Source organism: Salvia miltiorrhiza, chromosome 1 (assembly GCF_028751815.1).
Source record: "Salvia miltiorrhiza cultivar Shanhuang (shh) chromosome 1, IMPLAD_Smil_shh, whole genome shotgun sequence".
In the NCBI taxonomy this organism is placed as follows: Eukaryota; Viridiplantae; Streptophyta; class Magnoliopsida; order Lamiales; family Lamiaceae; genus Salvia; species Salvia miltiorrhiza.
The window spans coordinates 38,350,060-38,474,998 of NC_080387.1; the positions used below are offsets into that span (position 1 = coordinate 38,350,060).

General features: G+C 37.0%; 8 protein-coding genes and 2 long non-coding RNA genes across 13 annotated transcripts; 4 read left to right on the top strand and 6 right to left on the bottom strand.

The window, feature by feature from the left end:
• Window positions 1–887: 887 nt before the first annotated feature.
• LOC131007841 (uncharacterized) lies at window positions 888–6,381 on the bottom strand. The gene is made up of 7 exons (XM_057934758.1): window positions 5,837–6,381; window positions 5,268–5,767; window positions 4,595–5,223; window positions 3,946–4,269; window positions 3,468–3,779; window positions 3,103–3,393; window positions 888–3,026 (listed from the first exon to the last, which is right to left on the bottom strand). The coding sequence occupies exons 1-7, from the start codon at window positions 6,379–6,381 to the stop codon at window positions 888–890; spliced, it is 4,740 nt and encodes a 1,579-aa protein (XP_057790741.1).
• A 6,388-nt stretch (window positions 6,382–12,769) lies between these two features.
• Window positions 12,770–13,693, bottom strand: LOC131007848 (uncharacterized). The gene is made up of 2 exons (XM_057934764.1): window positions 13,565–13,693; window positions 12,770–13,420 (listed from the first exon to the last, which is right to left on the bottom strand). The coding sequence occupies exons 1-2, from the start codon at window positions 13,691–13,693 to the stop codon at window positions 12,770–12,772; spliced, it is 780 nt and encodes a 259-aa protein (XP_057790747.1).
• A 10,601-nt stretch (window positions 13,694–24,294) lies between these two features.
• LOC131014293 (uncharacterized) lies at window positions 24,295–26,823 on the top strand. Its single transcript, XR_009098165.1, has 3 exons — window positions 24,295–24,416; window positions 24,505–24,548; window positions 25,890–26,823. It is a non-coding gene; the product is annotated as an uncharacterized LOC131014293 (long non-coding RNA).
• Window positions 26,824–39,472: 12,649 nt separating this feature from the next.
• LOC131014300 (uncharacterized) lies at window positions 39,473–42,001 on the top strand. The gene is made up of 3 exons (XR_009098166.1): window positions 39,473–39,594; window positions 39,683–39,726; window positions 41,068–42,001. It is a non-coding gene; the product is annotated as an uncharacterized LOC131014300 (long non-coding RNA).
• Window positions 42,002–60,938: 18,937 nt separating this feature from the next.
• LOC131007868 (protein terminal ear1 homolog) lies at window positions 60,939–64,880 on the top strand. The gene is made up of 4 exons (XM_057934783.1): window positions 60,939–61,207; window positions 63,903–63,989; window positions 64,374–64,536; window positions 64,626–64,880. Exons 1-4 carry the CDS (start codon window positions 60,939–60,941, stop codon window positions 64,761–64,763), a joined length of 657 nt encoding a protein of 218 aa, XP_057790766.1. The 3' UTR covers window positions 64,764–64,880.
• Window positions 64,881–67,951: 3,071 nt separating this feature from the next.
• Window positions 67,952–68,672, bottom strand: LOC131014317 (probable calcium-binding protein CML29). The gene has a single exon (XM_057942251.1). It carries the CDS (start codon window positions 68,586–68,588, stop codon window positions 68,136–68,138), a length of 453 nt encoding a protein of 150 aa, XP_057798234.1. The 5' UTR covers window positions 68,589–68,672; the 3' UTR covers window positions 67,952–68,135.
• Window positions 68,673–68,827: 155 nt separating this feature from the next.
• On the bottom strand, window positions 68,828–74,610 carry LOC131014305 (mitogen-activated protein kinase homolog MMK1-like). The gene is made up of 6 exons (XM_057942243.1): window positions 74,216–74,610; window positions 73,999–74,128; window positions 71,753–71,890; window positions 70,329–70,661; window positions 69,355–69,535; window positions 68,828–69,200 (listed from the first exon to the last, which is right to left on the bottom strand). Exons 1-6 carry the CDS (start codon window positions 74,428–74,430, stop codon window positions 69,025–69,027), a joined length of 1,173 nt encoding a protein of 390 aa, XP_057798226.1. The 5' UTR covers window positions 74,431–74,610; the 3' UTR covers window positions 68,828–69,024.
• Window positions 74,611–79,377: 4,767 nt separating this feature from the next.
• LOC131014326 (uncharacterized) lies at window positions 79,378–80,170 on the top strand. The gene is made up of 3 exons (XM_057942261.1): window positions 79,378–79,577; window positions 79,672–79,812; window positions 79,949–80,170. Exons 1-3 carry the CDS (start codon window positions 79,389–79,391, stop codon window positions 80,015–80,017), a joined length of 399 nt encoding a protein of 132 aa, XP_057798244.1. The 5' UTR covers window positions 79,378–79,388; the 3' UTR covers window positions 80,018–80,170.
• A 5,273-nt stretch (window positions 80,171–85,443) lies between these two features.
• Window positions 85,444–88,971, bottom strand: LOC131014337 (uncharacterized). Of its 4 annotated transcripts, none has more exons than XM_057942286.1 (3): window positions 88,787–88,918; window positions 88,147–88,278; window positions 85,444–86,709 (listed from the first exon to the last, which is right to left on the bottom strand). In XM_057942286.1, exon 3 carries the CDS (start codon window positions 86,674–86,676, stop codon window positions 85,705–85,707), a length of 972 nt encoding a protein of 323 aa, XP_057798269.1. In that variant the 5' UTR covers window positions 86,677–86,709; window positions 88,147–88,278; window positions 88,787–88,918; the 3' UTR covers window positions 85,444–85,704. The 4 variants fall into 4 exon arrangements, with proteins under 4 accessions (XP_057798269.1, XP_057798263.1, XP_057798255.1 ...); XM_057942280.1 differs by having other exon boundaries at window positions 88,130–88,278; XM_057942272.1 differs by lacking the exon at window positions 88,147–88,278 and having other exon boundaries at window positions 88,787–88,971.
• A 1,825-nt stretch (window positions 88,972–90,796) lies between these two features.
• On the bottom strand, window positions 90,797–95,543 carry LOC131014356 (mitogen-activated protein kinase kinase kinase 1-like). The gene is made up of 9 exons (XM_057942309.1): window positions 94,150–95,543; window positions 93,630–93,714; window positions 93,452–93,514; window positions 93,126–93,283; window positions 92,754–92,826; window positions 92,551–92,610; window positions 91,963–92,067; window positions 91,252–91,457; window positions 90,797–91,070 (listed from the first exon to the last, which is right to left on the bottom strand). The coding sequence occupies exons 1-8, from the start codon at window positions 95,193–95,195 to the stop codon at window positions 91,260–91,262; spliced, it is 1,788 nt and encodes a 595-aa protein (XP_057798292.1). The 5' UTR covers window positions 95,196–95,543; the 3' UTR covers window positions 90,797–91,070; window positions 91,252–91,259.
• Between the last annotated feature and the right edge of the window lie 29,396 nt (window positions 95,544–124,939).

Consider the following 124,939-nt stretch of genomic DNA (forward strand, 5'->3'; position numbering starts at 1 on the left):
ACGATCTCTTAAATGCTTCCAATATCCATCAAGCCAAATCCAGTAGCAGTAACAACCACCATCAGCCGAAAAGGTAAAAGAGGAAACCCCCACCAACTGTTCGATTAAAAAACCAGCCGAACACCAAAAGGAAAAGAAGACGCGAAAGTGATTCATCGCAGCCGGAGTGTCGCCGTCGCTGGGAGAATCACAATCGTGACTACCCTGACAACCCAAATTAGCCTTATAACTCCAAAAATACTCGATGCAAAAGCGGCGAAACACGCCACCAACCAGAGAAGAAAACCCCCCCAACTGCTCAAAGAAACTACACGCTAAGAACCCAATATCCCAGGAGCATCTGAACTTAACCAGCCACCCCGAGAAGAAGAAAGACCAAACCAGCAACTGCATCATTATCTAATCATACGAAGAAAACTATGATTCGTCATATCCTGACGAACCGCAAGTTTGATGGCATCAATTTCAGTCGACCACCAGCCTTCCTCCATATTAGGCGCAGCAAGGATATCAGCGACCTTGTTCCCTTCTCTGTAAATATGCGTAATATGGAGCTGAAAATCACTCAGAGTAGAGATCACCTTCTTCCAAGCCGCTAAAAACCTCCAAGGAATAGATAACGAACACGAGTGAAGAAGCTGAACGATATACGTGGAATCCGATTCAATCCACAGATAGTGCCAATTACGATCATGAGCAAGACGAAGAGCGGTAATGACAGCTAAAAGTTCTGCTTCAAAAGCATAACCAATCCCACCATTAATGTGAAAGCATCCACGAACCATACTAAATTTATCCCGGAACACACCACCCGCAGCAATCTTTCCCGGAGTTCCAAGAGCCGAACCATTGGTATTAACCTTAATCCAATCTCCCGACGGCGGCCACTAGTAGACGTTGATAAAATCCGGTGGAGGAGCCGCTCGCCCCTTAATGCCAATGTTTCTCAAAATACGAAGATCATCCCAGGTGTTCTTCATGTGCCCAATCTTAGTGAAATTCTGCTCAATCTCAAGGAAAGACACTCTAATGAACTTGATAGTCTGCCTGTAATCCCAACTGTCATCTTCAAAGATACAAAGATTTCTTTGTCTCCAAAGAAACCAAATAAGATTAATGACCCCAGCCTTCCAATAAGCTTCAACTTGCGAACTGAAATCACTCTGCCAAGAGTCCACCAGGACACTACCAATATCTGGATCATGCAACATATGAGACATATTAAACCATTGAAGTAACTCCTGCCAGATTGGTCGAACACGAGCACAAGTCCAGAAAATGTGAGAGATAGTCTCCTCATCAGAGAGACAAAAAGGACAAACATTCGGCGTGATCATGCCCTGTTTAATAAGTCTATCAACAGTTGGGAGTCTATTATGTAAAATACGCCAAACAACCAACGAACGCCGAGTAGGAATAAAGCTTTCCCAAAGCCAAGAACCCCATCTCACCTTAGGAAAATGATGACAGTGATGAGCAAAAGCCAAGGCAGCGGTGACTTTCCCATGAAGAGACGGCTTCCACAGCCTAATATCATCATCATCACCAATGGGAATCAACAAAATATCACAAACAACGTTCAGAAAATTCTCAATAAAACTGCTAGTGAAATGCCAAATACCGTCATAAAAATAGTCCGCCACAGAGTAATTCAAAAACTCCATAGCATAATGTGGCACTCCACACTTTCGAGCGATCTGATAACCAATCCAATCGTCTGTCCAGAAGTTGGTATCAGCCCCGTTCCCGAGACAGCAATAAGAATCATTAATCAACGGGGAAATCTCCTGACGCAAACCAATCCAAACCGAGGAAGGCGCAGTTAGCAGCTTCACCTGCCCAAACTTCGTGAGATAGCGTTTTCTCATGATTTCCATCCCAAAATCCTGACCCCCGATAATATTCCAAGCTCGTTTCATGAGGAAGCATTTATTCATCAAAGAGAACGAACGGATACCCAAACCACCTTCCTCTTTAATAGCGCAGACCCTAGCCCAAGCCACCGGGCACGAAGGCGCTTTTTTAGTATCTCCAGTCCAAATAAAGTTGCGACAACAACCATCCAACTCCTTGATGAGAGATTTAGGCCATCGGTAAACCATCATAGAGTGCGTAAGAGAACTCTGAATCACAGATTTAACAAGACAAATCCTACCCGCCATGGAAAGGTGCCGACCCCTCCAAGTCGAGAATTTATTAATAATACGATCATGGATGCTTCTCAAATAGGAGGCTCTAACCTTGCCCACGAAAAGCGGCACACCAAGATAAATAAAAGGGAAGTTGCCAATCGGGAAGTTTATAATATGACCAATAGCACGACGAAGAGGGGTGGTAACCCTATTCAAAAAATAAATATAGGATTTCTGAGAGCTACATATCTGGCCAGATAAGGAACCGTAAAACTCCAAAATGTGTTTAATCGTCTCAGCATTACGGACCGACGCCTTACAAAACACTAAAATATCATCTGCGTAAAACAAATGAGTCGGAAAAGGATTTTCCCTGCTCATGACCATAGGGGAGAGATGACTAGAGGTGACACAATTTTTGAAAAGAACACTGAGGAAATCCTCGGCAATCCCAAAGAGAATAGGAGATAAAGGGTCTCCCTGCCTTACACCACGAGAGCAGGAAAAATACCCATGCAGGCGGCCATTATAAAGAATAGAGAGGCGAGCAGAATGCAAAATGATCTCAATCCAGCGAATAAAAGTACCATCATAACCGCTCACCTTAAGCACCGAAAGCAAGAAATCCCATCTCAAAGTGTCAAACGCTTTTTTGATGTCGATTTTACAAGCCATATTCACACCTCCACTAGTTCTCTTCATACAGTTAACACCTTCAGAACCTAACGTGATACAGTCATGGATTGACCTACCACTAATAAAACCAAATTGGTTACGGCTGACCGAAACAGAGGCAACCTCCCCTAACCGACTAGCCAAGATCTTAGAGATAATTTTGAAGAAAAAGTTGGAGAGCACAATAGGCCGAAGATCTGCTACAGTGCTCACAACATCCTTTTTTTGGCAGCAAAACCATAGTGCTAAAGTTGCAACCAGTCGGCAAATAAGATTTCCTAAAAAACGTACTCACAGCCTCCCAGATATCACCTTTGATAATCGCCCAACAATTCTGAAAAAATTTCCCTGGAAACCCATCGGGCCCTGAAGAGCTATTCGAATCCAGACCAAACACCGCCGCCGTGATCTCTTCTTCAGTGGGAATACGTACCAGCATCTGATTCTGGTCATTGGTGATGACTGGATCAAGAACCGCCTCAAGCAAACCAAAGTCCAGTTGATCGTGCGACTCATCTTCAAACAGCGTGGAAAAATACTCAACAATATGTTGGCTGATACGATCCTGGTCATATTCTGGGTCTCCCTGAATTGACAAATGAGAAATGATATGAGGTTTCTTCTTATACTTCAACATAGCATGAAAGAAAGCAGAGTTACGATCCCCGTCTTGAGCCAAATGACTCTACACTTTTGCTGAAGCAAGGCATTTTTTCTGGCCAATGCCGAACCGACTTTAGCCTGCAGCTTAACTTCTTGATCAAAAAGCGTCGAAGTGTAACCAGAAGTAGCAATCTGATTCTGAATTTCCAACAACTCTTGTTGGGCGTCCGAGATCATGCTATTAACGTTACCAAAAACCGTCTTATTCCAGGTTTTTAGCTCCTCTCTCAAACGTTTAAGCTTAACCATTACCAGATAAATGGGGCAGCGAGTATGAACCTCCTTCATCCAAGATTGACGCACCAAATCCTGGAAAGAGCATAGTCCACATATGTTGGAATTTAAAGAATCTTGGACCACCTTGCTGAGTATTAATACACCGTAAGACAATCGGAGAATGGTCCGAAGTAATGCGAGGGAGATTTTGAGTAAAACAAGAACTCCAAAAAGCAGCAAAGTTGTCTGAATAAAGCACCCTATCAAGAAGAGACTCCACATGAGAAGGCATGAATTTCCGACCAGACCACGTAAACTTGAGACCCACCGTCGGAGATTCAATCAATCTAGAGCTCGAGATAAACTCACAAAAGTCCTGACAAGACGCCGCATTTGGAAGACAGTCACTGCTACGCTCATGAGCGCCCTTAACAGCATTAAAATCACCAGCTACAATGATAGGATTCGTATTCAAGCTAAGGATGTCATTCCAAAGTTGACGCCGTTGTATATAATCATTTGAACCATGAACAATCGCCACCGAAAACCTGTAACGCGTCCAACGATAATTCACAACAACCAACTGCTCAGAAGAAAAAACAAGACTAGTAGAAACATCAGGATGCACAAAAATCCAAATATTCGAACGCTTTTGATTTCTAATATTCTGGTGACACGGAACCAAGTTCAACGAACGCCAGAAAGAATCTTCGACCTTATGAAATCTCCTCTTAGGCTCCACTAAACCCACAATCATCGGAGAGAAAGAACGGCAATGCTCCTTGAGCATAAGTTTAGATTCGTCCGAGAGACCCCGAACGTTCCAAACCAACAAATTCATAAAAGAAAAATCATTGAGTGGATCGGCCCAAGCCCTCCACTTCATCAGCCCAACTCTGTGTTGAAACATTGTGCATCGAACGCGCACTCGGATTCCCAGCATTCACGATAGTATAGTCTCGAGGTTGATGACCTGCCGCAATCGACGAAGATAATTTCTGGTTAATGTAGTCCATCATTTGAGAGCTTATCTTCTGATCATTTTTTCGAAGACGCCCCTTTATACCACTATCATTCATTGGTTTTCTTTTCTCATTTTTTGGTGGTCTTCCTCGCTTTTTTTGTTGCTCCGTCTCCTTGCCAGAAGGAGTGCTGCGAATTATTTGTAAAAAGTTGTCTCCTCCCGAGTTCTCGGTATGATCCTGATGTCCATTCCCAGTGTCACATTTCTTCCTTGTCTCATCCTGATTGGGGTAGGTGCTTTCCGTCATTTCCCGTGATTTTTCCAAGATATTTTTGTCCCCGTTCGTAGACGGACTCCTACATTCGGCATCCTCAACTCCTTTCTTGTTACCAGCCGAAAGACATAAAGGACTACTGTTGTCCAATCTGTTATTATTTTCCTCTTTCTCATCAAAGATAGTTTCCACATCCTCCTCCTCCGAAGATGAAAGATCGGAGCCCATTTGCTCTTCGTGATGCTTCTCCAAGTTTTCTTCGATTTTATTCACCTCCTCATCATCCAGATTAACCAAGACTGAAGCTAATAAGTCAGGGCCATAGGCCCATAGATATTGTTGCCTTTCGGATCAGTTTCCTCCATAGTCAGTTTGTGAAAACGATTATCTGTAAGAATATCGTCGTGTTTTGCCACCCATTGTGGCTTAACAACATCAGATACAAGGTGTGTCCGAACCTCATTTTCCTTACTCTTGTTTTCCATCTTTCCCTCAGAAGAAGCTTTACCCTTTTCCTGATTAGTAGTGGCCTTTTTGCATTTATCCAACGAATGTCCCGTGATGCGACATTTAGAGCAAAATAACGGGAGCTGCTCATAACTAAATTCAACGTAAAATGAGCCTTCATCACAATGAACTAACAAAGTTTCATGCAGAGGTAGAGCAAGGTCAACTTCCACGAGAACTCTAGCATAGTGGCCAAACTCACCTTTAGCAGAGCTACTATCAATTTTGATAGGTAGACCTAAATACCTCGCAATGCCTACAATAATTTCGGGGTGCCAACATTCAACTGGCAAGTAATAGATTCTCACCCATATATGACATAGAGACGAGATTTCCCTGTAAGGATCAAAAATTTTGGACCATTCACGTATACGAATCGAACATGAAGAAATCTCTCATAATAACTGCTTTCGAACTCTGGCCTTGTCCTCCGCCGCAGAAAACTTCATGGTGAAGAACCCTTTGCCCATGGGGATGAGTCTCCAAGGGTTCTGGATTTGCCAAGTCGTATGTAGTTCCTGTTTCAAAACCTCACAAGGTTTAGGTTTTTCACCTTTCTTGAGCAGCACTCTTCCAATGATGGCATGTGAGAATTCCGAAACTTGTTTTTGATATAACGTCAAAGGGATGGAAAAGGAGGCGATGTCTCCCTGAGTATCAGGTTTTAGAGCCGAAAAGTTGTGCGCAGGGATCGCTGGTTCACTCTTTCTTTGTCCCATGATTGCCGCGTAGGAAGGTTTGGGGTCATCAACAACAGGAACCGCATCATTGGCGTTATTGGCAACTGTCAAAACCCTAGTCGAATTATGGGTGGGCGACGGAGATCTGGAAGCTATTTGAACAGGTTTCTCCCTTGAAGGTTGGTTGAAGTTGGAAGAGATTTTAGGAACAGCGGGCTGTTTGGTTACCAGAGCAAAATTGGCGGCCGAAAAGTTCATGGCGGCGGACATGGGATTAACGTAGGGTTTTCTTGAGAGTCATGCTTTAACTCTTTGAAATTCTATAAACACACATCATACACACACTGTTTGATTGCTTTCGTCGACTATTCATTTTTGCCGCAGAATTTAATTTGAAAAGGCCTACTCAAATCATATTTCATTTTTGATATTATGAGAATTCTGAATTCAATTCAGCCAGGAATTTTGGGCCCTAAAATCTTTCTCCTCATTATTTTATAGAAAAAAAAAATCATCTATCGAATTAAATCGTGGCATTTCTCAGTATATTCAAGAAAAATTAATATACAATCGAAAAATTATTGTTGCAGTTTATGTTTGTAGGCTTCCTCACATTTCTAAAACTGCGATTGAAATATTAACTTCTTTTACTATTGAATGGATCAAATTAACCATACAAAACTTGAATTGTGTAGATCAAATTTTATTAGAATTTTGAATAATTTTATTTACGAGTTTTTTGAATTACACGAGGTATAGATATATAATCAACTAAGTCATTGCATCGTATCCAGATGGGATCTGTACATCTTTACACCTCTACACTACATAAAAATGGGAAACTACATCGCACACACATTTACAGCTCTATACCACACAAAGGTGAAAAACTACATCGCACGCAGACGGGACCTATATTATACACCACGCAAACAGAATTGGACCCATGACCTTGCATTACACGAGGTATAAATATATAATCAAATAAGTCATTACATTGCACGCAGGCGGGACCTCTACACCACACAAATGTGGGAAACTACATCGTATGCACCTCTACACCACAAAAAAAATAAAAAAAAACTACATTGCACGCAGCTGAGACCTCTACACTACTATACCGCATGACGTAAGTGGAATTGAAACCAAAACCGTAAATTTCATGAGGTATAGATATATAAATCAAATAAGTTACTACACCGCAAGCAAGCAAGCAAGACCTCTATACCACTACATCTCTACATTACTATATGACATAAACATAATTAAACTCAGTACTTTTTATAAAAAAGAATATTTAAGTATCTAAACTTTATTATTTGAACTAGTTCTCAATGACCGTTTTCTTTAAAGTCAATCCTGCTTTTGTACTATTATGCACAAACCAAATGAGCGTAAGAACATTGTGAAATTTGAAGTTTTGACTCATGTGTTGGCCAAGTAATAAGGAATTAATGTGTAAGTTCAAAAGTTTTGGGTTCGAGTTTTTTGTGAAGCGACCTTTTAATTTCTTTATTTAATATTGTAAATTTATATATAAAAAAAATGTGGTCACGAATTTCTTTTTTGGTGTGAAGAAGTAAACGCGCGCGGTCGTTCTCGCACATAATGATCAGTATAATTTTACGGGGAAAAAATCGCAAACGTGTCTACATATTTATGGTATCAAAAAATTCAATAAATTTCCATTTAACTATCAATCCTTTTCCATAGACTTATACAGTAGTATAGTATCATTAAATTTGGTGAGACCATATGTTGGGTAGAATAGTGAGCATTTCCAACATAAGGCTTGTCCAAAATCCGACAAGGCCACCCTCAATACACTTTATGACATTTCAGCAATTATTAATTCCACCTTAATTTTATAAAATACTAACATAAAAAAAGATTGTGTAAAATAAAATCAATCCATGTACCTAATTATTGGTCCTTTTGGGTTTATATGATGATCCGGTATCAATAAAATATATTTCGTCTAGACAGTATGTAGAGTTCAAAATTTTTGTACGCCACTAAATTAGGGCATTTTGCAAAATTAGATCACATTTTTTCGAGTTTGCAAATTTGGGTCATTTATTATTAATTTCGGCGTAAGTGAGCCGATTGGACTATAATGTGGCTCACTTACGCCAAAATTAATAATAAAATTGCCCAAATTTACAAGCCCGAAAAAAAGGTAGCATAATTTTGCAAAACTCTCTAATTTAGTGACCTACAAAAAAATTTGAACTCAATTAAATTGGTGGCTAACATTTGATTTTCACTATTCATTTCGCATATTTCGCACCATTAACACATTTGAGAATGTATATAATGAGAATGGGTGTAAATAAAAGAAATTTGAGAAAGAAAAAAAAATCAAATAGTGAGATTTTAGATTGTCATGTAGAAGAGAAAATTAATATTTTCCTATTATATAGTATAAGATGTCTTTTTATAAATAAATAAATAATTATTGTTATCTTGAGGAACATATATATTATGTATTATATTTTTTTATACGGTGCATTAGGATATCTTAAGGAACATATATACATTCCTACAATTTAATTTCGACCCTCTGATGTGTCGTCAGGCAAAGACAATTATTTGTGCATTTTTAAAACATTTTTTAATTCAGTTTTTATTTGTGTTTTTGAATTATGTGTTATTTTATGATTTATTTTTACATGTATATAAATATGCCAAATAAAAGAATGAAATAAAACTCCACATCAGCGTTCGGGCTCCAGCTGTGAAGTCACGCACGTCTCACATGCAAAATAGTCCGATCGGGTCCAAATGTGGCTCACTTACGCCGAAATTAATAATAAATGGCCCAAATTTGCAAGCCCGGAAAAATGTGGCCTAGTTTTGCAAAGCGTCATAAGTTAGTGGCCTACAAAATTTTTGCACTCTATTATATCATATCGTAAGAGGGTAACATGACATTTATTTTTAAATTAAATATGATATCAAACCTCAAATTATACTCACTTTATTAAAAATATTCTAAATTATAAGAAATATTTTTAAAAATTCTAAACTATTAGGTTTGTATCGAAAATATCCCGCATCCATTTTTTCGTTCACTGAAATCGTAACGTGGTTCATCGGATGTCACTGTATATTTTAGATCTTATTTTTGTAAATGACATAGCATAAAATCACGTTATTTTATGTCATATCATTTAAAAAAATTAAATCGATATTGGATAAACTGACCTTCAACGCGATTTGGATCAACAGACGTGACACAAAATAATATGATGTCATTTAAAACAATAAAATATAAATTATATGGTGGCATCCGGCGAATCACGTCATGATTTAGGAGACCGAAAAATAGACACAAGACATCTTTGATACAAACCTAATAATTTGAAATTTTTAAAAACATTTCTTAAAGTTTAGGACATTTTTGATAAAAATGAATATAATTTAAAATTTAGTATAATATTTACCCTTATTTTTATACTATACTCGCTTATTATATGTAAAATGATAAATGTCTAATTTATATGGTTATAATATTATAGTGCAATTGTATTTCAAGAATTAATTTGTGGGTTATCTTAGAAAATATTTGTGGGGCGGCCAACATGATGGGTTGGGGATGGTGTGGATTTTGGTCCTAATATGTTTGATGGGTACTGGATTTTGACAAGCACAAACTATACACATATTGTTAGAATAACATTTTTTAAAGAAATAAATAATGTATAACTATACTATATTAAAAAAGTAACTTTTAATTGGAAATCAATTTCAAAATTAGGTGGCAATTTTGTAGTTATAATAAAATTAAAAGTTTATTTGTAAACTATATTTTTTCTTTTTCTTTTCTTTTCTTTATCTTTTTTTGTTTCGTTTTATTTCTTTCTAAAATTATGAAATTCGACTAATTATAAAATATTTAATATGCATATCAAATTAATGATTACAATAAGAACTTTAATTTGATATATTTTATGTAAATGTTTGATTTAAAATGTGATGAGGACTGAAATATGCACCAGCGTTGTGCACTATATAATGGGAACATTTCTATTTATGCTTATGATTAGTATTAGTATTATTATTAAGCTAACCAGTGCAGGTTTAATTGGAGATTTGGGATAATAAAAGAAATAATAAGAGCTTCTGGCGTAGTCAAGCAAGCATAGGCGACTCAGACTAAGGTCAATGTATTAAAGGGGCTTAAGCCCAATTATCTTAGGGAATGGGCTTGAGGCCCTAAGGCTTATTTACATGCTTATAAATAGAGACTTAGTAGTGGGTTAGAAGGATCATCTCATTTTCTTCATTCATCTCTTGTAAACTGTAAAACACTCTCTCGATCATAGTGAAAAACCCCCAAAACCCCCGTGGACGTAGGTCTTCTTGACCGAACCACGTAAATCTGGTGTCGTTTACTGCTTTCTAGTTTAGGTGTTGGTTTCTCGTTTCACCAAAATGTAAAACTTGTATTTATTTAAAGATTAAAATTTTAAAACATTATCTCTCCTCTCTCGTCTTTTTTTTAATAAATCTATTTTTCATTTCTTTTTTATTTTTATGTTTATTTTCATTTTTTTTACTTATATCTTTTTTGCCTTTTCATAATATCAATTTTTATTATTGTGAATTTTTCTTAATATTTTTAAACTTTCAATATTCAACTCAAATATATTTAGTTAAAATTAATTTTATTACATTTATAAATATGATAAATGGGTCCTTATCAATTTTATATAAACATAGAATATAAAATTATTTTTCGTGCATTACACGGGATGCAAATGCTAGTTCAATGAAAACACCAAATGTACTAAACTTCTATGTTAAATATCACAATACCCTAACGTTATTCTAATAATCAATGCCACAAACAAATGTATCTAATTGTCTCTTGTGGTGAATTAAAATGTTAGTTTTCAAGAATAAAATGTGACGGATTTAAATTTCACCAATGCATTCTAGAGCAAGATATTATATGATATTTACACCCACGATTTGGACTATGGAGCTCCAACTATCCAAAAAAATAGCAACAACTAATTAATGGAGAATTAATTTAATCAAAATTCACATCCTCAAAAGTTGGAAAGATCTATATCATTATGGCCTTCTGTAAGTTGGCCATAAAGCAATAGTAATAACACTTATCTTCCACTTGTGATGATTATGTTTATGAAAAAACTCTTTAATTTTACTCTTTGTTTTTTAGTGAATTTAAATTTATGGTAGCTTTGGGCCACTAATCCTTATTTTATTTTGTAATGTAAATTCACAACAAGGTATACCATACACACACCATACTCATAATTGATATAAAATAAATGTTTTAGAATTATATTATGGGCTACCATGTCTTTTATATGTGGATGTGCATTCTTGGAATTGCCCATTGTGGACCGTATATGTCAACCACTAACTCTATAACCATAATTCTTGGGACCTCCATATTTAAAGTTGATCAATTATAAAAATTATTTAATTATAATTAGGACCTATCAATTTAAAAAATATTGTACCTTTATTTATTCACATGTCGAATTCAAAAAAAAAATGACAAAGATGATACTTGTATAGTCGTATTTGAATTCAAATACCAGAAAAATTATAAGGTTATCATAAACGTCTATATTCGGATATAAGTATTATCTTTTGATTAAATACGAGATGTCCTCACACAATATTTTGTTACCAAATACTCGAATTTAATCAAATTTCAAATTCTAGTCTCAATTGACTCAAGACTTTCAACTTCTGCAGAATGAAATTTCGTAGTAACATCACCATCACCTCAAATTGTCTAAAAATCGAATTTTGAAAAATTGACATTTGGTTATTTATTTGATTTTGTGTGTGAGAATAGATCAATGCTCATTGACAATGCAACAACTTCATAAGCTAATGTCTTAATGAGTTACAAATTTTAAGACATGATCACGTTAGGAGTAGGTACAACACATTCAACTTTACAACCACCTTACGAAATTTACACATTAAAAGGTAATGTTGTTAGGACATGCATATAGATGTGCCTCCAAATTCAAAATTTATTCTGTAAAAAAATCTCTAATACTCCTTGATGTGTGGTTAGATCTAGCGTATACTTGCTTTGTGACTATCTCACATTCCATTTTGTTTTTTAAGAAAACACATTCCAAATTTACTAGTGTGCATATCAAATTAATGATAAATTAATGGGAAAATATAGGATATTGTCCCAACAGTTGAGACATTTATCATAATTATCCTAATGTTTAAATCGCAACATATTTTTAAAAATGGATTCATATTTTAATTTCTTACATGTGCTCTTTATAATTTTTTTTTTTGAATTAGAGTTGCAAGACGTATCTAAATATAATCAAATAAGCAACTCGCACGGAATCACTACCCACACAAAAGTGGAAAAATTTACACCGCTCGCAGATGGAATTGAATCCAAGATCTCTCACAAAGCCTTTGAGTTTTTTTTTTTTTTATCAGGAAAAAAATTATTATTAAAGTAAAAGCGGTACCAGAGGTACCAAAGAAAACAAACAGCACGCCAAAACAGCAAAAAGAAAATGGAGAGCTAATCTGACAACACGAAGAAGAAGAGATACACGAGGTTAGCCATGAAGGCTCACAACAGCAAACCAGCGTTTGAAATCAGACTGAGCGCCCGACGGCGCGAACACCGTCATCCAACTCCAGGTCCGCGTTTTAACTCCTTTAGCAGCTTGTCGATGTTCCAAGTTCCAAGATTGAACTTGCAGTTATTACGCCCTCTCCAAATACTCCAAATCGTGCACATCCAAACCCCAAGGAGGAACTGGACATCTTGTTTAGTACCCAGGTTTGTAAAAGCAAGAAGATGATCTTTCAACTTAGTAGGGAGAGCTGACTCTTTCCCAAACCAACGCAGCAAACCCTTCCACAGCTCCGCGGAAGAACCACAAGTTGAGAAGATATGCTCCACTGACTCGTCGCCCGAATTGCAGTGGGCACAGATCAAATCGCTGCCATGAATATCCAGCTGCCTCTTAACAAGATTATCGCAAGTAGGCAATCTATCACGCAAAGCTCTCCAGACTGTGGTGATCACCTTAAGCGGAACCGGAGCCTTCCAAATCGGCAGCCAGGCGAACTCCTCCCCGTGGGGAGAATGATTGGGATCCCTAGAGCAGATTTCTCTGTATGCCGACTTTACAGTATAAGTACCGCATTGGGATGCTTTCCAATGCCATCCATCCCTCTGACCTTCTCTTAATCGGGCGTTCTCAATTACCAATTTCAAGCTATGAACCGAAGTCAGTTCTCTTTCCAGGAGAGGTCGGGACCACTCGAGATTCTAGTGCCACAAACCTCCACTCCAAACCCCCAAATTTTTAATAATACCCTCTTGTTGTGTACTTAAGCGAAAAAAGTCTGGGGAAGGCCTCCTTAAGAGGTTGCTCCCCAATCCATGCATCGTGCCAAAACAGAACCTGATCACCTTCGCCAACCGAGATCTCCACATTTTCTCTGAACCATGTTCCACCCTCCCCCCGGCAGATACCAATAATATTTTTCCACCATCCTGGTGACAACTCCCTCCGCCCCGCTGAAGTAAAACCGCTGCCATCCCATCGAATATCTCAATGTCGGAGCTTGATCACTCTAGCCCAAAGAGCATCTTTATCCACCAAAAATTTCCAAGTCCATTTTGCCAACAAAGCGAGATTGAACCACCCAAAATCCTTAATTCCCAATCCTCCTCGGCTTGTTTCAACGCACAAGTCCTTCCACTTAATCCAGTGGATCTTTCTCTCCACGAAATCCCCACTCCAAAGAAACTTGGCAAGATATGATCTTAGTTCAGCGATCACTCTCTTTGGCGCCTTGGAAAAGGATAATTGATAAATCGGAGTTGCTAAGAGGATGGAACGGAGGAGGGTGAGTCTACCGGCAAAAGAGAATTTTCGGTTTTTCCATCCTCTTATTTTCCTCTTCACCTTTTCAACAACGTACTCCCATTCCGAGGCTTGGTAATGACTGCTACCGACGTTAATACCAAGATATTTAACGGGGAATTCGTCCCATCTACACTTGGGCATGGCTGCAATTTCTTTGCCCAACTGTGGTTCCATACCAATGCCGAAGATGCAGCATTTATCGAAGTTAACCGAGAGCCCCGAAAGCATCTCAAACAAGTGGAGTATACACTTGAAAGCCCATGCATTTTCCTTATCATTAGATGCTGCAAAAATCATATCATCCACAAACTGCAAATGCGAAATGCAAATCTCGCCATTACCAAATTTGAACGGCACCAAAAGATCCCTCTGAACAGCCCTCATAGTGAGTAGATTAATACCTTTGGCGACGATCAGGAAGAGGAAGGGCGAGAAGGGATCGCCTTGCCTGAGCCCCCTCTCCAACTGGAACTCCCCCGAAGGGGATCCGTTGACCAAAACATTGGCGTAGGCTGAACTAAGACAACCACCAATCCATTACGATTTATCGCTTTAGCTAAACTTCATTGGCTAAATCGTAATCTATTAAGAAACAACATTTAGATAATGTCACAAAAATGTCTCGAGTCACAGTTTTTTTTATCTCGAAATATCAATGTGTCGCATCCAGTGTCTGTAAGATCGTAAGTGTTGTTACAATGAGACCATATCATATATTTTCCTTAAAATATAAGTAAAGTATAAATATTTGTAGACGAATGTCATGTTACGCATCAAGCGAGAGTACTGGTTGATGTTAATTGTTTATAAATTATTGAATTTTTTAATAAATTTTTATTTGGTACATAAATTTTAAAATTTTATTAAATTATTTAATTATTAATTTTTTCTTATTTTACATACTCGTTCAATTTTTTGTCATGGTGATATGGTATAAATATACTCGTGTGGTATAATATGACCGCATGAAAAAGTAGAATCAACGTTGTATTGTATAGTATAATGGAAACGATGTCGTTTCGGGTCTAAAGTTTGACCGAAAAATAAATGAGTATGCAAAAAGAATAATATAATAATTGAATAATTTTAATAAAAAAATTAAAATTTATATCCAAAATAATTTTTTTTGAATGTTCAAATTTATATGCAATTAACCTTTAGAGACGGTGACTCATAATTCCATAAACAACCAATTATTGTATTAAAAAGGTAGAAGAATGATCTAAACCCAATATCGATGGGTACATACATGACTAGAAGTTCAAAGTAATTTTGAGAATGTATTTTGGATATTTAGATGGACAAACACGTCCTTTAAACTGTGCCGATCCAGTTAAGCTGAATTTGGGCCTACTCGTTCTTTTAATCAGTATGGCCCACGTAGACATGAAAAGCCCAATTGGTGAACAAATTGGCCCAACATAATAAGTAAAATATTCATCGACAATTCGTTCATTTGTTATATTCTTTGGGGGCTGAAATAAGGTTAAAATTTAAATGAACAAGAAATTTTATATTGAGCACACGTCTGAAAAATTCAAGAAAAATAATACCCAGAGGTTAAAATTTAAATGAACAAGAAATTTTATGTTGTCCTAAGAGAGGGAGGCACGAGTTCTTTAAGAAAATTTGTATTGCTTACTTAGTTAGTTGAGAAAGAGACCCACAAATGGAGAAAAGTGGAAAAAGTTAATTAAATTAGTGAATTGAAGAATGGGGTCCACATGTTAGAACTTAGAAGTGCAGAAAGGGACCCACAGATTTTACTAAAAATAGATTAGGAAAATATTTTATGGACGGATCAAAATGGCAAATTATGACAATATTTCGTGAACAGAGGGAGTAGTATAATAATCTCTATCTCCGCTCTATCTCTCTCAAATTTTCCAGAAATTTTCTCTTTTTTTCAATATCATTTTCTAAAGATTGTCAAAGTTAATTCATGAAAACATATTCAGTATGCATCTTAAATTTAAATTCGTGACAAGATTTTTAATATAGTATAAAAAATAAAAAAATAAATTTAAAACAAATAACCAATAAAAATAATTAAAATATTTTATTTTCTATCTCTTCATTAAAATTCTAAAAACCTTTTATTTTCTTCATCATTCTGTGAAGATCCAATTCTTTTCTCTTATTTTCTTTTTTATATTAATTATATTTCATTTTCTATATTTTTATTAGATACTATCATTTTTTGTTTTTATTATTTATATATATTTTAATTATAATAATATTTGAATGCAACTAAGAAGAGATATTACATTTATTTATTTTTGGACTCTTTAATTTAAAAATAACATTTGAAAATGTAGAATTTATATTAATTTTAATACTATAATTTATAGATGAATAATTAGTTATATATATATATGTGTGTGTGTGTGTGTGTGTGTGTGTGTGTAATGAATATAATTTCTTATGGTTTATTTTTTTTTCTTGTAGTTATGTTTATCTATAAATTATTTATTTTTTTATTTATATAAACTTATTTGCTATTATATTTTCTCAATTAAATGTAATTTAGATGGAGATTTATATATATTAGAAATGAAATATGTTCTACCTTTTATTTATGATTTAATTATTATTGTACTATACTCATTAAATTTAATATTGTAGCATACTAACTAAGTTGAGAATCTATATCTATTCAATATGGATGTTAAATTAAAGATCATGACAAGATCTTTGATTTGATGTAAAAAATTATAAAAATTGAATTTCAAACAAATAAGTTATGATTGTTCAAAATGTCACTTTTTTAACATTATGCTCTTTTTGATGTTATTATACTCGTTGAGTTATAATATTGTTATTATATACTATTTCAAATCAAATACTAATATTTAAATTAACATAAATTATTTTTTCTTACCAATTAATCCAACTCAAAAATGATGATATTTTGACATTTTTACATAATTTTAAAATTGATATGTTGTGACTCGTGCATCACACGAAAAGTCGTACTAATAATTAATAAAAAACTAAAAACCACTTACAAGTATTGGTAATTGAGGTCCCTTAGAAACCCCTTATAGGTATTGGTAATTGAGGTCCCTTTATTTTCATGTGCACACAAAACAACTTTATATTAATTTCATGTGAATATATACAAATAAATTTGTAATGGTTAAAATAATTAGAAATGAACAACATACATTTATATTAATTTCATATGTGTATATGATTTTCTCATCGAATGTCCGATTCTGAAATTTTTAATTATATTACGGGGACCTTGTACCCCTTCCGCTTGGTGCATTGTGCTCAAAGTTTTAATTCCCTTTTCCCGAAGGTGAGGTTGAGGGACAATTACTAAATTACAGATTATCTTGAAGATGGAGCATCACTCATTTGTTCTTTATGAAAATAATATAATTTTCTTCAAAGTCGGAAAAAATAGAACAAAGATGATCAAAAGGGTGTCGATACATACGAAAAGGTTTGGGGGCAGCGTATAAACTTCGACAAATCGACCATCTATTTTAGCACTAGTACAAAGGTTGTGATGCGTACCTTGCTCTAAGAGGATAATAGAATGGGTCGCAAATGTATCTAGGCTTGCCGACCTTCTCCATGAGAAAAAAGCGTATCCAAATCGGGTACATTAAAGAAAGAGTTCAAAACAAGATTTTGGGATAGAATCTAAAGGATTTTTTAGTGGGAGGTAAAGAAGTCCTTATCGAGACGGTCATCCAAGCTATCCTGACCTAAGTTTCAAACTCCTAGATTCTATATATGAGGACATTCGTGAGCTGTATGCAGGATTTTGGTGGGGTGATAAAGAAAATAAGTGAAGTATGCATTGGGCAAAATGGCAAGCCTTATGTAAGACAAAAGATGAAGAAGGAATGGGTTTTAGCGATATAAGATCTTTAACCAACTCGTGAGCATAATTAAGAATCCTAATGCGTTGGTTTCCTATGCATTCAGAGCTAAATATTTCAAAGATGAATATATTTTAGGGACAATGCTAAAACCTGGATGCTTATTCGTGTGGAGGTCGATTGTTGGAAGTTCCTTACTGCAAAAGGGTGCGAGATAGAGAGTATGAGATGGTAGTTCCATAATGTGGTTGGTGATAAATGGGTGATGGGGTTGAAAGAAGGGAGAGTCTTTGAAAAAGTCAAATAAAAGGTGAAAAATATGAAGATAAGTGAACTGATTGCTGAAGACTGCTCATGGGACGAGCCTAAAATTCGACCACTATTTCTTTCTTTTGAGTGTGATGGAATACTCACCTCACCTATAAGGGATAAAGGACAACATTTTGATGGGGACTGAAACCAAAAGGCTCATTCACTATCGAAACAACTCACTTACTTGCTGTGGGATATTTTGACCCTCACAATGCATTTAGTTTTGGGTTATTAGCATCTAAATACACCAACTTTGGGGGTAGTTTAGTTTTGCACATGAACTCTGAAATGAGTAAAAAAAATACATGAACTTTAATATTGTAGTAATTTTACCATGTTTAGAGTTTCACCAAAATTTAAGAGTCTTCGTGTATTCACCGGAGCTTAAGAAACGGAGTCGCATAAGAATTCTCAAAACAATGTCGTTTTGAGAAGATTAGCAAAACACTAAACCTAAAAATCGTATAAAGGTTTCTGGAGGGTTGAATGTTGTCTTCTTCTTGATCTTTAGTTTGATCTTCTTCTTCCATTAAACTGAAGATCGTAGGATTTACGGTTTAGTTCCAATGTCGTATTCCTGTTAAGTCCATTTCTTGTTGAGGTTCGAATATGGATGTGGTTTGTAACCATAGGTGGCAAGCCGAGATGTTGACGTCGAAGTCCAATGCTAATCCTGGATGGCGGTACTATCATTGTCCAAATTGGAAGGCATGATGATTTTCGTATAATTGAACTTTGTATGAGTTGATTTTATAGTTATTTTGTATGGGTTAATTTGTGTGAGGTCGTTTGAATTTCGTATGGGTTACTTACAATTCCCTCTACATCATTCTGCTTGAATTTTAAAAAAAAAAAATTGAGAAGAGAGTGATTTTGGACGAATGAATCATCTAGTGAAATTTACGAGGGAATTTGAAGATCTATTGTTCAAAATGATTTAACTAATTAGAATGTGTCAACGAATTCAAATGGAATTTGAAGATTTCTCTCTTTGAGGTTCAAGATTACCTTTTCTAATCCTTGATCTATGCACGATAATGATTTTTGATAGATTAAGATGAATAATTCGCCCCAATTTCGTGAATTTGCGGTTATTTCAAATCATGATCAGATCTTGATTTTGAAAGGTGAATGTATTAGTAATTATTTTTCCATGTGGAACCTTGTGACAGAAACCTCATTAATTGCATCAATAACTAAATTTTGTGTGCAAACTTGAAATCTATTGTAATGGAATTTGATTATTTTTTGTTGTTGATTTGTAGTTTGATGATTGCAAATTCTTTGATGGACTGATCTGAGTCTATCTCCAAACTTGTTTGTTTTCAGAAGTTAAAGATTGAAAGAGACAACTATGAAGAACAACTAAAATTCAAAAGAATGATGGAGGGTGTTCTCAATGAAAAACTTAGATTGAAGAAGCACATATTCATAGGAGTGAGTATTCGGTTTTTCCGGTCGATTTTGACTGGGAAAAAAACCGAACCGAAATAACCAAAAGTATTAAATTTCAACCGAACCAAACTGATTTACCGTTAAAATCAAAAACCGAAACATCCGAAATAACCAATTTATTAATTCGGTTTTTATGGTTTTTTCGAATTTTTTTTAAAATTCAATCCAAAATATATATTTCAAAAACTAACCACTAATCTGTTATTCCTAATCAATTTACATAAAATAAATTTCGCAGCAAAACCAATATAAAAAAACAAAAACAGTAGAAATAAACTGAATCAGTTTCATATAAACTTAGACAATTCAATCTTCAGGAAATTGTTAAAGATCACTAAACAAATAACAATAGAAATAGACAAAAATGCTTCAATTGTTCACAACAATTTAGGATAAACAAATTCTTGCAGCAACGAGCTATTCCAATTTCCAAGCAACAAGAATAGCAGCAAAATCTGAAAATGAACAACAACAAAAACAGCAGCAACAGGAACAGCAGCAAAATCTGAACAGCAACAACAAGAACAGCAGCAACACTTAAAGAACAACAGCAACAAGAACAACAGCAACACTTTTCGAATGTTCCCATTAAATGAATAAGTGTGGTGTTAAAATATAAATAATATATAATACATAAATATATAAATATATATTTCGGTTTTTTCGGTCGGTTCGGTTTTAAAAAAACCAAACCGACCGAAAACCGAATTTTTGAAATTTGTTCCCAGAAAACCGAATAGTCCAAAAAAATCGAATTATCCGAATCATTTTAACCGAAATATTTTCGGTTCGGTTCGGTCTTCGATTTTTCTGAAAATCTGCTCACCCCTACATATTCACGCTGAGGAATTACAATTAGTTATTAAGAATGTAAACAAAAAAAACATGGTGATGAAATTTGTAGTTTTGTGCACTGCAATTGGAGTTGATATGCTTGTGTAGTGTATGTTAAGTTGGATGATGTTGGTGTTCGGATGAAGTTCTAAGATAAGTATCTTCTAATTATTTTTATTTCGATATTAATCTTGACATTGTTCTCTAGATTTATGAGGTGGTTAGCTAATGAATGAATGACGGTTAATGAAGTTCTATGCTTATGAGTGCATCTACATGTTTAGTATTATGTTTATGCATCAGCAACATGTCGTATACAGTCTCCACCTAGGCACGATAAGCCATTTGAATGTAATCCACAACTTCTTGGATTACATTAAAATGACAACACAAGTAGGTAATCGAGCATCGCCTATTCTGGTGGAACCATTTTACAACATAAACATGAGACCAGCAAATTATCCGAGCATGTATAAACCAAACAGGTTCCAGACCAACAAAATTTATTAAAGAGAGATTGCAAATTCGAGTCACGACTCCTAAAAGGACATATGAAGAAAAAAGAGATCGATGGAAATCCAAAACTACATTAACTCACAAAAATATCTTTGTCACAATAGCATACAAAATTGATTAGCTTAACAATGATAAAAGTTCAAGCTCATATCGATAAGCAGCTTATCAACAAAAAAGTGAATATTTTGCTTCATCAATTTTGACTCTTTTGAGTTGCCACAAAGCTTTTGGAACTTGAACCTACGTTGACAAGTTTCTTCTTTTCTTGTGTATGTTGATTCACAAGTGAAGGATTTTCTTTGGACGACATCCTCATGTATATGTTTTCAGTCTCGCACATTATGACACCAACTCATTTACTAGTAGTGACTCGTTCTTGTCTGAGGGCTTCTCTAGTTCATGGCATCGAACTTGATGAGGTCATCCTCTTTTTCCCTAAGATAAAATAGTTAAAATGTTTTAGTTCATACTAATGTAACTAAATAAATAAGAATTGAAAAAACTGAAATAACTTGTATTTTAGGAGGTTTATTAACAGGAGCATTTTTACATCCTCTGATATTATGCCCCTGCTGCCCACATCGTTGGCATGTCATGTAAACAACTTTTTTGAGCTTGGGACTACCTGGGAATCTTCTTCATTGAAGATGGTTTAACTGGAAAATCACCTACTATAGGCCACGTCAACTCACCATTCAATGGTGGGATCCCAAATCTATAAGCATTTTTATACTTAGCCATAGAGTAGTATCATCAAATTTGGCTATGTCTTCTTTCAGAAAATTAATTACAGCACATCCATGAACAATGGATTCATGTTATATCCCACTGCCTACAACTACACGACCTACTACTAACATCAATCAAAAAGCAATCTGCAAACTTTGCAACCTCAAATTTACCCCCTAATGCAGGATGTGTGATGCAACGTTGACTATCATAATTCAACTTTTCAAGTTTAGTTCTAATACTTGGACACAAGGTATCTCATATTTGTATTACCCTTAACCTCCTCGCATTTTCTATATTGTATCTCCATAAGAGATGTTCTAATCTTTTCCAACATACAGATCACGTGTTTACCTCTTGCATTGAGTAAATAACTATTAAAGGTTTCACTCACATTGTTAAGAATCATATCACAAACTGAATCAGGAGTAATGAAGGCCTTATAAATTTTTTGGGGATCCCTATCCATGAAGTCTACATACACTGCTGCATCTTCTTTCTCCATCTCTTGTAATGCTAGTTTAAACTCATCCATGTATGTGTTCCTAAACTACTTTTCAAAAAAAAAAAAGTTCTTTAATGTAGCACCATTGTGTGATTTTTTTCAATTGCAATAAACATGCCTTGCACAGATTTTGTGCTAAAAATCATTTCCCTTACTGCTAGTTTATATGGCAAGATGAGTTAATTCCCTTACTACATTCAAAAGTCTACAAACACATATGGAATCGAACACAAATTTTCAGTCATGAAAATAAAAATATCAAAACAAAAAAGAGCACAATAGAGATAATTGTACCTTTTGTTGATCACTTATAAATGTTGTTCCAAAATCATTTCTCAACTCCAACTCTTCAACGATAATATGTTCGCTATTTTATTTTAACACGCCGCAAGTGTACAGGTGCAATTGTGTACAGTAGCAAGCAATGTCGTATTCCACAGAGACTGATTTAACCAATTCCTATCCTAGATTATTATTCTTCTATCTGGACAAACGAAATTGAGAGTATTGTTTTTAAAAATAAATAAATAAATAACAGGAAAGAAAATAAATCAAGCTATGAAAATACGGAGAAACTGATAAGAGAAGAATTCCCAAGGTAAAGGTTTCAACAGATTCTCCTAACTAACATGTTCAATTCAATTAATAAGACGACTCCTAAGGCAATCTCTAAGCTAGTCCATACCCACTCCCGTGGCATACAAACCGTTGATTACATGCAAGGCTACCATCCTTGGATCGCACTTCTAACATGTAACTCCTAAAGGTTCCTAGGATTAACGCCCTCACAGTTATCAATTCCCTTTAGAATTAAAATAAATGTGTTCTATGTTCTTAGTTCAGGAAATAATTATCATCTCCCGATCTCAAATTAAAACCTATGATTATGCTAAATTGGTGGCCAATCAATAAAGCAAACAATTAAAACAAGAACATAGAAAGGAATAACAATCCAATTAATTGAATCAAACAGTCAGAAAATCAAATCATGTCTACTCCCTAAACCCTGGGAAAAAGGGATTCTAGCCACACATAGACATATGACTAAAAATCAATATCTCAAATACACAAATAAACATTCAACAATGAAACCGTAGTAGAATTCGAGAGTCTTCAGTTCTTGCTTCAATGGTGTTCTCCGTCTTCTCAAAGCTCTCCAAAAGATGTAAAAGATGATAAAAGATGATAAAAGGTGATAAAAGGTCCTTAGAAATAAGTTCTTGTGGAGTATTTATATGCCCTAGGTCAAGTAGGACTCAAAAATATCCAAAAATCGCGTAAAAGGCTGAAAAACGGACTTTTGGGCGAAAACTCGGCGACTCGCGCGGCCGCGCGCCTGGACCGCGCGGTCTTACAGCAAATTCTACTCCGTCGCGCGGCCGTGGCATGCGGCCGCGCGAGCCGACCGCGCGAGCTCTGACACTTTGCGCAGAAATTTTGTTTTGGCTCGTTCTCCTTCGTCCGAACTCCGATTTATGATCCGTTTGCGCTCACGAACTCCTATCGAGACGACCTACAACTTGTATTTCAGCCAATTCTTCCAAATTCTGTGATATCCCGACCTTTTTATTGGAAATATAGAAAATTAGTATACTATTGATACACGCCCATTATTTAGCGATTATATCATATCAAGGAAATTGATATAGATATACTCATAATATTTTTATTTCATTGTCAATCGATTTAAATCCGTTGCCGATTTATGTGAGAAATAGTACTACTAATATTCCTTATCTTATTTAATCATTTACCATCACCTAGCTTATCTATTATTATTATTTTGAGTCCAAGGCCCATATATATGTATATATATGGTATATAGTTAGAGGATTTAATTATTTATGTCCTTAAGCCCAAACAATTGTAGGCTTAAGTTTTATGTTTTTTTTTTATTTTTTATTAAAGCCCAAACTAGATAATTCAGCGTGAGAGAAAAAAAAGAATGATTTCTATCTGACACAGAACAGATCTCTGCAGCGTCTTTACACTCACCGAGAAATCCTTTCTTGCAAATCTGCCCAAAACCCTTCCTCTTCCCTGACACTTTTTTTTTCCACTCTTTTCTTTAGTAACATTCCTACCAGAGCATTCCCACTCTTTGGCTCATCAATCTGCAGTAACTCCATCTCCCCCATTCACTTCTCACTTTCACTATTCTATTGCAACTTCAGGAACTCAAGTTCACCATACATCTTGATCAAGGTAATACTTTATTCTTCTCTGTTACAAAACCACCAACTTTCTTTTTGTCTCATTCATTAAAATTATATACTGCTTCATCTTTTTACAGCAAAACCACCAAAACACAATCACACCAAACAAATCCAAAATCAGGTTCGTTCATTCTCTATTCTACAAACTTTACATTTCTTACCATTAAAATTCTGGACTTAGAACTCAAATCCTTAGGCCACAACAAGAACTTTGACATGATCTTGCTCACTTTATTGCCTTGAACCAATGAGAGAAATACAAGAGAAAGGAAACTGAAATCGAATCTGCACCAAAAATTTTATTTTCTTCAAAGATCATATCTTTCTTTTAAGAGCAAATTCTCTTCTTCCTTGGACTGTTTGTGAACTGTCGAAAAAAATGGGGGGGGGAGGGAATTTCTGTTTTCCTTTGGTAATGGCCGGAGAAAAAAGGAGAGGAGGAGAGTCTTCTGCCCGGTGTGAGGACGGCGGCGGCACGGCGGCTTCCAAGCCGCCGGTTGCTCGACCGGCCGTGAGGAAGGAGGAAGAGCAGGCTGGGCGGTAGCGCTGCTGTGGTGGAAACGTCGCCTAGGTGGCTGACCACCACATGCAGAGGGAGAGACGACGGAGGGGGCTGGGCCGTGAGAGGGAGCACTGGAGGATGGCGGTGGCGCAGCCGGAGGCGGCGCGCGCTGCCCGCTGCGGAAACAGCAGCGGCGGCGGCGACCATCCTCGGCCGTCCGCTGCAGACGACGCAAGGGAGAAGAGGGTGAGTGGCGCGAGGTGGCTGGCCATTGATGGCTGACGGCGAGGCCAGGGCGGCGCGGCCTAAGGCCGAGCGCCGCTGACGCGGCAGAAATGGAGCAGGCGGCGGCGGCGCTCTTCGGCCGCCTGGTGAGCGGAGGAGACGGAGGAGGAGACGGTGGTGAGTGAGGGAGACTTCAGAACCGGCGATCCTCGTCGGGGATGGAGCGGGCGGCGGCGGCAGAACTTGAGAAAGAAACGGCGAAGGGTGTGAGAGAGGGAGAGAGGGAGGCGTGAGTGGATGGAGTGAGGAGAGAGAGACCATTTGTTTTAATTTCCTATTTTTTTTTCCTTTTACTTTCTTTAGGGCCTTCATTATTTTTGGGCTTAAGTTGTTTGGGCTCTTCTTTTTCTCTATGGGCCGATTTTTATTGAGCTGATGGGCTGATTTTGTTAATTTTTAATGGGTTCTACATTCTTAATATAATACTTGGGCTGCATTATTAATTTTCTTTGATGAATAAGATTTTATATTTTCTTTAATTGACTAATAATTTTTTTTAGATTTAGTATTAATTATATTTATTAAGTTACTAATTATGTATTAAAGTCTATAGATTCACTTAAAGATATTATTGAATTCTTATTCGGGCAAGTGTATCAATAGTTAGCAATCCCCACTTTACTTAGAAAATTAGGACGACACCTCGAGACCTATTTAAGAATAGATTTCTTGTAGGTTCGAGTAACCAAGGGCATTAGAGCTTCAAGCAGAGCAAGCACTGAATCTCCACATCGAGGTGGGTTTATTTTACATACAATGTATCTTGAGTTATATAAGCTCTGATATTTCATGAAAATTATCTGTTTATCCAATATAAATGTTTTTATGTGCGTTCTGTAATTGTTTAAGGCTCACTTAAATATCGATCGAGATTCTCATTTGGCCTAACACGCTAAATGAGGATTGTGTACACAGGGTTAGTGGCTCGATGGGTTGATCACCATCGTGCACTAACATATTTAGAACGTTATAAGGGTGGGTGCTTGACAGGAGGTTATCCGGAGCACGGTGCTTGACAGGAGGTTATCCGGAGCACAGTTAAGGTTATTGATTCCGACCGGGTGCGTCCCGAGATCAATAACAGATTTTGGATCTGACTGGGTGCGTCCCGAGATCAGTGAATGTAGGGAGAAAGTGAGTAACAATCGAACGTACATGGGCGCCCTCGACAAGAAAATATTTTTGTCATGCTTAGAAGTGGATTTCTGTTTTTAAACCTTCTGAGTTATGATTTTGATATTGGATAAACTGCCTTCTTATTTCATAAAATATTTCAAAAACTTGTGCCCACTGAGTACATTAGTATTCAGCCCAAATATTTTCAAATGTTTTTCAGGTTAGGCGGCTGGTGCGCACGGTGCTGAGCTGGGGAGTGTTTCTTATCCTGACGACTAGCTACTCCTTAGCTAATCTAGTTGAATTCCTGAATAACTTCTAAATCAAATTCTGTTGAGCTCAGACTCATTATTTCTATTCCGCTGCACTGTTGAATGTTAAACTATCAGGGTTGTGAAACTAAACCTCTTTAGATCCTTGGGGATTTTCTCCATATGATGAACTCGTTCTATGTCATCATTAACCATCTTTATATTAAGCCATTTTATTTATCGTATTTTATTTCCTCCCAAGCCTGGGCTGTCACAAGTGGTATCAGAGCCTAGGTTTTCTTTCACATCTCTGATAACCACAAATTCTTTAAGACTGAGTCTAGAATTATTTCCCTAGACTCCTATACATCGCCAACACTCCCAGCTCTCCGTCACACCACCGCCTCAAGGTATGTTTCATTTAGTAAATTCAAGATGTTTGCAAATTTTCAAAAGTATTTCTGAAATCTATTCAAATGAAAACGAGGCGCCCTATAAAAGAAAAGAATCATTGCAACAACATTATCTTGTAAAAGGATACGCATGACTCGAGCAAATGACGTTTTGGGACAAACCGAGCCCTTAACGGATCAGCAGGAAACGATTGTCGAGGAGGGTTTTCCCGAATTCCCTTGACCTAACGAGAACGATTACATGTTGTGGCCTCAAGTGCCACTACCAATAAGGAATGTTCCAAAAGAGTTACGAACCTATAACCCCACAGATTGTTGTAATAACATAGAAAGCTAGGAGTATCTATGAGGTAGTAATAGGATCACTGAATTAGGATTTTACAAAACTTGAGAATCACACGAGACGTCCGAATATAGAGTATGGACCTTAGGCATTGCTTAAGCTTCTTTTACATTTTATTTATAGTATCTGATATAGAACTGAATACTTTCAGATGGAGCCACCCCGACTACCCCCACGATTCCCCGCACTTAGCGACATGATCGAGCAGATGAGGCACACTCGGGACTGGGAGGACAGACTCCGACGGTTTTGGCTGTGTCAATGGGATTCGGATGAGCCCTTTGGGGCATTTTTAGGACGTTTCGTGCACGCGTGGCAGTTCGCGAGGACGGCCGATGTCACCGACTACGAGGCCGGCCAACAGCTTATTCGACATTTACCCCCCAGCTGGAGAAACTGGGCGGAAGAGCAGTTGGATGATACCTCAACCCGGCAGCTGTTCACATCCCGTCCTCTCGGGAACTTTGCATTGTTCAGCACGCAGATCTTCAACAGGTGGGCAAGTCACGGACTCACTGCCCCCTTACCTGATGTAGCACCAGTGGAGATGCCTCCACCACAGTACCACCATTATCCCCCGAATCAACCGGCGAATGCAGCAGCCCCTTTTCCGCCGTATCCCATGAATGGGGACGAGTATGAGGACAGCCCACCTAGGGGCCTAGTAGTCGATGCACTGGCACCCCCACCAGTACCCCCACTGACGCGCACCCGTCGTGCGGTGCGGTCAAAATACTTGTGTATGCCCTAGACGGACAGTACACGCTCCTATTGCTCGCAACCAAATAACAGTATTAGCAGCAAGTATAGGGTCGATCCCACGGAGAGTGAGGAACTACTTTACTCTTCGGGTGCACAAATTGAGTTGTCACGGTCTCAACCTGTTTATCTGCACAAGTAAACTTAAACAAAGATCAAATATAACAAAGGGTAAGGTTTACGGTTAGGTCATAACTGTTGTCAATATTTATTTCGGTCATAGGCATACTGATGATCCGTCCATGATCCATATAGACTCAAGGCGTGGCCCAAAGACATTGGGGCGTTTCAAGAGGCTATACTTCACACTTAGGATGGTTGAGTCCATTGTAGTCACTTGGTCCGAAGGTCACACAATCCCCGGACACAAGGCAGTGCTTCACTCCTCCTTAGATAGTAGTCATACCCGTTACTCACCAAGTATGGCCCTCACCAACCTTCTCTCCCGGGGTCCCCAACTCCGCACTAGAGTGACACATGCCTCCTGGACTCAACTATTTCCGGCCTTGTCGACCGACCAGTCATAGACATGCTACGGCGCCGAGATTGCTTTCCTCGTTTGATAACCATGGCTTTATGCCTCGTCACAGTTGATGGATATTCTCTAGAGAAGCCCAAGACTGAGGAAGGACAGTGTATCCCATCAATCCTTTCCCCACCTTCCGGATCTACAACGCCTTTTGTTGACGCTGCTCAGCTACTCGGTCTTGGGTATACCGGTTGTCACGCCCTGGTATACCCTGGCCTTTGCTTGACACGGACAACATTTTACCGAACGAGGGTCTCCCGTTAGGCCTCTACTGCCCATGATATCGAACAGATCCTTCCGGAACCACGAGACTCAACCGAAAGAACAAATGCCTCACGAATGTTTACATATTGACAACAATTATTTCCACCCCTTAAACCTCACCAAGGGGACTACTCACACATATTGAAAAACGTAAATGCGAAATAGAATGAACACATGAATGAAAGGAAATTTGAAATACTTGATATAAAAATACCTAAGGCAACAACCTTGGCTTTGTTCGTCACAACGGAATTGAAATGCGAAAAGCAACTAAATTGTTTGGTGCGAAAAATATAAAAGAACTAAAAGTAAATTGTTTTCTTGGTGAACTAACAAAAGTCTAAGCCTAGAAGAATACTAAAACTACTATGCAAGTAATGAAAAACTCGTGGATCCCTCTCCTCTAAAACTGCTCTCAAAACTGCCCTCTGCCAGCCACACATGCTGAGGTTTATATAGCAGTTCGGTAAACCCTAGCCGGCAGACCAAATCTGGCAGATTATTTCCTTCCATATTTAGCTTGATCCTTGATTTGATTTGATAGATAATGGATCTCCAGCGGATTTGGGGTTGATTCCACATTATTCCAGATCCTTCCATTGCTAGAATTCGCCAGAATCTTCCGGGCAATCTCCTCCACACGTCTTTCCATATATAGCTCCAGCTGCTGACTGCTGTTGACGGAAATGGTCATACTAGCTTCTTTCTTCGGTTGGCCTTATACCAGGTGGTACACTTCGAACGTTCCCGCGCCTCGAATGGTTCTGAGGGGTACTTCGTCGAGCTCTCTTCCTGGTTCATATATAGCTCATCTTGCTGACTGCGACTGCTGTTATGGCCTTACCAACTACTTCCTTCAGTTAGCCTCACACCAGGTGGTACACTTCGGAGATTCCCGCGCCTCGAATGGTTCTGAGGGGTACTTCGCCGAGCTCTCTTCCTGGTAAGTTTCACTTCTGGAAGTTTGGATAGTTTTGTTCCGGTAATGCCCATTCTGACCACATTTCGTGCATATGCCTTTGACTGAGCCTTCTTCCTCCAGAATACCTGTTTTCTCCCCTAGACAACTCAAACAAAACAAAAGAAAGAGAAAAATAGGGCCAAATGGCCCAAAAGTCGAAGACGCATCACACCTACACACTTAAACCATACTTGCCCTCAAGTATGCAGGTGGATTCACAAAAGACACCAACGAAAAGAGAAGAAAGAAAAGAAATAAAGACTCAAGACACGAAACTGCACAGTTATCAGTTCAGATCAAACATGCATGCATCATCCGTAATGTCATACCGCAAACCATTGAGCAGAAAAATCACATGTAGAGATAGCAGTTTCTCTCACACACTCAAGTGTATGGCTAAGTGTATACTCTCATACTATGCTGCATTAGCTCACCTATAGGCTTGATCACAGATTCATAGCAAGTGTTCAAATTGGTATAATTCATCAAAGGGTCTTTTAAAGGTTGTAGTGGGGCATACGGAGTGGAGGTAAGGATTTCTGGATAAGTAGCTTAAAACTTGGTTCCAGTCATACCGACCTATCTTCTTCAGTAATGGCACACCCACTTCATTTTCTCCCTTTATTTTCAGCAGAGATTGATTTAACTACTTCAATTCAAGCAAATTTATTGTTTCATTTTTGTGCCCAGACCTTCCTTTCTCAAGTTATGCTTTTTCACTTAGAGCAATAAGCTTCCCTTTATCTTTTGTATGGTGTGGAAGGCACACCTTTTCATCCATTTCAATTCAAGGGTTTACAAAAGAGATAATTCGGCTCAAAGTGGTTTAGCAAAGATTTATCATTTAAAGCTCAAGGAAATAATTCTGGGGCTCTATTTTGAAGAAAATTGCCCTAATCATGTAAATTATACCAACTAGCTAAAATCCATAAACAAGTTCTAGGGTTACCAAGCAGCATAGTCACACAGAAAATAAATGCAATTTTGGCTCAGATCTCACAGGTGGGAGTATTCAGTATGCTTGCTACTGCTATTATGTGATCATGCTCATCATACCAACAAACCAGTCAAACCAAATAGTATGCATGAATCACCAACACCAACAACATGTGCAGACAGACTCTAACTCAAGACTCAAAAGAAAAACAAAGACTACACTAAGGAGAGAAAACTTATTCATGGAGTGTGAGGACTCGGTGGAATGCATCCCAAATGTCCAACAAAATTGCCTTGACATCAGTAGGGAGTAGAGATCATGTGTAGCAGCTATGGAGTGGTGGAGAGTGGGCGAATGAATTTCCCGATTTTCAAAATGCAAAGGTCTTGCCAGTCGGGCAGACCCTGACCAATCATACTGATGATGCGGTAATCCCTTGACCACCTTACTGTATCTCCACCGGCCCCACCTACACACTTTGCTTCGCAAAGTGGGTTTTGATCTTCAATGCATAGGGTCTAGCTCAACTCTTCTGCATGGTTAGTCCTCCAAGAAACACAAAACACAAGGAAAACAAAAGAAACATAAAACTAAAGCAGTAATGGTCATACCAGTGACCTTATTCTGGGTTGCCTCCCAGTCAGCGCTCTTGTTTATTGTCTCGAGCTCGACGTTGCCCATCCCTACATGAGTTGGCTCAGGTTGGGCTTCAAGTTCAGGTCAGCCGGGTATGCCAGCTGACGTATGGCCTGCGGGGCGGTAGTTGCCATCCCGCGTCTCGCCGTACCGCGTCTCACAGTAAGCGGAAGATGAAAAGTGAAGAGTAAAATTGTTGCGCGTCACTCCCCGGCAACGGCGCCAATTTTGACGCGCACCCGTCGTGCGGTGCGGTCAAAATACTTGTGTATACCCTAGACGGACAGTACACGCTCCTATTGCTCGCAACCAAATAACAGTATTAGCAGCAAGTATAGGGTCGATCCCACGGAGAGTGAGGAACTACTTTACTCTTCGGGTGCACAAATTGAGTTGTCACGGTCTCAACCTGTTTATCTGCACAAGTAAACTTAAACAAAGATCAAATATAACAAAGGGTAAGGTTTACGGTTAGGTCATAACTGTTGTCAATATTTATTTCGGTCATAGGCATACTGATGATCCGTCCATGATCCATATAGACTCAAGGCGTGGCCCAAAGACATTGGGGCGTTTCAAGAGGCTATACTTCACACTTAGGATGGTTGAGTCCATTGTAGTCACTTGGTCCGAAGGTCACACAATCCCCGGTCACAAGGCAGTGCTTCACTCCTCCTTAGATAGTAGTCATACCCGTTACTCACCAAGTATGGCCCTCACCAACCTTCTCTCCCGGGGTCCCCAACTCCGCACTAGAGTGACATATGCCTCCTGGACTCAACTATTTCCGGCCTTGTCGACCGACCAGTCATAGACATGCTACGGCGCCGAGATTGCTTTCCTTGTTTGATAACCATGGCTTTATGCCTCGTCACAGTTGATGGATATTCTCTAGAGAAGCCCAAGACTGAGGAAGGACAGTGTATCCCATCAATCCTTTCCCCACCTTCCGGATCTACAACGCCTTTTGTTGACGCTGCTCAGCTACTCGGTCTTGGGTATACCGGTTGTCACGCCCTGGTATACCCTGGCCTTTGCTTGACACGGACAACATTTTACCGAACGAGGGTCTCCCGTTAGGCCTCTACTGCCCATGATATCGAACAGATCCTTCCGGAACTACGAGACTCAACCGAAAGAACAAATGCCTCACGAATGTTTACATATTGACAACAATTATTTCCACCCCTTAAACCTCACCAAGGGGACTACTCACACATATTGAAAAACGTAAATGCGAAATAGAATGAACACATGAATGAAAGGAAATTTGAAATACTTGATATAAAAATACCTAAGGCAACAACCTTGGCTTTGTTCGTCACAACGGAATTGAAATGCGAAAAGCAACTAAATTGTTTGGTGCGAAAAATATAAAAGAACTAAAAGTAAATTGTTTTCTTGGTGAACTAACAAAAGTCTAAGCCTAGAAGAATACTAAAACTACTATGCAAGTAATGAAAAACTCGTGGATCCCTCTCCTCTAAAACTGCTCTCAAAACTGCCCTCTGCCAGCCACACATGCTGAGGTTTATATAGCAGTTCGGTAAACCCTAGCCGGCAGACCAAATCTGGCAGATTATTTCCTTCCATATTTAGCTTGATCCTTGATTTGATTTGATAGATAATGGATCTCCAGCGGATTTGGGGTTGATTCCACATTATTCCAGATCCTTCCATTGCTAGAATTCGCCAGAATCTTCCGGGCAATCTCCTCCACACGTCTTTCCATATATAGCTCCAGCTGCTGACTGCTGTTGACGGAAATGGTCATACTAGCTTCTTTCTTCGGTTGGCCTTATACCAGGTGGTACACTTCGAACGTTCCCGCGCCTCGAATGGTTCTGAGGGGTACTTCGTCGAGCTCTCTTCCTGGTTCATATATAGCTCATCTTGCTGACTGCGACTGCTGTTATGGCCTTACCAACTACTTCCTTCAGTTAGCCTCACACCAGGTGGTACACTTCGGAGATTCCCGCGCCTCGAATGGTTCTGAGGGGTACTTCGCCGAGCTCTCTTCCTGGTAAGTTTCACTTCTGGAAGTTTGGATAGTTTTGTTCCGGTAATGCCCATTCTGACCACATTTCGTGCATATGCCTTTGACTGAGCCTTCTTCCTCCAGAATACCTGTTTTCTCCCCTAGACAACTCAAACAAAACAAAAGAAAGAGAAAAATAGGGCCAAATGGCCCAAAAGTCGAAGACGCATCACCCACCGCAGGAGCCAGCCGATGAGCCTGAGGTACCTAGGCGGTACCGCATCCGCCTAGAGGATTACGGGCAGCCCTTTGCTCTACCAGAGGAGGACATGATGGGGCCAGAGATTATGCTAGAAGACCCACCTGCTCCCCCAGCCCTACCAGCGCCAGCAGACAACGACATTCCCATCATAGATGTAGAGGAGGAGGAGGAGGATCCCGATGAGGACCCCGAGGAGGATCCCGAGGAGGACTCCGAGGAGGATCCCGAGGAGGATCCCGAGGAGGACCCCGCAGGCTTTCAGGATTGGGAGGACGAGGACTCATCATCGTTGGGAGACGGCTCTGTCACTGACTCACCCTAGCGGATGCTGCCATAACTTTTTGACAATTAGCATAGATGTCGGAATTTGAATTGTTTTGATTGGGAACCGGGAGTAGATAGCCCGAGCTATGTCCGAACACCATTTATCTGGTTGTTTTGATTTTGATGACGAATGCTCAAACATATGCCTCTAATGTTTTTAATGATTGTCGGATTATGTTGGTGCTTTGAATGGACTCTTTATCCTATTAGTGAATGTGCGTATTTATTTATTTACTTATTTATTTATTTAAATTTTTACGGGTTTTACCTTCCATTAATCGATGAAAACACGTACTATAGAATGGAAAACTACGATTATGAATTCGAGGGTGAGATCCCAGAGGAAGGTCCCCACATTGGTGGACGTGGACGTGGACGTGGTCGTGGTTGTGGTCGTGGTCGTGGACGGGGACGTGGGCGCGGCAGAGGACGCGGAGGCCAAGAAGGAGGATATGACTATGAAAACCATGTGCCTCCAGTAATTCCTAACCGCACTGCCGCCGAAAAATTTAAGAAGGAGAAACCCCCGACTTTCGACGGAATGGGTGGACCCGAAGACGCTGAAAGATGGATAAGGGCGGTGGAACGAATCTTCCACTACATAAACTGTGAGGACAATGAGAAGGTTAAGTGCGCCACGTACCAACTCGTGGACGAGGCAGATTTTTGGTGGGAGTCGGTGAAGAACACCATGACTGAGGAACAGCTTGGGGAGCTAACCTGGGCGGAATTTAAGACCAAGCTATTTGAGAAATATATACCAGAGTGCTACCGTCAAAGAAAGCAAAACGAATTTTGGAATCTGAAGCAGAGAAACATGACGGTATCTGAGTATGACCGAACTTTCAATCAATTGTCCCGTTATGCTCCACACCTGGTGGACACAGACGAAAAGCGGACGGAAAAATTCCGGAATGGGCTGCGCCATGAAATTTCAATCGTCCTTGCAAGCCAAGGAGGCCTCACCTATGGCCAAACCTTGAACAGGGCACTCACCATCGAGTCACTATTGCCTAAGGAGAAAGCAAAGGCCCCTGCCCAAGCTGCTCACCCACCACAGCCTGGCCAAGCATCACACTCGGATGTGGGAAAAGGGAAGAGAAAATGGGAAGAAGGAGGAAATTATGAACACGGGAGAAGGCCGTGGGCAGGCAACCAGGGACGAAACTACAATCAACAGCAGCAAGCCCCACAAAGGCGACCATGCCCGAGGTGCAACAAGTTTCACCAAGGGGAATGCCTAAGGAGAACGATCGTCTGTTTCAATTGTGGTGAGCAGGGGCACTATGCTAACACATGCCCGAAAAGGAATAGAGGAGCCCCACAGCAGTATAACCCTGGTCATCAGCAGAGGAACTTCGGGAATCCCCCAAGAAACCCGGGGAACCAGCAACGAAACCCGGCCAACCAACCAAGACAAAATCAAGGCCCGGGAGGCAACCAGAGACCACCGCAGAATGCTAGGGCCTATGCCCTCAACCAGCAGCAGGCAGCACAGGGCCAGGGGAATCTTGCAGGTATGATAAATGTACTCGCAACACCGATTATAGCTTTATTTGATACGGGAGCATCCCACTCTTTTATTGCGCATGCTGCCTGCGAAATGCTGAATTTGACCCCGGAGTTAACCCAAGAATCATTGGAAATTAGCGTCCCGGGAGGTGGAAAAATGACAACTAGACATGTCGTTTTGAACCTAGAATTGAACATAGGCGTTGATACACTTAGGGCCGACCTGTATGTTATCTCCATGATAGAGTTCGACATAATCTTAGGAATGGACTGGCTCACCAAGACCAGTGCCACAATCTACTGTGATGAAAGAAAAATCTCATTCCATACGCTGGAAGGAGGTGAAGCAAATTTCCATGGAATCAGAATGGGAGCCAATGTTCCAATAATCTCCGCCATGAAGGCCACCAGGATGTTAAGAAAGGGGAATTGTCAGGCGTACCTAGTTCACCTGATGGGGCAACTCGAACAAAAGAAGACGATCGATGAAGTTCCGACTGTTAGAAATTTCCCCGACGTCTTTCCTGAGGAATTACCTGGCCTACCACCAGATAGGCAACTGGAATTTACAATTGACTTGGAGCCCGGAGCTGCACCGGTGTCGAAGGCGCCATACAGAATGGCCCCACCAGAGCTACAAGAATTAAAAATGCAACTGCAGGAGTTGTTAGACCTGGGTTTTATACGACCCAGTGTGTCACCTTGGGGAGCACCAGTTTTGTTCGTCAAAAAGAAGGATGGCTCGTTGAGGATGTGTATTGACTACCGAGAACTCAACAAGCTCACGATAAAGAATAAGTACCCCCTTCCCAGGATTGATGACCTGTTCGACCAACTGAAGGGAGCGGGCGTATTCTCCAAGATAGATCTTAGGTCTGGCTATCACCAACTTAAGATAAGACAGGAAGATATTCCCAAGACCGCGTTTCGAACCCGATACGGGCATTACGAATTCACAGTGGTGCCTTTTGGTTTAACCAATGCACCGGCCGTGTTCATGGATTTGATGAATCGAATCTTTCACCAATTCCTGGACAAATTCGTTCTGGTCTTCATCGATGATGTACTCATCTACTCAAAAACGAAGGAGCAACACGAGGAACACCTACGCCTAGTGCTGGAAACCTTGCAAGCGGAACGGTTATATGCCAAGTTTAGCAAATGCGAATTCTGGCTGAGCGAAGTGATGTTTCTCGGGCACATTGTTTCGGCCAAGGGAATTAAGGTAGACCCGGCCAAGGTGGAGGCCGTCAAGGAATGGAAGACACCAACAAACGCCCATGAGATCAGAAGCTTCCTAGGATTAGCGGGCTATTACAGGAGGTTCATAGAAGGGTTCTCCAAACTAGCAAGGCCAATGACACAACTGCTAAAGAAAGGAAGCCAGTACAAGTGGACTGAAGACTGTGAACGGAGCTTTCAGGAACTTAAGACAAGGCTAACTACTGCCCCAGTGTTAGCCATTCCTGACGAAAGTAAGAGTTTTGTCGTCTACACCGACGCCTCAAAATTGGGACTTGGGTGTGTCTTGATGCAAGATAGGAAGGTAATAGCTTATGCGTCCCGCCAACTGAGGCCTCATGAGTTAAACTATCCAACCCATGACCTGGAGCTAGCTGCAGTCGTGCACGCCCTAAAGATTTGGAGACACTATCTCTATGGTGTCAAGTGCGAAATTTATACGGACCATAAAAGCCTGAAATACTTCTTTGAACAGAAAGACTTGAACATGAGGCAACGAAGATGGCTGGAACTGGTAAAAGATTACGACTGCACTATCAACTACCATCCAGGAAAAGCGAATGTGGTGGCAGACGCCCTAAGTCGAAAAACTGGAGCAAAGCTAGGAAGCCTAATTACCCAACAGGAGGAGTTAGTACGTGATCTGGCTGCACTCAAACTGGAAATAGTACACCCTCCAAAAACGATATTGGGTTGCATAGCTGCTATGGAAGTTGTCCCGGACTTGCGAGCAAGGATCATTGAAGCACAAAGAGGGGACTGGTTTTTGGAAAAGATGAGACTCGCTGTAAGGTCAAATGAACCCAATGGATTCACAGAAGATAAGGACAATGCTCTAAAATTTGAAGATAGGCTTTGTGTGCCTCATAACAAGGCACTGAAGAATGAAATCCTGAGTGAAGCACACGACACGCCCTATACAGCTCACCCGGGAAGCACGAAGATGTATCAAGACCTGAGGAGGATATTCTGGTGGAAGGGAATGAAGAGGGACATATTCATGTTCGTGGAACGATGTCTTGCATGTCAACAAGTCAAAGCTCTACACCAGAAACCATATGGGTCGTTGCAACCATTACCAATTCCGGAATGGAAATGGGAACATATCAACATGGATTTCGTAGTAAGCTTGCCAAGGTCGACACGTGGAAATACCGCCATTTGGGTGATCGTGGATCGCCTGTCGAAGTCAGCTCATTTCCTCCCCATACAAATGACTTTTGCATTGGAAAAGCTTGCGAAAATATATGTCAAAGAAATTGTGCGCCTTCACGGTGTACCGGTGTCGATCACGTCTGATCGTGACGCCAGATTCACATCGAGATTTTGGCGGGGTCTACAAGAAGCAATGGGCACCAAGTTAAACTTCAGCACAGCATACCATCCCCAAACAGACGGACAGGCTGAACGGACGATTCAAGTATTGGAAGATATGCTCCGAGCAATCGTCTCGGGCAAAGGAGGGAATTGGGAGGACTTGCTACCCCTCGTGGAGTTCGCATATAATAACAGTTACCAGTCCTCAATCGGAATGGCTCCATACGAGGCACTGTACGGGCGAAAATGCAGATCACCCCTTTTCTGGGATGAAGTGGGTGAACGAAAACTGTTGGGACCAGAACTAGTTCAACAAATGATCGAGAAGGTTGACCAGGTCAAACAGAAGATCAAAGAAGCACAAGACAGACAAAAGTCATATGCCGATACACGACGCACTGAACTAGAATTCCACACGGGAGATCGAGTTTTTCTCAAAATCTCCCCCACAAAGGGAGTAGTCCGTTTTGGGAGTCGTGGTAAGCTGCGACCCCGCTATATAGGTCCATTCGAGATCCTAGATAGAGTGGGCAAAGTAGCTTACCGATTAGCCCTGCCACCAAGCATTGGAGACGTGCATAATGTGTTTCATGTCTCGCAACTACGAAAATACGTGTTCGACCCAAAACACGTGATAAAGCATGAGGAGGTAGTCCTAGCCCAAGACTTGAGCTATGAAGAGAAGCCTGTCCAGATACTTGATCGTAAGATTCAAGTTTTAAGAAACAAACAAATACCTATGGTTAAAGTGCTTTGGCACCACCATGGGATAGAAGAAGCCACGTGGGAACTAGAAGAGAAGATGAGAACTCAGTACCCCGAGCTTGATTACCAAGGTACGCAAATTTCGGGGACGAAATTTCTTTAAGGGGGGAGGCATGTGATATCCCGACCTTTTTATTGGAAATATAGAAAATTAGTATACTATTGATACACGCCCATTATTTAGCGATTATATCATATCAAGGAAATTGATATAGATATACTCATAATATTTTTATTTCATTGTCAATCGATTTAAATCCGTTGCCGATTTATGTGAGAAATAGTACTACTAATATTCCTTATCTTATTTAATCATTTACCATCACCTAGCTTATCTATTATTATTATTTTGAGTCCAAGGCCCATATATATGTATATATATGGTATATAGTTAGAGGATTTAATTATTTATGTCCTTAAGCCCAAACAATTGTAGGCTTAAGTTTTATGTTTTTTTTTTATTTTTTATTAAAGCCCAAACTAGATAATTCAGCGTGAGAGAAAAAAAAGAATGATTTCTATCTGACACAGAACAGATCTCTGCAGCGTCTTTACACTCACCGAGAAATCCTTTCTTGCAAATCTGCCCAAAACCCTTCCTCTTCCCTGACACTTTTTTTTTCCACTCTTTTCTTTAGTAACATTCCTACCAGAGCATTCCCACTCTTTGGCTCATCAATCTGCAGTAACTCCATCTCCCCCATTCACTTCTCACTTTCACTATTCTATTGCAACTTCAGGAACTCAAGTTCACCATACATCTTGATCAAGGTAATACTTTATTCTTCTCTGTTACAAAACCACCAACTTTCTTTTTGTCTCATTCATTAAAATTATATACTGCTTCATCTTTTTACAGCAAAACCACCAAAACACAATCACACCAAACAAATCCAAAATCAGGTTCGTTCATTCTCTATTCTACAAACTTTACATTTCTTACCATTAAAATTCTGGACTTAGAACTCAAATCCTTAGGCCACAACAAGAACTTTGACATGATCTTGCTCACTGTATTGCCTTGAACCAATGAGAGAAATACAAGAGAAAGGAAACTGAAATCGAATCTGCACCAAAAATTTTATTTTCTTCAAAGATCATATCTTTCTTTTAAGAGCAAATTCTCTTCTTCCTTGGACTGTTTGTGAACTGTCGAAAAAAATGGGGGGGGGAGGGAATTTCTGTTTTCCTTTGGTAATGGCCGGAGAAAAAAGGAGAGGAGGAGAGTCTTCTGCCCGGTGTGAGGACGGCGGCGGCACGGCGGCTTCCAAGCCGCCGGTTGCTCGACCGGCCGTGAGGAAGGAGGAAGAGCAGGCTGGGCGGTAGCGCTGCTGTGGTGGAAACGTCGCCTAGGTGGCTGACCACCACATGCAGAGGGAGAGACGACGGAGGGGGCTGGGCCGTGAGAGGGAGCACTGGAGGATGGCGGTGGCGCAGCCGGAGGCGGCGCGCGCTGCCCGCTGCGGAAACAGCAGCGGCGGTGGCGACCATCCTCGGCCGTCCGCTGCAGACGACGCAAGGGAGAAGAGGGTGAGGGGCGCGAGGTGGCTGGCCATTGATGGCTGACGGCGAGGCCAGGGCGGCGCGGCCTAAGGCCGAGCGCCGCTGACGCGGCAGAAATGGAGCAGGCGGCGGCGGCGCTCTTCGGCCGCCTGGTGAGCGGAGGAGACGGAGGAGGAGACGGTGGTGAGTGAGGGAGGCTTCAGAACCGGCGATCCTCGTCGGGGATGGAGCGGGCGGCGGCGGCAGAACTTGAGAAAGAAACGGCGAAGGGTGTGAGAGAGGGAGAGAGGGAGGCGTGAGTGGATGGAGTGAGGAGAGAGAGACCATTTGTTTTAATTTCCTATTTTTTTTTCCTTTTACTTTCTTTTGGGCTTTCATTATTTTTGGGCTTAAGTTGTTTGGGCTCTTCTTTTTCTCTATGGGCCGATTTTTATTGAGCTGATGGGCTGATTTTGTTAATTTTTAATGGGTTCTACATTCTTAATATAATACTTGGGCTGCATTATTAATTTTCTTTGATGAATAAGATTTTATATTTTCTTTAATTGACTAATAATTTTTTTTAGATTTAGTATTAATTATATTTATTAAGTTACTAATTATGTATTAAAGTCTATAGATTCACTTAAAGATATTATTGAATTCTTATTCGGGCAAGTGTATCAATAGTTAGCAATCCCCACTTTACTTAGAAAATTAGGACGACACCTCGAGACCTATTTAAGAATAGATTTCTTGTAGGTTCGAGTAACCAAGGGCATTAGAGCTTCAAGCAGAGCAAGCACTGAATCTCCACATCGAGGTGGGTTTATTTTACATACAATGTATCTTGAGTTATATAAGCTCTGATATTTCATGAAAATTATCTGTTTATCCAATATAAATGTTTTTATGTGCGTTCTGTAATTGTTTAAGGCTCACTTAAATATCGATCGAGATTCTCATTTGGCCTAACACGCTAAATGAGGATTGTGTACACAGGGTTAGTGGCTCGATGGGTTGATCACCATCGTGCACTAACATATTTAGAACGTTATAAGGGTGGGTGCTTGACAGGAGGTTATCCGGAGCACGGTGCTTGACAGGAGGTTATCCGGAGCACAGTTAAGGTTATTGATTCCGACCGGGTGCGTCCCGAGATCAATAACAGATTTTGGATCTGACTGGGTGCGTCCCGAGATCAGTGAATGTAGGGAGAAAGTGAGTAACAATCGAACATACATGGGCGCCCTCGACAAGAAAATATTTTTGTCATGCTTAGAAGTGGATTTCTGTTTTTAAACCTTCTGAGTTATGATTTTGATATTGGATAAACTGCCTTCTTATTTCATAAAATATTTCAAAAACTTGTGCCCACTGAGTACATTAGTACTCAGCCCAAATATTTTCAAATGTTTTTCAGGTTAGGCGGCTGGTGCGCACGGTGCTGAGCTGGGGAGTGTTTCTTATCCTGACGACTAGCTACTCCTTAGCTAATCTAGTTGAATTCCTGAATAACTTCTAAATCAAATTCTGTTGAGCTCAGACTCATTATTTCTATTCCGCTGCACTGTTGAATGTTAAACTATCAGGGTTGTGAAACTAAACCTCTTTAGATCCTTGGGGATTTTCTCCATATGATGAACTCGTTCTATGTCATCATTAACCATCTTTATATTAAGCCATTTTATTTATCGTATTTTATTTCCTCCCAAGCCTGGGCTGTCACAAATTCTGCTTCATTATATCTGAAAATTCGTTCAAACAACGAGCAAGTGACAAGTTCTTGACCATAAACCAATATAAGCCCAAATAAATCAACAAACACACAAAATCCTCATAACTAAACATCAAAAATGACACATCAAGAGGTAAAAATGCATGTTTATCTGAATACCTAAAAATTATTTTCAACACTGCTCATTCTCTACTTGAACTACCAGCTAAGCAATTGGGAACATTTGATTGTTCTCATCCTTTCCCACAACACATAATAAACACCTCCTAGATATGTCTTCAGGAATGCTCCATCAAGTCCAACGTTTTGAACCCTTTTTAAGAGCAGTAAATCCAATATATATGCCTTTGAAAATAACCCCAACTTCAACATTAAGTTCAAACTTGCCATGTCTGTCAACTCTAAGCAATTCAAGAACGTAACTCATAAGCTTCGCATAATGCTCATCCACTAAACCCACCAACTGAGTAATAGTTTTATCTTTTTCTTTTTACAGTTTCCATCTACTCACATGACAAGCATACCACTCTAGTATGTCATGTCTTCACTCTTTAACTATGAGCTCTGGTCTCAATCTAAGGACATTTAGATACTTTTTTGCTATCCAAGTAGAGGTCATTTGATTGTTTCTCATTGCCCTAGGACATGTATGCACCCCCTCTAAAACTTTAATAAGAAAATATTCATTGGAATTCACCACACTTCCATAACATCTTCATTTGCATGGAAGTGAACATCAAGCTTCCGTCTGATGCCTGCTAACCCTTCTAAAATGAATTTCCCACCTATTCTCTATTGCATTATGTTTCAGGGCCTCTCTAGCCTGGTACCCATTTGTAAATTTCATACTCATAAAACTTGAAATTGTTTATGATCACACATAGGGTCATAAACAATTCTCTTAATTCTTTCTCTAACCTTGTTTGTTTCATCATCAGTTAATGAGGAATACACATCATCATGTAAATCTTTATAGTCTGAGAAACCCCCAGCCCCTTCACAAAACAGACATAGGCCCATTTTTGTGCGATCTTGTAAACTTTCCTTAGCTTCGATATACTCATCATCCTTATAACACAATTCTTCAACGGGCATTTCATCATCATTATAATCTTCCCCGGAAAATAGGTGTTGGGAACTTAATGAAATATCCTAGCCCTAGTTTTGATGATACCAAAATCCTTAGGTTTTCTTTGTAATAGACTAGAACTTTCTGAACTCAAGTGTTTGAGTTCATTTTCTAGTTTATCTAGTGTTCTGAAGACTGAAGACTATAGGACTGGGGACTGAAGACCTCAACTGAAGTTAGCTGTGAAAATGCCAAGTCAAATACTAACGTTTTGACTGAAAGAGTTGCTTACTGAAGAATCAGTTATGGCTTAAGTAATAATGTAGGCCACGTGGATTTAGCGGACTGATACTCAAGTCAAGTATCAGTTGACATTCTTTATCGGACTGAAACTCCTAAGCATAAAGAAAGCCACGTACCCTCAAGTACATCCGCATTAAACGCAGAGATATAGAGATATTGAAGATCGTCCTTTCTCTACAGAGTATTCCTTTTTGGTGATAACTTTTCAGAGGCGCCTTACCTCTTGTACCTGAGACGCCATTCTTCACCAAATTAAGGAACCTCGAAGATTGAAGCCTCTGCCAAATTCAAATTATTCTCACAACAGATGAATTCTTGAAGACCATCTCAGCCAACGGATCTATTCAAGACTTCTTCTATAAATAGAGCTCAAGGAACACTACAATCTTCACCGATTCAAACGCACAAGTTGAAACTCTGCCAAAATCGCAACTCAGTCATTCACTGCCTTCAAAGTTTTGAATCAAATAAGAGAATTCCCAAAGCCAAAATCAGTTCTCTGATTTCATACATTCTCTTAGTTCCTTAGGCAAATTCTTTGTAATATCCAAAGCCTAAGATTTCGATTACAGAGAGCCTTTTCTCTGTAATCTAGTTGGTACTTCAAACCCCTTTCCACCTGAGAGAAAAGAGAGTTTGAGTATAGAGGAGTTCAGACCAGTGTTCTGACTCCAAGAGATCTTAGCCACCCGCTAGAAAAGGCACTTGTGTCTTAGCGTGCTAAGAGTGAGCGAGAAATCCAACCCAGAGTGTTGGTACTGAAAATTGTATTTTCAGTCTATGGTGTCACACCCCAATTCTTGAACGAATAAAATATAATCGAGGTGCGACTAAAATCATAGAAATAAATAAGGAAAGAACCTTGTGGGATTCAAATAATGGGATAAAAGTCGGGGAACAGCCTTTGAGTGAAGAAAGACAAAACTCAGGTGATACTAATCAATCAACAACATTCTAAGCCTTAGGATCACAAGTTCGATTTCATGCTTCTGATAACCAACATTAAATATCATAGAGCTAGAAGTTGAGAGTCTACACTCGATAAGAAACATAATTCAGAATTTAATATAAAGGTCTTAAGATAGAGAAACATAAGACAAATAAGAGCTAATGCAACAGCGGAAGACAAAATACGGAGTTGAACCCTAGCCTCAGCTCTGCCTTGTCAGCACCGACCAATCAACCTGAAAACATTTGAAAGTAATTTTGGGCTAAGAACTAATGTACTTAGTGGGCTAGCATTTTTATAAACATTTCATAATCATAAGAGCAGTTTATCCAATTATACTTGACATGACTTAGAAGGTTTTAAATTGAAATAACTTCTAAGCATGTTAAAACATTTTATTATATTGCGCGCAATTGTCACACTCCCTTTTCGTTACTCGCTGTGATCCCGGACCTTTTAGCCACCGACGGATCCATTACTCATGCTTTACTTGAACTGAGGGCGTAACCCAGTCAAGTTCCCATTTGGGACCCAATGCTCCGGAACACATCCCGTCGAGCACCCTTATAACGCCTCATACATGATTAGTGCCCGAATGGAGATCAACCCACCGAGTCAGCTAATAGGTGTACACAATTCTCAAATAACGTGTTAGGTCAAGAGAGAACCTCGATCGATTCATTGTTACGAGCCTTAAACAGAGCAGAGTGCACAAAAATATTTTATCGGATAAACAGTTTTCATTTCATTGAAACATTTAAGCTCAATAGCTAAATCATACATTTGGAAAATAAGCCCACATGATTAGGCAATGCCTGTCGTTTATTCTTAACTCTGAATCGGAATAGCAACGCTAGTCCTCACGATCCACAAAGCCTACAAGAAATCTATACTCTTAATAGGTCTCCTGAATCTAATCTTAAGTCATGGTGATGTGCTTAACATTCTATGATTCATTTAGCCGGGTTTTCAAACATAAATATTTGAAAACTAAATTCTTGAGTCAAGGACACCAACAATATCCTTGCTCGATTTTCTTAAATAATTGGATTTATAAATAAACCAATTTAATCAAAATGATTTTATTTGCAAAATATTTTAATGCAAATTTCTTTCATGCTTTTAAAACACATAACTAAGTAAATACATTCGACATATGCACATAATACAAATAATATTATTATGCAACTATTCTTTAAAAATAATTTATTTAAACTCTATTTAAAGAGTCAAATTAATAAATCAATTAAAGAAGTCTAACAATTAAATGGAGCCTATGTTTTATTTTAAAATTCGCAGCCCAATTGAAAAAAAAAATGCAGTCCATCACTTAAAAATAAACAGGCCCAACACTTAATAAATAAATCAGCCCAAACCCAACGAAAATAAAGTAAGCCCAACATCCTAGCCCTAAATCCCTCATTTTAATCTCACGCACACACACACACATTCACACACAACTCACACATCACACGAACACACAGCGGCGCAGCAGCAGCTGCCCCCCCTTCGCCCTCTTCTCTCCTCCGGCGGTAGGCGTCGCCGGCCACGCCGCCGCCCCCGACAACCCTCTCCCTCTCCTCTGTTCTCCTATCTCCCTCAAACAGACGCCCATCCCTCTTCTTCTTCGACGGCGAGGAGCGCCGCTGTTCCTGCTGCTCCGGCGACCGCATAGCCGTAAGCCGCGCCACCGCCCCTTTCTTCACCGAACCCAGAACTCCCTCCGACGACTGCACCAGACCAGCCGCCGCTGCCTGAACTCCCTCACTCCTCACTTAAATCGGCCGACAGCAGTAGAAGAAGCGGACTGCCACCGCGCCCTCCACCTCCATCATCTCTCTCTCAACCCTCCCCTGTTTACAGATCCGGCGGCCGCAGCAGCGGAAACTAACCACCGCCGCCCTTCTCACCCTCTCTCTCTCCATCCTCGACAGCAGCGGGCAGAGCCGCCGTGCCGTAGCTCCTGACTTCCTCTTCCCTTTTCTCGGCCGGACAGCAGCTCGGAGCCACCGCCGACCGTACCGTCCCCATCTCCCTCTGACTTCCAGCGAACGACAGCGAGAAGCCGTCGCTGCCCTCCCCTCTACTCTCGACTCTCATGACCAGCAACAAACACACCACAAGTCGACATAACAAGACACAAGTTTGGATTTTTCTTTTCAATTTACCGATCTTGTTTTATCATCTTTTGAATGTATAACATTGTAAAAGCACAAATGTGTAGTAGTATCCAAGTTATGCAGTTTATTCTCATGCTTTGTTGGTTTGATAAGTTGTAGAAGTAAAACAGCATACATAGATAGGATGCATCGTATTGTCATTTATGCAGAGGGAATAAGTTGGAGTTTAAAAGGTAAAACCTTTAGGATTTGTTCTGGGATGAAGCTGGTTCTGCAAGGAAATGAAATGCAGAGGAAATAGTTTTGAGTTTTGAGTTTGCACCACAGCCATGAACAGCACGCATGCTGCCTGTGTTTCACCATGCCTCTATAATTGCTACACTATTCACCCCCATGCGCTTCTATAATTGCTACACTATTCACCCCCATGCGCTGGTTAATTTTTTCAACGCCTCACCTCCCTCTTTTCAATCCTTCACGCATGCTTCATTTCTCCTATAAAATATCCTCCTCATTCATCTTCTCTTCTTTACCACAACAACACAACTTCTACGGTAAAGAATTCTTCTTGTTTATTCAAGTCTCAATCTTCTCATTCATTTTATAATGTCAGCAGATTTCTTTCATATGCAGAGAAAACCATCAAATATCTGCCATTTTTACAGAAACCACCGAACAGAATTCAAACAAAAAGGTTTCACCTTTCAATTTCTCTACTTATTCATTCATGCTCAACATCATAGTACGAATAAAACCAACTGTAGATAAAACAAAGAGATACTGAATATTGTTCTTACATTTGGTAACATAGATGAAAAGATTAAAAGATACAGAAATGAAGAATTTATATGAACTGGACTTGTGTGTTGCTGTGTTGACTTGATGTTGAGTGTGTGCTTGCTGTGGGGAGAGTCGAGTAAGGGGAGAGAGGGCAGGCGGCGGTCAGCAGTGGCTCTGAGCTGCTGTCTGGCCGGAGCACGTAGAGAGAGAGAGAGTGAAGCCGAGGGTGCGTGTGTTCTGTTGGCTGGGTCGGAGCTCGGCGACGGCGGCGGCGGCCTGGCAGCTGCTGTCCGTCGAAGCTAGAGAGGAAGAGGGAGCGAGAGGGTGGTGAGTGTGTGGAGTCGGCAGGGGTCGAGAGTAGAGGGAAGGGCAGCAACGGCTTCTCGCGGTTGTTCGCCGGAAGGTTAGGAGAAAGGGGGAGGCGATTGGCGGCTTTGGGCGTGCGGTGGTGGTTGGCTTTGCTAGCCGCTGCGGCCGTCGGATTTCAGAGGGAGGCGGCGGCCGGAGGTGGTGCGTCGTGTGTAGGCGTCTCCGGATGTGTGTGTGCTACGTGGGAGAGGGACGAGAGAGAGGTGAGAGGGTGGTGCGGCGTTGGTAGGAGACGAGGGAGAAGGGAGTCAGGGAGCGGCGTGGCCAGCGGCGGAGAGGAAGAGGGAAGCGCAGCAGCAGCTGCTGCTGCGTGCGTGTGTGTGCGCCGCTGTGTGTTTGTGTGTGTGAGTATGTGCGTGTGTTTGTGTGTGTTTAAAGAAGAAAGAAAAATTAGGTATGGGCCTCAGATTTTAATTATTTTGGGCCTCCTAGTGGGCTGCGAATTTTTATTTTAGTTGGGCCTATACATTAAATTGTTTGGGTCCTTTTTATTTAAGAAATGGACTGCAAATTATTTTTATAATTTATTTACCTTACATATTTGATTGATGATTTAATTTCCTAAATATTTAATTAGACCAAACCGATTTATTTTAATTATTTTTTTTAAAGATTAAGTTGCATAATATTATTATTATGTGCATATGTATTAAGTGTGATTATTGGTTATATGTTTTAAATCATGAAAGAGATTTGCATTAAAAAAAAATTGTGCATAAAATCATTTATGATTAAATTGACTTTATTATTAATTCAATTATTAAAGTAAAATCGAGTAAGGATATTGTTGGTGTCCTTAACTCAAGAATTTTAGTTTTCAAATATTTATTAATTAAATTTAGAAAATCCGGCTAAATGAATCATAGAATGATAAGCACTACAACATGATTTAAGATTAGATTCAGGAGACCTATTAAGATTATAGATTTCTTGTAGGCTTTGTGGATCGTGAGGAGTAGCACTGCTATACCGATTCAGAGTTAAGAATAAACGACAGGCATTGCCTAATCAGGTGGGCTTATTTTCCAAATGTATGGTTTAGCTATTGAGCTTAAATGTTTCAATGAAATGAAAACTGTTTATCCGATAAAATATTTTGTGCACTCTGCTCTGTTTAAGGCTCGCAACAATGAATCGATCGAGGTTCTCTCTTGACCTAACACGTTATTTGAGAATTGTGTACACCTATTAGCTGACCTGGTGGGTTGATCTCCATCGGGCACTAATCATGTATGAGGCGTTATAAGGGTGCTCGACGGGATGTGTTCCGGAGCATTGGGTCCCAAATGGGAACTTGACTGGGTTACGCCCTCAGTTCAAGTAAGCAGGAGTAATGGATCCGTCGGTGGCTAAAAGGTCCGGGATCACAGCGAGTAACGGAAAGGGAGTGTGACAATTGCGCGCAATATAATAAAATGTTTTAACATGCTTAGAAGTTATTTCAATTTAAAACCTTCTAAGTCATGTCAAGTATAATTGGATAAACTGCTCTTATGATTATGAAATGTTTATAAAATGCTAGCCCACTAAGTACATTAGTACTTAGCCCAAAATTACTTTCAAATGTTTTCAGGTTGATTGGTCGTTGCTGACGGGGCAGAGCTGAGGCTAGGGTTCAACTCCGTATTTTGTCTTCCGCTGTTGCACTAGCTCTTATTATCTTTTGTTTCTCTAACTGGAGACTTTTATGTTAAGATTCTAAATTATGTTTCTTATCGAGCTTAGACTCTCAACTCTAGCACTATGTTAATTAATATTGGTTATCAGAAGCATGAAACCAAACTTGTGATCCTAAGATTTAGAATGTTATTAATTGATTACTATCAGTTGATTTATGTCTTTCTTCACTCAAAGGGCGTTGCCCGACTTCTTATCCTATTATTTGAATTTCACAAGGTCCTTCCCTTGTTCATTTCTATGATTTTAGTCGCACCCCGATTATAGTTTATTCCTTCAAGAATTGAGGTGTGACAGAATGGTATCAGAGCCGAACCTCTCCCAGTACGGTGTGGTTCGGGGACGAACCAAGCAGAAGCTGGTGGGCCTGTGACGCCCGGGGACGAAGTACGGAGTGATCGCCGGTGCAAAGAGGCACGGACAAGGAGCGGCTCCGGTTAAGACTTCCAAGCGGAGGGACGCAGGGATGAACCGAAACACACCCGAATGAGAGGGATTCCAAGAATATGCAGGTATGGGACTGCATATTCGAGGAGAGCTTAAGTGATTTGATAGGTGCTACTCATATCAATAAGATGCATCTTCTTTTCTGGTGCCCACACGGAAGAAACTCCAAGGTTAAGCGTGCTTGGCTTGGAGCAATTCCGGGATGGGTGACCCCCTGGGAAGTTTCTCAGGGAGCGTGCGAGTGAGGACAAAACACGCTAGAAAAGACTCGTATTGGTCTGTGGGGACAGCCGTCAACTCTGGAGTCGGGCTGTTACATATGGTTTGCTGTGTACCCGTAAGCACAAGCCCAGAGTAATTGTCAGTGTGTTTAACTGACTGTGGACGTAGGAACTTGTTCCGAACCACGTAAAAATCCTTTGTTGTTTTTCTCTTTCAATTTTACTTTCTTATCTGTGCACAAACTTCTTCTTAACTGAAACTGATTAATTACAAAGTGAAATTAAACTCCTGACAACGTGCTAATCACAAAGGCTATTTCTTAAGTTTAAGTTTTTCCGCTGCCAGTGTTATTAGTCTAACTGATAAATCTTTGGACAATCAGTAAGATTCATAACACTCATCTGTTTCAAAACTTGACTGAAGTCTCTTTTTGGATATCAGTCAAAGTTCTGTTGTTTAACTGAAACTGTTTAACTGCTCCTCTCTATCAAGCTCTTTCAGTATCAGTTGATACTATTTCAGTTAACATCAAAAGATTTTCAAAAAATAGCCTACAGGTGTATTCTCTCCCCCCATACACCTGTTCAGCAACCCTCCGGGACCCAACAATAGGAAATACTCTAAATCTTCTTTTAACTATCATCATCTCCTCTTTTCTTAGACTCATTAATGTTTATTTCCTTATCAAACTCATTTCTTTTATTCTCACCCTCGAACTTTTCATCATGCATGTCTATACCCTCACATTTATCAACTTCTACTTTATCATTTACAGTACCCTCACCAGTCTTCTTTCCACCATCAATATATATGTTAAGCACTCCGCATCTTCTAGATAAATCAGATTGAGTTTTTAGTTTTTTTTGAAATGTGTAACTCTCTTCGTCCCACCGAAATTGTGTCGTTTCTTTTTTTGAAAAAATTAGGCAATTTAAAGCTCTAATTAACAAAACTAACCACATCCATTATTTTTGTTAATCAACCTAATTAATCAATTGGGTTCCCCTTCCTAAGTCTTAACCCATTGTTCACTCTCACTTTCTTTCTCTCCATCTCTCTAACCTATTATTTGCAGTAAACGGTGTTTGCGGTGGCGGTGGCGGTGGCGGTGGCCGGGGCGAGAGGGCGGTAGCCTTGAGGGAGTTGAGAGGGTGGTGGCTACTTGAGGGAGGCGAAAGGGTGAACGACCCATATGCTGTTTGTAGATGAAGATGGCCGGAGTTGATTTTTCTTATTTTTTATCAATAGATCTATTTTTTTCATTAAAGATTCTAGGTTTTTTGTTACTCTTTGTAGATTTAGATGTCTGGAGTTGTAAGAATAGAGAGAGAGAGAGAGAGAGAAAGAGAGAGAGGAAGACGACGAAGGCAGGATAGAGGGTCGTTGACTCAGGCGGAGGTGTGTGGTTGAAGAAATTGAAGGTTTTTTTGAACGTATTCTGAAATTGGGGTTTTTGAATGAGTTGAAGAAATGACGGCGATTGCTTGACAGAGGCGACAATGACGACGGTTGTGGAGAGATGAAGACCGCGGCGACGCTAAGGTTGTTAGGAATTTGGAGAGGGAGGTGGGAGAGGAAGACGAGTTGACCGGGGACTTGTTTTTGAATTAAAAAAATTCAAATTAATTAATTTAAATTTTATGCTTAGAAATAATTCAAAATTACTAATTACTTCCTCCGTCCACCAAATAACTTACTATCTTTCTTTTTTTGGTCCTCTAAATAATTTCCTATTCATTTTGGGACACTACCTCACCACTAATAAAATTTATTCTTACATTTCACATTTTTCACCACTCTCAATACTGATTATAATACTTTTTCACCACTTTCAATACTAATTATAACATTTTTTCGTCACTTTCAATATAATCAACAACTTTGTATTAAAACTCGTGCCCCTTTCTTCTAGGAAATTATTTGGAGGACGAATGAAATATATAAATAATTCAATAATGCTATTTGAACAAAATATGTCCGGAGAAAATATGATTAAATACTTTCTAAAATAAATTTATTTAAAATTTTTGGTTTAAAATAAAAACGAATTTAGCTAGATTTATTGTTTTCTCCATATTGTAATTTTTTATTAATCTTTTTAATTTTTATTATTTTTACAAAAACTACAAAAAAAATACTAAAAAAATGTTAAAAAATTACAAAAAACTACAATATGGAGAAAATAATAAAACTAACTAAATCCTTTTTAAATTTGAACCAAAATTTTTAAATAAATTAATTTTGAAAAGAAAATAATTTATTTTGGTCCGGACAATTTTTTTCCAAATAGCACTACTCTAAATAATTACTTAACCACAAATTTACAAACATAATTAAATAACTAAACAATAGCTCTTTAATTCTTGTGCTCAAAAGAAACGCCTCAATTTTGACGCAACTCGAAGGAGTATTTTATTATTTGTGAGTCCCATTAAGAATAAAATTATCTTTAAACCCAAAATTAGTTATTTTTGTTATAATTTTTATATTTCTGAGTTTATATTTTTTACAGCTTATTTTATGGGCTACGTTTGTATTTTCCCCAAGAACAAGAAAGTATTGTATACGAAGATTGTGGAGTAAAGTTCAAGAGAGCGAGAATTTAGTACTCCATGTCCATATCCAACTTTCAAATCCATGCAGATTATGTTTCATCATTCATATACAACAAAACCCACCCAATTGATACAATGTCAAATCGATATTGCAATTATTTTTTATTTTTTAAACATAAAATAACACGCCCTCGTGATATAACACCAATGATACAACTTCCAAAATTTCATTTGAATTATTTTAAAACTTCTTTTTACTAGTACTCTTTTTATTTCTCAGATAACTTCATAGTAATTTTTATTTTCAGTTTGACCCTAAAAAAAATTATTTCTATTTTAAAATTTTATTTATTTATTTTTACTTTTCATCTTTTCATTATTCTCAATACCTCACTTGCTCTTAATCTTCACATTTTCGCATATTTATCTTAAAACTTGTGTCCCTCTCTCCTAAAAAGTTATTTGAGAATGAAGAATGTATTATTTAATATTTATAAAGATATATAAAAATTAATATTTTATCCATCCACAAAATATTTTTTTAATTTTTTTATTTTCATCTGTTCAAAAAATACTATCCTAGTTTATTTTGGAAATAATTATACTGTCAACTTTATAATTTTCACATATTGTTATTAATGGACTCATCATTTTTTAAAATAATCTGATTAACTATCATCACTCTTTTCTAATTAGTAACCTTTTTACTACTTACTAAGTATCACATACGTCTCACTGTCCTTACTTAAGATTTTAGGTTGTTTCATATTATTATCTTATTTTCATAAAAAATACTTAATCTTTCAAAATTAAGATGTTAATTCTTTTTTTTTATCAATTTACACTTTTTAATTTTCGTATTAAAAAAATTTAGGACGATAATAATAGGATGAAAGGAATACATAATTTGCTTTTATTAAACTATGTGTTCACTTCCTTAAAGAGATATTTTACAGACGCATGAAATAAAAGTAAATAAGAATAAAATAAAATAATTATATATATAAAATACATTTTTTTAAAAATGATATACATGAACGGATAAGACAGAAAAAGTAGTATTCATCATATACCCATTCTTGCAAACTATTCCCATATTAAATAGTTACTGAAAAAAAACAGACAATTGTCCCCTAAAAAGATAAAAAAGACAATTAGTTTTTTTTTTTTAAACGAAGACAATTATTTCTAATGATTTCACTTTTTGAAAATGACAAATAGGTTATACGCTAGGGCATAGGCTGTTGGAAATTGAAAAAGACTGATTGTTTTGCTTCAAGAGAAACAAATGAATGACCTCACTTCCCCTTTAGTATTATCCTATCTATGAAAATTTGAATAATGATCCGTCTCAAAAAAAAAAAAAAAATTTGAATAATGATATTTAGATAGAATATGTCCTGACAAATATGATTAAATATGTTACTATAAAATAAATTTATTTTAAATTTTTAGCTTAAAATAAAAAAATAATTAATTTTATTATTTTCTGCATATTATAATTTTTTAATAACCATTTTAATTTTTATTCTTTTTAAAGTACAAAAATTATAAATATAATAATAAAAATAAAAAAATGTTAGAAATTACAAAAAAAAACTACAATATGGAGAAAATAATAAAATTAACTAAATCCTTTCTAAATCTAAACCAAATTTTTTAAATAAATAAATTCATTTTTTAATAAAATTAATCTTTTTTTGTTCCGATAAATTTTGTGCACATAGTCCTACTCTTAAAATTTATATTTTCTTTTGTTTAAAATTTGTTTCATCAATCAAACTATTTTGTCGTAGAGCTACACATACAAGGTAACTTTTGACGAAAAGAAAACTGAGTTTTACGATTATATTAAAATATGACATTCCAATTTTGTATTAAAAGTGGTGCAAAATTTTCCTAAAAAAAAAGTGGTGCAAAAATTATAAATTCGGATAATGTTGTGATGTTTTCTATAATTAAAAATTATAAATTCGAATAATATTGTGATGTTTTCTATAATTAAAAATTATAAATTCGAATAATATTGTGATGTTTTTTATAACTAATTATTTGCTAGTAGCATAAATGAATATACTCCTTTCATCTCATAAAAATATATTTATAAGTGATATGAATTTTAAGAAATGTTATACTCCCATCCTCATCGACCGTCGTCGCCGTCGAACCGCACCCAGCGCCAGCGGTCAAGAGCTTCGCTGCCCTAGCCCGATTGCTCCCACCGCGACGCCGTCGAAGCTCAAAGCCGTTGTGATCTTGTAGAGTTTTCGTTCCGCAGCCAAGCGCACCCCGCCTGGCCCGCCCACCCTCTTCTCCTGCAGCAACAGCACCGCGCCGCGCCACCTTTGAGCTCCGACAACAATCGGCAGTTATCGACTAGAATTTTTATTTTATTTTATTGGCCAATGGAGAAGTCGATCTGCCAAAGTTAGGGCAAATTGTGTTCAATAGGTAATGTTTATGTTGTTAGCACATGGGTTATCTGATAATTTAACCATCTCATGATTTATGTTGAACCAAATTGTCTGCATTTAGCATTATGTTACATATTCTACCTGAGTGCTATGTGAAAGCACTCAAATACTCATTTGCACAAAGTGATCATGTAATTCGGATACTCGAATATCATATTTATCCGAATTGGCAGTTTGATGAAATTTGACAATTGACCGGATAATTAAGGTACTCGAATACTCGACTCGGGTACCCGAGTCTGGTATTAGGGTACCTGATTTTAGAATCAAGTTTGGTATCGGGTAGGGAATTTGGATGAATTTTGGGTTCGGTTTCGAACCCGACCCGATTGTCATCCCTAAGAGTAATGTACAACAATATAAATGTTTATGTTTTTGTGAAACGATCCAAAATGATAAAAATAATTATGTTTTTGTGAGACGGAAAAAGTATTTTTTAAGATAATATTCACTTTGTCCAAAAACATTCCTCTTTTTTTTTTTTAATCTATTTTGATCTGTTTCCAAAATATGTTTTTTAATTATTTTTAAAATAATTTTATAAACTATTATTCTCATAATTTTCATTATTTAAGAGATTCATTCTCCATTTATTAAATACACAATTAACTTTTTTTTTTAATTTTGTGTCATTTTTTTAAGAAGATATTTGAGGAAAGAGAAGAATATTTTATAATCAAGTTTGCACAATTTTAAATGTAATTATTTTTCTGCCTGATTTTCCAACAATCACCCTAATCAGAATATATTACCTACGAGGAAAAGAAAATATATACTCCTTTTACGGACCCAATTAAAGTATCACATTTCAAAAGTATGAAAAATGATACTTCAAATTTAATTCTATCCAATTTTTGAATATCATTATAGTTTTGTAGAGTGTTTATATATGTAGGAGTAAATAATTATTATTGGAGAGCAAATGGAGTGTATTTATTCTGTTACAGCAAAGTGTGTGTTTATCAAATCAATAAATCTATGCAGCCACATTGTGGCCACCCACACACTAATATAATAAGGATAATCTTGATTTATTTAATTTATTTTTTAAAATAAAAATAGGATTTAGTTATTTTATTATATTCTCTACAATGTACTTATTTTTTTTATTTTTTGCATTTTTTATTTTTAATTTATTTTTTAATAAAAATAAAAAAGTTACCAAAAAATTGCAAAAAAATAATTACTCCCTCCGTCCCATTAAAGTTGGCAACATTTCTATTTTGGGTGTCCCACTAAAGTTGGTCACTTTCTAAAAATGGCAAAAATTTACTTTAATTAAGTCAACACTTACTCAATAATTTGGTCAACAATTGTAGGTCATTTTCTAAAAATACCAAAATTACTTTAATTAAGTCAACAATTACTCATTAATTTGGTCAACAATTGTAGGCCACACTCTATCAAAACATATAACACTCAATTTCTTAATCTCCGTGCCGAAACGAATGTTGCCAATTTTAGCGGGACGGAAGGAGTATAATGTAGAGAATATGATAAAATAATTAAATTTTATTTTTATTTAGAAAATAAATTAAATTATTTTTTACTTAGGTAAATTATGAGTGGCTAATGTGGCTATTTAGTATTGCTCTTATCAAATTGGATGGGGTTTCGTGTATTGTGCCGTAAAGACTGTGTTATGTAAAGTGGGATGTTTGGGCCGCCAAATCTCAAATCACATTTGTCACATCCCAAACATTTAATGAAGGCCATCATTTGATTTGATTGTAATCCCAATTTCTATCATTCTCGATCTCTTTACCTCTTTCTTCCTATATCCCATACTGTTTGCCTGATTTTTTTTTTTTTTATCAGAAAAAGCAGTTTGCTTAATCTATTCACTAAATCTTTCAGATCTCACATAAATTATTTATGTCAAGTTTTATCCGAAAATAATTATTGGTGTATTTTGAAGATTGAATTTATATATATGTCACGTAGTAGTGATATGTGAATAACATAGAACTTTACCATCGTCCAAATTTAAGTATATGTTTTTTTTTTTTGTTTTAGAGGAAAGAAATACTCTTATTACTCCATAGCAGAAACAACAATATTTGAAAGTTAAGTAGGGAAACCTGACTTTCAAATCATTACATTAGGTAAAGAAATAGCGAAATTTGCCAACTCATGCGCGGTCCTATTAGCCTCACGACAAGCATGAAAAAACTCTAAAATCACAGTTGAACGAGCATGAGCAAAAACGCATCAAACAAGTCATCACACAACGAATCAGACTCATGCCAAGTATCATGAAGCAAATGGATCGCTAAGAACGAATCCGAGTAAGTAACCACCGGACCATAATCGTGTGCCAAGAAAAAACCCACAACCTCAAGCATCGCATGCAACTCTCCAAGCAAAATTGTCTCCGTGTATCTGATAGGCTTCGCCCTAGCAGCAACAATTGCACCTTCAGAATCTCGCAATATGAAACCAACTCCAAGTCGTCGACCGTTAGTATTATGCTGAAATAATCTATTTTTAACTGTTTAAAAAAGAAAAAGAAAAAGATATAATCTATTTTTAATAAATAAGTTGGCGCATTTTTTAGTTTTTGGGAAATAATTTGAATTAAAATAAGTTGGGGCATTTTTCAGTTTTTTGAAAATAATTTCTAAGCTTAAAAATAGATGCTCAGCTTATCATGCATTTCATATTACACACTTTGTCAGGTAAAAAATAGTTTTTGGTGAAAATATTGCTTGTTCTGTTCCATCTCAATACATAATAAATATTTTTACATTACTTATTATTTACACTACACAAAATCTCCTGTACACCCGAGTGTACCATACATCGGGTTGAAGGAATTTGGGAATGGAAACTGGAGTGAGTTAGAGATTTGAGGGAAAGAGATATCTATCATGTAAATGAGTTGTTTTCTTTAACCAACAATGTCTCTTTGATACCAGGTAAGAGTGACGGGTGGAAGTGGAAAGCGTCCCCAAATGGTTCATTCTATGTCAATTCTGCATATAAAGCAATGTGCAAGGACCCAAGGTCAAACACACAGTCAAACAAAGGACCGGAATTCCGAAACATTTGGAAAACAACAGCTCCTCACAAGGCAAAATTTACGGCATGGAGAATTCTTGAAAACTTGATTAGAAGACAGGTGGTTATCCCAAATGCGAAAGCTGTTTGTGTGCTTTGTGTGCTTTATATGGTGTAGAGATCCCATCTGCGTATGAATTGTTTATTTGATTATATATTAGATAATAAAAATAAAATTCTACGTAATAAGAAACGTCATCACCTTGCACATGCATAAACTCCTTTAACGGAAGCACGAGATCTACTTCCACAAGTAACCGAGCAAAATGCCCAACATCCGCATACGCCGAGACTCCATCAATTTTAATCGTTGTTCCCACAACGTTGTCGATAGTCGTGAGAACTTCTGGGTGCCAAAACTCCACAGGAAGATAATAAACCCGAATCCAGACGTGACAAAGTGAAGAAATTTCCTTGTAAGGATTGAAACCTTTAACCCCCTCTCTCATACGGAGAGATCCATGCGACAAATCCCAAAGGTTTCGAGCTTTCACAGTCTTCTTGTCCTCCATAGCTGAAACTTGGGGATGTAAAACCCTATGCACATCGGTATTAATTTCCAAGCCGAAGGAATTTTCCATAATCCTTGAAGTTCCTGTTTCAAATCCATCGTAGATCGCTGTTTGTCTCCTTTCCGAAGAAGCAGCCTTCCAATAATAGAGAACTTGTACTCATCCACACGAGTTTTGCAGAATTCAGCAGGCAAATTTAAAGTAAAACCCTGACCAGAGTCATGGGCACGAAAAGCAGTGAAACTGTGAGCAAAAACATAAGGTCGCCTCACCGGTTTAGGAGCAGTAGCCAACGCACAATAAATCTTATTCTCCTCGGTCGATTTTCCAATATAGTTATCTTGAAGGTTTATATCGCCTTTAACTAAAGCAGTACCAGCGTGAAAAGTCTCAACGCACGATGCCGGAACAGTAACACCATCACCAATTGCAATGGCAGCATCTTCTTCAACCAATGTCACAGTGGGAACCTGCAAATTTGGGGCAGCGGAAATGTGACAGCCCGGCTCCAGAGTTGACGGCTGTCCCCACAGACCAACACGAGTCTTTTCTAGCGTGTTTTGTCCTCACTCGCACGCTCCCTGAGAAACTTCCCAGGGGGTCACCCATCCCGAAATTGCTCCAAGCCAAGCACGCTTAACCTTGGAGTTTCTTTCGTATAGGCACCAGAAAAGAAGATGCATCTTGTTGATATGAGTAGCACCTATCAAATCACTTAAGCTCTCCTCGAATATGCAGTCCCATACCTGCATATTCTTGGAATCCCTCTCGTTCGGGTGTGTTTCGGTTCATCCCTGCGCCCCTCCGCTTGGAAGTCTTAACCGGAGCCGCTCCTTGTCCGTGCCTCTTTTGCACCGGCGATCACTCCGCACTTCGTCCCCGGGCGTCACAGGCCCACCAACTTCCGCTTGGTTCGTCCCCGAACCACACCATACTGGGAGAGGTTCGGCTCTGATACCACCTTGTGACAGCCCGGCTCCAGAGTTGACGGCTGTCCCCACAGACCAACACGAGTCTTTTCTAGCGTGTTTTGTCCTCACTCGCACGCTCCCTGAGAAACTTCCCAGGGGGTCACCCATCCCGAAATTGCTCCAAGCCAAGCACGCTTAACCTTGGAGTTTCTTTCGTATAGGCACCAGAAAAGAAGATGCATCTTGTTGATATGAGTAGCACCTATCAAATCACTTAAGCTCTCCTCGAATATGCAGTCCCATACCTGCATATTCTTGGAATCCCTCTCGTTCGGGTGTGTTTCGGTTCATCCCTGCGCCCCTCCGCTTGGAAGTCTTAACCGGAGCCGCTCCTTGTCCGTGCCTCTTTTGCACCGGCGATCACTCCGCACTTCGTCCCCGGGCGTCACAGGAAAACCCTGAGAGTCGGCCCTAGGGTGAGGAACCCCCTCACACTGCGAAGCAAGATGAGGGAAATTCAGAAGGTCTAGCGAAGAGTGCTGGAGAGACGTCCCCGTCGTCCGAGGGGGCGCAACGGCACCGGAAAACTCTTTCGGCAGCAGTATAGCGGTCGAACAAGGGCCATGGTTTTCATTGGGGAGAGGTCATGCTTTTTTTTTGTTTCTCTAAAAGAAAAAAGAATCCGCCTTCGTCTCTATTAATTTGATCAATATTTTTTTAAAATTATTTTAGTTAAATTAATTAATTTATTATATAAAATTAATATAAATAAAAAATATTTAATTATTTATTCCCTTTTTTATTAAACACACTTGAAATATTAATTTTTTAAATCTCATGACTAAAAGTAATTGGTAAACTTAGATGAAAATGATGCAGGGTGTACTTATTATCTTAAAACTCATAAAAAATATAGTAGCACTGAATTTCAACAATGCAGTACTAACGTATATACTCCACTATAAATTTTGCACTTATTAATTATTCAACTTTTTTACTTTTAACATTCCATCAGACGAGTGATTTTAATCTTTTTTCTATTAGTAATTTTTTTTATGACTATTAGTACAAATCATACAAAAATCAACAATTAAAAAAATAATTAATTTTTATTAACTAAATACTCAATTTTTATTTTGATCCTCATACAAATCATACAAAAATCAACAATTAAAAAAATAATTAATTTTTATTAACTAAATACTCAATTTTTATTTTGATCCTCATCCTCTATATGTAGGCACTGATGAGTAGTGACTACTGCAAAATCAAAAACCTTTGTCTTCTCTAACAACATCATATGATGTGTAAGAATTCTCCATTCTTGAAGAAGTCTGCAACACCACTAAACCCTAGTGCCCAAGAATGGCGCCCACCTAAACTCAATCGCTTTCCCGCCCCTCACAAGCTGCTTTGCCAATGGCAATGGCCTCTTCCCTACCATCCCATGCCTTACCTTCACATCGTCTACCACTCTACTCCCTTCTCTTTTCAGCCGCCGCCGCTTCCCCTCCACGGCGAGGAGAAGGTGGAGACTCCGATCATTGAAGGCGGATCAAAATTAGTTGTGCCGGAAAAGTTGAGAGCGCCGCCGCGACGGTGGGAGTGGAAGCCGAGGAAGGCAGTGGGTGGCGCCGCCGCCTCACCTATGATTGAAGAGGTTTCATACTCATCAAGAACGACAGTTATGGTGAAAAACATTCCAAATCAAATAAGGTATTTAATATTCTATAATTCTCCTCATTTTTTATTTTTCTTAATTTTTTAGTTTGTATAAATAAATTAGCTTCAAGCCTATTTAAGTGAGTGTATGATATTCCAAAAGCGATTCTAGTGAGATTAGTTGTGAAGGAGGAGTATGATTTTTTCTAAATTTTATGATGCATGTGTGACCCTTTATAGGCACAAGAGTTTAATTCCTGTAAGAGGTGGAGTAACATATTTTTGGCTCTATTTGTTCCATATAAAGCAAACTTTTTGGGTTTTACAGATTTCCAAATCAGTATATGTATTAACTACTATGTGCTTGTTTGGGGAAAAAATTGTTTCACAAAATTAGTTTCAAGGTATTGGTTGCCATAAAATTGTTGAAATGCCCACAGGGAATATCTGCTTAATTAATGAAAAGAGGAACAATTTTGGTTGAATTAATTAAGCTAAAAACAGATAATCTGTTTAGTTAATTTTTTTCAAAATACCCACGGCCCTTCATCTCCAATCACATAAAACTTCATTATTGAGTGATTTAACATGTCATTTAATATCTTCATAATAATAAATGTTCATTATAGTATATGGGAGATCGTGTCTCTTCACTTCCAACTCTATGCCACCTGTCATATATGTTCCATACTTTCTTTTCATGCATCGTCTGAATTTTAGCTCTATGGCAACACAAGAAAGGCCAAGTGATTTCCTCAACAAAGTATTTCTTTATTTCCTTTTTGTGGCCATTTCGTCCGAGTTCACCTGTTTTCTTTTTGAATACTAATAAATTTTCAAACAATAGATATGAATTCGAGTGGATTTTTAAAATGGCCACTTTCATATTGTAAAATTAAAAATTGTCCACTAAGATAAAAATATTAAAAAATGGCCACTGTTACCAAAATACCCTTCCACATTAAAAATTAAAAAAATGGCCACTTTACATCACCCCTTTAAAAAATCCCGCAATTCACAACCAGTGTGTATTCACAACCAAAATTTTTTGGTTGTGAATTCAGACTGGTTGTGAATTGAGAATTCACAACCAGTCAAATTCACAATCAGAATTTTTTGTTTGTGAATTCACAACTAGTCGAATTCACTGCCAAAATTTAATTCACAACCAGTCGAATTCACAACCAAAAATTAATTCACAACTAGAATTTTTTGGTTGTGAATTCACAACAAACGAATTCACAACCAAAATTTAATTCACAATCAGATTTATGTTGGTTGTGAATTCACAATCAGTCGAATTCACAACTAGAATTTATTTTGGTTGTTAATTCAAGTAGTTGTGAATTTGAGTTTTTAAAGTTTGAATTCACAATTAAAACTGTAATTTATTTTGATTGTGAATTTATAGATTTGGTTGTAAATTCAAGAATATTAAGTTGTGAATTCAAGAACATTAAGTTGTGAATTCGAGAATATTAAGTTCTGAATTAATAGATGTGGTCATGAATTAAAAAACATTAAAGTGTGAATTTAAGAACATTAAAAATAAATACAAAAAATCACTTTTAAAAGATGATTACTTATCATATTATCATAAACATGCTTAAAATTAATGCCTTTTTTTTACATGAAAAAATAATGAATCAAGTACTCCAAATATGAACTTACATCAAAGTCACTAGAATTGAATGAATAATCTCTTTTCTTCTCTCTCTATAGATACAACAGATCAAACACTCCAACTTCACCCACTCACAACCAAATCGAAGCCACACTTACCAACAAATATTTCATCTCTCATTCTGACATATACACAAAATTTTTAAAAAGATGGAAGCACAAAATGTATCTGAATTCGATCTGGCTTGGCTCGAATCCATACAAAACTTTCTTCTCCGCGATATCGATTTGATTTCGGTTTGGATTCGTCGCCGACAGTTTCTCCGCTCAAATCTCTCTCCCATCTCTCTCTCAACACTTAGCCCTAGATCCGAAATTGCATCAACGAAGAGCGCAATTGCCAGCCGCCGATTTTCAGCAGAATTAAGTTGAGTGATTGGTTGCAGGTGAATGGAAGTAGATTTTTTTAGGAGGCGACGGCGGCGGCGGACGGGTGGACGGAAGCAGATTTTTTGAGGAGGCGGCGGCGACAGACAGGTGAATGGAAGCAGATTTTTTGATAGAGGCGTCGCGATGGTGGTGGCTGTGCGGCGCTGCCGCTGCGATTGCCGGAGATTGAGTGGCGGCGCGGCGGACGGGCGACGAGAGGGAGAGGGAAGGAGGGAGAGAGAGAAAGAGAAAGAGAGAGAGAGAGAGTACACCCGTCAGCGACAGAGAGAACAGAGAATTTTTTATTTTTAGGGGAGGGGTATTTCCGTCTTTTTGCTCAAAAACTGGCCATTTTTTAATGTTTTTATTTGATAGGCTAAATTTTAATTTTACAATATGAAAGTGGATATTTTTATATATTAGCTCTATGAATTCATATATTTTATATTATAATCTTATTTTTTCTAATAATCGTATCAAAAAAAAATTAGACCAAGTGATTGAGAGGAGAGAGTAAAAAGAAAGCTAAGTGATTTGGACTAATCACTAGTGATTTAGTGACTTCTAGCTTTCCACAGTATCAACATTGCGGAAATCAAATTTTAAATTTGGTATTTCATGATATTATTAATACACAACACACTAGCTACAAATTGGAATTTGATAATAAATTTTTTGATTGTTGTAAATGTGTTAGGAGGGACTTCATGATGGAATTTCTGGATAGCTACTGCAATGCACACTCATTGGAGTACGATTTCATGTATCTGCCTATGGATTTCAGGTAATTAAACTAATTATGGTTAATTGATGATAATGAAATTATTTGTGAAATGTGACTATAATAATCCCACTTTTAATTTTGTTGTAGTGATTTCGACACCTTCAACTTCAATTATTTCTTGGATAGATTTGTCTGTGAAACCTCGTTTAATTTAGGGATGTTGAAACTTCTACACGTGAGAGGATGATAGAATCATTATTAAAACATTTTGAAGTTGTGTCTCACTTGTATAAAATTTAACAGTATAACATTTATCAGAAACCAAAATCTGAACACAGTTTGTGATTTTTTTTTGCATAAACTCTATTGTGTTATTGCTATTATTTCGTTGCTATTTGTTATTGTTATTATTATTATTATTATTCACGAACTTGTAAATTATAGGTCGAAGGACAATTTAGGGTATGCATTTGTGAACTTCACAAATGGAAGAAATGCTTCGGAATTCAGGAAAATAGTTCACGGATACAAATGGGGAACTATAGAAACGGCAAAGGGCTTCTACAACTCCAAGAAAATCTGTGCCATTACATGGGCAAGAATTCAGGTATTCATTAGAATTTTAATTTGTTGATTACCAATTTTGATACGATTATTAAGTCCAAGTTTACCAAATTGTGCATATGATTTTGCTAGGGTAAAGAGAAGCTCGTGAAAAGATTCGAGAACAGCATCTTTGGCTGCGACGACCCTGACTTTTTGCCGGTGGTGTTCCATCCACCGCGTGGTGGATCGAACACCACTTCTCCGGTGGTCGTCGGAATGACGATGTAAGTAGTTCAGTTGGGGTTTCTCTCACTCTCTCTCCCATGATGGGGATTAGGTGATGTAGGTAAACTGTGTCTGTAAAGTATGGGGTTTGCTTGTAGGAAAATGTTGGATAATTTGGTTAAGTAGTCATAGCTAGGGATCTTGTCTACTAGCGATTTGACAAGGCTTTGTTTTCATAATCTCCCCAAAATTTTGAATTAAATTTGTGGGGTGATATGGAAACATGCATGTGTTTTACTTGTTAGTTGTTTTAATTTCTGGCTAGAAATCATGCACCCTGCCTTTGTAGTATTAGAATCTGTGATGTATTTTTTTATGTCGATGTTTCTATGTGTCAGATCGTTTTAAATTCGTTGTGACATCTTCGTATTATTATTAACACTTGTGAATGGTTTTGGTGATATAATTTGCTCTCTAGAATATCAGAATTTTAATAAAAAGTGGTTGATAATCAAAAAAAGGTTTCACGTTGATAATATTGATAGTGGAGAAAATGTTTTAATTGAAAATGGTTAAGAAAGTTCTTTGTGTGTATTTATAATAAATAAAAAGTATCGATAATGGAATAAAAGTTTAGAGAAATAATCATAGGGCAAAATTATTAAATTATATGTGAAATAATATTCAATAATAAAAATGACATATATTTGGGGATGCATAAAAATGAAGTAAATACTCCTTCCGTCCCGCTATTCAAGTCTCGTATTCCTTTTTGGGTTGTCCCACCGATAATGTCTCGTTTCCTTTTTAGGAAATAATAAGGGGTGTCTTAAAATAAATTAACTCACTAATTGTCTCACTTAACACTAATTAATTTCGGACTTCACTCCCCCAACCCATCTTCTCTTTCTTCTTTTTCTTCCTTTCTCTCTCAACTCACGCTCCCTCACTCTGAAACTGCCGCCGCTACCGCGACCAGCATCTTGCCCCTCACCTCTCACCCCCATGTCGATCTCTCCCTTCCCTGACCCATTGGTGTCTGATTTCCCCCTCCCTTCGTCTTCCGCCTCTCGTCGCGCCGCCCACTCGCCGTTTACAGAGAGGCGCCGCCAACAACCTCCTCTCACGCCGCGCCGCCAGCAGCCACCTCCCCGTCACACCGCGTCGCCGGATCGCTGTTTACAGATCCACCGCCGCAACCCCCATCTCGATCTCTCCCTTCCCTAACCCATTGGTGTCTGATCTCCCCCTCTCTTCGTCTTCCGCCTCTCGTCGCGCCGCCCACTCGCCGTTTACAGAGAGGCGCCGCCAACAACCTCCTCTCATGCCGCGCCGCCAGCAGCCGCCTCCCCGCCACGCCGCGTCGCCGGATCGCAGTTTACAGATCCACCGCCGCAACCCACGCGTTTACAGATCCGTGAATTTAGTTCATGAATTTTGATTTTTGGTTCTAGAATTTGTTAATTCTGGAATTTGTGATTTTTGTCGAATTTTGGTTTTGAAATTTATTGGAATTTTTGGTTCTTGAATTTGTCGATTTTTGGTTCAGGAATTTGTTGATTTTGGAATTTCGATTTTGTTGCGATCTTCTTAATTTTGTTCTACGAATCTCTAATTTCTCAGTTTATTTGATTTTGTTTTTGCTCAGTCATTGAATGCGAATCTAAAGCTATTCAGATTATTGAATCGAAATTGTAACAAGTATAAAGTCTTTGTAAAATAGAAATAATTAATAATCCCTTAATCACAAACACCACACTCCTTATTCACTTAACTTGCTTCTCCTTAATACCCGTGCCGAAAAGAAACGGGACTTGAATAGCGGGACGGAGGGAGTACAATATAATTTGAAGAACATGTAAAGTATATTTATCGTTAAGAATTAAAATATCAATTTTAGGTAAATTTGTATGCTTCAAGATTAATGAATGGGATTAAAAGGTTATTTGGCTATGTTATTTGGAAGAGTTTATAAGCTCTAATTGTTTATAAGACATTTTAAATGTTTTTAAGATCTAAGATTTTATTTTAGGTAAGTTTGTAAACTTTAAGATTAATATATAAGTTTTAATAGTCTATAAGATATTTTATAAACTTTTTAAGATGTAATATGGATAAGTTTATTTCAAAGAACTTATAAACTCTAGTTGTCTATAAGATATTTTAAAAGATTTTAAGATAGTACTCCTTCCGTCCCACGAATCTTGACACGTTTGGATTCGGTACGGGAATTAAGGAGTTGTATATTAGTGATTCAAGTGTGTAGTTAAGGAGTATAAAAGTGATAAAGTAGGAGAGAGATTGTAATAAAAATGATAAAGTAGGAGAGAATAGTTAAGGAGTATAAAAGTAATAAAGTAGGAGATAGATTGTAATAAAAATGATAAAGTAGGAGAGAGAGAGAGAGTAATAAAAGTGATAAAGTTGGAGAGAGAAAGTTATAATTATTACCCAAAATGGAAACGTGTCAAGATTCGTGGGACGGAGGGAGTACTAATTACCCCCTCCATCTATGAATGAAAAGTCTACTTGCCCTTAAATTTTTGTCCACCAAATAAAGTCCTATTGTACTTTTTTACTCTCTTTCTTATTCTAAGAATTAAAAATCCTACTTGCCCTTAATTTTTTGTCCACCCAATAAAATCCTACTTTTTTACTATCTTTCGCCACTAATGGATCCACCTTATAAGACCTTTATCACTTTCATATTCTATATTTACTACACTTTATCACTAGTGAACCCACGTCACCCACCTTATATATCTTTATCACTTTAGTCAATTACCCTTTTATTTCACTCACAACACCTTTATCAGCTTTCTTAGTTTCCGTGACGAGCATGAAATGAAATTTTAATTCGTGGACGGAGGGAGTAATATTTAAAAGTTTATAATTTATAATTTTGTAAAACAATTTATAAATTGTTTTAAGAAGTTTATAAAGTGTAAAAATAAACTTTTAAAGAAGCTCATAAACTATTAAATAATTTATAAGTTGCTTGAAGAGGCTAATAAAATTCAGCCAAACACTCTTTAAATTTAGTTCTGATCGCCTCATCTTGTTCAAAAAATTTATGTGCATATCAATTTCTCTCTATATCTTATCTGCCTCATTAGGAGGGAGTGATAATCAAATTTCGAAAACTAATCAAATAAGAGGGGCGTTTACTTTTAGGAATACGGTAGATAGATACAAATAATATAAATTAGCTAATATTCTATTGTGTACTAATATAGATCGAAACTTTTGAATATTCGAAGGTGTTGGTAATTTTATTTGATTTATATCTTACAAAAATTTTGGCAATCATACAATCTTATAACAGATGATGAACGTGACGTTGCATCATAACCATATGCCTCTCATACTAGTTTTACTTATTCATTACAAACACAAGTAATACTCACATATAGCAAAGAAAATTGAAACCTAAGCCTAAACAAGACAATTGAGTATGAGATTGAGTTCATCAACACTTATAGCTCCATCTCCATCACCATCCATGGAGGCCACAATTTGTTGGCAATCATCCAAAGACAACTCAACGCCCAAATTGCCAACAGCTCGACGGAGCTCCTCCCCCGTCAAGACGTCGTGTTGGTGGAGCTCCAGTGCTTGGATTGCCGTTTTGAGGGCGCTGAGACCGCTGAGTTGGAGATTCTCGGTGTTGATGTCTATGAAGTCGGGCAGGCTGAGCAGCTGCCCGTCGCCCTTGTGCATCATGGCTTGTACGTCCTGCTCGGTCACGTTGTACCCGAGCGACGACATGATCCCTCCGAGCTCTTGGACGTTGATACAGCCATCGTTGTCGGAGTCGAAGGCTCGGAAGGCCTCCACCAGCCCTAGGATATGGTTGAGTGTCTCAACGTCCACAGAGACGGAACCCATGATGCCTAAGGCCTACAATTAATGCATATGTATATATATACAAGAGAGAGGAGAGGAATATATGCTGCCACTTTGAGATAGTTGAGCATAGATGCTTATGCTATGGATATCTCTATTCCAGCTTTAGTGGAGAAGGTATATAATGTGTGGCCAACTTTCACTTGATTTCTCCACAAGACTTAATACAATGGTAACGGCCGTCGTTTTCAGTAGCCAAAGAAGAGTTAAGAAGATCGATATAGATAAGAAGCAAACGACAATCAGTTTATTCATGTCTGAAGCAGTACATCAAATGGTAGTTTTATGGCATCGTTAAACATTTTCTAAAATTGGAAGGCATCCATGTTTGGAGATGGGACGAGTATGTACACCACGAGAGACTAAGCAAAAAAAAGGAATACAACAATCATTAGTTAAAGAGAGAAGAAATTCTTCTTCATGTGCGCCGGTAATCCGGATTGAACGCCAGCGCCTCCTGGTAGATCAGCTCCCTCATCTGATCCTCTGTGAGCGCGTGCTGCTCGAAGTCAAAGCTGAAAGGGGTCGAGCAGGTGGGCTCATCGCTGATGTCGTGCAGCGAGTTCAGGTACGGATGGGCCAATGCGCCTTCCACTTCACCACAAACGCCAAGAAATAGATTAGACCATCACGCCAGCTCAAAATTGTTCAATCTATCTAAAGCTATCATGCAAAGTAAATGTTCCCTTTAAAGATTATTAATGCAGCTTCCATGACTCGTACATCATAGGAAACTGAGGTTTCTAACCTGTGATCCGTTGCCTAGGATCGAATGTCAGCATCTTCTCGACAAGATCAACAGCAAGAGGGTGCACCTGAGGGAATTTTTCGGTGAATGACTGTCGACGGTAAGGAGGGAGTTGCCGGATGTAGCGTTTTGCGTTTTCATTCAGAAGACCTAACTCCGCCTCTGATGGGGTACCAATCAGCTGCAAGGCAAGCAAATAAGATCACTCGAAACGAATTTTATAAGTACGTCGTGAAAGCAGTGATACAGCATCGACTATGTCTTGTAGCCATCTGGACGAAAAAGTATGATCTATCAACTTTTTCACCACTTAATGTGGCCCTTCCCTGATATGGTTTTAAATGAGTCGCAGTTCTAATTTTCCAAGAGACTACGATCAATGCGTTTCCATAAGTGCATACCAAAATCGTGTATAACGAATATATATAGGTGACAATCAAATGAATTCGTTCAAACAAATAAGCAAGTATAGACAAGCATAATGTGTGTCCCCAAAATGAGGCCGAACACATTACATGCCTAAATAACGTTCACTAATTCAAAACAGATGAAAAATGCAATGACAATGACAAGAGACATGCAACACAAGGCAGACTATTATTGAACAAATTCACTTCGAGGAAGAGTGACTGCGATTGAGGTAACCTTAATTAAGAAAATCAACAAATGATGAGGCAAGTTTCTTTTGCAAGATGATTAACAGAATCAACTCAATATATTCTCTCCGTTTTTTTTTCTTTTTTTTTTTCATTTATTTCATTATTTCAATGGAAGATGCCAAATGTAAGACATATAGGCAGTTTTCTGAAGATTAAACTGTCAAATGATGGCTTATTTACAAAAGAAAGATAGTTATACTTTCAGCAACGAATAAAAGGCAACTATGCTATGGAAAGGAATGAATTACAACTGTAAATTAACCGAAGTAAATTTGACCTTATCTTAAATTAGATAATAGATACACAGAGAGATACCTCTATGAGCAGGCGTAACTGGTGCACATGATCTCTACCTGGAAACAATGGCTTCCGGTCCATCAATTCCATAAAAATGCATCCTACTGACCATATATCGATAGCTGCAGTGTAATCAGATGAATTTAACAGAAGTTCTGGTGGCCGATACCACCTTGTGACGACATATTCAGTCATAAAATCAGTTTCAGAAGTGACTCGTGCCAATCCAAAATCACATATCTTTAGGTCACAATTTGCATTCAGAAGAAGATTGCTTGGTTTTAAATCCCTGTGCAGAACATTTGCTGAATGTATGTACTTTAACCCACGGAGGATTTGATACAAAAAATACTGCAAAAATGACAATATCAGTTATTTTGCCATCAGATTTCTAACAATGAATGCTGAAATCTCTTCCTCAAAAAGTAAGTGCAAGATTGATAAAGAGATAAACACGAACAGGTCTGCCACCCCAGCCAGCCACAGGTCAGCCCCTAACTTTTCTTGAATCCTGGTCCCTAAACCCTTAACTTACATGAAAATATAATGTATACACAAATTGTCAAATACAGCTTTGATTTAAATATATATGCACACACCAACTTATTCACACACACATATATATACAACTACGGTATATTGTTGGGGAAGGGGCTTGCACGGCGGCTAAGTTTTCCAACTGGGTTATGGAGAATCTTTGATCCTTCTTTTAACCGCAAAAAATATGGACTGCAAGATGATTATGAGAAGATCAACCACAATAAAAAAGTTTGAAAGAATGAAAGGGAAGTTATCAATTTCAAATTCCTAGTTATTAGTATTTTAAATTTAAAACATAAAAAGGTGGAAGGTTGAAGGTGAAATGTGAATATGCCTTCACACATTTTCATTAGTTTGAGAGGAGGATTATATTAACTTAAACACACATGTGAAATTGCCTTCACACATTTTCATTGGTATGTATGGTCACCCAAAATGATACCTCTTAATGCTCTCACAAGCCAATTATTCGGACATATACTCCAATACTACCAGAGAACGCAAGAGAAAGGAACAACCCATCCATCAACCTTATTTGTCTTTTGTCACAATGTACCAGATTGAGCTTGACCTTTCATAGCGAAAACTTTGGAAAAGGCTCCGAAATCAGTAAGAAAATGAGAATATTCTATTATTGTAATCAAAGCCAATATTATTCACACTTTCTGGTTCAACTAGTTTAAGTGGACTAAAAAGTACACTTCCAAATCAGTTTAGCTAAAGTCAAGCTAACAAGCAGGTATAAGTAGTCTAACGAAAGTTAAACTAATGATGCCTTGTTAACAAATTGCCCTGTCAATAAATTGTATGGCTAAATGAGGAAAATAGAGATAAAGTAAAACAGCTAATGATGGCATGACTTAGAACTGCATATATTTTTTAAGATAATGCTAAAATAGAACCTGACAGTGCTCCTCTGACAAGGGTTGATTAGACCGGATAATTTGATGGAGATCAGTATCCATAAGCTCATATGCAATGTAAACATCATTAAAAGCTTCCCTTTGCGGCGGTGGAATTACATCTCTGATTGAAATAATCTGCGCCATACAAGATTTGCACATTATTAAATGAATAAAATCATGCCTACAAAAAATGCTTCATAGTTCAAGACCCCCCCCCCCTGTAACGGTAAGCTTGATAGCGAGGAAACTTGATTTCCAGCTGATTATACATTATGAAGATTCCGTAATACTACATGATTGTGCCAGATATGCAACACTAGACCTTTATTAAATGTATTGACGAATAAAATTAAGCCCACGAAAGTATGACATATAGAAGTTGCCAAACAGCTTAGCAATTTAAAGTCTAGCACTAAATGACAAAAAGTGGATAAATAAGACTGTTAAGTGATAGGAACACATGTTTTTGCATAGCAAAAAGACTTCACTAACACAAGCATAAATGTAATTGACTTTTGAAGCAGCAAATGCAGAATAGGTAGCTATGGCGACATTACAACCCAATGAATGAAAGAATTAGGATTTTTCTATTACCATCCTAGATAAATTTTTCAAAGAATCAGTATATATGATGTTGCTGGATAACATGCCAGCATGCCAACTAATACAACAGCATTAATCGTATATATGGGACCAATTTGCCCGAGGTAACAGAAACCTCATAATTAATAGGATACTCAAACACTATCTTTTTTAGGGGGATACTCAAACACTATTAGGTTGATTATTTCTGCAATTGTTGATTAGAAGAATTTGACTCTTTAAGGGTTTAGTCCAGGCTTGCTCAGACTGTAAACTTGACCCTAAATTTCCTAAGGATCATTTCGAGGTAACAAGAAGACATTGAGAAAGTACGCATTACAATGTTTACAAGTGGCAAATATGAAAAAGGATAATACTTACAGAAGCCCTTTTGTTGGAATTAATTTCTTGAGCTGAATATCCTAATTTCAGAAGAATTATTCAAATGGAAAACAAAATTGATTATTTCTGATGTAACACTCTCTTAAATTCCTTACTAAGCAGGAAATACTCTTATAAGAAAAAAATCATAATATACATGGCTCAATCACATCAGCACTTCAGTAACATGCACAAGAACGTAAAAAGCCACCTCTCCTTCCCGTACCTAGCAAACACTCAAATAAATATAAAAGTGAAAAGTTCAATAAATATGATAATGTAACTGCAAGATACACTAAACATACTAACAATTAGTAACTCAAAAAAATAGTCCTCTCATAGACTCATACTCCCACATGTTGATCATTTATGCAAAAGTAATCAAATTAGTATTTAGTAACACTACTACTTGGGATTGAACTTCCCTATTTAAATTGGCACCAAGCAAAACAAGGAATAGAGAGTATAGGTAATCGGAGTGGTTTTAGTTTCTAGCTACAACAGTAAGAGAAAAAACTATTAGCTTTACCATATGATGTACTACTATATCCTAATGACTTCCCCCTTTTGAAATAAGATCATTTGTTGCAGAATAATTGCATAAATCTATACAGAAAGAAAACAAAAGGGTAAAAGAGTTACTATAAAGGGCGTCTTTCTAAAAAAAGTCACTAAAGCTTAACTGTATCTCTTATCATGAATCAAAAGAAAAGCCAAAAACTTACTATACACATATTAAAGTTCATACAAGATTTATTCTAATCAGCTAATCAGCCATCCATGTCACACTCCCAAGTTCACACTTACGTTTGTGGTTCATATTCCAACTTTTTCACACATTAAAAGGCAAAAAATTGCTTGCTTATGCTCACCACAGGTCAGTAGCCGTCAAATTAGGAAGGCTATGCATAATTACAGAACATAAATTAGAATGAAATTATGTTCCTTTCTGAAAACAGAACCAACTCTTAACCTTTCCAAAAAAAGCACTATTTCTCCAGCAATAATAATCTTGATTAGGAAATTAATCATCAGCTACTAAATCAAACTCATACATCGAACTGCAGCAGAATCACCCAAATCATGATATAAGAGGCAATTTCCCCATTTTAAAACGAAGAATCAAACACAAAATGTACCTTGTAAACTACCTTCCACAACCCACAAATACTCAGAAAACAAATAAAACTCATACAAAAGTAACAATCACATGTGATAACAGAAGCTCCCAAAGACAAAAGGATGAAAAGAAAAGAAAAGAAAAGAAAAAAAGAACTAACATTTTCATGATCCATGTGACGCAAAAGCTTGATTTCACGCAGAGTCCTCTTGGCATCGATTTTATTATCAAAAGCATTTGCTATCTTCTTTATCGCCACATGCTCACTCGTCTCCGAATTCACAGCCGAGCTACCCAAAAAAAATAGAAGAAAATTCGTAAAATTAAAATTAAAATCCATCGCAGCTTCTACGTAAAGAGGCAGGATTGTTGGTTACCAAACGATGCCGTATGCGCCTTTTCCGATTGGCATGATTGGGGGTTTGTATCTAGAGGTGACCTCGAATACGTTGCCGAAGATGTTGTACTGGATGAAGCGGCCGCCGTGGCTGAGCGTGGCGGGTATTTGATCTGTGGGCGTGGGCGGCGCCGGGTGCTGCTGCGGCTCCGCCTCCGACATCTCGTCGTCGGCCGGCTGATCCCCGTCCACCATTTCTGAGAGTGTATTGTCAGTTACACAAAAAAAGATGCCTACTCTAAAAGGGGAACACAACAAATATATATATATATAATATTGTTTGTATGTATATTCGTGATAGGAGGAGAAGTTCGCAGCTGCTAATGCTATTCCTATATAGCCACCCTCCACCTAAGAACCTCTTAATCATATTTCAATTCATAATCTTTCATTCTAAAACTACTACTAATTTTTTTGCATGACCTTATTTTATTATTTATTTATCTTCAATTATATATTGAGTTTATATATATTATTATTATGCATTTTTATGTCGAAAAAAAATACAGAACTGTTATGTCGAGATACACTCGACTTAACAAGGTGTTAGTGGTATTTGCATTTGTAATCTTTGATCATAAAAGTATGCTTTGAAAATGTATGTGTATATATTGGACAAGAGTAAATTTGAAGTTGGTCTTGATTTAAGGTGTTAATGATATTTGAAATCGTATTGTAAGTTATGATCGCACAAATAATAGTTTTACATAAATTTATGTAACATTGATGGTATTTTGAAAGTTTATTTGAGCTCGATTGAAGAAAGTACTGTGAAATCAATTTATGTCTAATAAAAAAGCAGCAAATTATTAGGTGTTTTTACCCCTTATTGAAGATGGAAGTGTGTTTAGGGTTATAACTAAAGGAAGTCTATGATTTAATGAAGTTCTAAAATAATCAAGTGTTTGATTCCACTTGTTTCAATCAATGCCGCTAATATATTTATTGATCAATTAATTTGTTTTGTCATTATTAAAGGAGATTATACACCAAACACTTTATAATTAAATAAGTAAATAAATTGCTGTTCCGAACTGGCTAATAAACTCCAACTAAAGTTTGTTTTAATTAATATAGTTAATCAAAGCTCAACCACAGCTTAATAAAGCCTAATAATAGTTCATACAATACGAATACTCAAATAGTAGAAAAAAGTCCGACTAGACTTGGCTCAATTATTTTTAGGGCATTTTTTTCATTTCATTTAATATATTTGAATAAAACATGTCTTTAATGAAAGATCATAAAATGACATTTAATTGATATATAAATTGATTTAAAATGAACAAGTTGCGATTATTTAAAGTTTTAACATATTAAGTAATTTATAATTTTATGTATTCCTTGAAACTAAAAAAATTATTTTAAACATTTTAATTTTTCTTTTATTCTTTATTTTAATATTTTAATTTTTAAATTATGTATTTTTATTTATTTTATATATGAATAATTATTTATAGGGCATTATATAATTATTATAGAATAATAGCATATTATATATTATAATTTATTTTAAGAAACACTAAATCAATATATGATCTCATTTAATATATTTAGATTTTTTAAAAGCAGTTACATGTAAGGGGGTGGTGGATAGAAGGAGAAAGCACCTCATTCTAATATAAGGAAAGAAAGAAATTCAAAGATTGTGTGGAGAAGTATTCGAACCCAGGATTTTAGGTCTTGAGCATTAACTTTTATCATTAGGCCAACACACACACAAGAGTGAGAAATCATCTCATCCGGATAATTGATATACTACTCCCTCCGTCTAATTGATAATGATGAATTATTGTTCGGCACTATTATTAAGAAGAGTGATTAAAGAATAAAAAATAATAGAAAGTTGTGGAATCCCGTAATTTTTTGTGGGAGAATATGGTTTTATTTTCTGGAACGAATCATTATTAATGGAACAAACGAAAAAAGAAAGTGAGTCATTATCAATGGAATGCGAGAATATAAGATAAATTATAGACCATGGTCACTGATATCTATAGTCTAGATTTAACAACTTACAATAAATAAAATAATGTATTGAACAAGTTAATAAAATTTATTAACAATAATATGGTGATTTTTTTTTTCTTCTTTCCTATTCGAACCTAGATGAAAATGATTCTCATTAAATTATCTCTCTTTCTCTCTCTATATATGTATATTTATTTTTATTAACTGTAACTATTATTGTGTATTTCACGAAACGTTACTGTATATGAAAAATGAGGTGGAAACGAAGAGTGTCATTTTGATCCTCCCACGTCAGCTTAGAATTGACACCCTTGACATTTTATTGGTTTTGTGATAGTTTACATCAACATCAAGGCCTATTCTCTTTTATTAATAAATTTATTATAAAAAAATGAGTAATATTAAAAAATTATTTATTTATTTAAAAATTTTCTATAAAATAGATTTCATTATTTCTCATTTATTATTTTCATTTTAAGGAGAATAATATTATCCATCGTGAAAGTGAAAATAAGTAATGAATAAGAGTCACTTTCTATTTTGTAGGAAATGAGGAAAAATAAAGGAGTGATTTAAAGAGTGAATTTTTTTATCCCTCCTTTTTCTCATGATAAATTTACAATTAAAGAGAACACTCTTTGATTGATAAATTTACCATAGAAAAAGGAGGAATAACAAAAAAAAAAAAATCGGGTTAATAGCCGGAAAATACACGAACTATTTTTAGATTTGCATATTGCACATGACCTTCAAAATTAGCCCCAGAATACATGACCTTTCAATTTAATCGCAATTTGCACCCGGCGAAAGTTCCGGCCACTCTTATGTTTGACCGGCAATGACGTGGAAAAAATTTTAAACTACGTGGCATTACACTTGGCATTTTTTACACAGTGGAATGCCACGCGTTCAAAACGACGTCGTTTTGATAAGGAGAAAAAATAAAAAAAATAAAGAAAAATGTCTTCTTCTTCAATCTCCTGCCCCGCCGCCGTTCATCCCCGCCGCTGCGACTTCCTCTCCCATCCACCGAGCATCCGAGGCCATCGAAGCAGCCCCGCCGCTGCGACTTCCTCTCCCGACCACCGAGCATCCGAGGCCACCGAAGCAGCCCCGCTCTGACGCCCCACCACCGCGACTTCCTCTTTCCCCACGATCTGCCGCCCTCCACCAGATTTGGGGATCTAGAGTTTTGGGGAAAAAGGGAACTAAACACTAGAGTTTTGGGGATCTAGAGTTTTGGGGAAAAGGGGAACTAACCACCTCAGGCCACCGCCTCCGTCTCAGATCTGGATATCGACGCTACGCCTCCTCCTTTCTTTCGGTGATAGCGTCTGGATTGGGGATCTAGAAGAGCGGCGCGGAGGATCATCCGAAGGTACGCGGCGCTTGTTTTTGCGGCGACTCTTGAGGAGCTGGTTGGAAAGGGCAGCGATACCCAGGCTCTTCATTCTCTCCATGTTTTCCTTGATTCTTTGTGCTCTGGATTCTTCATACTCTCCTCCTCCCTTAACTCCGATTTCTTCTTCGCATGTGCCTCTCCTACTCGCCATCTCTCTATATCTGCGCAATGTGTGTAATTCAAAACATCTCTATTTGGATTTATTGTTGCTGGCGAGAATAGGTTTGTGATATGAGAAACATGGTATAATTTTCAAGGAGTGACAGCAATGGCGGGACCTTCGGCGAGTCTGGTCGAGAAAGAGAAAGAGGAGTCGGGGGGAGAGGGATGGGCCACAGAGAGAGGGAGAGAGAGGTCAACGACGACGTTTTGCAGATTTCATGTTTTTTTTTGTTTTTTTATTTAAAAAAGCTTGACAAAAACGACGTCGTTTTACTTGATCGCCGGTGCGTCCACGTCAACAAAATCCGACGGCCACGTCACCACCGATCAAAGTGTTAGTCAACGCGGGTGCAAATTGCGATTAAATTGAAAGGTCATGTATTCTGGGGCTAATTTTGAAGGTCATGTGCAATATGCAAATCTCAAAATAGTTGGTGTATTTTACGACTATTAACCCAAAAAAATCCCCCTTTAAATTCTTCATTTCTTTTTTCTTGTTCCCTACAAAAAGAAAATTTCATCATTTCTCATTCATTTTTTTTCACTTTAAGGAAGGATAATGTTATCCCTTAATTCTTAATGTAATAATATTATCTCTCTTTGAAGTGAAAATGATGAATGAGAAAGAGTGAAATTCTATTTTATAAGAAACAATAGAAAAGAAATGAGATATCTAAAAGAGAATTTTTTTTTTATTAATTTTCATCTTCACTTTTGCACAGGTGCGAGGGCGGGTGTGGGAGCAATACAATTCGGGTGCGGGGATACGGATTTTCAAAAATTATAGAGTGCGATTCGTGAAGGATACGACTGTTATATTTATATATATTTTATTATACGTGACCAATCAAATTGAAAAAAGAAAAGAACATTTATAAATTAAATATTGCATTGCAAATATAAGTCAAATTAAAAGTTTCAATAATGAAGTTCTTCAAAAGTTGCAAAAGAGACCAAAAATAATGAAAAAAAATTGCATGTAAAAGTTTCAAATTGCATGCAAATATAACTCAAAAATTACAAAAGAGCCCAAAAATAATTGAAAAAATTACAAAAGAGCCCAAAACGCACCCTATTCGTGGGTGCACGCAGCCAATTCGCAAATCCCTTTTTTTTTTTTGGAGGATTCGCCACTTGGCGAATCCCACGCGAATCGCACCCGCACCTGCACCATATGCGTATCCGATACTACATTGTGCTATTTTTTGAAGAATCCGTGCATCATAGCTCATCTTCCCACAAGAAAACACACCCTAATAGTATAATGGTTGGTAGATTTAAAGTTCCTTTACCCAATATGTTATAGTATTAAAATATATTAATACGAACGCCTCAAAAAAAATATATTAATACGAATGTCGTTATGAAGAGTGAAAATTTAGTGATTTTTCTGAGCCATTTAAAGAAATTTAATCTCAAGACGACTTTCATAATTGAACAAATTCCGAAAAACAGCATATATTCCAGTCGACAATCTAACATGCCAAATTATAGCATCATTTTTAACCGAAGTAACCGTATCGTCTAAATACTAAAGATTAAAAAAATTTAAAATATATTCATGTACGTAACAGCACAAAAAATGGTGGAAAGAATAAGGCAAAATGAGAATGGAGTGATGATGAGCGTTTATGTGGAATCAAAAATTCTTCGATCCAATCAGAAAATTGATCGGATCAACAGAATCAGCGTTTCTAAATCACGATGCTATGATCGGCGTGCCCACCTCCTTGCATATACAAAGGAGCTCAAGCATGCAAAGGAGTTAAAGAGGCCATTAATTAAAAATTTGAGGCCAAAATCAAAGGTGATTATATTATACTATTTCTTATATGTATAAATATATTCATAATGTTATTCTTAATTTGGAATTGTGTATTCTAATTCAGCCTATTTTACAGAAGCGGAGATGGGCTGTGGTCGGGGAAGGCTTTAGACGATTGTTTTCGCAATTCCGTAGGGTGAAGAGGTTGTGGAAGTATGAATCAATAGACGGTGAAGGGAGATGGAGCAACGGAAGAAGAAAAAAAATTCATTTTTGTGTGAGTAATTTATGAATCTATTGTTTGGAAAAGAAATTAAAAGATTTCATTTTGCATATAATAACTATTGTTCATTTATCTGATAGAGATAGAAAAGAAATATTGATTGGGATTTTTATTCTCTAATTTTGCGCAGAAGAAATTGAAGTGCTTGTTGAAGAAGATATCTGGGGCTTGGACATGCAACAGTGGTGCCACTCATTGATTTAATTTCAATAGATTTACTATTTAGATTGGAGGATTTTAATTCGAATTTGGACGAAACAAAATATTAGATGATTTTATTTTATTTTATTTTTGTAATTTCACACTCTAATAACATTTGGAGTCTAGAACAACGAGTTTATCTGTTTATGTGAACAAGTTCGGTACAATGGAGTACTAGTTTTTTTTTATAAATAAGCTCGTTAATATACTCGTGAAATAATTCAAAAATATAAAAGTTACTACAAAATTGTGGTATAGGTTGCTCCCTCTGTCCATAATAAAAACATCTTCATAAGGAAATCGGCATGAATTTTAAGAAAAAATAATTATATATTTGGTGAGTGAAGAAAGAGTCGCACAAATTAGAAAAAGTGGTGATAATTATTTTCAAACTAATTTACCGATTATAATTAGGGAAATGGACCTTGAATTCCATAAATTTAACTTCGAACTTGACTCGAAATTAAACGAATTAAACACGAACTTAGCAATACTTACGAAACTTAACCATGGGGCTTAGCCCACTGGCCACCGGGTCCTCACTTAAGTGAAGTGACCCGGGTTCGATCCCTCTTGGGAGCGAATTGGAGATTGGAGATATAAGGTGGATTTGGTGAATGGAGAGATAAGGTGGTGGTTCTTGGAGTGGATGGGGAACTAATTACTAACATCTAACATGACTTTGCCTGATAAAAAAAAATACTTACGAAACTTGAAGGAACCCACGGAATTTCAATAAATTCCATGATTTTCGTTGCAATCAGAACTATTATTATGGTATTCAATTTGGTATATTAGATATGAAATCTCATAATATGTTGTTGGTTGAATGGACTTAACTTGATACTTCCGGATTCGGACAATGTCAAATAGGATTAATCTTGATCTTTTCTATAATAAAATTAAGAGTTAATTGCCGCTAAATTCAAAAACTTTTTGAGAATTCGTGATATTCTCACCAACTTTAAAATCGGCGTATGAATACATGAATTGAGAATTTGTTCTTAATGTTCCCAAAATTAAAAAATCCGGCGAGATGACATGGCAAATACCTATGACATGTCAATTTCATGCCAAATCAGCTATACATGTCATTATTTTAATTTTTTAATAATTTTATTTATTTATAATTAATTTTAAAAAAAATAAAAATCACCTACCCTAATACCCCATCCCCAAACCTACCCCCTTCCCCAACCCCCCAACCACCACCTCCCCAAACCCCCGGCGCCACCTCCCAAACTCCAGGCCTGCAAACACCCCCCAAGCCTACCTCCTTCCCCAAACCTTCACCTTTTCCATCTACCCCCATCCCCAAACACAACCGTCGACGTTCAAAATCGAAAGAAGGTATCTGCGCGCGAAAGAGAGGGAAGGAGATTTGAAGAAAGTGAGGCCGACATTTGCGGAGGGAGGCTGTGATTTGAAGGTGGCGATTTGAAGAGGAAGGCCGCGATTTGAAGAGGGGGGGGCCGCGATTTGCATATGGGGGCCATGATTTGAAGGTGGCGATTTGAAGAGGAAGGCAGCGATTTGAAGAGGGGGGCCGTGTTTTGGGGTGGCGAGTTGAAGGAAGGGAGGCCGCGTTGCAGAGCGGCGGTGGGTTGCTTTTTGCAGGTGGGCTGCCGGCTTTCTCCCACCCCCAAATCGAAACCCTAGAACCCGCGATTTGCAAAGCGGTGGTGGGTGGCTTTCTGCTGTTGCGCCGCCGGCTTTCTCTATCCCCAAATTGAAACCCTAGGACTAGAGATGTCAATCGAGCCAGCCCACCGGGTTTCGGGCCAGCCCTATCGGGTTTCGGGTTAATCGGGTGCGGGCTAATCGGACTGGGGATTTTGTCGGGTTATAAATTTTCAACCCTAACCCTAAACGTTCGGGTTTCGGGTTAGCCCATCGGGCTAGTCGGCTTAAATGCGTAAAATAATATAATCATTTGTATTTTATTATTTTTAATGATCTAATGTATAATGTATAAAATATACTCCCTCCGTCCACGAAATAAACTCCTACTTGCCCTTAAATATTTGTCCACGAAATAAACTCATACTCTGCTTTTTGGACAATTATACCCTCCCTTGCTTTTAAATTTACTACACTTTTATCTATTGGGCCCACTTTATTCCACCATTACTTATTATTATTATTATTATTATTATTATTATTATTATTATTATTATTATTATTATTATTATTATTATTATTATTATTTTATTATTAGTATTGTTGTTTTATATATATTATTATTATTATTATTATTATTATTATTATTATTATTATTATTATTATTCTTCTTATTCTTATTATTATTATTATGATTATTATTATTATTATTATTATTTTATTATTATTATTATTTTATTATTATTATTATTAGTATTATTATTACTATTATCCTTATTATTATCCTTATTATTATTATTATTATTATTATTATTATTATTATTATTATTATTATTATTATTATTACTATTGTTATTGTTATTATTATTATTATTATTATTATTATTATTCATATATTATTATTATTATTATTATTATTATTATTATTATTGTTATTATTATTGTTATGTTATTGTTATTGTTTGTTATTATTATTATTATTATTATTATTATTTATTATTATTATTATTATTATTTTATTATTATTATTATTGTTTTATTATTATTATTATTATTATTATTAGAGTAAAATTTTGAAATAGCCAAAATGGATCATAAAACACAAATTATGACCACTCATTGAAAAAACATAAATTTTGGCCATTTTTATAGCTTTGGGACGTTTTTGCCCTTAATTGGGCGGACTGAATAGGGTCAGGAGCGCGGGTCGCGTGCCGGGTAGGATCAGGCACGCGGGTCGGGTTAGGCACTTATGGCACTATTAGAGCCATAAGTGCCAACGAAATTTTTTTTTACTCCCCCTGCCCTGTCTACCCCCAGACCCCCGACCCCACCCACCCCCAAGCCAAAAACAAATTTTTTTTTACTCCTCCTAGATAAAAATAAATCAAATTTTACTTTTGTTATTTTATTTTATGGCACTAATAGTGCCATAAGTGCCAACGAAAATCCAAAATAAAATAAAGTAAAATGGTCTTTTTAGCACTTATGGCACTATTAGTGCCATAAGTGCCAAACATGCAGAACAAATATAGAAACAACAACATCATCTAAACTCTAAATGGATAATCTAAACCCTAAATGGATAATCTAAACCCTAAATGGAATATCTAAACCCTAGGGAAAGTGTTTAAAAAGTTCCTTTTGGCTTGGGGGTGGGTGGGTCGGGGGTCTGGGGGGTAGACAGGGCAGGGGGAGTAAAAAAAATTTTCGTTGGCACTTATGGCACTAATAGTGCCATAAGTGCCTAACCCGACCCGCGTGCCTGATCCTACCCGGCACGCGACCCGCGCTCCTGACCCTACCCAGTCCGCCCAATTAGGGGTATATTAGGCATATTGCCTAATTAATGGCCATAATTTGTGTTTTTTTAATTAGTGGCCAAATATTGTGTTTACATGTTCAATGTGGCCATTTGACACTATTATTATTATTATTATTATTATTATTATTATTATTATTATTATTATTATTATTATTATTATTATTATTATTATTATTATTATTATTATTATTGTTATTGTTGTTGTTGTTATTATTATTATTATTATTATTATTATTATTATCCTTATTATTCTTATTATTATATTCTTATTGTTATTATTCTTGTTATTATTATTATTTATTATTATTATTATTCTTATTATTATTATTGGTATTGTTGTTGTTTTTCTTATTATTATTGTTTTTCTTTTCTTGTTCGTATTGTTTTGTTATTCTTCTCTTCTTCTTCTTATTCTTTTCTTCTTCTTCTTATTCTTATTCTTCTCTTCTTCTTCTTATTCTTTTCTTCTTATTCTTCTTTTGTTGTTGTTTTGTTCTTTTTTTTCTTCTTCTTCTCTTCTCCTCTTCTTTGCTCTTTTCTTTCTTGTTCTTATTCTTCTTCTTGTCTATTCTCTTCTTCTTCTTTCTTCTTCTTATTCTTCTTATTACGTATTATTATTATTATTATTATTATTATTACTACTACTACTATTGTTTATTATTATTATATTATTATTATGTTATTATCCTTATTATTATTATTATTATTATTATTGTTATTATTATTATTATTATTGTTATTGTTGTTGTTATTATTATTATTATTATTATTATTATTATTATTATTATTATTATTATTATTATTATTATTATTATTATTATTATCAAATTGCTAGTTAAAGATTAGTAAAAGTAATCACAATACATAAACACTACCCTTTTAGTCTTTTACACCACCTTTTTCAGCTTTCTTAGTCTCCGTGCCGAACCCCAACTGGGAGTTTATTTCGTGGACGGAGGGAGTACATAAAAATCAAAGATATAAATTACTCCATATAGCAAGCATGAAATACAAAAATATAAGATATTGAAAAAAACATCAAGATTGCATAACATATAAAATAAGTTGGTAACAATAAAATGTTCAACTTTGTTAACGAAAAAATAATAAAATATCCAACAATAGTTTGAATTCATAGAAACAAAGCATCTAAAAAATACAAAAAAGTGAAATGATGAGACTTTATAATATTTTATCATTTTTTTATTTTTATATCTAAATATTTAATATTAAGTATTCGGGTTTCGGGCTAGCCCATCGGGTTAGTCGGGGCGGCCCTGTCGGGTGCCGGGTTATTCGGTTACAGGCTAATCGGATTGTAACTTTTATCGGGTTGAAAATATTCAACCCTAACCCTCTCGGGTGACGGGTTAATCGGGCCAGCCCACGGGTTTCGGGCTAGATTGACATCCCTACCTAGGACCTAGAATCAGGCAAGAGATGAGAGAGACATTGTTGTTGTGCGAGAGATTTCGATTTGTTGGTGTGCGAGATGATTGACGATTGTTGGTGTGCGAACTGCAAAATTTTGCAAATTTTTCGGCGAGGAAGGTGTGTGTGTGTGTGTGTGTGAGAGAGAGAGAGAGAGAGAGAGAGATTTCTGCAATTTTTTATTTATTTTTAATTGTTGTTGGAAATCAAAACGACGTCGTATTATTTTAAAAGAAACGACGTCGTTTTCTTGCACCGCCGGCTATGCCACGCTATATTTACGATAGTCCACGTCACCTTCAATTTGGGGGTTTTTTCTTATTTTGGGAACATTAAGAACGAATTCTCAATTCATGTATTCATACGCCAATTTTAAAGTTGGTGATAATATCGCGAATTCTCAAAAAGCTTTTAAATTTAGTGGCAATTAACCCTAAAATTAATCTCAAGCCAATTGAATTCCAAGTAATCTTAAATAATCGAACACCCCCATTATATATTGGTAAAATAAAATAAAATAAAATAAATGAATAAAAGAAAACTCAAACTGCAAGAAATCAGCCCAAAGAGAATGGACTACTGTAATAATTAAGAGAAACAGCACAAACATTGATAAAAAAAAGTTGTGCTGAGTATTTCTTATTTTATGAGTGAGACAAATCCTGTGCTAACTATTTCTGGACTTAATAAATATAATTGTCAAATTTTATGCTCAAGAACATAAAGCAACTCCCCCCAGGAATAGCTGTACACACAAGATAATTCAAAAACAACCTCAAAACGTCCCAGTTTGGAGCACGAGAGGAACGTTACCTGCGTTCTCTCGACCTCCTCGCCTGCCTCGTGAACAAGAATCGGGCATGGGGACGGCCAATCCGGGAGATGTTACGGCCGGTGCTTCTTGAGGCGAGCCTAACGCGTAGCCTGCGGAAGTACCCCTCGTCGAGAGGGTCGTAGTCGCCCTCTAGAGCGAACGGAGAGTCGCTCCACCGGCCATCGGGAGTTGGAAATCTGAAGAATGTGTTCTCAAAGAACCCATCCTCGTCGTCGTAAACGCCACCGGAGATGCCATGGTTACCCTCTATCACGTAGTCGCCAAGGACGACCGCCCCGGGCATATTAGCTCTGATTGTGCTGAACACGTCGCTGAGATCTTGCTCCCTCTCGAGCTTTTTCCATTTCTCCACAAGCGAAGGATCTATATCCCGAGGGCATGCCTTTGGGTGCTCCACCTTTACGTGTTTCTTGATCTCCTTGTAGGTTCCAGCGAACGAGCAATCCTCTTGCGTGCAGGCTCGTTTCTTGGAGTTAAGGTACCGACGAGCAGGCTCCACAACAGTCCAACCTTTCACCTCTGAACGACAAAGTGGGCACAGAAGCTCGGACAATTCACTCTTAGCATTGGGACAGCCGGATTCTTCGAACAAATTAAAACTAGCAATTGATCCTTCCCAAGATTGTGTGTCGAGGTTTGAGGTTACCTTGGTGGAGGCCTTACTGTACTGTTCGAGACAGTTGGAGTATCGGTTGCTCGTAGCACACATGTAGGGACGGCAACCCTTCTCATACGAGGAACAAAGCAGGAGGACCGCATTGTGAGGAGACTCTAAGCAGATGGAACATACAGCGTTGTCCCACTCTTTCTTTTCGGATGCACTCGGTCGTTGCTTTTCTTGGTGTGCGTCTCCGCAAGCCTTCTTACGCCCAGATGATAACTTATGCAGGGTAGCACCATGGCATCGGGAGCCAACTTCCGACCGCATCTTCTTGGATTTTGCCATTCAAACAATTTGACCCCACGATGACACCCCTGCCTACCACCAAGAAACGTAAAATGATAAATAAAAACAAACCCGGAAAAAATAAAAGAAGAGAGAAAAGAAAGAAGAAAAGCTTTGTGAGCAACACTTAAAATCATCGGCATCACCTTTTTATTTTTGTATTTTTTTCATTAAGAAATAGGAAAAAAAGTTCCAATTGTCCTCTAAATCACTGTAATAAAACTTGACCTGTTAAGCCACGATTTTCGAGCGATATGAACATGTTTAAGTATCTATAAGACCATAACATATGCTGGTTCACCAATCAATGACGGTTCTGGAGCGCTACCAAGCTTACTTTGCATACAATAGTAACGAAGATTACTAAAGAAAAATATACAGAAGGTCGTTGGGCCATCAGGTTCTCCATAATAATTATGATCCATAATCATTCAAATCAGTTTTTTTATTACAGATATAATTATACTCCTGGTGAGTCATTGCAGCAAACCAAAGATAGAATAAATAGACCAAGAGAAAGAGAATATTTCCATATAATATTAGCAAAACACAAACTATCATTAATTTTCCATCTTCTGAATTGTGAGATTTGAAAGCAATAGCCTTTGATCCTATTAATGTGTTGTACTCCCTCCGTCCACCAATTCATGTCCTACTTTCCTTATTGGTCTGTCCACCAATTTATGTCCTACCCATTTTTAGTAACTATTTATACATTTTTAAATTGGTGGGTCCCGATAAACAATACACTTTTTCTCCACTCAACTAATAAACAATACACTTTGTGGGTCCCTTTCTCCACTCAACTAATAAACAATACACTTTTTCTTAAAATCCGTGTTTCCTCCCCTAGGTCATGAATTAGTGGATGGAGGGAGTAATAAAGATCACAGTAACTGTAATACAACCCAACAACATAGAGAGCCAACAGAAAAAGATAGTATCCAATAGAAGCTTAAGATTTGAAAGCAGGAAATGACAAGCGACAGTAATCTACAAGTAGCATAGAGCTGTATATATGTACATAACCTCTATATCCACTACCTACAAGCTTTCTAATATTCAACAAAACTACAAAAGATTTCTTAAAAATACAGAGACAAAGTTGAATATGCATGTTTAACTATACTCCATTGCATAAGGCTACTTTAATGCTAATCACTGAGGATATGCAGTGTTTGCTAACATGTACTATTAAGCAGCACCACTAGTGTCAAGAAGTTACTCGATGACTAAAGTTTATACCGGCAATTCGTATGAAGAATACCACCATTAACAACCATAGAATTGCATACTCCATAAATTCTTTATGCAACATAGATTATTGATATTTGGCACTTAGGAGCAATAGATTGCCACAATAACAGTATCATTTACTAAGCAAACTAACATATTTTCAAATCCTAAATAATTATCATTAAGAAAAAGAAAAAATTATCAACAAGCAAAATACATTTTTGGCCCCATAACTATTGAAGTAGCATTCTTGGCCTCATAACGGGGCGAATGGCCAAAGTAGTCCTAAAAAACACTTCCAATGCCCGCAAGTAATCTAGTACTTTACACATGAAACCATGAAATTTGGGGTTTCACAGCAACTACCTGCAATTCCAGCACCAATTCAATGATATTTAGCCCTAAAAAAAACATAATTTTCGTGAAGACTTGTTAAAAAAACTTAAAATTTAATAAATCTAGCCACTAATTTTAAGTTCATTAGTGCACTTCATGAAAAAGTCACCAGAATCGCAACATTGTCGTCCAGAAACCCTAAATTTCAGAGCTCCCCGACGACAAAGTAGGCAAAAAAGACTGTAATTACGCACTTCAAGCGTTAATTTGGATTATTTTTTTATACATCTAATTCTTTTTAGCTGCCCAATATTCATTAGTGAGCTATAACCGCCTACGTAGCAAGCATATGCAGAGCTATTCATAAATTAAAAAAAACATCAGTAGCAATCCATTAAAAAAAATCAGGATAAACGCCGCTTCACTTCTTTCAGTCAACAAATTATTCCATTTTTAAGATCGCAGATTATGACGTTCGGCATAAATTAAAAGGTTTGGAAATCGGAAACGAAATAGGAAATGGCACACTGAGGTTTACCTTAATCTTCAGCAGAAGGAATCGCGCAGGTGTGAGCTAACAAAGTGAGGGGATAGACTTTGTCGAGAAAATATAGCAAAGCAGATTTAATGTCTCTGTCTCTTTCTATTCATTTACCACATTTTTATGTCACGGCTTGCGGTCTTCAAATTAAAGGCCCCAATATAATTAGCTTTGGGAAATTTTGGATATCGAATTTAAAATTTGGATTAAAATATTATAAATATAAAACTCATATACATTGTTAGATTTGGATTTAGATCTCATGACTAATTAGTCGTATGATTTGTGATGTTAAGTGAATTCCAAGTCATAATACTCATAAAATGGATTGAAAAAAAAAATCAAGATTCAGATCCAAATATTATAAATATAAAATTTCACATGCAATATTAGATTTGAATTTGAATCTTATGACTAATTACTAGTCTGATTTGTGTTGCTAAGTGAATTTGAAGTAATAGTGCACATGTTTATAAAAATGTTAGATCTTTTCAGTTCCATAATTTAATCTCTATTATTTTATTTTTATTTTGTATTTCAATTAATTTTGTTTTTAGTTGATTTTTTTCATTGTATTATACATTCAATGTTCAAATTACAGTAAATACAGTATTTCTCTAAACACTACACATTACTACTTATATACGATAAAATAGTCATTAATATTTCCTTATTTTCCATTACACAAATAAAATAAGTATTTAAAACAACTTAAATGAACTTAGTTTTCAAATATCTTAAAGTATACGTCGAAATCGTACCTAGTAGATAGTTTATGTACAACCACAAGGTCGTATCTTTTCTGTCATCCTCGATACCAAGGATATTCCCCAAAAAAGCCATTTGCCAAATTATTGGGCCCAAAACATCTAGCTATTTTTTGCATCAATTTTATTTTGCATCCTAAATAATAAATCATGAATAAAGTATTTATTTTCCATGATTAATAAGATGTATGATTAGATATTTTTATTTTAAAAAATAGAATTTTTTAATCGCATCCTTTTAATGGGATAAGAATAAAGTAAAATTAGCTTAAATGATATAATCCCTCCGTCCCAATAAAGGTGAGGCGTTCAATTTGGGCACAAAAATTTAAGGAGCTAATGGACCTAAAAAGAATATAACTCAACTTTAATTTATTTTAGAAGAGAGAGAGTGACTAAAAAAATAGCTTTAATTTATTTTAGAAAAGAAAACGATTCAACTTCGTTGGGACGGCCCAAAAAAGAATATAACTCAACTTCGTTGGGACGGAGGGAATAAATAATAAAGGTTCGATATTTCAAAATTTCAATCCATCAAAATAAGCAAGTGATTAGCCTTATTAATTTTAGGGTAAATTACAAAATAAGTCACGAACTTTGCCTCATTCTTCAATTTCAATACCACTTTTAAACCTTTGTAAATAAATACCAATTCTTTTAAATAAATACGAATTGGCAAAATTTGTAACTTATTTTGTAATTTACCTTTAATAGATAAAATTAAAGACTAATCCTTGGAACTTAAACGTCTCCTTACCAAACTAACCAAACCGAAGCCGAAATTATAAAAAACGCACCGAATACTTTAGGCTGACCAACTTAAATTTAACCAATTTCCAGTTTCGTCTAAATTTTGCAAGCATCGTCATGTGGTATTAATGATGGATTGGCAGATTCGAATTGGAATTTAATGCTGAAAAAAATCGCGACTAAATAGCTAATAGTGAATAAATAGATAGTAAATGATATAGAAAAGTGATGGAACTTTCAATGGACTGAATTGTCCACGCCAGACAGGCGCAAAGAAATTAGCCAATAACTACGAAAACTCTAGTATGAAAAATCATACCAATTATGTTGGGCTTCATCCACACTTCCAGGAAAGTATTCAGAAATTTCAACAAGTCTTGACAATTTGTCAGAGTTTCTATCTATTTACTACTAATATAATAATGACTAGTTGTTTGCAGCAACAAATCATGTCATTTACATGAACAAAATTTTTGGCAAAACCAAGGAATTCTGTAGAATAAAAGAAGAGCATCATTAACATTTAACAGTTATATATACACTTAATTACAAGATCACATATACTAACAATACTACATAACAATCAACATACAAAGAGAGAGAGAAAGAGAGACCAAGCAGAGCATGAATGAGATTACAGAAAGTAGTTCCTATCTGGCAAAATCGAAATGTCTTCAAATAAGTGAAGAGTGGAAACTCTTGAGCCTCATATTCACAAAACAATGCGAATTCCTCAGGTTTTGTAGTACATACACACCATGGACCTACAGAGAGAAGGACTAACCGTTACAAAAAGGAGAGAAGAATCTAAACTGCTCATTTAGTGCGTTAAGAAGTGAGAAGCATCTAGTAGTTGCATTGTGGTTTTGATGGTGATAGCGATTCATCAATCATATACGCTAACGCGGGAACTTAAAATTTGGGAGAAACATTTGTGCTGGTTACCTCGATTCTCAAAACTGCCAGCCAAAACTGTGAGCAGATGATGAAAGCGGCCGCTTCACAAAGGGATGGTCCAGGAGCTGGGCAGCTGTTGGCCGCAAGCTTGGGTCAACTTGTAGGCACTGAAGTATGAAATCCCGTGCATCACTTGAAAGAGTTGCAGGGACATCTGGTCTCTCGCCCTGTCCTATCTTGTATAATGCTGACATCTGTCATCAGAGAGAATGAAAATCAAGATCCAGAGTTGTGAGCGGGATATCTTCAATACATGCACACGAACAAACTTCACACATTTATTACTGCAAATATAATAGTGTTCCATGACAGCAAGAAGACCGGAAAATGAGCTTCGAAATACTTTAATTCCACTGGGATAAGCAATCATGAGAAACAATATGAGTTTGTACCTTTGGACAAAGAAACAATTTATTATGAGATAATGAGATATCTCTTTGATGGATATTCAGTGTTAGTATTGCTCCTCATATAGCAGTCTCCTTGATTAGATTCTTTACAAATGAAAAATGTCAAATTTTCAAATATTTCAACTAGTTAACCATGCCTGGTAAATTGTGGCTAGCATACTGTGCACGTGACGAGAGATTCACAAAGATACAAGTTCAGAACTATAGCAAATCATACAAAACTGACAAAATATCTTAACTGAAGCAGCTTTCAAGTCACTTAGGAAAACAGCAAGGTGCTTTCACTTACATATTCCAAACCGAAATAAGGAAAACGTCTGGTCAACATCTCCAAGACTGTGCATCCGAGACTCCATATATCTGCCGCAAGCCCATAGCCCTTGCTCCGAACAACCTGCAGCAGCAGCACAAGATGCTCTTAAGTTGATGTAGCATCATTAGAGTTCCGTCAACATACCCTTTCCCCAAGATAGAAAACGAAAAGGAAGAATTTCAACCACAACGTTGAATTACATTAGATTGATTTTTCATATGGAAGTGCTTACTTTGGATGATATAAGGGTGCTATTACTTTGTGTGATAGATTAGACATATGATTGACAAGTTCAAGATCAATCCATCAATAGTGTAAATGGTAGATTAGCCTATATTATAATCTGTATTTTCCAACATCCAAAGTAAAACACCCACTAAAATGATAACACATAAGATTGAGTATTTGAAGGATTACATGATCAAACAAACTCAAAATTGTTCAAACCATCAAAGTATATGGTAGATCAGTTTATACTATTTTTAGCTATGTAAGCTACCAACCAAAGTAAACAACCCCTAAAAGTATCAAACAAATCAACATCTAAATGAACATAATACAGACCTCGGGAGCCATCCAAAATGCAGTCCCCTTGCAAGACTTCACATCATTCAACTTGGCAACCTGCATAATTAAATAATCACAATAGACATAAACAATAAGTAGTATTTACTAAATCATAAAATGCCATGAAAAACTATTGTGCGAAATATGTGTATACATATATATTGTTTATATATATTTGTAAGGGGAAAATAAGAGATCACCTTAGCAAGACCAAAATCAGCAAGCTTCACCAAACCATTTGTGTGCACCAATATATTTGCACATTTTATATCTCTGCAATATGCAAGACAGGAAGATAAGAAAATTTAACACTTAGAAGTCAGTTTTAAAGAAAACGAAAGAAATTAACTTTGTTATGGTGAGCGCAAGTCACTTGAAGAGAATTAGAAATCTAGGCACTGTAGGAAAAAGATCCAGTCAAAATGCACATCAATAAACCTAAAATTGTTTACCATCTTGTTTTTACATGGTTAATGCTGCAAGTAATACAATGATGTGAATAAAGGTGTACATTGTAATCACAAAGAAATCAGAGTTGAAGAGTAAACACCCAAAAAGTCTAGTTTCATCACCTATGGATGACACCTTTGTCATGCAGATACTTCAAACCATGTAGAATCTGCCTTGTATAACCAGACACTTGTGGAACTCGAAGGTCATACTTCTGGTAAAGTCTCAAAAGGGAGCCTTGTGTGACCAGCTCAAGAAAAATACAGAGATGCGACCCCTTCTGTTTTATAGGGAAAAGGGGGTGAAAAATTAGAATTTAGGATAACTTATAGTGATAGATAAAGAAGAAAGAAGATGATATTGTGGAGAATCCAAAATGAAATGAGAGAAAAAAGGACAAAAATAGCACTCATATATAGCTGGGCAGAAATATTTCAGCAAGTGGTACCTTCTCTGTCCCGTAATACCGGACGATGTTCTCGTGTTCAAATTGACTCAGAAGAGCAATTTCCTGAACAGATTAAGAGGAACTAGAAGATCAGAAGTGTTGGAACAGAAGAAGATTCCACATTGGTCAATTTTACAGAGGTGGTTAATAAACAAGCATCACTGTAAAACTGCTAGACCTGTTCAAGTTGGACGACACATTGCTTTCCGTCCTCTCCTTGGTCAAGCAAAGATACTTCCTTTACAGCAAAAAAGAATCCACCACTGCATCATGGAAAATAACGAAATTATTTCTTGACGAAATTCAGTCTCATTGCACATACTACTAATCTACGCATTATCAGCAATCTATTATCATGTTCATAGAACTGGCAGAGATTATTTAGAGAATTGACTGAGGTGTTATAAGCAAAGACTCCTGGAAACTACTCGTCTCCTAACAAAAGACTGACAATTCACTACTAATTTCTTCTTTCGTTTTTTAATTTGAGGTCTCTCTTTAAAGTAAATTCAGGGTAACATCAAGATCCTTCTAAAACTACGCCCACACCACAGCCAATGGATCCCAAACTCTACAACAACAGCACACTTAAGCTACTCAAATTACATACACATGAAAATATACTATAAATTCAATTATACAAGCTACAATATCTACAAATAAGTACAATTAGCTGCACACTCAAATAAAGTACTTACTCCGCAATTCCTTCATACACAGATCCAAATGTCCCACGACCCAAAAGCTCACCCTTCTGCCAGTCATGAATAACGCGTCCGTATCTCTCACTAGATGAAATGCTAGACATAGGTTCAGTCATGGAGCTTGAAGAATCGTCCTCATTTGAAGAGAAAGAGCACGACTCTGATAATGCACGGTTCTCTTCTGTTATCATTGCCCCTACCTTCACATCCTTCTCTAGCTCGGTCCCATCCCGACCAACTACCTCAATCTCTTCCTTATTCGAGAAGAATCTGCTTTGGAATTTTGGGATACGCGGATCACGCTCCTGCAGAAATCTTGTTGATGTATCCCAATCGGGTACCACTATAGTCGGCCGTGCCCCCTTAATACCAGTCATACGAGATGCTTTTGATCTCACACTTAATTTATCATTAAAACTTACACCATCCTCTAATCTCGTTGATAGCTCAGAAACACCCCTGGCCCTATTCGAATAACCAAAATCACAAGTTTCCCCCAATTTCTTACTAGCTAAACCATAACTATTATCTAAATTTCCAACAGATAAACCCTCTATTTTCCGATCAATCACATCAATAGCCCCAATATAACCATTACCATAAGAAAATTTCACAACATCATCACAATCAACCTCAGTTTCCTGATACAAAGGCTCCAATGTCTTACTAACCATACCAGGGGTAGAAGACCCCACCTTCATCGCCTCATATTCCTCCGGCGATATGGCGAAATCGTCTATTCCGGAAAAACCGAAGGCTTCGCAGATAACCTGAAATTCGCCCTCGGTCCCATCCACACGGAAGCTCGTCGTCTTCCCGCTGTACAAATCCAAGGAGCTCGCACGCTGCGACTCCTCCGGCGAGTGCGACGAAAACGAAGCTGAACTAGACAGAGAGAACTCGTAGTTGACATTCCTGAGTGCGTTGCTCCGTTCGAGCCTCTTCGGCTTCGCCGGCCGGCGGCTGGAGCTGGAATCTGCGCCGCTCTTGCGCGGCTCCGACCTATGGGAGAAGAGCTTCGGAAATCGATGCATTTTCATCACCCGAAGCAAAATCCATTAATCGGCTAAGCAGAAATCTCAGCTCCTCTCCAGTGATTAGATTCAATCTCGAACTTAATTCCCCGTCTATAATCTTCAATAATTGCGCGGAGTTCGTAAAATTAAGCTGATTTTGGGGCTTAGAGCAGAAACTCTGTCACTGTGTGTGTGTGTGTGTGTGTGAGAGAGAGAGAGAGAGAGGTAGTTAAGAGGAAAGAGGCAAAGAGAGACCAGCAAAACGGCGCCAGAGAGAGAGAGAGAATTATGAACCTGTGGAGCAGACGCGGTGCATTGAACTGATTGTGTATTGACATCTGAATTTTCTAATTGGCCTCATTTTTGTTACTTATTTTATTGTGTTTTTCTCTCTCTCTATATGTATACATTTCATTGTCTTCAATTGGTCAATTATTTTGTTTTCTTTTTTTCCTTTTAATAGAGTACTTACATTTTCTTTAATCGTGTTTTTTCTATATTAATTCTAAAATTAAATATATTGCAATAAAAAACTATTAATAAGTTCAAATCATGACTCTTTGGTCAACTTAAGTTTATTGCTTCTGCTATGTACTCCCTCAGTCCCATGAAGCAAGACCAAGATCTTTTCGACATATAAATTAAGAAATTGGTACTTTATGTGTTAAATATGGTAGGTGAAAAAGTGAAAAGATGAATAAAAAGTAAATTTTTTGTTATTTTTAAAAATTGGTTTTGCTTCGTGAGACAAACCAAAAAGAAAATTTGATCTTGCTTCATGGGACGGAGGGAGTATTTTAGAGTGACAATGAATTGAACTAATTTTAATGTCTAATTTATTGGGTGTGTTCCTATATATCTATTTTTGAAGAGTGTTCCTATATATCTTAGTTCCTACATAGTTGGATGATTCTTTGCGATTTGTTGTTATGTACTGCCAAAAACGATTTTGCCTACCATGTTTTGGCATATACTCCCTCCGTCCACGAAAGAACTTCCTATCTTTCCTTTTTGGGACGTCTACAAAAGAACTTCCTACCTATTTTTGGACTATACCCCACCACTAATAATCCTCTTACTTTTCACTTTTCACAACTCTCAATATTAATTATAACACATTTTCACCACTCCCAATACATTCAACTACCTTTTATCCACTCTCAATACACTCAACAATATTTTTTTTTAAAACTCGTGTCACTCCCTCCTAGGAAGTTCTTTCATGGACGGAGGGAGTATTATTCAATTAATCAATTACTCCCTATGTCCCACGAATCTTGACACATATTTCTTTTTGGGCCGTCCCACGAATCTTGACACATTTCCAAATAAGGTAATAATTATTACATTCTCTCTCCTATTTTATCACTTTTATTACTTTATCTCTCCTACTTTATCATTTTTATTACCTTCTCTCTCCTACTTTATCACTTTTTTACTTTATTATCTACACACTTAAAACACTAATCTACAACTCTTTAATTCTCGTGCCGAAACCAAACGTGTCAAGATTCGTGGGACGGAGATAGTATATAATATTGGAGGTTCGATCACTTTAATTATCTATACTATACTAAAATATCACAATTTTAATTTTAAATTAATTACAAATTGATTTTAAAATTCAGTGAAATTTTTATAGTTATAATAAAATTAAGAATTTATTTGTAAATTATAATTTTTTTTCTTTTTTTTCTTCTTTATCTTCTTAATTTTTTATATTATTTCTTTCTAAAATTATAAAATTCGAGTAATTATAAAATATTTGATATGCATATCAAATTAAAGATCACTATAAAAACTTTAATTTTATATATTTTATGTAAATATTTGATTTAAAATGTAAAAATTAGTATTTATTTAAAGATTACTTTTTTAAAAAAAAATATCCCTCCTCTCTCATCTTTTTTTGAATAAATCTATTTTCCCATTTTTTTCATTTTTAACTTAATTTTTTTTACCTTTTCATAATATTGTTAATTATTTTTCAATATTCAGCTCTAATATATTTAGTTAATTATTTTTTCTACTATATTTATAAATATGATAATTGAATTGGTATTAATTTTATATAGATATAAAAATATAAAAATATTTCTTACATTGCACAGGGTGTGATGAGGATGGTATTCGGGACCTCAATTTTTCAAAGTAAAGGTGTCCCGATTACCCTAGTCGCTGGAGAGGAAAGTAAACTAAGAAAGATGAGGATTACAAAGTAAACGTTTCGAGAAATCTATAGATATGGCCCGCCCAGATCAGAGTAAAATCCCGTAAAGGCAGAGCAGAGTAAAATTTTGCAATGTCAAAGCCAAGCATAACCTCTTTATGTCAGAGCATAAGTGGAATTCCTCGCAACCAAGAGAAGAAGAACCTTTACGTCTGTGAGAAAAGAGAGCACCTACAAGATGGTTGTTGTAACTAAATGGCAGGCGGTCATTGTCCTTCTTTTTGCAGGGGCCGCCACCCCTAGCTAATAGTTTGTTCGCTGACGTGGAAGATGCCTTAAAGTAGATAAGACGATTTTGCCATATGCATAAAGAAAAGAGCACTAGAAATGATAGAATTACCCTCCCGTACTCATAATAGGAATAACTAAAATGCCCATTGTATTGTGTACCCTATAAATAGCATAAGCAGTGGTATTGCAAGGCACTTGGTTTTGAAATGGATACCCGATTCAGTGCTTAATCTTTCAATTACTTTTTAAATGTCTTATTTATTCAAAAATACTACCTTTGAGAATAAAGATAAAAAGAGGAAGAGCGAAAAGAACGTCAAGAAGAGGCAACGTACAAATTATATATAAGCACCCGAGCACCATATACGTTCCTGAACCAGGTTAGATTGCCCGATTTAATGCTTTAAAATAAGTGCTGGTAAGAACCGCCTTCACTAGGGTACATGTTTCTCACTAAAACTCATGTACTAGGGGTGAGCAGTCGGTTCGGATCGGTCCAAACCGACGAAACTGAGGACCGAATTTTCAATATTTTCTGAACCGAACCGAATTCGGATCGAAACCATCATCGGTTCTCGGTCCGGTTCGATCCAAAATCGACTATTTTATGAATATTAGAAATTAATAAAAATATTAATAATATTATTAGGAATATTAATAAAAATATTAGAAATTAATAAAAATATTAATAATATTAATAAAAATATTTAATACATATTCGGTTCGGTCCGGTTTTCGTCGGTTTTGGCCTCTCTGGGACCGAAACCGAACCGAAATATTTTCGGTCCAAGAAAATAGGACCGAACCGGACCAATACATGGACCAAAATCGGCCCGAACCGAAAAAATTGAGCGGTTCGGTCCGGTCCGGTCCGGTCCATCGGTTTTGGTCCGATTTTGCTCACCCCTATCATGTACTCCATGGGTAAAGGGCATGACAATTACAACTTTAGTGTGCATATACGTAGTTTTGGCTCGTGCCAGTTTATAAATGTACAAGTTTATCAAATGTATACGACATGACTTTTTCATTGTGATTATCATATGTAAATTACGTTCACAAATCCTTATGATCATTTCAAATTTATCAAATAGTTTTTACGTTGGAATGAGTTGCATTTCTATTTTTAGCGAATATTCGATCCAATTTAGCATTGATGAGGATTGAATACTCATCAGCGCAAGTTGCTCTTCTATACTTCCATTTTATATAACGATTAATATTTTTTATTGTGTAGAACCAAGAAGGACCATGTAGATTATCGGACGCCCAAGGCCTGCGTAGACTTATCCGGCCTTGAAGACTATTTATCGCGCAGACCTATCCAGCCCTGAAGAACTCTTTACTGCGCTGCTGCGCAACGTTAGCAGGCATTGAATAACTGCTTCCTACACAGACTCTGTCGGCATTGAAGAGCCTTGCCCACGTCAACTCAGCCGATGCCTAGAAGCCCCATTTGGCTCTGAATCCCCTTAAGACACTACTAAAAAAAACGCTCATACGTAACGGTAAATTTCCGTTATGTATGTACCAAAACTACCGTTGTATATAGTGGTGTTATGTATGATGGCGCTCATACATAACGGTAATATACCGTTACATATACTATGAATACATAACGGTTTTTCGGATATCCATAACACACGCAAAACCGTTGTGTATAATACTCATACATAACGCTTTTTTATCGTTATGAAATTTATTTTTCCGTTATAAAATATATTTCGTAGAGACTGTATTGGTATTATATACAACGCTTTTTTGTACTTACATAACGGTTATTTCCGTTATCTTTGGTATCAATTGTAACAGTGTTTTACCGTTATGAATTTATATTATTCGTTGTGTAATTAGATTATAGATAACAGTGTTTATACATATTAGAAACGGCAATGAGAACCGTTATGTATTCTCAATTATAAAATTAACCATATTTTCAGGTTTTTTTTTTTATTTTTTTGCCTGTTTTTTGTAATTTCCTAATTATAATTCATACAAATATACAATATTCTCAAATAATACAATCCAAAACATATTATATATAAAATAACTTAAACTTCCATACATTGTAGCTTCAAAGTACCTAAAGTAGTCATTTAATTTACATCCAAACAATATTAACAAAAAAATGGTGTTCAACACTTGCTTCACCAAATTCTTACATTTTTTCCAAATTCAAAAGACATACAAAACACCAACCAAAATGCCACATCTAGCTTCCTATCTTCCTGTTGACTGTTATTGTCACCTGACCATGAAACAAAATCAGTAAAACATAATACTATGTGCCATGTAAAGAAACTAAAAATGATGCTAAATGAAAAAAGAACATAACAATAAGAATAGATATACATTCTATAACTCATTACAGCTCCAATGAAGCACAAACAGATAGGAGTTCGAAATTTGGCTGCCTTGTTACCTGCCTTGACAGAGAAATCGGCATAAAAATGACACTACTAATTCTTAATGAACAGTATAAGCCCTTTAATAATATAAAGAGCAAAAGGTATCCTAATCAACTAACTGTTGAGACAATAAAAAATTCAATATCCAAATTGCAATTAATATAAGATCACGCAGGTCTTAGCATTCATAACTCCAATCTCTCAACAATACATCCCAGCCAAACCAAAGAACACAATATCCGTACACCAAAACACAATGATCCTTTCACCATATCACAACTAAGAATAGAAAGTGTTCATCATCACAAGACACTCATCATCAAAATAGCCAGCACAAACATAAACCGTGAGCACAATGCAACAGACGAATGCAGCATGATCAAGCATCACAAATAATTCACTCACAAAACAGATCATTCTAAACCAGCACCACCCTTGAATCCCAAATTTTCAACCAAATAATCAATCAACAGGAATTCACATCGTACCTGCCCCATTGCAACATTCAGATTAAACCCCAAATCGAGCAACGTAGGAATCTCCCCAGGCTCCACATCTCCTCTCTTAGGCAGCCTTCACCTTCCCAAGAACAAAAACAAGGGCATTAGAAAGATTAATCCAGTTAGTATAAAAATGAATAAGAGATCATACAAATGAAGTAGAGACATAAAATCAATGTAGAAAATTATGAAAAACGAAAAGAAAAATTGAAACAAGAAGCAACAGCGGTAACTATGTTTCCACTCGTAGTTCTAGCTAGCAGCTCCTTAAAAAATGTAATCGCTTAAAAGAACCACATGCTCAATTCATCTCAATCATGATTAAATTTTCTTTACATAGCCTCAATTTCACAAGCATAAGAAAGGTCATTCTTGCACCTAAAAAAACCTCTTCTAAAGCCCAAACCAACTAATAGACAAGCAAAAACTGGATCACTATCGACAAAACCTCCCAAAACTACATTTGCAATAATCAAATTAGCAAAGAGAGAGAGAGAACCTGCAATTTCATCCAATCAAAGAGAGAGACAAATTAGAGAAAACGGCGCAACAATAACTTTTTCCAGATTTATTAGCAACAAAAGTTTTCATGCATTAATGGTATTAACTACAAAAAGGCAGTGGCGACCTCTATAGATAGTCAACTAGTTTATCTAATAAGAATTACCATAGATGACCAATCAACTAAAATTCTTTAAGAAAAGGCCAACATAACTATTTCCCCAGTTCCATAGCCCACAAGATGTTGATTATGTTTTCCTACATTATCTATCATCTTATTCACATGATGTGGCAGAAACTGGAACCCTGCATAACATTATCATTTAAGTGGTAAACAAGTTCGAATTCGAAGGAGTAACGAACCTCTTCCGTGCAAGATTTCTTGCTTGTTTCACATTCAGCAATTTGCAGCCAAGAAGATAGATTCATTGATTGTTTATCAGCAACCGAATCAGTTGAAACTCCCTTCTGGACATCAGAAACTTCTTTCTCATACTTTTCATTGCACGAGCTGCATAGTTTCATGGTTTTCATAACATTTATGCATGGACTTTTAAGCTCATAAGACATAGATAAGAATCCACCAAATGGAACAAAAGACCTCATCAAGCTGCAGGTATATGAGGTTACAACTGTCAAGGAAACTTATTAAAAGTTCGTAAGCCAAAATGTACTTTTGGTGCCCGACCTTATGTACATACTATAGATAAACCAATAATCAAAGCCATGCATTTAAGTATTTCATAGATTGTTGAAGTTGATGGAACAGATTGGCTACTGAGTTTCTTCTTCCACATTCCACTTTCATCGATAACATAAAAAATTAAGCAAATTCAGCCACTACCACTAAGGCCTAATTCAACAAATAAATCAAGCCACAAATTTATATTTTCTAAAAACAGCAAGCTCAATTCAGCCATTACAAAACAAGGTCTACATTTTCTTTATAAAATGAATAACAATGATGCATCACAATTCACAAACTCAATTCAGTCATTGCTCGAAATTTTTTGTTTTAACTTTTTCGAACATAACCAGGTTACCAGGTATGAGAACTTCAGCAAACTCCAATAAATCAGCAAAAACATATTTTCTGTTTTATGTGGGCAAACTCAAATAAATCAGCAAACTTAATCAATCAAAAATAGAAAACTAGTCTAAATACTTACGTTTTCTATTTTTCGAACATAGCCAGGTATGAGAACTCCAAAATTAAACAAACAAGGAAGAGAAATAGAGGACTCACCGAGGCAGGGACGACGGCGAGGCAGCTTGGGCGACGTCGAGGTCGGCTGGGCCTAGGCGACGGTGTCGCGACGCGGCTGGGACCTGGGACCTGGGGAGCGAGGAGGTGAGGGGAGGCGCGGAGGGCGGCTCGGCGCAGACGAGCAGCGTCGGCAGAGGGCGGCGAGTCTGCGACTGCGAGCGAGGAGGGGAGGGAGGGGAGACGCAGAGGGCGGCGCCGGCAGGGGCCTCGGGGCGGCGGGTGTAGGTGGGGAATGGGGGATGAATGGTAGAATGGGTGGGAGCGGCGGGAGTCTTAGGGGAGATTGAACCAAAAACCCTAGATTTAAATTCTAAATTTAGTTTGGAAAAATTGAAAAAAAAAAAAAAAAAAACTCATAGATAACAATAGAGAATAACGGTTGGAACTACCGTTTTAAATCACACTCATATATAACGGTATTCTTAACACTGAAACAACCGTTGTTGAATTGATGTTCATACATAACGAATGGGTTAACGGTTCAGTAAAACCGTTATATATATCACTAATAGATAACGCTAATACGTAACGGTTAATTTGATACTGTTATAAATATATTTGGATAACAGTACATACATAACGGAACTTTGTAAAACCGTTATGTATTATTAAAAGTGCGCTCATACATAACGGTTTTTGATCAAAACCGTTATGTATGAACCGTTATCCCTATTTTGATTTTTAGTAGTGAGAAGGTCTGCGCAGGCAAATCAAGACTCGATGGTAGTTGGAAAAACTGCAAATCCGTTAATAAAAGGACGAATCGCAGAAGATAATGATGGCCACTACCTTTTCTGCATGAGGAGTACGTGAAACACTAAAATGACTATTGTACCCTTCTTCTTTGCAAACCTTATAAATACATGTGGACGTTCATTGTAAACGGAGAACTCTTTCTGATAAATAAAAGCATAAATATTCTTCATTAGTGTTCTTGGTGTTCTTCAAGTCATCAGCAATCTAGATTGTCTCGGAGCTCTCAAATCCGAGCTACTCAGGTTCTTGTTTCTCCTTTAACCAATAAGCAGAGGATAAGAAAGGTTTTTGTTTCACCAAGCATGTTAAACCCTTTTCTTTATTCTCGCTTCTTAACCCCCTTCTGATGAGAATGGAATTAGGGATTCTCGTTCTTTTAAAGAAAAGCCCAAATATAAGCCATACATAACTAAAATCAAACTATTGTATCTGTATTATTTTGATATTATCGCTGGTTTAAAGGTCATGTTGGGCAGATCTGATCAGACAATTATAAATCTAAGTCTAACAGAGCTAAATATTACTCCCTCCGTCCGCCAAAAGTATTCCACTTTGGTCGGGCACGGAGTTTAATAAAATGTGTGATGATGTTGATGTAGTGGAGAAAGGGCCCCACCACTTTATGAGATGTGTGGTTGAGATTGAATTTGGGGTGGGTTTTTTGTAAATAAAGAGTGTTTGTAAGGATAAAATATAAAGGTGGATGGTGGGACCATGGCTTAAAAAGGAAAGTGGAATACTTTTTGCGGACGCCAAATATAGTAATTGTGGAATACTTTTGGCGGACGAAGTGAGTATAATTCAGAGCTGCGATGAGTCCGAAAAGCCAGATCTGATGACGCTAGTCAAAGTTGAAGCCCGAATGAGTGACAAAGATACGAAGCAACTAGTCACAGCCGCCAGATCTGAAAGTTAGGAGATATATGTATTTTTAACTTTTTTATCTAGATCAGATATTCTTTTTCCTTGCTGGTGTTTTTCTTATTGATTTTCGACATAAAGATTTTAACGAGGCTTGAGACAAAGAATCCACACTAATGGGCCCTTGTTATTAGGGTTTAGCTAGGTTAAAAAGGTAGCCTATAAATAGCAAGGAACATTCAAATGTAAGGGCAATTAATGACTACTCCATTAAAAAACAAACACATAAAAGGAAAGAATATCTCTTCTTCATGATCCTTCATAATTTCTTCATTTTTTATTCAAATTTCATGTTCTCTTTACAAATTCACTGTTGAGATTTAAACCTAACTCAGCAGGGTGCAATTACTAGTTACCCTCTTCGTCCCACAAATCTTGACACGTTTGATTTCGGCACGAGAATTAAGGAGTTGCATATTAGTGTTTTAAGTGTGTAAGTAATAAAGTATAAAAGTGATAAAGTAAGAGAGGGAATCTGATAAAGTAGAGAGAGAAGGTAATAAAGTGATAAAGTATGAGATAGAAAAGTAATTAAGAACCCTTATTGTTTAGCTAATTGTTAGTACTATATTTAGAAACGTGTCAAGATTCGTGGGACGACCCAAAAAAGAATACATATCAAGATTTATGGGACGGAGGAAGTACTATTTAAAGGGTCATTTGAGTTTCATCACTTTCTCCCTAAATTATTTGAAATAACTTTTAACACCGTTGACATGGAAAAGATGCAAAATAATACAATATTCTATTTGTCCCACTTATAACATCACACTTTTATTTTTAATTTATCTAAGTTATAATGACATTGTTTAAAAATAGTATGTGATTTAGACTCACTCTTCATACATTAAATAAGTGGTCTCTAAACTACTTTACACTCTTATCACTTTATTTTTAATATACGGGTCACTTCATTATAAATGGAACGGATGAAGTATTTAAAAATATATGTTTTGATCAAATAATATATAATAAAAAAAATTCAAATTTAAGTCCAACATCTCGCAATATTCTGTAAATTATTTATTTATCCAACCCAAAAAAATATTTCAAAATCCACAAATAGAATTTCTTTATTAGTACTCCTACTAAATACTACTCCACTAAATACACGGATAACGTCCATGACTTTTTATGTTCTATCATCAATTTAAAATAAACATCAATGTTCTAATCAAAAGAATAAAAATATTATGTGCAGTGTAATGCTGACAACATTTGTCCCATGTCATCAAATTGTCTGCCAACGTCAGCAATTATTCCGATCTAAGATAACATTTTAAAATTAATTTGGTAAATAAATCTCCACGATACAATAATTTTTACATTATTAAAATACAGAGCTATTTAAATGGTTTCGGTAGACATTTGCATTCCGTGCAATGCACGGAAAATATTTATGTATTTATATATTAATATTAAATTAATACCAACTCAATTATCATATATAACTATAATAAATAAATTATTTTAACTGAATATATTTAAACTAATTATTAAAAAAATTAAAAAAATTTAAAAGTTCACAACATTAAAAACATATATTATGAAGAGGAAAAATTAATAATTTAAAAACATTCACAACATTAAAAATAGTTATTATGAAAGGGAAAAATAATAAATAAAAAAAATAAAAAATAGATTTATTTAAGAAAAAATGAGAGGGGAGAGGGGATAGAGGAGAGAGGAGAGAGAAATTTTTAAAAATTTAATCTTTAAATAAATATAATTTTTATATTTTAAATTAAATATTTATATAAAATATATTAAATTAAAGCTCTTATCGTTATTTTTAATTTTTATATTTTAATTATTATTAATTATTCCTCCTAATGAATTTTGAAAAAACTTTTTAAAAATAGAATTGATTTTTTATTTTTATTTATTTTAAAGGTGTCATTAATTAGGAGGAATAATAATAATAATAATAATAATAATAATAATAATAATAATAATAATAATAATAATAATAATAATAATAATAATAGTAATTACTGTTGCTGTACTTATTAATGACACCTTCGACCAATATGAGGACATAATAATAAATGAAGCCCAGATGTTAAAATACATTTTCCCAAAATTTAAGGCGCAAGCCGCGCAACAGTTATCACTTATAGAAACTTATTTAAGGCACAATAGTATCATTTGTAGAAACTTTTTATTAAAGAAACATTGACTTGTCATTTATAGTCATTATGTTTTGGGTCAATAGAGTAATTCACAAATCCTAGTAAGAACGGTTTTTGGCTAAGCTTATTTTAAAGAGATTATAAGTTTTTTAAGTCTGTAAAATATTTTAAGAGCTTATAAGATGTACTCCCTTCGTTCCATTATTCATGACCTGTATTTTTTTTGGCCCGTCTAAGTAATATGGCATGTTTTCTTTTTAAGCCATAATTAGAACTTAATTAAACTAATATAAACTTAAACTCCACTTTATTCTTATTCTCACACTTACTTTCCCTCTCTCAATTTCTTCTCAACCTCTACCGCCCATGCTTTCTTTCTCTGTCTGATTTATTCTCTGATAATGTATCTTATCAACACCTAATTTTAAGTTACGAGTTTTACCTAGTGTTTGAGCGTAAAAGTTGAGAGAAATAGCTGAATTGCTGAGAGAATAAGTTTGCTGTCGTATTAGTGAAGAGCACGTAGTTTACACAAGGGGAATGCATGGGGTATTTATATAGTACAATAGAAGGGTAAAATAGTAATTTCATCTCTGAAAACATGCTCCCCGTGTGGTCAGGGGCATAGTAGTAATTTTGCCCACAAACGGGCGATTCCTCTGCTCTGGCACTTCCCGGGCAAAACGGTCGCTCATACCGCTGCCTATCTTGCGTGATGTGTCATTCATCTGTCTTTGGTGATTCCTCTGACTGAGCTCATTCCTCTGGCGGAATCCATTCCTCTGGCGAAGTCCATTCCTCTAACCCTAGTGATTCCTCTGTCCGAGTTCATTCCTCTGCTCTGCATATATTACTCATCATCATTCTCCACCGCCTCGCATCGCCTCTATCCTTCAGCCGCCGCTCGTATATTAAAAGGTGGCACCGCCCCCTCCGTCTAACCTTCTCTCTCTACTGTAAGCCCTAGGTCCTCAATCTACAGACTTCTCCTCGTCGATTTACGGCGATCGTACTGTTGGAAGGCCGCCGCCACCAAGCTCAGCCCAAGCCCCAAATTTCTCCTGCTCGATTCTCGGCGAGACTGACGCCGCCACCCATCGCCACGGCCACCACCGACCGACGCAAAACTCGCGGCCGGACCCTTCTCTCCGCCCCGCCGGCAGACAGCAACTGCGCCACCGCCGCACCTCCATTTATTTTTTTCCCAACCTTTTCTTCTCTCATCTCTCACTCTCTCCAAAATCCTCACCTAATTTCAGAGAAGAATCCATCTCGGTGGAGAAGAAAAGCCCAATTGCAGAGAAGAAGTCATCTCGGTGGAGAATAAGCCCTCACCCAATTGCAGAGGAGAAGCCATCTCGGTGGAGAAGAAGCCCTCACCCAATTGTAGAGAATAAGCCATCTCGGCTGGATTTGGAGCTAGGGTGAGTTTGGGAATTTAGGGCTTCGATTGGCGACGACCCATTTGTCGTTCGTGAATTGGAGCAGAGAGGGAAGGATTTTCAGTGAGGAAGAAGGGACGTCGGAGGGAGGCTGTGTGTGTTGAGTTTAGCTTGAGATGAGGGAAAGTCGGCGGAGATGAATGAAAGTCGGCGTCGGCGGAGATGAAAGTGCAGGCGCCGGAGATGAGTTTATGTTGTTATCTGTGTGTTGTTGTTGTTGTTGGGTAGGGGTGAGCAGCGGGTCGGACTCGACCCGACCCAGACCGACCCGTCGGGTTTGTTGGACCACTTTTTTTGAAAGAGTGGACCGACCAGGACCGATTCTTGAAGGTGGATAGACCCGGAATCGGATCGAACTTGAGCAACGGGTCCGGTTCGGTCCGAGTCCGACCCGCCAACAATTTAATGGGCAAACAAACGAATTTTAGTTTGTCAGCAAGCAAAATGACCATTGCCCACATAAACTAATACACATAAATAATCGAATGTTGTGTATAAATATATACACAAACTGATACACTATATGTGATCACTAATTTCTTAGCACAAAATACCGCCACTAACACGGTGTAATTGTAGCAAATAATCAGTAACCGAGTATCGTATTCACAGGGACTGATAAACAAAAAAACTCTAACTACTCCCTAAACAAACTATCACAGTAGGCAGGCAAACAGAATATGAAGAAGATTTAACTAAAACTAAATTCAAATAGCAGCAAATAAAATTCAAGAAGAAAAATCAAATAATAAAAACAACTAATCCTAAGGTATTAAATTCATTAACTAAATCCACATAATCAATCTATTAATCCTATTAACCAGTTTAATCCAGTTATGATGAGAGATCACTTAATTAATCAATTACTCTCGCTAGAGCAACAACGATCGTAGATTAGTAAATTCTCTATCTCCGCTAGGTCTCAAGAAAATCTACTAACTCCCAAAAGCACATAAGAATAGCTCTCTATTGGCCAGATAATTCACAAGAATTCAAGCACCACGAATTATGAATCATAAACTGGAAGGTAAATAGATATTAACAAATAAATCACATGAATCTAATTAACTATTTACAAACCCTAGAATCAGAATAAGAACTTAGCCAGACATGGTAAAAGAAAATATAAACATAATTAAAAAGACAGTAATTGAAAGAACTGAATTAAATAAAACTCTGAATAAAACTAATGAACAATCTTGAATCTTCAATCCTTGTAGAAATCCGATCCAAGCTCTAACAACTGGAAAGAAATAATCTAAAGCTATGAAACTGAAAAACTAAAGTTGGGAACCCTAAATAGGTCAAAAGAAGACTTATATATAGGCACATGAGATAAATACAGTCTAGATATCGAAAATGCTGAGAAAATCCGAAAATCCCGCAAAATCCTGAAAATTCGAAAATTCCCATCAGACACTATTCATTGTTGCTCGCGATTTTCTTGTTCTGGCCATATCTTTCTCGTCCGAACTCGGATTTGCAAACTGTTTGCGCCTACGAACTCGTATCGAGACAAACTACAACTTTCATTAAGACCAATAGTCCAAATTCGAACTACATATTTCTGTAAAATTCATCAAAGTACGAGCAAGTATCATGTTTCACAAGATAAAACAATATAAGCACAAAACAACCATCAAACACTCAATTTCCTATAAAAGTAAAACCATGGAAACATGAGTGTTATCAATATGTTGAAAAAGTACAGAAATAGGGAAGCATATCGAAAAAAAGGAAGAGAATAAGAAATTGGGAAATTTTCATTTTGGAATTACATTGTGAGAAACTCTAATTACAAATGTAGAACTTACAGCTATTTATAAGAAAAATTACAGCAAAAACGTTGAATAAAATAAACGTTTTCTACCTAAAACAACACTCAACTAATTAGCAACTAATAACTAGTATCATAACTAATTACATTTTTAACATTCACATAATTTCAGATTCATATATACACAAACTGATACACATAATTTCAAATTCATATATACACAAACTTATCGGAGTCGGCCGTTGGGGGAGGAGACGAGGACAGCTTGTTGCGGGTCTGAGCTCGGCGGCTGCGGCGGCACGACGCGAGTATGGAAAGTGGACTGGAGACAGAGAAGGAGGCAGTGCGCGCGACTGAGTGCACGAGAATGGAGAGTCAAGAGTGGACTTGACTGGAGACAAAGAGCCGAGAGAGGGGCTCGGAGTCGTGGGACCGTTTGGCGTGAGGCTGGGCGGCGGGTTTGAGTGGGTGGGGTGGCAGCGGCGGCTAGGGTTAGATCACTTAGGGGTTAGGGCTCAGTTCAGTCAATGCAATATGCCAATATGGAGTTATTTTTTAGTTTCCAGATTTTAGATTTACACAGACGTGACTTAGGCTCATTTAGAATTTGAATTTTAATTTTATTAATATTATTATAAATATTAAATATATAAAATAAATAACTAATTTATAAATGTATGGGTCGGTCAGGTTCGACCGGATTTCGACCTGGACCGACCCGAAAAAAAATTTGTCCTGAAAATTGGACCCGGCCCAGACCATATATATTAATAGTGGGTCGGTTTGGTCCAGTCCGAAGGGTTCGGTTCGGGTGGGTTCGGTTAGGGTTTGCTCACCCCTATTGTTGGGTGTATTTTAATTAAAACAGCACTAAACATATGATTTTCCTTAATTTTATTCTTCTTAATCTCCGTGCCGAAAAAGCACGTGCCATGAATAATGGGACAGATGGAGTAGGTTTTTAAGAGTTTATAAGTTGTCAAAATGCTTGGGTAATTGAACTTATAAGCTAGAGAAAGAATTTTTAGTTAGTGAGAGAGATTAGAATCATATGATATATTAGAATTTTTAAGAAAAATGAAATTAGAATGATATATGATGAAAATAAAAAATCATAATTAAATTATTTTTGCAAAATGAGTGTTGCTTATAAGATAATGAGAAAATAAGTTGGTGTAGATGAACTTGTTTTTTGAGAGCTTATTTTTATTGATTATGAGCTCTTTAGGAGCTTATTTTGTCAAACACTTTGAAGGAGCTTATAAGCTGTTTTAAAAAACTTATAAGCTCAGCCAAACACCCTCTAAGACATACTAGAAAAAAATTACGTGATGAACTCAATCCAAGAACACAAATAATGGGGAGAAATAACCATTTCCCTTCGAGTATCTTCTATTCCAAATATGAGATTTACTGAGATGCGGGTAATCCAAAACACGTTAGGACTAATCAAAATTAGGTAAACCAGCTTGAAATCAACCCATGATCAATAGTCTGAGTTCCAAATTGTTGACCACAGCCCGAACACGAGCTGGTTAAGGACATGAATTTTTTGAACCTTGAACCGACGAATAATCGACGGGCTGGATCGTCGATTTAAGTTAATCGCCGATTAATCTCCAATTTATAGTATTTAAATTTATAATTTAAACTTAGACTTGTACTTATAGTTGTGTAATTATATAAATAATGTAAAGTGTAAACATTATATTCCCCCCGCTATAAAAAATAGTCTTTTTTTTTTTTTATTTTGGTACGTCCACAAAAATTAGACCATTTTCATTTTTGAAAACTTTGTATCACATGATGGACCCCCTTTCTCCACTCACAACAGAATTAATTATCAATATTAAAATTACATTTTAAGTGGAACCTCTTCTTCACTCACAATATATTCAATTATTTTTATTAAACTCGTGACGTCCTCTTCGATCACTATTTTTTTGTGGACGGAGGGAATATTTTATTTTTAGTTTATTTATTGAATTTTGTATTTTGAAGATTGTAATTTATACACGTTTACTTTGAATTTAATAATAATATGAATTTTATTATAGTTGAGTGTTATAATTTTATTTCTATCATAGACTTTGAATTGTACAACACTCAAATTCAAACTAAATATTACTCCCTCCGTCCACGAAAAACTTCATATTTTTCATTTTTGGGACGTCCACAAAAGAACTTCCTACCTATTTTTGGACCATACCCCACTACTCTCAATACTAATTAAAACAAATTTTCACTATTTTCAATACACCCAACAACTTTTTCTCCATTTTCAATACACCCAACAACCTTTTTTCTTAAAATCCTTGCCACTGCATCCTAGGAAGTTCTTTCGTGGACGGATGAACTAAAATAAAAATCAAAACTAAAAATCAAAAAGCTGTCGATCCGGGCCCGAGAACCAGCGGTTTGAACCCAACCCTGAACTGCCAGTTTCGGCCCCAGCCCGGAACCTTTTCTATACTCTGGTAGATCAATTACGGTTTACCATATCGATGAACTGTGAATCATCGGTTCAGGCCCGAAATTGGCGGTTCCTAACCCGTGGACAACCCATGACGTTAGCATGTCGTACCTCTCAATTAGGCCTTGTTTGGTAAGCAAGATAAGGCAATGATAAAGCGCATACTTAGACTTAACCATATGTTTGGTATCTTGGATGGGTAATAAGAAAGCCCAAGATAATAATTCAGCCCGGGATAAAATTAGTGTTCCTCTTTATATAAGAAATCGGGCGTAGAGGGTTTGATAGCTATTACTGCTTAAATAGTAACTCAGATACATAATTTGATGACCCTTTTACCCTTTTACTCATTTCTTCTTCATCCCAGTGAATCGCAACAAGCATTCACAATTAGGAAAATATAATTTCAAATCGAAATAAACATTTAAATCGCGAATTCATTATTTTTTGTGTTTATGTGTGCATTTTTGTTTGTGCGTCTATCTATGTTTTGGACGGTTAGGGTGAAGGAAGGGGGCACAGAGGGCTTGACTCAATGAAAGATAAAAGGACGATGGAGTTTTTTTTGGGGGGGTGCGAAGAGGAGATATGCGAGGAAGAAAAGATTAGGTTTGGGAAAGCAATGTTAAAGGAGAAAGAAAGAATTTGGATTGGGGGTTGAGGAGGGCAGAGGCAAAAAGATGGAGCTTGGGGGGTAGGGGTCTAAAGTAGATTTTTTTATGATTTTTTTTTTCATTTTTAATTTGAACATATCAATTAATTTAGGGTAAAAATCACTTTAAATCTCAAATTATATCAATTATATCCTAAACTATCGATTTTTTTTAATTTTTTTTAATCTGGAACTATAAATTTTTTATCAATTGTATCATTCGTTCATTTTTTCTCCAAAAATTTGACGTGGCTCGCCGAATGCTACAATATATTTAAGTTTTTTTAACCTACCTTATACAAAATGACGTTAGTATATGCCCAATTAATTGAATATTTAAACGGTGAAAAATGAATGAATGGTACAATTGATACAAAATTGATAGTCCAAAGTTTAAAAAAAAATTCAATTGTTCAGAATATAATTAATAGTGCACAAATAGTTTGAGGTTTAAAGTTATATTTATTATTAATTTAATATAAGATTAGAATGATAATTTGTTTACTTAATCTAAATTACTAAAAAACTAATTCATAAAATCTAGTATATTTTAATTATACCTATCAAATGCTAAGATATGATACTAATCTTATTTTACCTATGAATATTATACGTATTTTGAATTTTATCCATTTCGGTTAATCCTAATAGATCTACCAAATGTGCCTTTAGGGTTTGTAACCAAACCTATGACTATTAGGGGCGTTTACTTTGCATAATTGATTATAAGTAGGATTGAGTATTTTTATCCTTGAGAATAGAATATCTTCAATCTCACCTTTTTCATGGGATAAGAATTAAGCAAAACTAACTTAAAGAATAAAAATAATCAAGGGCCTTGGGATAATATCAAAGTTACAATCCATTAAAGTAAACAAGGGATTAGTCTTACTATTTAATTTTTATCCTGTTGGGAACTTAATTAAATATCCTAATCCTAGTTTTGATGATACCAAAATCAATAGGTCTCAATTGTAATAGACTAGAACTGTTCGAACTCAAGTGTTAGAGTTCTTTTTCTAGTTTAGTTGTTGTTCTGAAGACTGAAGACTGAAGAACGAATGACTGAAGACTGAAGATACCGACTGAAGTAACGAATAAGGCAAAGTCAAATATTGATATTTGACTTATCAGTCGAAGGATCAGTTTCGACTGATTACTTAATGCGTGCTACGTGGATTCAGCGGACTGATACTAAAGTCAAGTATCAGTTAAACATTCTTCCTCGGACTGAACCTTCAACGTTCAAAGGAAGCCACACACTCCAGAAGTACAGCCGCATTAAATGCAGAGATCTCAGGATCATCCTTTCTCCGCAGAGGCCATTCCTTTTGGTGATTACCTTTTCAGAGATGTCGCATCTCCTGCTCTTCAAAGTAGCCGTTCTCAGCAAACAAGGAACCTCGAAGATTGAAGCCTCAGCCCAAGTTCAAATTACTCTTTAACGGAAGAAATCTTGAAGACCATCTCCGCCAACAGATCTATTCAAGACTTCTCCAATAAATAGCGCTCGAGGATCACTTCAATCTTCACCGATTCAACAACATAAGCTGAAACTCTACCAAATTTGTTACTCAGCTAAACCAAATCTCTCCAAAGTTTGAATCGAAGAATAGAATCACAAAGCCAAAAATCAGTCACGGCTGATTACATATATTCTCTTAGACCTTAGGCAAATATTGTTTATCCAAAGCCTAGGTAAAACTAACTGCAAAGAACTTGTTATTTGTAGTCTAGTTGGCACGTTTTCAAACCTCTATTCAATCAACCGAATTGAGTGTTTGTGTCGAAAAGGTGTTCTGTCTCCGTGAGGTCCTAGTGCCCAATGTGTGCTAGGAGTGAGAAATCTAACAAGGTGTGTTGGTACTGAAGATTGGATCTTCAGTTGTCTCGGTTGTGTGCACCCGCAAGCACACGTTCAGGTTTGTTGTTCACCCGTAAGCACACGCATCGGTTTGCAGTGCACCCGTAAACACTTGCCCAGTGAAGTTGTTGGTCTGATCAACTGACCGTGGATGTAGGAAGTGATTTCCGAACCACGTAAAAATCTCTGTATTATTTACAGCTTTCAGTATTTACATTCTTACTTGTGTTCTTACCTTCTTAAACTGAAACTGATTAATAGCAAAGAGAAACCTAAAGACTGACAACTTGCTTAACTCACAGGCTATTACGAAACAAAAGTTTTCTGTTGCGTGTGTTATCAGTCTAATTGATCTATCTTCTGATAGTCAGTAAGATTCATAACATATCTCTGTTTATCAAACTCAACTGAAGCTTTACGTGTATCAGTTAAAGTCTTTGACTTAACTGATAACTCCTTACTGAAGAGTATTCAGTATCAGTCGTCAACCCTGTTTCGGTCAAAAATCTTTTTAAGTAAGCAGGTTGAGTCAGTTTGTGTTTGAAGTTTCGTTTTGGTTCTTTGAACAAAAATAGCCTATAGGTGTATTTCCCCCCCCCCCTCATACACCTATTCGAGAACCTCCGGACCTAACATATCCATTAAGGGTATGTTTGTTTAATGGAGGGATAATATAATGAGGTATAAACTTGTTGGGAACTTAATGAAATATCCTATCCCTAGTTTTGATGATACCAAAACACTTAGTTTTTATTGTAATAGACTTAGAACTTTTCGAACTCAAGTGTTAGAGTTCATGTTTTCTAGTTAGACTGCTGAAGACTGAAGACTTAAGATTAAAGATCTCAACTGAAGATAGCTGCTAAAACACAAAGTCAGATACTGATGTATTGACTGGACGAGAGTTTCACTGAACTATCAGTGATAACTGAAGTGTTAATGCAGACTACGTGGAATTAGTGGACTGATACTGATGACAAGTATCAGTTGACATTCTTTATCGAACTGAAACACTGAAACCAGCATTAAATGCTCCTGTAGCCGCATTAGATGCAGAGATTTAGAAGATCGTCATTTCTCTGAAGATAGTTCCTATTTGGTGCAAGCTTTTCAGAAGCGCCCTACCTGTTGTACCTTGAGACGCGTAAATTAGGGATTAATCTTACTATTTAATTTTTATCCATTAAGGGTATGTTTGTTTAATGGAGGGATAATATAATGAGATATAAACTTATTGGGAACTTAATGAAATATCCTATCCCTAGTTTTGATGATACCAAAATACCTAGTTCTTATTGTAATAGACTAGAACCTTTCGAACTCAAATGTTAGAGTTCATGATTTCTAGTTAGACTGCTGAAGACTGAAGACTGAAGACTGAAGACTGAAGATTGAAGACCTCAACTGAAGATAGCTGCTAAAAGACAAAGTCAGATACTGATATATTGATTGGACGAGAGTTTCATTGAACTATCAGTGATAACTGAAGTGTTAATGCGGACTACGTGGAATTAGCGGACTGATACTCATGACAAGTATCAGTTGACATTCTTCATCGGACTGAAATGCTGAAACCAGCATTAAATGCTCCTGCAGTCGCATTAAATGCAAAGATTTAGAATATCGTCCTTTCTCTAAAGATAGTTCCTATTTGGTGCAAGCTTTTCAGAAGCGCCCTACTTGTTGTACCTTGAGATGCCGTCCTTCATCAAAACAGGAACCTCGAAGATTGTAGCCTCAGCCAAATTCAAATTTACTCTCACATCGGACGAACTCTTAAAGACCATCTCAACCAACGGATCTATTCAAGCCTTCGTCTATAAATAAAGCTCGAGGAACGCTGCAATCTTCACCGATTCAAATGCACAAGCTGGACATCTGCCAAAATTGCAACTCAGCCTTCAATTGCCATCAAAAGTTTGAATCGAAGAAGAGAATCCACAAAGTCTAAATCAGTTCACTGATTATCTACATTCTCTTATTTCCCTAGGTAAATCCCTATTTTACCTAAAGCCTAAGTTTTCGATTACTTGAGAGTCTGTTCTAAGTAATCTTAGTTGGAAGATTTTGAACCCCTTTTCAATCGAGTGAAAAGAGTGTTTGAGTAGAGAGTGTGTCTTAGCGTGCTAAGAGCGAGCGAGAAATCCAACCCAGCGTGTTGGTATTGAAAATCTGATTTTCAGTTGTAAGGTTTGCTGTGCACCCGTAAGCATTAGCCCAGAGTGTTTTTCAGACTAATCATCTGGCCTTTGACGTAGGAATTTATTTTCTGAACCACGTAAAAATCCTTGTGTTCTTTATCTGCTTTCAATTATTTCTTATCTGCGTTAAACTTGTTTTACAACTGAACTGGCTTAACTAAAAAGTGTAACTAAGAATTTTATTAAGTGACAAACTCGCTAAAGGCTATTTGGATTAAATTTAAATTTCCGCTGCTGAGTTATTAGTCTAACTGATCAATCAATTGATAGTCAATAAGATTTGTCACTCTACTCTGTTTTACAAACTCTAGACTGAAGTCTTACGTGGATATCTGTTAAAGCTCTGTGCTTGACTGAAATCAAAATACTGAAGTCTTCTCAGTATCAGTCTACGCCCACTTTCCAACTGAAGCTTTGGTTTGTGTGTTTTCGATCCGCGAAAAATAGCCTACATGTGTATTTCTCCTCCCCCATACACCTGTTCAGACAATCCTCCGGGACCCAACAATTATCACTTAAAGTGGGGACTACATTTGTTATACTCCCTCCGTCCACGAAATGAGTACCCATATTTCTTTTTTCGTCCGTCCACAAAATGAGTACCCATTTCCTTTCCTTTTTTGGCAAGTGAACTAATACCCTCAATATTACTCTTTATTTACCATACTTACCATTGTAGATCCCACACTAATTAAAATTACTTAACCCATAGTACAAAATTAATCGACTAATTAAAACACTTAAAATCAATTCAGCCATTATTAAAGATATCATCTGAATTAAGAAACACAAATGTTTCACCTCTTTCAGTCTTTGTGAAGAACACAAACTCAGTCGCCTTCAATCCAACTCCTTCGATACAGTCGCCTATCTTAGATCTACTCTCTTCCAAGGATGATTCGGCGCGACGACACTATCAAGCTCTGATTCACTCTTCTCCACTCAATATATCGGAAGCCTAACCATTGGAACTATCGCGACAACTACTCATACAAAGTCTATTCCGCCTCTCTTATGGGATACATTGTCCCTTTCAGACGAATATAACACGGTGGTTCCTGAAACTCCAATGTACGGCGTTGGTGGCATCGTCGGTGATGGGATTCAAGTTCTAGTCGAATCTAATACGGTGGTGCCCCAAACTCCAACTTTCGTCCTTGATGGCTTCGCCAATGATGGGACTTGACTTTAGCCAATCGAATCTGACACGGTGGTGCCTGAAACTCCGAGTTTTGTCCTTGGTTGCTTCGCCAATGATGGGATTCGAGTTCAGCCAGTCGAATCTGACACGGTGGGTCCCGAAACTACGAGTTTTATTCTTGATGGCTTCGTCGATGATGGGATTCGAGTTCCAATCGAATTTGACAGTGTGGAACCTTAAACTCTACCGTATTTACTTGATGGTTGGGCCATTGACTGGTCCTATGACAAAAAAATACGCTACCTTAAATTGCTAGACATCTGGTGTCCTGGCGTCTTAGCCATCTACACTCAGGTTAAGATGTTTTATTTGATGAATGGTAGTCTGATGAGATTTATGTTGTTGGATTGTCTTACCCTGTGATGTCTTTTGATGCATTATTTCTGAGAGTTGTTATTGATATGAGATAAGCTGCCTTAATATGCCCTGTGATGTCTTTTGATGCATTATTTCTGAGGGTTGTTATTGATATGAGATAAGCTACCATTCACTAAGTAAAAGAAGTGTTTACATTCTAAACAACAGATACAAAAAGACCATTTTGTTGCTTATGATATAAACATGACCTTACCAAAAGTAGGGAATACTAAATTCAAAAAGGAGATAATACTAACTCCATCCTATTTAGCTAGCTAGTAACCAAATGGTTTATGTTGTAGATTGCACCATCATTGTTTTCAGGTTGCATTAGATACTCCAAGCAATCCCTTACAAGCCTTTCCTCAACAGAAATGTTTTGAGAAAGTGTGCCATGCATTATCAATCCCCCTTTGTTCATATGTGGAATTCTGTAATTGTTTCCTCACCTCACCATCATAATCTCCTTGTAGCAGCATTGTAGGGTCAGAAAAACATTGTTTAATTTTTCTACTGACAGTTCTTCAAATGAGCTGCTGACATTCCTTAATAAATCATCTACACCATTTGCATACTTGTCATCTTGTAGTGATTGTATGGCTCTGAAAAATCCAAGATCGTTCACATTTGAGTCGGGAGAATTGGGTGGTTGGCATACCAATTTCATACTGAATCCATCTTCATTTGCAGCTGCTTTGAAATCCTCATCATTTGGATCAATATGAGGTTTTGCATTATCTTGTTGAATGATGATGTGTTTGCTTGCACAGGGAGGCCATTTAGCTTTAATGACAAGTATAATTTGGGAGTTTAAATAGAATAAACTAAGTGATGACATAAATCTTGTTTGATAGTAGTTCATAAAAAATAGAAAATTACTACATGTTTGATGATACAGTCCTTTATGACTGACTTCGTGATAGCTTGAATTGGTTTGGTCTCCAATGTGCCCTTTAATCTGTTATTTGAATTTCTTTTTGTTGGCTCCAAAGTAGTTGTTGGGAACTTAGTGAAATATCCTTGCCCTAGTTTTGATGATACCAAAATCATTAAGGTTTCTTTGTAATAGATTAGAACTTTTCGAACTCAAGTGTTAGAGTTCTTTTTCTAGTTTAGCTGCTGTTCTGAAGATCGGAGGATTGAAGGCTAAAGAACTCGACTGATGTAGCGATTAAAGGCAGAGTCAAACACTGATATTTGACTGATCGAGTTACTCAACTAAAGGATCAGTTACGAACTGATTCATTAATGCAGGCCACGTGGATTCAGCGGACTGATTAAAGTCAAGTATCAGTTAAACATTCTTCTTCGGACTGAACCTCAAAAGTTAAAAGGAAGCCACACACTTCCAAAGTACAACCGCATTAAATGCAGATATTTCAACGATCGTCCTTTCTCTGCAGAGCATTCCTTTTTGGTGACTACCTTTTCAGAGATGTCCTATCTCCTGCTCCTTAGTAGCTGTTCTCACCAAACAAGGAACCTCGAAGATTGAAGCCTCAACAAAATTCAAATTACTCTCCAACGGATGAATTCTTGAAGACCATCTCCGCCAACGGATCTATTCAAGACCTCTCCTATAAATAGAGCTCGAGAATCACTTCAATCTTCACCGATTCAAATACATAAGCTGAAACGCTGCCGAATTCGTTACTCAGCAAATCAAAGCCTTCCAAAGTTTAAATCGAAGAAGAGAATCACAAAGCCAAAATCAGTCAACTACTGATTACACACATTCTCTTAGAATCTTAGGTAAATATTGTATATCCAAAGCTTAAGTACGTAACTGATTACAGAGAACCTGTTCTTTGTAATCTAGTTGGCAAGTTTTCGAACCTCCTTTCAACCGACCGAATCGAGTGTTTGAGCTCAGAGGAGTTCAGACCAGTGCTCTGACTCCGTGAGATCTTAGCAGTCGCAGGGTAGACATAGGTTTTGTCTCAGCGAAGCTAAGAGTGAGAAATCCAACCCAGTGTGTTGGTACTGAAGATTAGATCTTCGGTTGTTTCGGTTTGCTGTGCACCCGTAAGCACAAGCCTAGAGTGTTTGTCAGTGTGATCAACTGACCGTGGATATAGGAATTGGATTCCTAACCACGTAAAAATCCATTTGTCGTTTATCGCTTTCAGTTTTTACTTTCTTATCTGTGAGCAAGCTCTTTATCAACTGAAACTGATTAACTGCAAACTGAAACTAAATCTTGACAACGTGCTTAATCTGAAGGGCTATTTCTTTAGTAAAGTTTTCCGCTGCCAGTGTTATTAGTCTAACTGATAAATCTTCGGATAGTCAGTAAGATTCATAACATTCCTCTATTTTACAAACCTGACTGAAGCCTAACGCATATCAGTTAAAGTCTAGGACTTAACTGATAACTCTTTACTGAAGAGTGAATCAGTATCAGTCACCAACCGAAGTTTTACTGAACTCTTTTATTGTCAAAGGTTGTGTTGGTTTGTCTTAAGTTTTAAAATAGCCTATACTGTATCCCCCCATACACCTATTCGAGACCTTCCGAGACCTAACAGTAGTGAATGGAAATATTCCAATTTTTCCATCGAATATGAGATCTCCATCACTTGAATATAATGGTCTGGTCACAGCGCACATGAACATCACTTTAGTGATGAATCTTTTTGACTTACATGATCTGTAGGGTTCTTCTTCATCTGGAAGAAGATAGTACCTATTTGAGCACTTTGTGATATAAAACCATTTTTCGTCTATGTGAATTGTGTTGTGCATTCATATGAAATTCAACTTTCCATTTGATATATCTGGACTCAAATGACTCAAACTCCAATGTAGCCTGACAAACTTGTTCACCTCAGTAAGTGTTGGCTTTATTGCACTTGTGTGTGCCTTTATCTGCCTTTGCTTTATCCAGTTGCCAACTTGGCTTTTGCTAACGCTTAGATGCACTGTCGTCTTCCTTATTGTAGACCTTTGAAGCACATAAAGGTTTTTAACTTTTTCTACATCAAGTTTCATTCTATCCTTGTGTTGATTACCTTCTTTTCTTGGCAGCAATATGACAGGGTTTCCAGAGGCTAGCTGCTCCTTTGCAGCTTTCCAGATCTTGTAAACTGATTTTCTGGTGATACCAAAAGATGTAGAAGCCTCTTTTTGAGCTCCATGATTCAGCTTTCCGTTGCAGCTTTTTTGAAGAAGAAACTAAGCGACCTTATTATGCTCTAGTGTTGATAAATTTTTCTTTCTCTGTTCAGCCATTGTAGCTTCTCTTGCATTTATGTTGTTTAAAGTGAGAGAAGCTTAGAATGCAGACTGCATTTATGCCTTTAAATGATTGTATTTTTGGTGTGTTAAGTGAGTGTAATTTTGAATTAGTTGAAAATTTCCCTCCACTATTTTGGTCACGTCAGGCAAGCTTGTAAAAGAACTCGAATCAGATTTAGTGATTTTGATGTTGCCTTCAAATTTGATCCAATCAAATTCAGATTTTGTGTTAATCTATTGTCCTTTCAGTTTCTACATCTAAATGCATTATTTAATTAAACATTAAAGATATAACATTAAAAGTGGGACCTTTATTCCACTAACACCACATTCAATACCTTTCTTAAAACCTGTGCCGTTCATAAATGGGTAGTCATTTCGTGGATGGAGGGAGTATCTTATTTGGTTTTGAAGGATAATATATTTATCCACTTCTTATAAGGGGCTGCCCGAAAAATTATACAACCTGTCCGAATTTTTTTATATATCAAAGCAAATGAAGTATAAGGTGATATATGTTTTTTTTTTTTTTTTTTTTTTTTTTTTTTTTTTATCGGGCAAAGTCATGTTAGATGTAGCTTATCCATTCCTTATACCTCAAAGCAAACACACCCTAAATCTAATCCTCCGAAGTAAACACCCCTTAAGAGGATAGATGTGACAAAGATAAGGCTACTCCCTTCTCAAGAATCCATAAACATAGATAATTCGATCTTTAATGTTCATAAAATTATTATTTACCTATTAAATTTGGCATGCTTACATGAATATGTCAGATTAGATCTCTCTCTCTCTCTCTCAAACACAATGAGCAGAATGATCAGTTGCGTGTGTATTGGTCAAGCGATAGGGGATTAATGCCCAAAGCTTGCGGTCTTTAAATTTCTTATTTACTTATGTAATTTATAAATAAAAAAAGAAAAAAGAGAAAAAAGAGCAGAATGAGTTCAAAGGGCTGCTTTGTTCTGGCGAGATAATATGAATGGTAGCTGAAACTTTTGGCAGCAGCAAAATAGCAAATAAACAACACTCTTCGATGACATGAACCCGAGTTGCAAGGTTTATTTTCTTTTCGAAAGGGAATGTTGTAAGGTTCATTAATATAGTAGAGCTTGATATGGTAAGAAATTAGAAGGATTAAGTATTTATGCAACAAACTTATAAAAATATTGGTGAAGTTTAAACTGTCAATCACGAAATTTTACATCTCCACCAATTACATGACTTCACTCACACAATACCAAATTTACATGCACGACCTTACGCACATCAAAACCATTAGTACAAATGATTTATTCTTTCTCATATTAATATTAATAAGAACCATATAATTGATTATCCGTTTTTGGATAATGCATATTAAGGCAGCAAAGTCCAATTAACTCAAGGGGCATAGCCACCATGACCGCCACCTTCGCCGCCGCCTGCACCACCGCCATATGCGCCGGCGTGTCCCCCTTCGGCGGATGCACTGCCGCCACCACCACCGCCTCCTTCGCCTCCACCATATCCTCCACCATGGGCACCTCCCGCTCCACCACCGGCACCTCCACCGCTTCCATATCCACCGCCTGACGCGCTTCCTCCACCTCCGGCAGTTGCACCTCCACCACCGCCACCATGGCCGCCGCCGCCGCCACCACCACCACTGTATCCTCCGGCACCGGCAGCGCCTCCTCCACTGCCGCCTCCTTCACCTCCGCCGTATCCACCGGCATGTCCCCCACCGGCAGCAGCGCTACCACCTCCTCCTCCTCCACCCGAACCTCCACCGCCGCCGCCACCATGCGCCCCACCGCCGCCGCCGCCATATCCCCCACCCGCACCATGCCCTTCCCCACTGCCACCAGCATGCCCCCCTCCAGCATAAGCGCCGCCGCCGCCATTGCCCCCGCCACCACCACCTCCGGCACCATGCTCCCCAGCACCACCGCCTGCACCGCTACCGCCACCACTTCCGGCACCGCCAGCGTAGCCATGATCAGCCACGGCTCCACCGCCGCCGCCGCCTTCACCTCCGCCTCCGCCTCCACCGGCGACGTAGGCACCAACATCCACACCCAAACCGAGCCTCGCTGCGGAACATATCGCCGCAAACAAAATTAAAAAGAAAACAAGAGAAATAAATTTGTTGGCAGCCATGATTCTTGAATTGATCAAATGAATCCCACAGCTGTGAACTTGATATTCGTTGCATGCATGATCAACTATTTATAGGCAATATGAGAGGGAGAGAGAGACAGAGAGGTTTGCTCAAAAAATTAAAGTGCTCCATTAACCGATTGCTCTTACTAGCTAGTGAGCTTTTGCTGTCTCCCACATCTGATTATATATCAAACTATATTTATATACTTAAACAAGCCATTTTCGATTACATCTCTTAATATAATGTACCATCATGTCACATAACTTCATTCATGTGTGAACCTTATATTTTCTTGAGTTTGACAAATTTTCATTATTCAATGTTAGTAATAACTAGTAGATCTACTATATTAATGGCATTGTCACTGTCGAGGGATGGTGGATTTTGTTACTTAAATTTTATGAAAATTAAAATCGAAGGCGTCAAAGTTTTTTGTCATGAAAAAATGAAAACGATCGCGGGAATTAAACACAAAATCTTTTTCGATTCACGCGATCAAGTGAACCTTAGTATTTTCCCATGAATTATAAGTTTATGCATAATAGGTACAATGTGTTTCTAGAAGACAAGACACTACCATAATATAGGATAAATGTCTTTTTGTTAATTAGGCCTTAACTTTATCTAATTTATGCACCAAAAGATTAGTTTATACATATAATAGGTACAACAATGTTTATATGGATAACAAACTCTTTTTGTTAATGTGTCTTGACCTAATTTAAGCACTGAAAGAATTAAGTTGTGATTTATCTTAGCCCACTTTAAAATTTTATAAGCTTTTAAAAAATTTAATTATTCAAACACTTTCATAATTATTTTTTACTCGTATCTCTTTCGAAGGTTTATTCCATCAATTTAGAGTATATAATTATTTTTTTATCATTTAATTTCACTTTTATTAACTAATAATAGGTTGATAAATTCAAAGTCATGGTATATACTTTTTAAAAAAATTAATTTTTTGAAATAAAAATTAAATATAATTCATAGTATTATAATAAATTTTATTTTTATAAAAATGTTTTTAAAATAATAGATATAAGTATGAGACATAGTAGTACACATAAGATTGTGGAACATTGGATCTTATCCCCTCACCAAGCAAATGGGATCCTCTGTCCCCTGTACCACTCTTATTATGTTAATTTTTAATTATTTTTATTCAATTTTAATTTATTATGCTTTTATATAATATAAAGATAATTAATAAGGGTTCACTCATCCATTTAGGGTTTATAATTATTTTTTTATATTTATTTGAATTAATAATAGATTATTTGGGTTCATTAATTCAAAGTTAGGGTATATGATTTTTTAAATTTTAATTTTTCAATTATAAATACCAATTAGAGTTTATAATATAATAATAATTTTTATTTTTATAAAAAATAATTTATAAAATGAAGAAATCAAGAGTGGTACACGTGGTACACACTATATCATGGGACAGAGGATCCCATATGCTCACC

Bases quoted from the DNA above. Each gene is read 5' to 3' on its own strand.
- LOC131007841 (XM_057934758.1), bottom strand. From the start codon at position 6,381: ATGTCCGCCGCCATGAACTTTTCGGCCGCCAATTTTGCTCTGGTAACC. The intron at 3,394-3,467 runs GTAACTCTGCTT...TTGTCAATTCAG, and splicing joins TTTGGCTCAAGACGGGGATC to GGAGACCCAGAATATGACCA. The intron at 3,027-3,102 runs GTGAGTACGTTT...TGCCAAAAAAAG, and splicing joins AAGGTGATATCTGGGAGGCT to GATGTTGTGAGCACTGTAGC.
- LOC131007848 (XM_057934764.1), bottom strand. From the start codon at position 13,693: ATGGCAGCGGTTTTACTTCAGCGGGGCGGAGGGAGTTGTCACCAGGAT. The intron at 13,421-13,564 runs GTGATCAGGTTC...TTGTGGCACTAG, and splicing joins GGAGATCTCGGTTGGCGAAG to AATCTCGAGTGGTCCCGACC.
- LOC131007868 (XM_057934783.1), top strand. From the start codon at position 60,939: ATGCCTTACCTTCACATCGTCTACCACTCTACTCCCTTCTCTTTTCAG. The intron at 63,990-64,373 runs GTAATTAAACTA...TGTAAATTATAG, and splicing joins TATCTGCCTATGGATTTCAG to GTCGAAGGACAATTTAGGGT. The intron at 64,537-64,625 runs GTATTCATTAGA...TGATTTTGCTAG, and splicing joins TTACATGGGCAAGAATTCAG to GGTAAAGAGAAGCTCGTGAA.
- LOC131014317 (XM_057942251.1), bottom strand. From the start codon at position 68,588: ATGGGTTCCGTCTCTGTGGACGTTGAGACACTCAACCATATCCTAGGG.
- LOC131014305 (XM_057942243.1), bottom strand. From the start codon at position 74,430: ATGGTGGACGGGGATCAGCCGGCCGACGACGAGATGTCGGAGGCGGAG. The intron at 71,891-73,998 runs GTTAGTTCTTTT...TGTATGGCGCAG, and splicing joins GTCACATGGATCATGAAAAT to ATTATTTCAATCAGAGATGT. The intron at 69,201-69,354 runs GTTAGAAACCTC...TTTGTGGTGAAG, and splicing joins TCCTAGGCAACGGATCACAG to TGGAAGGCGCATTGGCCCAT.
- LOC131014326 (XM_057942261.1), top strand. From the start codon at position 79,389: ATGATGAGCGTTTATGTGGAATCAAAAATTCTTCGATCCAATCAGAAA. The intron at 79,578-79,671 runs GTGATTATATTA...CCTATTTTACAG, and splicing joins ATTTGAGGCCAAAATCAAAG to AAGCGGAGATGGGCTGTGGT. The intron at 79,813-79,948 runs GTGAGTAATTTA...AATTTTGCGCAG, and splicing joins GAAAAAAAATTCATTTTTGT to AAGAAATTGAAGTGCTTGTT.
- LOC131014337 (XM_057942272.1), bottom strand. From the start codon at position 86,676: ATGGCAAAATCCAAGAAGATGCGGTCGGAAGTTGGCTCCCGATGCCAT.
- LOC131014356 (XM_057942309.1), bottom strand. From the start codon at position 95,195: ATGAAAATGCATCGATTTCCGAAGCTCTTCTCCCATAGGTCGGAGCCG. The intron at 92,611-92,753 runs GTGATCTCTTAT...TTAATTATGCAG, and splicing joins CTGATTTTGGTCTTGCTAAG to GTTGCCAAGTTGAATGATGT. The intron at 92,068-92,550 runs GTCTGTATTATG...CTGCTGCTGCAG, and splicing joins CATTTTGGATGGCTCCCGAG to GTTGTTCGGAGCAAGGGCTA.